The sequence below is a fragment of the Furipterus horrens genome, unplaced genomic scaffold, assembly GCF_987537825.1.
Source record: "Furipterus horrens unplaced genomic scaffold, mFurHor1.1.pri manual_scaffold_5, whole genome shotgun sequence".
Classification (NCBI taxonomy): Eukaryota; Metazoa; Chordata; class Mammalia; order Chiroptera; family Furipteridae; genus Furipterus; species Furipterus horrens.
The window spans coordinates 66,476,832-66,621,010 of record NW_028327175.1 but is presented as its reverse complement, the minus strand read 5'-3'; the positions used below and the strand labels follow the sequence as shown (position 1 = coordinate 66,621,010).

At 35.1% G+C, this 144,179-nt stretch overlaps 1 protein-coding gene across 2 annotated transcripts; it reads left to right on the top strand.

Moving 5' to 3' along the window:
* Positions 1 to 37,632: 37,632 nt before the first annotated feature.
* CHD1 (chromodomain helicase DNA binding protein 1) lies at positions 37,633 to 119,968 on the top strand. 2 transcript variants are annotated; one of them, XM_090276522.1, is made up of 37 exons: positions 37,633 to 38,129; positions 40,203 to 40,402; positions 66,827 to 67,028; positions 67,998 to 68,123; positions 69,930 to 69,994; positions 71,852 to 72,001; positions 72,143 to 72,411; positions 74,664 to 74,889; positions 75,276 to 75,376; positions 75,568 to 75,746; positions 76,835 to 76,962; positions 77,749 to 77,965; positions 78,629 to 78,718; positions 79,990 to 80,180; positions 80,793 to 80,981; positions 82,865 to 83,027; positions 84,333 to 84,485; positions 85,607 to 85,678; positions 86,015 to 86,164; positions 89,314 to 89,462; positions 89,844 to 89,940; positions 90,083 to 90,178; positions 91,666 to 91,842; positions 95,159 to 95,319; positions 96,651 to 96,692; positions 97,794 to 97,924; positions 99,100 to 99,238; positions 99,448 to 99,598; positions 100,560 to 100,682; positions 101,710 to 101,835; positions 102,306 to 102,578; positions 102,941 to 103,081; positions 110,680 to 110,858; positions 115,244 to 115,340; positions 116,239 to 116,290; positions 116,794 to 117,004; positions 118,416 to 119,968. In XM_090276522.1, exons 2-37 carry the CDS (start codon positions 40,350 to 40,352, stop codon positions 118,759 to 118,761), a joined length of 5,415 nt encoding a protein of 1,804 aa, XP_090132648.1. In that variant the 5' UTR covers positions 37,633 to 38,129; positions 40,203 to 40,349; the 3' UTR covers positions 118,762 to 119,968. The 2 variants fall into 2 exon arrangements, with proteins under 2 accessions (XP_090132648.1, XP_090132649.1); XM_090276523.1 differs by lacking the exon at positions 102,306 to 102,578 and having other exon boundaries at positions 37,634 to 38,129.
* Positions 119,969 to 144,179: the final 24,211 nt, after the last annotated feature.

The window sequence follows — 144,179 nt, the reverse complement described above, 5'->3', positions numbered from 1 at the left end:
GAGAATCAAAGACAAATAATTAGTGCACTCTCTCTCTCTCTCTCTCTCTCTCTCTCTCTCTCTCTCTCTCTCTCTCTCTCTCTCTCTCTCTTTCTCTCTCTCTCTCTCTCTCTCTCTCTCTCTCTCTCTCTCTCTTTCTCTCTCTCTCTCTCTCTCTCTCTCTCTCTCTCCTCTCTCTCTCTCTCTCTCTCTCTCTGTGTGTGTGTATTTATTAGCAAAAATATATATTGAGGCAGTGTAAGATAGTGGTAATGAACACAGTTTCTAGAACCAGACTGTCTAGGTTTCAAATCTCAGCTTCAACACTAGCTGTGAAATTTTGGATGAAACATTTAGTCTCATTTACCTCATCTCTAGGTTGGGTATGATAAATGTTGACCCTGCCACTAAGGTGTTATTGTAGGAATGATTAATTGTGTGGTTAATTAATACATAGCAATTGCTCAACTAATATTGTCTAGCCATGTCTTGATTCTATTTTCCTCTGCATTAATTTCAGTCTCAGATAAGCTCTCCTCAGATGAGCTCTCCACAGACAGAAGGAAAATTGCCACCAGCAGCTCAAGATTTTTATTATTAGGTTTAAATCTGTAGTAAGGGAAGCTTTTCTGCCCCCAACAATTCCGACATATAACTCAGAAATGATCTCCGTGTCTTCTACTGTGTAGTTATCATGGCCCAAGCTCTGTGGCGAGGCTAATGTGATCCTCTGACTGAATCATGTAAACACTCCTGGATGAAAGCTGGGGGAATCAGTCCCAACCTAACAATGTGAGTTGACAATGGAAGAGAGGCGATGCCCTAAAAAATGCTGATGCCTTATCTGAAGGAGAATGTGTTGGCTAAGCTAAAACATCAAATGTCCAAGAACAGAAGGGATCATGTAGGTTTTCTTGAGCAGCTCATGTATGTATCAAACAGAGGCTTGTTCTTACAGGGGCAGAAAACAGGGAAGTAGCAATAGAGGCTGTGATGGCAATGAATGTTGTGATTAGCTAAATGGGTAGAGCAATACACTCTTTGAAAATTTAAACTGTAATGGATTATACCTTGGACCTGTAAAGTATGTAGCAGTGGAAATAATTTTCTAGAGTACAATTAGTGAAGTAACTGGTCTAAGATTGTGGGTGATGGACAAGTGGATATGGAAATGGAGAACTTTGAGGAGTGACTGCTGGAAGCATGAGGAGAAAGGGCTCAGATGGCAGGTTATCAGTATTAGGTAGTTTTTCTTAATGAATCATATGACAGTTACTAGGGGGTATTAGAGGTTCAGCAAAGAGAATAAAGTCTGCCATTCTGGTGAGTGCATTTACCAAGACTGTGATGTGATCTTTGAAGAGATGCAAGTGTTTCATGAAATCCATGATGATGGCTGTTCAGAGGAGTTAGGGGTTTGGGGTTAATGAAGAAAGTCTTCCAGGATTTCCTAGTCCCAAGAAGTAGATGACTGGGTGGTGCTATAGCACAGGGCATTGTGTTGGAAGAGGGAACATATGAAATTTCTAAGAGCAACATGAGCATGAGGATACAATTAAGCTCATGTTTGTATATCCTCATCTGAATCATGGGGCAAAGCATTTTTGTCTCGTTTAGTACCTGACTGGGGCTGTGTCTGGCTCACCACCAGACACTAAAAGGCATAATCTCCACTTGCTGTTTCTGCCTAATTGTCTCAGTTATTGCCAACTATGGCCAAATAGTGGACTCATAACTTGGGCCAGCTTCCCAGTCAGTGCTCTCTTGAGGGCCTCCTGATCTAAGCCATAAGTGTGGGCTGGTTGCTGCTACAAGAACCTAAATTCTGCTTTCATACTTTCCAAGACAGATGTGAAAATTTTTCTGTTAGAGTAAGTTGGATACTTCAAACATAGTCATGGCCAGAAACTCACACATAATCCCACAATGGGAAACTGCAGGTTATCTAAATAAAATTACTCATATATCTATGCTTAATTAGAAACAGACTTGAAAATGTCACTTTTTAGATTCCATATTCATTCATTCATTCAAAAAATATTTATTGAGCACTAATATGCCAGGGAACTTTTTAAGGTGCTGGGGATGTCTCCTGAATACAGCAGATAGAAATTGTTGTCCTCATCCAGTTTACATTCTATCTAGTGAGGTAAGACAGATATTAAACAAAACAAGTAAATCCTACAGTATGGAAGGAAATGCCATAATATCTGAAATTTACATTAAAATATACCAAAAGTAAAACTACTGGGGTTGTAGGTTAAATAAGATTGGTAAAATATTGATAATTGTTGAAGCTTAGTCATGGAACATGGGGGTTTGTTATCTATACCATTCATACACATGCAGGCACAATTGCTCATTTGTGATAAATGCTATATAGAAAAGTAAAGCAGAATAGAAAAATAAGGATTAGTTGGGCTACAATTATAAACAGAGAAGTCAGGGTAGGCCTGCTGAAATGTGACGCCAGAGCAAAGATCATATGGATAGGGTCACAAATTTACTCACTATATTCAGATGTATAATGGCAATGAGGTCTTTTCATTTTCTGTAACCTATCTGATCTTCCTTGTGAGCTTCTATCCTTTTGGGCAGCATGAAATAAAATAATCTAAATTTAATTCAACCTAGGGAAATCTCAGCCTAACCTACTTGTTGTGTCAAAGGTGTACGATGTGACCCGTTCATGAGGCAATGTGGAGACATAAACATCTATAATGAACACAACGCTGTCAGTTAATTATAAAAGGCCTAAGACACCCAAGTACACTTTTATGCCTAGCCCAAGTTTATCATTTTTATGTTATCATCTTTCTTGCACAACTTCCCTCTCCCACACCCCTACAATTGCTCTCTAGTTCTTCCTCAAACTGACACTTAACTAGATCCCAGGTAGCTCTACCACTCTTTAACAATTACTTTATTTTCTTACTTTTTAAAAATTAAAATATCATTATCATCAGGAGGGGGGCCTCAACACTGTATCATCAATTATAGCCTGCCCTTCTTTTGGTTAAGCTTCAATTGTCGCTTTAGCTCATCCTCTGCTTATTGTCATAAGAATGTAACCATTCTGTACTTTCCTCATCCGTATCTATTTTCACAATGTCTTGGTGATCTGAATTCAATGACTTGATACATTCTGCTATTTGCAACTTGCATTAATACAATTTCATTCTCCAAAACAGATATTTTCCCCCTGATGAGTTCTACTCAACACCAAGAATTATAACACTCTGATCCTTCAAATTCTCTCCCTAAACAGTGCCCTCAATCCCTGCCCATTCCCTCCAGAAGCCAACTTAATCTCTCTTTCTCTGTTTCATTGAATCCTCCCTTTTTGAAAAAGCCTAGGCTAGTTTTTCTTAACTTTGATGACAGTTCAGTGTTGTAAATAGTGTATAAAGATAAATAAAATTGTAGTGAATAGAGTATATCAAAATTCATTGCAAGTAATGAGTAAGATATTTTATGTGAAACTTTTGTTTCAGCTTTAACATATAATGAATATTATACACACATGTGAACTCGGTGGGTCTTAACACACTATTTCCTATTATGGTTACTGGTGCTTTGAAAGCCTAGCTATCTGGCTTAGCTTTTGATATGTTAAATACAAGTAAAAAGAGTTTGAAAAAACCTTTACACTCTCTAGGGTTCGCAAGACAATTATCTTCTTAAAGAGGTCAAGAAAGTCAGCTTTTGAGTCTAAAGCTCATCTGGTATAGCTTCTTTGTATAATAGCCTCTGGCTCCTTTTGTGTAATAAGCCTCAAACCCAGGGGGAGGGAGACTGCAAAGAAGCACTAGGTTGTATCAGTATAATATTGTAAAATATCACCCTATTAAACAGGTCAATTATGAGTCTTGGGTTTCCATATGGATTTGCAGTTGCTTAAGCAAGAAAGGCAGTTTTTCTTACTGACCCTAGGACATTTGAGGAGATGATGCAGTGATGACTTGGAAATCCCTTGGACAGCTCTTGGAGGAAATGCTGGTACTTGAAGGACAAGCAGTTTATTTTCAACAAAGTAGTTCAGCCAGCTGTTTATGTATAAGTATTGAGGTCATCATTCCCTTTCCTATTTCTGGGCTTCAACAGATGTACTTTATCCCACTAGGGTGTAAGAATTTTTGTTGACTGCTATATCATTAGTAGCCAGAACAGCATCTAGCATGTAACATGTAGACAAAAATATTTGTTGAAAAAATTGCTGACTTAAAGTGTATTTTTGCATATATCTTTAAGAAAAATATATTCCTCTGTTACTGTCAGTATTCAGTAATTAGATATTGATAAAGGAAAGAGCTAAGGGAACTAGATAGATATTGAGCTTAATAAAATAGGAACATAAGCCTGTTTGCTTCACCAGGAAGCTACAGTTTACCACTCCAGGGGGACCACAACATTGTACTCTGCCAAGAGGATTAACACTCCTCCCTTCCCCTCTCTGGTACCAGATTACCAGGTGGGATAAGGGGAAGGCAGGCACACATGCAACAAAAGTCACAATGGCACAGAGGGAGGTGCTTGACCAAAGAGGCCTGTCAGTCTAGCATGGGAAAAGAAGGAATTGGTTGGGAGGTGGGCCCATCCAAAGCCCATAGAAGCCTGGGAAGCTGATTGTTTTTTTTTTTTTTTTTTTTTTGGAATGGCACTTGGTTCATCCCAATCCCAAACTAACATAATCCCAGAGGAACAAAGAAGCACTCTCTCTCTCTTTTGCTCATGAACTGCACTTGCATGGTGCATTTGCTCTCCATGGCCAGGGGACCTAGCAGCCACATGGCACATGGCCGTGCAACTCTACATGCTGGTTCCAGGAGGGAGCTTGAAATGGGCTGCAGCTGAAAACACATGCTAACGTAGCCAGATGCTGGACTGTAACTGTACTTTAATATGGAGCATAAACTCTGGGCCGTGGCCTTCATCTTGGCCACACTGAAGACAAGACTGGACTTCTTCCATGGTGAGATGGACGGATATGGGATATTGGGAAGTCAGGAAGGGAACCTCCTTAATTGTACATTAGCAATAAACCATACTGCAGAGCCACATCTTCCTATGAGGGTCTCAGGAAATTCTTTGCTTTAGACACTACAAGAGCCCCCCTTCCACCAGTAACACCTATGCTGGTGGCAAACAATATCAATTGTTACTGGCAACTGGACCTCAGTTCAGCCACCTTGGTGCTTGAGTTCTGGCTAAAAAAGAATTCAGAACTGTTAGGGATAAAGAAGCCAGTGACTCTCAAACCAGTAGGAGATAACTGGCAGATGAATCATGGAAAAGGGGCGAGGAAATGACATTGTGCAGGTTCTCACACATATCTCTGGGATCAAAGGGAGGAAAATTGTCATCACCAGAGAGATGTGATGATGTGACTACATAAATTTGGAAATAAATTGGAGATAGACTTATAACTAGATTACCCTTAGTTAATCACACCTGAGTTAAGTAGTTAATTGCGTTAGATTATGAACCCAGATTAACTATTGATGGAGAAATGAGGGAGAAGGAGAGGGGAAGAGAAGCTAATCGCGTTAGGGAGGGGGAGCTAATTGCATTAGTATAAAACCAGTTTTCTTTGTCTACTTCATGCATGCTTGCACCTGGCTGGCTGTGCACCTGACTCTGCAGACTCGTGAATAAACACCTCGCTTTGCTGCTCAAGTCCTGTGTCCCAGTGTTTTATTGTGTTTCTCACAGAACCAATACTCAAATACAAGGAAAAGTTTATTCAGAAAGTCACAGAGATAGAAGTGAGTCATAGAAGAAATGGGCTCAGGAAACAAGTTACAGAAGCAAAAGAAGCACCCTTGGAGCTTAGGAACGAGAGAGAGAGAGAGAGAGAGAGAGAAAGAGAGAGAGAGAGAGAGAGAGAGAGAGAGAGAGAGAGAGAGAGAGAGAGAGAGAGGAGGAAAATGAGCCTGGTGGAAGGGTGGAGTGGGGAAGGCACTGGAGTGTTCCATAGAGAGAACCATACTGGGTCCTTTAGCTTGAGAATATTCATCTGGAGGTCTTAGGGGAGGATCGCAATAGAATATTCATCAGCTTTCCAGGTGTGTCCTTTCAGAGTTGTGGTTTCTATTGATTGGTTGGCACCAGGACAGGGGCTCATTAGTCAATGCATCTGGTCTGCATGTCAGCCATGGTGTCACTAGCCTGGTTTTACTACTTTTGGGGGCCTGGAGCTGAAACACAACTGTGGCATAGATGTATTTGATGCAGGTCCAAACATCATTGTCCTGGTGACTTAATGCTAAGTGCTATTCTCTGGCTTTGTTCTTTCCCCCTCTAAGGGCATCTAACCCGCATGACTAGCAACTTGCAAAGGAAGGAAAGGTCAGGGGAGGGTCTGAACCACATGATCAGCGATATAAAAAGTGCGCAGGGCATGGGAGATCTAACTGCAGGACCAGTGATATAAAATGTCAGGGGGTCTAAACTGTGGGACCAGTGATATGTTAGAGAAGGAAAAGTCATCCCGGGGTTGAGGTCCTTATTTTCCGAGTTTTGCTCATTGCTAGGCACCCAGGGATTTCCACATTGGTGACCTCCTGTACCTGGTCATTGTCCTTGCTCTGCTCAGGTCTAACTGCTTATCACACCTAGAATCAACAGCAGCAAAATGTTCATTACCCCCACATAGTGATTGGGTGTTTAGCTGCTTGTGCTGTAGAATATTGGGCATGAGAATGGTAATGGTGACTACATTATCTGCAGAGCCAGAATAGAGAAAGATATGTTAGAATCCCAAGATTCAAGATTTAAAAGCTAGAACTTAGACATAAATGCAAAGTTTAGGAAGTAGAGGAGATGGAATTAGGACTCAGGATATGTATAATAAATGGGCCTAGAATTGTTTCTACAAATAACATTGGGTAATTTCTTTAACAGGCATATAGGTAAGTAGCACATGGTTAGATTAAGAGATCCAAGGTTGGAAGAGACAATGGGAGGACTGTTAAAGAAATAAAATTAGAAATATTTTTTTTTCTTTTGGGGCAAAAGAGAAAAAAAGGGAATACCTGAATAAAGCAGAGGAAAAAATAGATTTTAGACAATTTCTGATAAGAATTTTCAAGAATTGATGACTAATTTTTAGTTTGGTACAGAGGAAGAATAACATTTATTAAGGTAATTCATTTTGGGAAACTGGGAAGATAGTCATTGTATTAAAAAAAGATGGAGATTCAATGAGGGGACAGTTTTGTTACCCCATAGACTAATTGGTGCAGATTGGGGGATCTCCAAAAATCCCCAGAGCCTGAGGGTTGGGGGATGGGGAAAAGGGAACAGCTTTTAAGATGCCTTTGCATGACTATGGCTAGTAGCTAGTGTCTTTGTCATGCAAATGGTCTGATTCTTCCAAGGTCCCAAGACGATGGGAGGGGTTTTGATCAAGGAATGGTGCAGAAAGAGCATACAGAGCCTGTGCAAGGTTCTGTGAATTGTCAGAACTGGTTACCACACCCACTGCATCAGAGGACACAATCAGGGGTTTAAAAATAGATGGCAGACATTTTAGCTAGGATCTCCATGCAGCTTTAAGAGGAGGAGAAGAGATCCACGTGGTTTGCAAGGAAAGGAAGAACACCATGCGGCTTTGAGAAGAGGAGAACTCCATGTGGCTTGGAAAGGAAAGGGAGAACTCCATGTGGTTTACAAGGAGGCTGGAAACTCCACATGGTTCTGCATTAATAGCTGGAGGGCACCGCAACACAGGTGAAACCTCCCCAATCATGTTCGAATGATTGGGGGCTGCTGATAAAACTGAACTGTGCCTGGGAAGTAGGAAGACTGTATCTCTGACTTTTCTAAAACTAGCCTGGTTTGGTAGGGGGAGGCAGAACCATGTGTGTTTGTGGGTGTTTTAAAGAAAATAAGACTTAACGGCAGAAATCCGCAAATAGTCTAAATCTATATAACCATTAAATAAACAATTCTTTTTCTTTTCACCGAACTCTGGTATTGAGAATTATGTTTCAGGTGGCGGGCAATTGAGCCCCTAATAACTGAACAGCCCATGGGTTCTGTTTCAATTGGGGAAGCCCATGGGTTCTGTTACATCATTACCTTTATGAGTTAGTTTGAACACAATAAATTTGAAGTGTCTGTAGAAAATTCAAATTGAGAGGTCAAAAATGCCTTTGGAAATTCTCATCCAGATCTCAGAAAGGAGGTAAGAGTAGAGTTAAAGATTTAAGATTCCATTTGTGTATAAGTGTTAATTAATTTCAAGGACTAATTTGAATGCAATAGAATCATACAGAGAAAAGAGAGTGAAAGATGGAAGGATGAGGGAGTCTAAATTTTAGGGGTAAAAGAAAGAAGATAATCCAGTAAAAGAAATGTAGATAAAATAGGACCAGTGGTATTTAAGAAAATGAATTTGATATCCAGGCCTTGCTTTCTTGTCCTGTTCCCTAAAATCATGCCACATGTGATAGCCAAAATGAATCAGCTCATTCAAATTTCCTTCATTCTCTTCCCTTACTTTAACATCCATATATTGTTTACTGCTGCAGGTTGAAATCCTGGGAAACAGTTTCTACAATTCTGAGATCTATATGTAGGAGGCATACTGGGGGTGGTGAAGTAGAAGTAGGATTAGATAGAGATGAAGTTGTAACAGAGGCCTCTCTTGACCTGCTAGAGCTCTGAAGCATTTTGGAGTTCTGAGTTACCCACAAGGGACCAAGTTGTTGTATCCCCACATTGACAGACCAGGTATAAACTTGATGCAGTAGCTTTTTTAGATCAAAATCAATTTCCAATTTCCAGCTATGAGCAGTTAGCAGCCAACACTGTAGGAAGATGTAGCATGAATGCCTCAGTCCTCAAAGGGTCGGAATGTAGGTGTCATAGCACAGCATCCACTACGGATTCACATTTATATCTTTATATATAGCAGTGTGTGTGTGTCTATTTGTGTATGTGTGCGTGCATGTGTGTGTGTGTGTGTGTGTGTGTGTGTGTGTGTGTGTGTGTGTGGTGTTTAGTGATTCTCTGCTTTGTCAGTAAGTGTGTTATAAAAAATGGTTAGTGACGAGAGAAGTATTCTGGTGATGTAACAATGATGTTGGTAAACTCATTGCACCTGCTGCTATTGCTGAGTCTACTAGTGAGAACAATTTTTTGACTCATATTCCAGAGGCTGAGACAGCATAGGCCTGGATGGAAAAGCCAAGGATGAGGGAGCTCATCTCTTCTCTAAGAGAAACAGTCAATAAAAATGTTTCTCCTATTCTTTTGACTTTTACAGTTTCCTCATATTGCAATGTTATCATGGGTACTATGTTATGTTACTTAGAAATAATAACAGATACAATTTTTGCCAGAATTTTTCAAAGCCTAACAAAGTTCTTGCTAAGGATAATTTTAACAGACATAGAGATGTCATGATAATGTGTTATAAGTAATGATTTCTATAGATCATCTAAACTTAATACTATATAGTCCAAAAGAAATGTAAAAATTTATGTTTTTAAAAAATGTTTCTGAGTAATCCTCTTTGTAGAGAATTCAGATAATGTAAGTTAATAATTTTTGTATAAGTAATTATTATTAATTCTGAAGGGGTAAATTTGACTTTATTGAAGCCTTAATTTCTCCAGATCTCTTCTGAAGTCACTACAAAGTTCATAACTAGTTTACATTTCATGGATATATATTAAAGAAATGGTTCACGGGGAGGAGGCATAGTAAGGACAAAATTATACACTCTGCCATCAAGTGGCTAGGTAATCTTGTACATCCCATAAGCTCTTTAGGCTTTTATTTTCTTACCTATAAAATGAGGGGTTTAGACAATTACTAAGGATGCTTCATTCTCTAATGGATATATCTGAGGTATAAATGAGTCATCAGCAATGATTTTAAGTGGCATGTAACACTTGTTATTAAAAGAAGTGCTTTAAAAGCAGAATTATAAGATTTTGTCTCTGAAATGTATGTAACCTATAGAATTCTTGGAAGTAGTCTATGACTGCCCTCTCTTGTTAAATATATGGTGAAGATAAAAAATAAACCCAATACAAAGCACTTTTTTTAACTAACATGAGATTCCTACCTCTCCTCCCAACAAATATGCATTTATTCAGAAAGGTGAAAATATATTAAAATACTACATTAATGTGAGTTTGATCAAACATTGTGAATTTGTACAGTTAAATGAGAAAGCCCATGGCTATCATTGCATTAAGAAATTCACCCAAGGAAATAATATGTAACATATGAGACCTCATGAATTGATGTCATTAAATGTAAGTGTGATACTTACAAAGCATAAAAACATTTTTAAATGTCATAAAGGGGCAGAGATATCTAGTCACTATTTGCTTCTGAAAATGCAGCAAGGAAATTTCTGTTAATATATATGCTTGCAAAAATCTCAAAGTTCAAGGATCTATCCTAAATACCTTTGTCTCCTGACAACTAATGGTGTTATTAGGTATTTAATTTAAATTTCCATTGTTTTTATTCTCATCTTTTGGTTGTTGTTTTATTTTTAGTGTCGTAAATCAGCATTTTAAAATTGCAACATGGGTTTCCTTCTATGTTCAAAATATAACTTTCATTTATTCAGCTTCTTTTAAAATTGAGATATAACTCACATATCATAAAATTCACCCTTTAAAGGTGTACAATTCAGTGGTTTTTAGCATAGTCACAAGGGACAACAACTCTTTACTGAATGCCCACTATCTGCCAGGTTTCTGTTCCATTTGATATTCATGTACCAGAAGTCAGAGCACTCAGATTACAACATAAACATTTGTTCTCTATGCCAGAAAAACAAGGCAATGTTGGAATAATACCTGACCAGAGATTAATTTAGCTAATGTGGGAAATGGCATATGCTTCCAGAGTTAAAGACAATGCAGAGTACAGAGTCAAAAATTGTTTCCTTTTGGCATAGCCTGGCTTGCTCATGAGCTTAGGTTAAATCTCTGGTATTGGTAGGACAGGTGTGGAATGGTTTGTCACCAGGTAGAACTGGAGATCATGGGACTTTAGAGCTGGGAGATGCCTTAAAGATCATCTATATCTTAAATCTCCACGGTACAGATCAAGGAACAAAAGCAGAGAGTTAATGACCAGCTTACGGTCACAAACTTGGAGCAAAGCTTTGAGATTCTTACCCAGTGCTTGTTCTTCTATAACACTTTCCCAACTGTATTTCTCCAGGGGTCCAGGATTCTTGAAGGAGCCTATAAAACTTCGGGGATAATGGAAGGGTGGCTAAGTGGAAGACCCTCTTCATCCCTCCCTAACTTTAACTCTAGTATCTCTGCTTTTACTTCTTTCATTTCATAAGATTCTAAATGAGGTTTTGTTTAAAAGTAGCTTCACTGCTAAAAATAATACATTAAAAAATTGGGAATTGCTAAACTACTTCATATTGTCCTGAGGAGGTATGTGCCTGTTCCTACACACATAGTTTAAATATTCTGTCTAGAAAACTGCTCAACACCACCTACACACTTAACATGTTTCTTAATAAATGGTACATGTCTTAGGAATTGCTCCTTTTTCATGCTAGCAGAATTTTAAAAATACAGTGTACATATTTGAAAGACCAAAAAAGAAATCTTTTTTTTTAAATTTACTGTACTCAATTCAAGTATCAAAATTACAGAAAAAAATATACGTGTGGGTAGATGATTTTATTTATTAACTGCAAGTCTATCTACATTTGAAAAACATATTTTTGACCAGTTTCTGTAATCAAAATTGAAAAACAGTATTCTCTTCCCTAAAACACTTCAATTTTAAAAATAAAGTACTTAGAAAAGGTTTAAAGTCATATTATGCCTAAAGGAGTAATAAAGATGCTTTGCTGATATTCTACTAAAATACATATCCTACTACTAGTATAGTACTACCAGTAGTATAGTGAGTATTTATGTTTCCTTGGGGGACAGGTCTTTAAGGAGTACTTGGTACCAGGAATAAACAACAGGTTTATTAGGTGTCACAAAAATGTAGGTGGGTGAAAAGAGTTACTAGAACAAAGCTCTTTAAACGTCTTTTTAATAAATTCACTGATGAAGAACTTTGATACTTTCTTGGCTCACTTACTATATTAGTTTTCTAGGGCTGCCATAACAATGTACCACAGACTGGGTGGCTTAAACAGAAGGAAATTTATTTCCTCAGTGTTTTGTGATATGCTCAAAGCCCGAGAGCAAGATGTCAGCAGGGTTTTCTTCTGAAGTTTCTCTCCTTCCTTGGCCTGTCAATGGCTGTCTTCTCCCTAGTCTTCACATAATTCTTCCTTCTGTACCTGTCTGTTCCCAAATTTCTTCATATAGTAACACCAGTCATAGTTCATTAAGGCTCACCCTAATGACCTCACTTTAACTTAATTATCACTGAATGCAGTCACATTCTTAGGTGCTGGGGGATAGAATGTCAATGTATGAATTTTGGGTGGACACAATTCTGGTCACAACACTCACCGTGCAGCAATAAAAGCTGCTGCTTAAATGTTTAACAAGCAGCAGCTTTCCAAAAAGGTGTGTGTGTGGTGGTGGTGGGGGGGGGGCAGCCCTGAATTATAGCATTTGCTGATTTCTGTGGTAAAAATTCTCCCATCATAGCCAATTTCAAGTTACCAATGTAATTCCTCTGAATGAAGAGTTGGGAAAAGATATGCAACAAAACACCATTTTATAGTGTTATATAGAAAAAGAAGGATGTAAATAACCTCAAGAGCATAATCAGGAGTCAGCAAATTTTTCTGTATAGGGCCAACTAGTACATACTAGTTGCTCAACTCTGTTGTAGCAAGAAAGCAACCACAGATATGTAAACAGATGGGCATGGCTACATTCCAATAAACCTCTAGTTGCAGTTGGCCTTTGCCTAGTGATAAGGAGTTGGGGTGATCAGTGTTCTAATTGCTTCTTCAGCAGCTTCCAACCAGCCCCTCATGTTTCAGCCTTCTTCCCCACCCCCATGAACTTCCCCAAGTTCTTCTGTGACTAGATGCTGGCACGCCCTGAGACTTCTCAGGCTGGGTCAGTAGGGAAGTACACTACTTAGACATCCCTTTAAGGTAGAACTTTCCTATTAGGCAAGTTATTAAGCTAATTGCCTCCACCTATGGCATTTTTCAAGCTCTGCTACAGCATTCCAGCTGAGGTGATCTCTTCCAATGATGGAGAGTGTGGGGATGGTACTAGAGCCCCACCATTTCTGCCTAATGTAGCATACCCTGAGAGCAGAATTTGCTCTAGTGTTCCACATTGTTCTGCACCACATCTGAAGCTTTTCCTTCCCAATCTTGCTTTCTCCTCTTTTATCTTTTTTTTTTTTTCCCCAGAAGACCTCTTGTACTCCTAATTTCATGGCATCTTCTATTTCTTGGAACAGTGACACAGTTGGTAGTAGGAGTAGTCTGAGAAAGCAGGTGGTAAGATGGTGTTAGGGAAACTAGACCAGAATGGCCCAACTTAACCAGAACTGTCAATGAACCTCTTACCACATGTGGTATTCAGAGCATGGACAGTCCCTCGTAGAATGTGGTGACCCGGTTACTAAAACTCTCACCATTTGTGATTTGGGAGAGTATTCTGATGCAAAGGAACTTCCTGGCTGGGGCAAAAATGCAGGCAGTTCAAAAATGTGTGTATGTGTATAAATAATAGAAACAAGCTATTTTTAAGTTGCAATGAGGCCTATAGAACATTAATGAAAACCTCTAAGTGGTTAACAAATGAAAAATAACTATGTATTGTAGATGGCTTCTTTTTTTACAGAATATTTCATTAATTATGCTGTTACAGTTGTCCCATTTTCTTTTCCCTTTGCTCCCCTCTGGCCATTATCCCCTCTTCCCTCCAGCAATCCCGCCCCCCTTAGTTTATGTCCATGGGTTGGGTATATAAGTTCCTTGGCTTTACCCTTTCCTGTACAATCCTTTACACCCCGTCCATTTCGTACCTACCAATTACGCTTCTTAATCCCTGCACTGTTTCCCCCTTTCTCTCCTCTCCCCTCCCAGCTGATACCCCTCCAAATGATCCCCATACCTATGATTCTGTTCCTATTTGGGTTGTTTGCATAGTTTTTCATTTTTATTTTTTAGATTCTGTTGTTGATAGTTGTGAGTTTACTGTCATTTTAATGTTCATAGTTTCTATCTTGTTTTTCTAAATAAGTCCCTTTAACATTTCACATAATGGTGATGATAATCTCCTTTAGCTTCACCTTGTCTGGGAAGCACTTTATCTGCTCTTGCATTCTAAATGATAGCTTTGCTCATAGAGTAGTGTTGGTTGTAGGTCCTTGCTTTTCATCACTTTGAATACTTCTTGCCAGTCCTTTCTTGCCTGCAAAATTTCTTTTGAGAAATCAACTGACAGTTTTATAGGTACCCATTTGTAGATAATTCTCTTATTTTCTCTTGCTGCTTTTCATATTCTCTACTTTTAACCTTTGGCATTTTAATTATGATGTGTCTTGGTGTGTGGTCCTCTTTGGGTCTAGCTTGTTTGGAACTCTCTGGCTTCCTGGACTTGTATGTCTATTTCCTTTGCCAAATTAGGAAAGATTTCCTTTATTATTTTTTCACATAAGTTTTCAATTTCTTGCTCTTCTTCCTCTCCTTCTGGCACCCTTATGATTCGGATGTTGATATGTTTAAAGTTGACCCAGAGGTTCCTAAGCCTTTTCTCATTTTTTTCAATCCTTGTTTCTTCATTTTGTACTGGTTGACTATTTATTGCTTTCTTCTGTTCCAGATCATTGATTTGAACCCTGGTTTCCTTCCCTTCACCATTGGTTTTGTGTGGGTTTTCTATCATTTTAATTAGCACGGTCTTCATTTCTTCCCCTATGTTGTACTTATTCTTGTCTGTCAAATCTGTGAGCATAGTTATCACCAGTGTTTTGAACTCTGTGTCTATTAGGTTGGCTATCTCCTCATCACTCAGTTCTCCCACTAGAACCTAGATCTTCCCCCCTTTTAGGCCATACTTCTCTTGTCTCCTCAATGTGACAGGCTCCTGTGTTTGTCTCTGTGTCTTAGGTAGACCTGTTGTACCTCTTACATTGTAAGTGGTGGAGCCTTAGGTATTCATCAGTACAGGGTAATCCATTTCACCACATTGTGGCACTGTATGTGGGGGGGGGGGGTCAGAGAGGGAACATTGCCACTTGCCCAGCACTTACCCCTTTTCCAGATACTTCTCCCACTTCCTGAATGGAACTGGTACCATTCCCATTCCCAAGCTGTTGTTTGGTGATGGTTCCCAGAATGGGTGGGTTTGCAGATGTTCTAGGGCTGTGGGGGCCCTCTAAACAAGTTGACTCTGCTGAGAGACTGGCAGTTTCTTCCTCCACCCCAATCCCCACTGGTTTTCACAGTCAGAAGAAATGTGGCTTTATTTTCTCTGGTGCTGGAACCGTGAGCTACACAGTCTGGTCTGGGACTGGGATTGCTTCCCAGGTTTTTCTCCCTACTTTTAAAATGTATGACTGTGATTTCTTCCATGGCCACAGCCACTTCCCTACTGCCACCACTGCCACACTCTGTCCTCTCTACCCTGTCTCCACCCCTCCTACCTGTCTGGATGAGTATCTCTTCTTTATTTCTTCATTTGTCGGACTTCCATGTAGTTTGATTTTCTGGAACTTGTTTTTTGTTTGTTTGTTTTTTGTTTTTTAGTTTTAATGCCTTCTTAGTTATGAGGAGGATGCAGCATGTCTACCTATGCCTCCATATTCACCAGAAGCCTGCAGATGTCTTCTTTAGTAGCTTCCAAAGAAGTCCTTATCTTCTGTCCCAGGGGGGTGAGGTGGAATAAAAACTTGAACACCAAACTCAGAACTTAATCAAGAGACTTCAAATACAATTGAAGTCCATGTCCTGGCTGATGTAGAATGTCATCCCATAGCCAAAAGGTAGCATGTTCAATTTCTGGCCAGGGTATATACCTAGGCTGTAGGTTTGATCCTTAGTTGGGGTATGGGCATCTGCAACCCCTGGCCCAGACACCTGCAATCCCTAGTCTGGCATTGTTCCTGGTCTGGGCACGTAGAAGAGGCAACCAATCAATGGCTCTCTCAAATGGATGTTTCTCTCTCCCTTCCTCTCTAAATATGAAAAAAAAGTCCTCAAGTGAGGATAAAAAAATAAAAACAACAACAAAACAACAATCAAAGCCCTAGACAACTTGTTAGAAAACTCAGGACCCTAGTCATGGGATGGGGACAGCTGTGCATAAGCTGGCTCCTGAGCTATCTCTGAATACTCAGAGCCTGAGGAGAGTGCCTACCTTTCTTATTAAAAGCTAGCAAAACAGAAAGCCACTTCAAGGAAACCTTCTGAACAAGGCAACAGAAGGTTCTCTCAGAAACTTACCACACCTCCTCTCATGACCGCCACACCAATAACTAGAGTTGTCTCAGCATACTCCACATGGAAATGTGCTAGGCATGATCTGTACCCCAAAGAAGTTGCAAGAATTAGTCAACATATACTGGCAGGAAATCGGGGAGTATTTGATACTGTATTTTGAGTGCGCTTGATCAAGACAGCTAGTCCATAAGACTGGATAAGTGTCAACTTATTGATTAGGAAGAATTCTTAGGATGAGATTTAAGACCTTATTCTGGCAGGATCTAAGATGGTGCAAATTTCCTGTTAGAATGATTCCTAGAGAAAGTAACTGTTCATGCTGAGATGCTGAAATGCTTGAACTGCCATGGTAGATAGTGGAGGATGGGATTTAAAAGCTCTGGAATGTTCACGGACTAGAATAGACATATTATGTAATGCCAGAATCCCACAGGGAGAATGAGGTTCCATGGGAGGAGCTAAGGGATACACCATGCACCAAGATCATCAGGAATGCACTGGTGAGAGAGACACTGGCCTCACTGAGAAGTTCAGTAACAACTCACTTCTGAAGACCAGGGCTCACAGTAGGAGACGTTGTTATAGAGCTTGGCTTATTAGCAGCAATGAGAATGATGGGTCTCATAAGCACATTAGATCCAGGAGGCAGAACTTAATGCCAGAAGTTAGGGGGAGTCACAGTTATCATAGTGGCAAATCAGAGTGACAGCCAAGGGAGCTCAACTTGGAAAGTGCCATGGAGATATTTATGGAACCCAGCGTCCCTAGTGGGAAAATAGGTGAGCAAAGGTACTGCCTAATATGTATATGTAATAAAAAAAAGCAAGAGTGGTTGAAGAGACTAGGGTCAGTACAATAAAAAGTGTCATGATCCCTTGCCTAGTTCCCAGATATGAGCTAATTGTCAGACCCAGAACCCACTGACTCTAGAGGTATCCAGTTCCTGGAGGAAAGGACCCCATGACACTATGACAAGTATATATTATAATAATTCTTCTAGTCCTTTCCCAAAAGGACCTAGGCCAATTTCTGAGGTAATTATGCACTGAGAAAAGGATAATATCCAGACATTTCAGGGAAAATTAGGCACAGGGTCTGCATTGACATTGATATGTGAAGACTCAGAGTATCTTCTTGGCCTCCCTAGTTAAAAGTAGAAGCATATGTAGTCCTGGCCAAATCCTGGCTCACAGTGGCTACACTGAATTCATGGAAACAGCTAGTGGTCATTTCCTCAGTCCCTGGAGGTTGCAAGTGAGACTGACATACTTGGCAGTTGGAGTAATCCCCAAATTGGGTTTTAGCCCACAATGTAAGAGCTGTTATAGTGGGGAAGTCCAAATAGAAGTCTTAGAAACTGATACCCAGCTCGCTTCAGACAAAATAAACCTAAAGCAATATATTATTTTTTGGGTGGGAATGGCAGAGATTATTGACACTCTTAGGGATCACAAGGATGCCTGGGAGGTGGTCTGTGACAGTTAATTTTATGTGTCAACTTGACCAGCTCACAGGGTGCCCAGGTATTTGGTTAAATGATCTGGGTATGTCTGTGAAGGTGTTTCTGTATGAAGTCAACATTTGAAGGGTACACTGAGAAGGTTGTCCTCTCCAATGATGTAGGTGGGCTTCATCAATCTGTTAAAGGCCTATTCTGAATAGAACAAAAGGTCTGAATAAGGGATAATTTGTCCTCTTTGCCTGTCTTCGAGGTGGGAGATCAGTTTTCTCCTGCCTTCAGATTCAGACTTGACTGAAACTTAAATCACCACCTCTCATGGTTCGCAGGTCTTTGAACTATGATGGAACTGTACCATTGGCTCTCCTGGGTATCTAGGTTGCCAAACACAGATCTTAGGACTTCAGTCTCTATAACTGCATGAGTCAATTCCTTAAAATAAGTTTCTTTATATACATATATATACTATTGGTTTGATTCTCTGGAGAACCCTGATTAATATGCAATCCCATTTAATTTACATGTTTGCTCCCTGTAAAACCTGGATGAGTCTGGAGAATGATCATAGACTATTGCAAACCTAATCAAATGGTAGCCCTGAATACAGATGCCAGACTTGACCTGTCTCTTTACTAGAGTATATTAATATGGCTCCAGTTACATAGCATACAAGGTCTGTCTGGAAAAAGTCCAGCCATTGTTAATATAATGAAATGGTTTGCACGACATTGATGTAATCTGGCAGCCAAGGAGAGTGGGTTGAAATGCACATGCATGAACAATGATGACTTCACTGTACTAGTAGGTGGGGGCAGTAGATGACATTGAGTGAACATGTGTACTGTATGACCATCGCATTCAAAATGACCGAGTGACTAGAGCAATGAATCTGCATCAGATTTTGCATTAAGCTTGAACAGTCCTCTGTGGAAACTATGTGGTGATTCAGAAAGCCACAGCTATGGACAACTGGTGATTGGCAGCTTCATCACAACAAGACGTCCACTCATGCATCACGTCTCATGCAGAGTTTTTTTTGCAAAACAGCAAATCACCCAGGTGACAGCCCTGCTACAACCCAGATTTGGCACCCATCGACTTCTGGCTTTTCCCAAAACTAAAATCACCTTCAAAAGGGAAGGGATTTCAGACCATTGATGAGATTCAAGAAAGCACAACAGGGCAGCTGATGATGACTGGGAGAACTGTGTGAGGTCCCAAATGACTACTATGAAGGGAACCGAGGCTTAATTATCCTATGTACAATGCGAGTGTGTTTACATGCACAAAGGACACGATGCTCTCCTTCTACCTATCCCTATTTATGGGTATTGGGACTGGGAAGGTACTCTTGCTCTTTTCAACATTATACAGATCTGAGTGTATCATTTGCCTGATACCAAACCACCATCAGCCCCCAATACCTTAATTACAAATTAAAACTCCTTAAATGTAGTGTATTGGGTTAGCCAAAAAGTTCATTTTTTCCCTCATAAGATGGCTCTAGTAGTGCTTAATTGTCTTTAACGTTATTCAAAACAGTTTTGTTAGATTGTATAGTGGCAGCTGTCCTATCAGTGTGCATTAAAAAAAAAAACACATCAAAATTGGTGAATTTTTATGTAGCCATTTTAATATTGAAGATGGGAAAAATAAGCAACATTTTCAGCATATTATGTTTTATTATTTCAAGAAAGGTAAAAATGTAACTGTGCAGTGTATGGAGAATGAGCTGTGACTGTTCAAACATGTCAAAAGTGGTATGCGAAGTTTTGCGCTAGAGATTTCTCGCTGGATGATGCTCCCTGGTCAGGTAGACCAGTTGAAGTTGATAGGATCAAATGGAAACACTGATTGAGAACAATCAACATTATATCACACAGGAGATAGCTGACATACTCAAAACATCCAAATCACTCAAATTATTTGTGAAATTGAAAAACATGTCTCTTATTTTACAAAAAAATAAAACTAAACTGAATAGTCTTTTTGGCCAACCAAATATAAGACCCTTCACCAACTTAGACACTGTCATACCAGTATATTTCCATTTTGTATGCCATTCCCTCCACCCCCACCAACCCTCCTGTCAGGCCTAACCAGAGGAGACCATGATTTTTCACTCACCCATGACTTTGCCATTTGATCTATTGTAGAATTAATTTTTCCTTCTTTTCAGGGTGACGACATGATTTATTGTCCAAACTGGTATACATCTGAGAGTGAAAGGGGACACAAACCAGATGGGACAATGGAAAAACATATACAAACTGGGGTAGTCCTATGCAAACAGGTCTATGCCACCCTATTCATTGGGTCCACTGATTTCCTCATTTCTGTGATCTCAGTGCCTAACACTTGGTGGGTGCTCCAAAAATCTTAGTTGAAATTGATTATATAGTCTATGACCTTCTCCTATTATTTTTATTTCCCTCTCCCACCTTAATCACTACTAATACACATTAATACACATAGAAACTTTGTGTAAATTACAAAATGTGCCCTTCCTTTCTGGCAGCTAATTCCAGACTACACAGTGAGTGTACACAGGCTGAGTTTCAGCTACCACTTTTCCCTTACCTGAGCATTTTTGTGTAATGAAAAAATTAATTACTGTGTCTCTAATTATTTATTCTGTATAAAAATTAAGGGGTTGTGAAAGATACTGAAATATTCCACTAAAATATGTATCAGATGACATTTGAAAGCTGGATGAGAAAACCTGCAGAGTAAATTTGTAATAAGAAGAGGAGAATATCAAATACTTATCTGGAAGTTTATGCATAGTGAACATGAGAACTCTGTGAAAATCTACTGGGGAGTAATAAATTTGCTTCACATTACAACATAAAAATATTTTACAAGTGGAACATAAAACCATAGTATTACTTAGACACAGCATACTATCGATATCAATCCAAGAAAAAGAAAAACTGATATTCTTACCACTCAGAAACAGACTATGAAAACCATATATACAAAATGTTCATCTCAGTTTAGGAAACAAGCATTCTTTAAAAACAGGCATTGAGTTTTTGGTTGTTCAATACATTTGTAGCATATTATCAATACATATACTTAAAGATATGAGCCATTAGGCATTTAAAAAAAAAAACTTCACACTTCTTATCCTTTAAGATCCTGCCTTTCTTTCTATGTCTACTCCATGTTTCCCACTCCTCGATTACCATTTTCTATATTTAGAGCACCAAATATTTTAATTTTTAAATTTCCTGTATTAAAATAGTACTGAAATATTTTAAAAGTGGAGTCAATTTAAAATTCTAAACTTCATTAGGTTCTTTTGAAAAGTCTAAATAAAGTACACAGTTAAGAAATCAAGCAGTTTTGAAAGACTAACAATTAAAAAGGATAGCGTGTGCCTCATCTGTCATCTCTCCATCTCTGGTTCCCGTTTCCCCGAGGCAAAAACCTTTCAGCTATTTAAAGGTATTCTGCAAGCGAGCTTCATTTTTCTAAACAATATATATTAACAGTTTAGAGAATATCTGATTTTTGTGAAGAGAGAGTAGGATTTTGTCAGAATGCCTCATCTAGTAAACACGATTTCAGCTGGTTAAGAAATAAGGCATGCATTGATTTCCACAACTGGAAGCCAGAGTTTATGATGAACCTGAGCCAGCTTCATCCAGTTGCACTAAATCCATTTATCTGTGGCTCCCTAATTTCTCTTCTCCTGATGGCCGCAAACTTAGATTGCTTCTCCAGTGGGGGCAAACAAGTTGTAACAGTTCCTGGTTTCACACACACACCCAACATCCAGAGGAAGAAAGAGGTTCATTTTCTGATCTTTCACATTAGAATAAGAAAATCTCTTTTCTGAATTCCTTAGCAAACCTCTTTGATCTCTTTACTATAATCTGGAGAATATGCAAATTCCTGAACCATCCCCTGTGGCCTAGGGCAGCAGTCCCCAACCTTTTTGGAATCAGGGCCCAATTTCATGGAAGACAATTTTTCCACAGACAGGCATGTGGGGTGTGGTGGGGTGGGGTGTTTTCAGGATGATTCACGTGCATTACATTTATCGTGCACTTAATTTCTATTATTATTACATTGTAATATATAAGGAAATAAATATACAACTCACCATAATGCAGAATCAGTGGGAGCTCTGAACTTGTTTTCCTGCAACTAGACAGTCCCATCTGGGGGTGAAGGGGGACAGTGACACCTGAAGTGTGTTGCTTATGCTCAGTGTACTCCATAATCTTGTTTTGGTTACTGTCACTACAGAAAACCCTGCTTCACAAAGATAGGATGTTGGAAATGGAAGCAGGATTTTCAGTGTTTTTGTGGCAATCTCAGGATATGTTATCTTAACTTTAATGCAGAATGTATGGAGATTGGAAGTTGTCTCAAACATACTTTTCAGGCCACCATCACCTGCAATCTCAGACAGTTGATTCTCTTGTAGCACGGACAAAGTCAATTCACCTGACTTATTCACAAATGGGTCACAGATCCATTCTTTCCCAGTTTGGAAGTCATTCATGGTTGGGAAGTACTGCTCAAACCGTTTCAAAAGCTGATAGGTGATCATGCACCAGCTGGGAGAAAAAAAGGCCCTGGCTCAGTCTTTTTCAAAATTTATGCTAATATTTGAAACATATCAAAAATCCCAATGTTCACTCATCACCCCCATAATTCCAATTTGGCTTTGAATGCAGCCACTTTATGCACTGACTTGGACACAGTTGTCATTTTCCCCTTAGGTGACAGATTGAGTATGCTGAGCAGGATGAATATGTCACACAAGTAAGCACGTTTTGTGACCCATTCTGTGTCACTGAAAGGTGCTGCCAGTGAAGATTGTTTTTCTAAAAGAAGTCTCTGGAGCGATTCTTATACAGTAACTCAAAAACTGGCCAGTGATCTACCTTTAGAGAGCCATCACTCTTCTGTGTATAAGAGAATATGTGTGTGCTCTGCATCCATGTCCCCACAGAGCTGCATGAACAGACATGAGTTAAGGGTGTGTCCTTTAATGTGGTTGATAATTTTAATCACATCCTGCAAAATGTTAAGTTCAGGTGACATTTTTCAGCTAGCCAGCATTAGACTCATATTCAGAAGTGACCTCTTTGACCCAAGTAGTGAAACCAGAAAGCTGTCCAGTATGTCAGTGACTCTGTCCATGCATTTACTGACACGAAATGACCAATTCAGTTTTCATGATAATGTAATCATTCGAAGACTTGAATAGTTCTGTAGCTGTGGTGTTGGTTGGCAACAAAAGTGCACATAACATATACTCATTTAATCCTCCTGAAAAATATCACACACACACACTTTTTTTTACAAAAAGCATTGGTGCCTTGTTGTCAACATTGGTAGACTCATCAACCTTGATTGTGTACCCTGGTGACTCATGAATTCTAACAATTGTGCCTCAGCACCCTCTGCTATTTCGCCAATTATCTAGTTATGGTGCCAGCTTAAAGAGGAACATGTGTCACCTTTTGAACTGCAACCTCTCCAAAAAGTTCAAGACAAATGCCCTTAAGCAGCAGGTAGGATCAACTCTTCGCCAATAGTACAGGGCTTCTTAGCTTTAGCACAGCGGTTAGCCACTAAAAATGATGCTCTCAGTGCAGACACATTTGATGAAGCAGTGGCCTTCAATAATTGCTTCTGTTCTTTGTGTTCATGTTTTTTCTTTTGAAAAACTCCAAAGGCTTGTCTTTTAATGCAGGGTGCTTGGTCTCTGTGTGGCAAAGCAATTTTGAGGGTTCCATGGCTTCATTTGATAGCCAATTCCCACATATTATACAAAGTGGGCTTGGAGAATGTGAATCACGTGTTGGATTGAACCTGTAATTTAAGTAGGATTCTTGGTATTTTCTTTTAAATGCAGCTTTCTTTTTGTTGGCAATCTTAAGAGTCTTTTGCTGTCTCATCATTGGGTTTTTCCACCTTTCAAAGAAGCTCTCCAGTGATGTTTGTTTTTTATTCATTTTGGCTAGGGTTAGCATGTGGGTTTACCAAAACTGTGACTGAGATCAGCGTGCAGTGCAGGAAAGAGGCACAGATGGAAGTGGTAAATGGAATAATGGGCGGGCCACATGCAGACTAAAATAAGTGTCGGATTCTGACTTGAAGCCTGCCACCAGATGCAGCTGTAAAACTGAAGTACATCACCTCACTTGCCACTATAAAGCCTGCTACCAGATGCAGCTTCATTGTCACTTGCCACTCACTGATAGGGTTTTGATATGAGTCTGCAAGCAATTGATTTATTATGGTCTCTGTGCAGTCAAACCCCTCTGCTAATGATAATCTGTATTTGCAGCCACTCCCCAGTGCTAGTATCACCGCCTCAGCTCCACCTCAGATCATCAGGCATTAGATTCTCATAAGGAGCACACAATGTAGATCCCTCACCTGTGCAGTTCACAGTAGGGTTCACGCTCCTATGGGAATCTAATGCTTCTAATGCCACCACTGATCTGACAGGAGGCAGAGCTCAAGCAGTAATGTGAGTGATGGGGAGTGGCTGTAAATATAGATGAAGCTTTGCTCAGTCACTTGACCACCACTCACCTTCTGCTGTGAGGCCCAGTTTCTAACAAGCCATGGACCTGTACCTGTCCATGGCATGGGTGTTGGCAACCAATGGGCTAGGGAATAACTAAAATTTGGCTAAGACCTGCCCATCCATAAATTTATTAGAGTATCAAAGGATTGGATTACACTAATCAATTAAAATTAATCAGGCTGACCTTTAAAGCTGGACTACAAGGCCACTATGGGGACAAGGTGGAATGGATGTTGGATCAATAGTGCCCACTTCCACTATGGGCATCTAGTACTCATATACCACTTCCACCACTACTACTTCATAGAATTACACCACCATATTTATTTAAATAAGTAACAGTGTTAAGTTCATGATGACCATGGAAAAGACAGTGATAGGGTACTATGATTTTATTTTCTTTCTATAGAATTTTTATGCTTTACTTGTAATTTATAATTGTTTTTAAAAATCCCTCAAAATTTAGTTTTAACATGTCCTTACTTTCCCAAATTTTTTATCATATCAGCTTATGAGGGAGCTTATTTTCTAGCAGGGAAAATGGCTGTAGATAAATAACATAAGTGAAATGAGGCAACTGTAAATCATGATCATTACTGTGAAGAAAATAAACAATGTAACTAGAAAAAGTAACTGAGGAAGGCCTCTCTGAGGAAGTGACATCTGGTCTGAGACCTGAAGGATGACAAATAGACTGTATGAAAAAGCTAAGAGATGCATTCCAGGCCTAGAAACCACCAGAGCAAAAGCCTGCAAGTGAAAAAGAATTTGGCTGGCTGAGGACAGAAAGAAGGCCAAGTGTCTGAAACACAATGAGTAGGGGATCAAAATGGAGGGTAAGACTTTAGAGAGCAAGACTGAAGTGGGATTATGCGAACTCTTGGAAAACTATAGAAAATAGGTTGGATTTTCCATGAAAGGGTGTTAAATAGTGGAGCAATCTCATTTGTTATATGTTTTTAAAGACCTCTCTGGTTTCTATGGTGAGAATGGATTTGGGGGAGGGGGAACAGGACAGAAATGAAAGTATGAAAAACAGGCAGGATACTATCGCCACTTTCTTCCTTGTAGTAATTATACAAGACTATTTTCTGTCCTATAATAGTTTAAAAAAAAAAAACAAGTTTGTTTAGTCCTGGCTGGTGTGGATCAGTGGATTGAGCAACGGCCTACGAACAAAAGATGCCTAGTCCGATTCCCAGTTAGGGCACATGCCTGTATTGCAGGCCAGGTCCCCAATTGAGGGCGTGTGAAAGGCAACTGACCCATGCTTTTCTCCCTCTCTTTCTACCTCCCTTTCCCTCTCTCTAAAAATAAATAAAGTCTTTAAAAAAATAAAAGTAAGTTTGTTTAAAAAGTTTTGAAAATATCCAATTAGTTGTATTTATTACTATATCGTTATTTAAAATCAGATATTAATTTAATGATGAAGACCCACAAGACATCAAACTTCAACAAAGTCCTTGAACTTATTTTCCCTTTCCTGCTAATATGTCTATTATTTGTCTTTGCTAATTATTTCAGATGAATCATGTAGGCTCATCCACCATCTTCTCAGTAAGTTTTCTTAGTGATATTTATAAAATAGTTTCATGTAACTTTTACTTACATTTTTCTATTTAACTTTTATTAACTAGTTGGAGGAAAAAAATTGGTGATCCACAATAACAAATAATATTTAAAAATCACAAGGTCAAATTTATTTTAAAATAAAGCATTTATGCTTTCATATAACTCTTATACCAAGTCTCCAAATACTTCAAATTTCAGGTTTAAAAATTAAGATCTATGGAGAATTTAAAATATGAAATAAGGTAGAGAAGTTTCTAGCTAAAACATTTACTTCAATACAAATATTAATATGAGATAAATAAATATTAGTGAGTGCTCATTCTACTGAAGTCCTATAGATTTCCTGCAGTTCCAAAAACATAAACATACTCTGGCCTTAAGGCTTTTGCACTTGTTCTTCCTTCTATGCAAATGCCCTTGCCCCTGCCAACTATTTGCAAGTCTCTCTTCTTCACTTTATTCAGTTGTAGGGTCACATGTCTATTACCTTATTAGAAAGCTCTCTATGACCCTGTTTAAAATACCATCCCCATCACACTCTATTCCTATCAGAATGTATGTATGTATATATACAAATATATATGTGTGTGTATATATATATTTTTTTCTTCATAGCATTTACCACTATCAGATATAATAGGTTTATTTTCTGGCTTTTCTCACAGGAATATAAATTCTAGAACATGCAGGGACTATTTTGTTGTTGATTTCAGTGTCTCAAAAACCTGAAACAAATGGTATGATTCACTGATGTTCAAAACAATTGCTAAATAAAATGTGTCCTGATCATACTAAGTCCTATATTCTTTGCATTAACTAAGTCTAGGCTGTCTTAAAATGATAATGTTTTAACTATATTCTCTTCAAGTGAAGGGTTTCTTTGCTCTTATATTAACGAATCTTGGGGTCAGGATCTGGGGCCTGCATCCTCCTTGTCTCCAAGAACATAAGCTCCTTTGAAGCTAATGTCATCAGCTTGACCACTGGTCAGTCCTCTATAGGCATCCATTTCTAGTCACTCTTATTTATTGGCAATGTTAGTTCCTGGTTTATGATCATATTTTCCCTTTTCAAGACTATACACTTATTGTCAGTGACTTTCAAAATATATGTAGGTGACCCATCCAATAGAAATCTCATAATTCTTTTCTGTTACAGTGTTTTATTCTTTTAAATCTCTAGCATTTCTTTTTGGTTCTTTCTTGGGATTTTCACCTCTGCTTACATAACCCATCTGTTCTTACATGCTGTCTACTTTATCTATTAGAGCTCTTAGTATATTTATCATAATTGTTTAAAATTCAACCTGATAATTCCAACATTCCTTCCATGTCTAGTTCTGATGCTTGTTCTGTCTCTTCAAACTGTTTTTGCCTTGTTTTAGTTTGTTTTTTTGGTATGCCTAGTAATTGTTTTCTTGATAGCTGGATATGTGGTACTGGGTAAAAGAAACTGCTTTGAATATGCCTTCAGTGATGTGGCAGTGAGGTGTAGAAGTAAGGAAGCATTCTAGTCCTGTGATTAGGTTTCAGTCATTTAGTGAGCCTATGCCTCTGGCTGTCACAACTGCTTCTCAGTTTTTTCTGCCCCTTTAGGTGGGACAGGTTGGTAGAGAAAACTGGAGTTGGTTATTTCCCTTCCCTTATGTCAGTTAGGATGCAATATAGCCCAGCAGGCTGGGCTTTAGTTAACTAGGTTTCCCTGAAGGTAGGCCTTGTTCAGAAGACAGAGTGCTGTGACATATTTCAAAATGGTTCAGTTCCTCCTCCTCCTGTTAGAAACACAGGGGAATTTTTTTTTTTTTTTTGGTCAGATATTTACTGTGGGAACCTAGCTGAGCTGCCAGAGGTAAATCTCACAACAGTGTTCCCCTCCCTCTTTGAGCGGGTCCCCTGAGCTTTTAACTCTCAGTGTTGTCTGCACTGAGGCTCCAAAATTCATCATTCCCCGTTTAGATTTTCTTCCCTTGGACTGGTTCCCACAGTGGTTTCTGCTTGTTTCTGCTCAGGTAAACTGTGACTCCCTGCATATTCCCTTCTCTCCAGTCTTGAGGGCAGAGGTTTGTTCTGTGTCCTCCCCTCTCTTCTGGATCTTTTTCAGTCTGTTACTACCAAGTGGCAACTCCTGACCTCCTTACACACAGAACTGGAAAAAACTTAATTCTTTACCTTTATCACCTCCAAAGATTCAACCTCATTTCACACCCTGGACTAACCCTGGACCATGTAAGCATTGATAATGGTACTACCTGTGAAATATTAATTTTGAACATCCTATTCCGTCCACTACCTCCTGTCCATCCAGCTCACTTTAGCTTGGCAATCAGTCTTCAGTCCCTCAGAGGCCTCCAGTCAGGCCATTGAGCACCCCACACATTACTTTTTAATTGCAACAAAATCCCAAACCTGCTTGAACACAATTATTTGGTTCTTTGGGCAGAGACCCAAGCAACTTTAACAATGCAATTAGGTAACTTATTTCTCTTTAAATCCACAAAGACAGACCGCAAATGAGCAGTCAAGCCAACCTGGATATTCTACTATGCTTCCCTAGGAAGTTCATCTTATGTTCTCTGAGTTGTCATGTTTTTTTCCTGTTATTTCAGACTCCTTCACTCTATTCATTTTCAGCAGATAATACTACTCTGTAAATCATTGCAAATACAGAAACCATTAGAGAGAACTTACTTCATTTTTATTCCAACAAATATTCAAACCTCTCTGCATCTGTACTCATCTTCTCAGCCTTTTCTGTAAAACTGAGTATCATTTTTCAATTCTAATCTTGATAGCTATATTTTCTTTTTTCTCAATGTTTTTGTTCTTCAATTATACCATTTGTCCACTACATATCATCAATTTTCATTCTCTGCTTATTAATATTTTCTACTTTAAAAAAATACGACTTCCTCCACCTACCACCACACACCTCTCTAACCTTTTCACAGCAAAGTTACAGATTCATCCAATTTTTATTTAAAAAATGATATACAGTATTCCTCTCTCCACTCCCAACATTTCCACCTTTGATTTTAATCTCCACATTTCCAAATAATGTTTGTTATTTATTAACATATTTAGGTACTGTATGGTAAATGAGGACCTCAATGCAAATGTTACTTTTACATCCCAAATTTATTTTGATTCCATCTTCTCTACATCTCCAAAACCAACAGCCATTATATACTAGAATAACTTTCTGAGAGCTACTTTCACCTTAATACTACTAGCCGTTTTCTACATAGCAGAACCATCTTGGAGAAAGTAAATCAGGTTATGCTACTCTTTGGTGTAAAACCTTTCAATGGCATCCTTTTGTATTTGAAGTTAAACCCCAAAAGCTCTCCATAGCCTGCACAGCCTCGGAACAAAGGAGTTGACTGTCCCTTCAATCTAACATCAACTCAATTTCTCACTCACTATGCTTCAGCTATACTTGCCTCCAGCTCATCACACATAACAAGCTCTTTCTTACCTTAGGGTGTTCCCACTTGCTTTCCTTTCTGTTTTTCCCATTGTTCTTGCTACAATAGGCTCAGCCTCATTTTCCCAGTTGCAGTTCAAAGCTTTCTCTGACCACCCTAGTGCTCTTTCCATTTATTGATCTTTACACACTCTGACATTACCCTCTTTCCTTTCAGAACCTATCCCAATTTGTAAACTTATTTCTCTTCTCTCTTCTCTCCCTCCCCCAAACTAGAATGTCAACTCCAAGTGAGAAAAATCCTTGCCCATCTTTAACACTGTTTTTTCATGTACCTACCCTGATAAGGCACATAAAGACATCAAAAAGAAAAAGAAAAAAAGGAAAAAGAAAAAACAACTTGAATACATACTGCAATCTGGACTAAATATAAATTTAACTAGCTCAACTTAAGTATAGATTGTATCCAGCAGGAGTGGGATAGTAAATAAGCCTGGAAATCTTTTAAGGTATGAGTTAATTGACCTACTTCTGGCTGCATCCAATTTGGATTCTTTTACAGTCATCTGGGGCCCTCCTGACAAGGGACACTAAAGGTTTTCATTTGGGGCAAGGATACCCTCTTTTGGCTGGTACAGATTCTTTTGTACTCAGGAATGGGAAGTGCTTGAGGGGTTGAGATAGTCCATGGTTTGAGTCTACTTTGGGGTTTTATGGTATGCTACACTCTACATAGAGGACTGCCTACCAATTTTCTTTTAGGAAGATTTCTTTTGTATTTAACTAACGCCAAAAGACCTTATTGGGTCAGGTTTCTTCTTAAGTTGTCAATTCTTCTGGACTTCTGTTTCTTAGCAACAGCTGGGACTTGACCCATCCTCATTGTTCTCTGCTTTAGCCTCAAAGCAAACAAGAGAAAGTGGGCATGGCAGCCTGCAGTTTGCCATTTAGTAACATTTCCAAACACAGTGCATTCCAATCCTTGTGGCTATTGATAGACAATGTGAAGGATCATCACACTTTTGTGAGGCATGGAAGGGGATGGGGTAGTGGAAAATACTTTGCAGATTGCTGAGGAAAAGAAGTTCCTTTAAATCATTTACTCCTTCCTGAGAGTACTATTCCTATTTCTAAAATTTCGCTTTCCAGTGTTCAACGCATAAGGTCATTTGAAACAAGGTGGCAAACTTTTATTAAAAAAAAAAAAATGTTGTAATTCAATCAGCCTCTTAATTTCTTGATCTGAGTATATATTCTTAGACGAAAAGTAAATTGTTTCCCTGTAACATAAAATTTGCCAAATTTTGCACAAATTGCCAAATTTGTTCCAATCTACTTTTCATCTGGGAACCTTAAGAATTCTTTTTTCTAATGTACTTTTCAAAACACCACATATAGTAAACCAATGCACTTGACATTTTTTTATATTTAGCTAATGCTCTGTGTGTAGCAGTTTATTCTTTTTCATTGTTGAGTAGTATTCCATTGTATGAATAGACTTTATTTTGTTCCAGTTTGAAGCCATAATGAATCAAACTGCCATGAACATTCACACAGTATAAGACTTAGTAGACACTTGTGTTCATTCCTCTTAGATATACACTCAAGAGAGAAACTGATGAATTATCAGATAGGCCTAAGTTCAGCTATAATGGATAGTGCCTATCAATTTTCCAAAGTTGCTGTGACCAATTTACAGCCCTACCAGCAACGTTTCAGTTGTACTATACTTTCTTTTAAAAACAAGAAAAATAATGTAGTCTCCTCATATTGTGAGTCACATTTCTTAGTTCTACAAATGTATTGGTTCTTTTGTTGCTGGTTTTAAGCAAGGCTGAATTTAGGCTAAGTAGGTAGAATAGATCCTCATTCATTAGTAACTTTATCAAACCACAACCCCCATCCATCAAGACTTCACTGAAAACTACTACCTACCTTGCCATCCCTGATATAGAATTTCTCAACAATGGCACTGTTGTCATTTTGGACCAGATAATTATTTGTTGTGGAGGATTGTCCAGTGCACTGTAGGATCTTTAGCAGTATCACTGGCCTCTACCCACTATATGTCAACAGCACCCATCTCTCTTCATTTTAACAACCAAAATTGATCCATATTTTGCAAAGTATTCCCTGTGGGACAAAATCCCCACCCCCACGCCATTAATAAACACTATTTTTCAAATAAGTGTCCTTGCCTCTCCAACTTCATCTAAACTAAATGTTACAAGTCAATGCAGTGTTAATATGTCCATAGTTTTTCAATACCGATGGCACATTAGAATCATCTTTTAAAAAGGGAAACTTTTAAAGAATGTATATGCCAAGGACCCACCTCAGAAAAATGAAGTAGAATCTCTTGAGGTAGGCCTTGAGAATTTTAATTGTAAAGCTCCTTAAGTCATTCTAAATTTTGGCACAGTTGAGACTATCTTAACACATTACCCTTCTCAGGAGTATATGATTTATAATAATTTCTATCAATGGCTTTTCAAACATTAGTAGAGCATGAGGTATGGTACATATTCAGGGAGTAGAAGGCTCAGAGACAGGCTCAATCACACCAATTAGGTAACCACCTTACCTAGAGCTCATAACTATAAACAGCAGTTACCTGCTGTTCAGTTACTGATTGAAAATAAATTATATTTTTTCCAGAATCAGACTTTCAATATATTAATGTATTTCATTTTTAGATGATTAATGTGTTAATCCCTTTGGCCAATTTTTGCAGCTAACTCCTCTCTTGTAACGTTTTCAACCTCTCTCAAAAGGGCACTTCCCATTTTTTGAAACACCTTAAATATTTCACTGCCCCCTCCCACAAAAAAACAAATTCATATTCTTTCTCAAGTCAAAGTCAAAATCAAACCATCTGAAAGAAATTTGTACTCACTGATTTCATTTCTTTATCACATTCCACTACAATCTGGCTTCTGGATTTATTATTCCAACAAAATAGTTTTTGCTATGGTAATGATGGCCATCTTGTTACTATATCCAGTGGATATTATTCAGGCTCTATTTCACATAACTTCACAACAGCACAGGAGCACCACTCCTTCCCTGAAGCACTTGTCTTTGTCCTCCATTGTACAGCACCCTTCTGACACCTCAATTCCCTCTTCAGTTCATCTTCCTTTACCTCGCCAAAAATTAATTCAAAGTTCTTCACTGTACACTCCTAGGCTATCTTCCAAGTCTACTCATGTACTCATATGTATACTCAAAACTTTGTAATTTCTCCCTACACACTCAACATTAAAAAAAAAAAAATCAGTCTAGATTTCCATTCGCAGCTCCAGACTTCAATCCAAAAACTCAATAACTCCTAAACTAAATTTACATCTCCACATCTACCCCTCTCTCAACTTACTGTCACTCAAACGGATGTCATCAAGTTTTATCAGTCCATTATATGTACAGCTTCCATTCTTGCCCTAACCCTGAATTCAATAGCCTTAATAAATCCTGTGGATTACTTCCTTCCTTATATATACATTCTACTTCCATAACACTACCTTAATCTTATTTATTTCTGATCTTTTAGCCTCTATCATTTATTTATTACAACAGTTCCAGTTTTTTTCCCCTTTGCTCCTCTCCGCCCAGTCCCCTCCCCCCCAGCAATTCCACCCCCCCTAGTTCATGTCCATGGGTCGTGCATATATGTTCCTTGGCTTCACCCTTTCCTATATACTTTTTAAAAAAATTATTTTTATAACAATAAAAAATAACATTGCCCCCCTCTCAGACTCAAGACCCTTTATAATCTTATAAAGTACCATGGGTGAAGGTCTCGTGCTCCTCTAGGTGCTTCAAGCTGGACATGGTCGTTGTCCTACCTACCCTTGGGTCCAGAAATTCCTAATAAGAATGGGGGTGTGGAGGGGAGGGTGGCCTTCCCACATGGGGAAGGATCGTGCAGATTCCAGGTCAGCTGGCTGTCCCCGGACAACGGTGTGCTTGACTTAACAGGCTGGCATCCTTGTTGTATTTTGGGGGCAACAGATTTGACAACAGGGTAGCCTCTATCATTTCTAACCTTTTAGCCTCCTAACTCACTTACCTACTTTGACATGCCTCTAACCTTTTTTTTTTTTTTTTTTTTTTTGGAATTTAGAGCTAGAGTTAATTTTCCCATTTGCAAATTCCATCATTACTGCCCAGTTCAAAGTTCTTCAAAGGTTTCTCCTTGTTCCAAGGGAAAAAATCTACTTATTTTCTCCTGGTCTTTGGGCTCTGAATGGCCTGGTCCCTACACATTTTCATCTTCCTGAGTTCTGTCTGTTCCAGTAGTACCATGCTTCTTATAGTCCCTTATAGATATAGTGACAAATTTACCATTTAAATGAGGACACTGCTGAAAGAAAAAGTCCTACCCATGGCAAAGTGAGATGTAAGCTGACATCACTTCTCTGGCTCAAGAATTTTTGTCAAAGCTCTTCACTTCCCTTTTACCTAATTCACACCAGTTCTTCAGTTCTTAAATCATGTCATTTCCTTTTGGGAGACTTTTCTGAAAAGGGCTCTCCATTATGAATTCTCACAGCACTACATGCTTCTTCATACCATTTTTGTTGTTGTTGTTGATTTTGTAATGTGATTGTTTCCTGTACTACACTTTAGCTATTGAAAATGCCTGTTTTTCTGTATTATAATCCTTTCTCCCCTGCCCCAGCAGAATGTCTGGGATACAATTTATTGAATGAATGTCAATATAGAGCACTGGGGACACACAGAGCCTATGTTTAAGGAGCTTACAATGTATAAATACAAATGCTTTATTACAATGACATGCTGCATTTACAGAATATACAATTAGATGCGCTAAAAGGGAGCAGAGAAAGCTGCGTAACATGTTTCATGGGGTGTCAGTTATGTCATGGCACTAAACAGTTCCTGATGATTTAAACAAATCTACAAGAGACTGATTCATAAGACAGATGGACTATATCCATTTACAATGAGATATACCTTTCCAATGACCTGAAGAAATGTGTGGCTTGAGCGTCAAGTGTCTGCTGACAATGATGGGAGGAAATGCTGGAATTGAATTGTGAAAAGACTAGGTAATTAAAATATTAGGTATGCAAATGTGATATGTTTAAATATATGTTTTTAAAGCAGGGGAGTGATTTCAGAAGATTTCAAGCCTGAAGAGAGCCCACAGGGTGAGCTGGAAGTATAGATGTAGAGAGAACAAAGTAGAGGGGATTAAGAATAAAAGCTAAAGACAACATAGATTAGGTAAAATGGACAATAAAGGATCTGAAGGAATGATAATAGCATTGACACACCAATTGATATTTTGAAGTTCGCTACTTTTTTCTTTGTGTGTACACTTAATTTTATGAGTAAACAATCTTTGTATCCACTTAAATGCCTATTATATTTTATAGTGTCTCTTAGTATCATCTGTACTAATATTCCATTTGAAATTTAACTTAGTGATTCATTCATTAATACAAATACACAAATACAGTGGCTATAAACAAGGTAGATGAGCTGTTGGTGGATATCAGAACAATCCAAGAAAGTTTTTCCAAACAATACCTAGGGTCTAGAAATTCTGCATATCAGAAGAGGGGAGGAATGGGAGTATCAGGCATGTGTACTTAGGAAAAATTTCCTAGATGACTTACTCTTGCCCCTTGCACAACACTGAGAACCAGAGCTCCTCAGTTTCTCCTATATAATTTATGATTAAGAAAATCAAAGAAAAATGTACAGTAAATTTTCACTAAATGGTGACATGGAATTTTGTGGGTTCTATTTGTAGAGGACTTTATAAATTTAAGTATCATATTTGGAAAGCTCTTCTGTTTGGGAAGGACCTGGGTGATGATGTCATAGATTGAGATTCTAGAGTATTTTAATACTGATTATTTTAGCAGTTTCTCATACACAAAATCCTCTAGGCCACAAGAACACAATTATGGAATTAAAATCCTACTTGGCATCCAAATATTAACAGAAAAGCAGATTTGTCACTGTCATTTATGTTACAAATCTCCACCTAAGGGTACCTACCCATTAGTAACTAACCCTAGTAGAGCATACCAGAATTAAAGACTCACAAAGTGCTGTCCTAGATTTTGTAAAAGTAATATTCTTTTTAAAGAATCTAAAATTTCTCAAGTGGAAAAAGATAGTAATAAAGCCTTCCTAATTGATGTTAATTTCCAGGGATTTTACAAGTCATGTGTTGAGATTATCCAGAGTTTTTCTATTGTTTTTAGTACCAATAGGTTGAGATAAAGACAGTTTAGTCAAACTAAGTGCAACGAAGGATTTAACTGTGCAGATAACAGTAGAAAAAGAAATTGTTCCAATTTTTTACTTACCTTGTATTTCTCCACATTCTCAACATTCTAAAATTCTGTGCTAGTGTCACCCCAATAAATTTAATAAAAATAAAAAATAAAATTCTGCGGAGTCATAAATTATGTAAGGATTTTACCAGATATATAAATCTCCAAGCATATCACATATGTATATATACAGCATATCACATCCAAATGGCAAATCAGTAGTTTAAAAAGGTTTGGCATGTGCTTTCAGAAAACAGATTATATCCATACAATAATGATAAAAATGTAGCATAGTTTTATTTGAAAACTTTATCTGATTAATACTTCTGATTACAAAATTCTGTATCTGCCATGAATACTGCTTTTCTGGAGATTTTATTTTTTACTTACCATTATAGTAATCTAAGAAATAAATCAGTAGGCGGTACAGGAAGTTCCTATCACTAAGGCACTGTTATTATATTTTAAAAACATAATACTAAAAATTAGCACTCCGCTCCTACTTTTAGGGACTTCATAGTTATTCCTCACAACCCAGCATCATACCTATTTGATAACTAGGGGCAAAGAAAAAGAGGCTGAGTACAAATCATTTTGCAAAGTATAGCAATGCTTCATTTTGTTGCATTATTTGATCAGACATATATATTTTTTTTAGTAGAGCATGTGTACCCGTTTGCTTTTCTCTATGCCGCAAGGGTGAAGAGATACCCTTACATATAATGGACACATATTTGGAATTGTGTTTTGAGATCTTTTTTTGAAGGCTTTGAACCAAACTGTTTATAAAACTTGACTATTTCCCATATGCTGAAAGAATTATTTTGGGAATGTATTTACCACATTCAACTCATGACTTGGAAGGTGGGCCTTTACATCAAATCAAATAACTGAAGAATGAGATTACTAAGTTTCATAATTTAGCTTCCATTGATTCAAGATTGATGTGGACCAGAAAAATAATGAAGTGTAAAAGATTTTTGATTTAAAATAAATGCTTTCAAAAAGAGTGAAGCAGGACATCACCATGCGTGAAAAGATAGTGTTTCCTTTAATACATCTAAAGGATTGTGTCTGGGGCCGCAGTCAGTTATGAAAGAAACTGTCAACTAAATTGCAGCCCCTTAAACTGAAGACAGTTGTTAACATCCTTCGAATTGCTTTTTTTGTTGCGATTCAGCACCCCGCCCTCCAGGGAAGGAACCTAGAAAGGTTGTAAACGGGTTTTTTTTTTGTTTGTTTGTTTGTTTTGAACCAGGCTTGAGCTGCCCACAAACGAATCAAGAAGCAGCACAGGATGTCAACAAGTAGGTCTCTATTTTCTGTCTTCTCAGGTGCTGCCCCGCCCACACGGAGCTTTAGGCCCCCGAGGGAGCCTCGGATACAGGTCGCCTAAGCGTAGGAGGCGGGAGGTGACCACAATTGCCCAACAGTTAGGTTCCCAGGCTGCCTAGTGTGACGCAGCAACCCCCTCCCCACCCCCTTCTGCAGGCACTCAAGACCCAGGAGAGACCTGGGCGACAGGACCTCACGAAAAACCTGGCCCCTCCATTTATCCAGTGTGCCCCTTCCGCGGCTAACCTAACCCCATCCTAGTCTTCAGCATTTCCCCACCTCCCTGCGTCCACGTTCCTTTTCAGTCTCTCAGCCTCGAGTTCCTTGCGCAACCGTCCAGAATAGCGTCCATACCCGCACGGGGCGAGCCTGCAGCTCCCATTTCCCGGAACTCAACTCAGGGCCGCTAAGGGAGGGTGCCCAAGCAAGGATCAGCGGCCCACAGCCTTGGTCAGAGTCCGGCGGCCCCCGCGCGGCGGGCGAGCGCGCCCCCATCAGCAGGCGTGCGCGCACTCGCACACCGCTCGGACTCAGTACCAATCGCTTTCTTTCTACGCCCTACAACTTCACAACGTAGCCCCGCCCACCGACCGCGCGCCTGTCGGAGGCGTTCGGCGTGCTCGCGCCCGCTCGCCCGCCAGCCAGCCTCGCGTAGAGTGGGGAAGGGGAGTGAGCCGAGGAGCTTACGTCGCGCGGGAGGCGGAGGCGACGGCGACCTCGGTGGCGGTGGAGGCGGCTACGACGGAGACGGTTGCGCTCGTTCTCTCGGCGTCATGGCGGCTGCTGGGAGCCGATAAACGGCGGGAGCGCGCGCGTGGCAGTGGGGGTGACGACGACGGCTGATTGCTTCTCGATCCTGCTGCCCTCTCCGTTGGTGCTTCAATAATGAATTGATTGTTGGATCAGCTCCGTAGGGGATCGCGCTTGGTGCCGCCGGCCGGGGCTTCCCCTTTCCCTCCGCGTCCTTCCCCTTCCCCCTCCCCTTCACGGACTCCTGCTAACCCCGAGACGGCCGGAGCCTGAGGACTCACTCGGCAGAAGAGACCACGGGCCGGGCGCAGGCCGCCGATCCGAGTCGGCTCTCTCCGCCCCGCGAATCCCGCAAGCTAGCCGGTAAGAAAGGGGGCAGCGGGCGGGTCAGGATGTGGCGGGGAAGACGGGAACCTGTCGGGCGGAGGGTAGAGGCGGCGCTGTGTCCGGGCGGCGGCCCAGCGGCCGGACTCCGGGTGAAGGCCGGGGAGGCTCTGCGACGTCCGGCAGTGGTGGCGGACGGGCTAGGCGCTCAGGGGGCGTGTTTGTGGCGAGCGCAGACCGGCGCCGCGAAGCGCATCCTCGGGCCGGACGGTCAGGCAGCTTCGCGGTCGATCCCGGGCCGCCTCGGCGTGGGGTTGGCGGGGCCGCAAGGGGATCGCTGCGAGGTTCAAGCAGTAAGCATTTGGCTGGTATGTCGGTCCCACTTCGACCCGGGCTCCCTGCACGTGGGGAGCGGAGGGGGAGGGGGAGAGGAGGGGGCGGCGGCCCGGGCGAGCCAGGGAGGGCACGGGGCGGGTCTGCGAGAAGTTTGAGGCGGGAAGAGGGACTCCTGGACCAGGATGGAGGCTTTGGGAGGCCCGCGGGCGGGGGCGGGGTCGGGTGGTTGGGTTAGGGTGGGTGGCTGATAGCGGCGAAGCTGCGATGGAGAGATGAGGGAGAGGTTTCCAGTCTCCTTTTGAGTACTGCTTTGAAAACTTAGCGGAAGCAACGCAACTGTTAAAAGACAGGACACAGAAGAGGCTTGAAGAGGTTTAAAGACTTAGGGAAGAGTCATTGTTAAGACGCTTGAAAGGCTGGAGAGAGCTGCATGCGCTTGGGGTTTCAGAACTTGTGGTTGTGAGAAGGGTCTCAGAAAGAGGACTTACTCGGAGAAGGAAGATGAGGGGGGAAAAAGGAAGTTACAGTGTAACGGAGAAAGCCATTTTGAGGGGCGAGAGGAAGGTGAAAAGAACGAAAAGAGGAATGAACTTTCTACGAAGAGACTTCTTGGCAAAGAGGCAGTTTGTTAGAGTACCTAGATTTTTAACACTACGTTAATAGTAAAGCTCTTTGACCAGCTGGAATGAATATTTAACGTCAGGAATAAATGTTAGGGGAATAGTTACTTTTCGGATAGCCAGTTCTTGCAAAGTATACTGGGCTGTAGTCTCTAGATAATGAAAATCTTGATCTAGATGCAGAGTTTGCTATGATTGAGTTAGCAACGGCTTATTTCCCCCCTTTTTTTGTGGAGTGGAAATGATCGTAGGAGTGAATTCTCTGTGCTGAGGTCGGAGGACAGCTCTGCTCTCAGTCGGCTGGCTGTCTTGGTACTTTCTGGCTGGGGAAGGATCTGACGTCTCCTTCCCCCGCTTCTTCCTCTCCCTCCCCTGCCAGAGATCTCCTTTGTTTATTCGTGGGTGGCTCATAGGTGACTCTGTAGTGTTATGCTGATATTTTGAAAGGTAGACATGCTGTGTCTTGATCTATTATTTTTTGTCCCAAATCATAGTATACATTTTATTACCTTTTTTTAAAAATGGAATCTCTGCAAGTCTAAACTGAATAAATATTTTTTTTCAGTCCACTATCGGTTTACTTGTGAAAGAACATACTTATTTTTTGACTTACACATTTTTGTTAAGATTATATGATACCCTTTTATTCTGCTTTCGTACGATTAACATATGATACCCTTTTGTTCTGCTTTCATGTGAGCATTTTTCAAAACTTTTCCTCACTCGAGTATATCAAGTTGCTGATGATAGGTATTAGTGCTCTGTTAAAGGCAACCTTTTCCCCCTTACTTTATTAGTTTGACCAGGTATTTAATGAGACTTTGTTTTCTGTTATTGGGTTGTATGTTTATACTATATGTTACCACTTTGCTTTAGTTATCTATTACATATATTTATATATTGCTACACAGTTGAAATTAGTCCAGAAGTTTTATCACTCCACAGAGTGATAATTTCTCTCAAAAATAAGCAGTGGTGTGCTAAATTATAGTGGTCAGGTTCTAGTTAATAGAAACCTAGGTATTTTGAATAAAAGACCCCTATCCCTTTCTTATCCCCCCAATCTAGTGGATTAGATAGATTAGTTTAAGTTTTAAATAGACATTTTGATCTTTTTCTCTTCAGGACATTTTCTTACTTTCTTAATATATTTTAGGTGAATCAAAAAGGGTCCCAGGAAACCTGTGAATGTTGAAGAAAATTCATCGGTGAATTTTTGATATTCAAGGAGAAGTCAGTATTTATATTCATCTTTTAAACTGGGAAGATTTATATTTCATTTCAAAACTTCTTGATATTGACAATGAATGGACATAGTGATGAAGAAAGTGTTAGAAACAGTAGTGGAGAATCAAGGTAAGCACTTATTATCAAGTATTTATGAAGAGAATTGAAAATTTTGTGATTCTTTTAGATTTCCTGATAGGTGACAGAGTTTTCAGATTCAGATTCTGTTAGCTATCCAAATAGTAAAAAGTTTCTAATATGTGAAGCTTTGTTTGTAATATCAATTTTAATTATTTTTTTTTCTACCGAGATGCACAAAGAAGAATTTATAGAAAGTTTTTCTTAAATCTTTATGGATGTTTATATTGTTTGGGTTAAGAGTTAAAGCAAGTGAAAAAAGAGACATTTAAATTGTCTCTCCAAATAAAAGCAATAAGAATGTCTATAATCATACTTTTTCTGGAATTTTTTCTACCTATACTGTCCAATATATAGGAGCCAATAGCCATGTGTGGCTATTTACATTTGAATTAATTAAAATTACAAAATATTCAAAATTTAGTTAATCACACTAGACACATTTCCAGTACTAAATAGTCACTTGTGGCTAGTGGCTACCATGATGGATAATACAGGCAGAAAACATTTCTATCACTGAAAAAGTTGTTTTAGACGATGCTAGTCTGGACATTTGTTCAAGTTTTGCAGCAGTGCTACCCCCACCTCCACCACCCCCCCCCAATTTTCTTTCACATTTGAGTTTTAATTATATATGAATGAATGAAAGGTTCTTACTTGGGCCATGTCTTTGCAAAGAAGATACAGTTTATGGGAATAAATCATATTAAGCTATTTTATTATGTAAGAAATCTTTTGAAATACAAAGTCTTTAAATTCTTTTGTAGATCTCAAAGTCTGAGTTATCCACACATTACTAATACAATCAATGTAGTTATTATACACTTATCATATGTGGAGGTTGTGAATATGGACATTGGAGTCAGACGGCCTGATTACTTATCCCAGTTCTATATATTAGCTCTGTGAATTAGGGCAAATATTTAACTTCTGAGGCTTTGATTTTTGCACTTATAAAATGGGGATTACAGTATTATTTATATTATTTAAAGTTAAAGATTGATATGCTACATGTAAAGGGCTTAAAGTAGTTCCTGATATGTTGTGTGTTCAATATGTATTTGCTTATTAAAATTAGCATGATGTTTTATGTAACATACAGGATACTACATAACTGAAACATTAAGTGCAGTGATGGACAAGAAACAGGATAGTTTTGGCAGTTAGGAGAATTTCAGGAAAAATGTTAGATAGACAATGAAGCAGTTGTTTGTGTTTTTTGAGGCTCGGGATATTCTCATCATTTTGGCAATTTAGTTTATCAGCTTTCACAGGCAGACTGGAAAACAAGAACATCATAGTGAAAAAGGAGCAGTTGTGGAAAGTAGCATGATTTAGGTGAACAAGTACTGGTTTAGGAGCTACAAAACCTGAGCTGACACCATCTTTGTACTAACTAGTTCTCTGAATGATCTCATAACTATGAATAATTTTGACGTTTCATCTTATCATTTAATATACAGAGTATAATAATATTTTAGACAATAGTTAGACTAGAATCATCAAGTTGATAGGCTAAATTACAGGACTGGAAACTCAGCTTTGATTCAGTCTCTGCAGGTATATTGACTGTCATAATTGAATAGGAGAATCATTAGTGAGCAATGAGTTGGTTAATAGGTAGAAATATCTAGAGGAAGCATAGAAACAAAACTACCCATAAAATAGGAAGTGCGATTCTTGAAAGCAAGAGATTTTGTTCTATTATATTTTGACCTGTTCCCGTAATTTTAAAATATATTTTGCTGCCATGTCTAAATGCAAAGGAAAGTACAATAGTGAGATTTGATAGTATAGGTAAAAAAAAAAAAAAATCCGAGAAATCAGTTTAGTTAATCTTTTACAATGCATACTTATTTTAACTAATTGCAAATCATAATTCCCTTATTATTCTGAGTCATTTCACCCATACAGGTTGTCCTGAGAAGTGTTCTCTAGTTCTTAAAACTGCCTTGGTGTTCATCAGAAGTAAGACCTGTTGCTACTTTACTTTCATTTTCTTTCTTAATGCTGTTATGCTATCCTTTTCCTTTGCTCTACTGTCATTGTTACTAACTTTCAGGTTCTTCCCTGCCCCTCACCCTTCTGCCCCCATTACCACGAAAGCTTTCATAACAAGGCAGTACAGAGAAGGGAGATTGTATCTAGTGAAAAAAAAAAAAAATGAAGAGGTGAACTTTATGGATACAGGGATTTTCTTTAAAAAAAAAAAAAACAGATGTTACCCTAACTATAAATATTAATATAGAGTGATGAATGAAGAAATATATGTACTCTGCTTGAAAAAATTATATACATTGTAAATTTGCTTTTCATTGGCTACAGTTTTTAAATGTATTTTTACTTCAGATTTTCTTTTTCCCTTTGTTGAAGTTTATGAAATGAAATAGAATTACGAAAGGCCATTTAGCACTTGAAGTTGGTATAATTATCTTTCTACTAAAAATGTTGTGATTCTTTCCATTGACTGAAAGGAAGAATACACGCAGGAAAATGTCTCTTTGGCTGTGTTATAACTGCCAATTTTGAAACCTATATACTAAGTAATGTGGGTCAGGATGCACCTGTACATCAGTTTCAGCTCAGCACAGAATTTATTGTATCTTTGAAGTTAAGCTTTCTAAAGATACCACTGGAAGATTTGAAAGCATCAGTTCCCACCTGTGTGGATATATGTTCTTATTTTCAACCAAGTTTTTCTAATTCTTGTTAGACATTTGTTCATTTTTAAGTTATCTTGATTGATAATGTACTTCAGAAATAGATTTATGAGTAAAGACCAAAAATATATAGTCACATTTTGCAAATTTTTGATTGATTGATATACATGCTTAATACTCAGAAGAAATTCTGCTTGCCTGTAGGTTAAATTTTCAGTAGTGTAAGTTTGTCCGTGTAAGTTTGAGAATTGATTTGAGTCACTGTAATTACCTTATATAATTCACTCTTGAAAGTTCTTATAGAGTGAGAGAACTTGGTGATATGCAATAATGTCCTTAGTTACTTAGAATTTATCTATAACTGGCAATTGAGCTTTGTTGACCTGTTTCTTAGAATTCTTTTCCTTTTATTTCATTACAAATTTTCATAGTATTAAGAATGCTTGATTTAATGTACTTATATGTGTTTTAAATATGTGTGTAAATTTTATATTTACTTAAGAAGAATGCTATGTTGCACTTATATTTTCCTTGGCTTATAGAAAATATTTTTATTGTTTTAAGGTCCAAGAATCTTTAGGTCTCGACTTTTAAAGTGTTTTGGGTATGCAGAGAGTGGGAAATAGGATCAATGGAAATGCTCTAAATGAAAATCTCCTTTATAGAAATTCCGTTTTTAAAAGACTTTTTAATGGTTTTGAGAAACCCTATAGTCTAAATGACCTGTTAAATTTAAGGAACACCAAGTCAAAGTTAAATTGAACATAGGATACATTTTTTTATCATCTAACTGTTTCAAACTTGCATAGATTACATTTACTCTGTGACATATAGTTTTATGTTGAATATTACTATGGTATATTCCATTTTTGGAAACATTGCATTTATGTATACACATACTATAAACATTTTTTGCCATCAGAATCAGTTTCTTTCACTGAATGAATTTTGAACAATTTTTAAAGGCAGTGTGAATTAAAATGTTTCCTGAGCTTGCTTTGTAGTTACCTCAGAGTTTAAAAAGTTCATTCTTAAATTTTAAAACTTGTGCTAAGAAACATTTTAAGCAAGACAGGAAAATGTGAAATTCCAAAGGTAGAATGGTTAGAAATCATTGAGTTAAGAAAACTGGGTTTTAAAATTTTCTGAGATGTTGTTAATTGCACTAAGTATGACTTTTTCATCTCATTTTGTTAATTTCTATTTCTCAGTTATGTGCTTCCTGCAACTTCTCATATTAATTTTTTCTTTCCTCAAATATCCTGAATCTAAGATCATCTAAGACAATTTCGTAGCCTTGGAAAACTCAAACTGTTAAGCAAGAGCTTAAGTAATAGGTTGCTTTCTCTCCGAATAGAACTTACTAAATTAAAAATTTCACAGAATTTTCTAGGATTGTGGTTAGTCTAGGTCTGTAAAGTATTCAGCCTTTTAACCTGTATGGATAACAGAATTGTATATGGCTTGACTCTTACATCTATAGGCATGAGATAATGTGGGCAAAAAATGTATTTGCCTCATTTTAATATTGCCTAAGTAGTTGCTTGTTTAAGACCTTGATGACTGGTGGGTTATATCTGGTACAGTTCTTTGTTTAAAACTAAAGGTATTTCTTTGTGGTCAAGAGATAAAGAATAGGTGGAGAAAATGTTTTGTTTACATTTTTTTATGGAAAATTTAATACATACAGAAATAGGAAAGTTTCAGCTCCAGTTGTGGTCCTTGGACTGGCAACATTAGCATCACTGAGGAACTTATTTGAAATATACAACCTTGGGCCCCACCTCAGACTAATTGTATAAGAATCTTCGTTTTAAATGGATTCTCAAGTGATTTGTTTTCATATTAAATTTATACACACACACACACACACACACACACACACATACATATATGAAGCTCTTTGCCTGGAGTCATTAAGCACCTTGCCACTTTTTTGTTGTTGTTATTGATGCTGTTGTTATTATACATGCTTTTTATTTTCTGGGAACTGCATTACAAAATGGTATCATAGGCCATGCCAGCAAGAGACTGGGTATATTTCCTTTCTTAAGAAACAATAATAATGGTAACCAGTAATTATTGCTCTCTTACTCTGACTGAGCCAGGCATAATACATATAGCGTACTGTGCATTACATTACATGAATTTATCACAGTTCACCTTCACAAAACTCCTGTTACGCACGCAGTATTGATGATTCCCACTTGCCAGAGGGGAAACCTGATTTATAGCCGTATTTAAAAATATTTTTTTTTAAAGTTACTAAATTCCAGGCTTTACTTGGAATTCATTGGTTTTTCCATTAATTTGCTCTTTCTGTTGCAGGATTTAATCCAGAGTACCATTTTGTATTTAATTGTCAATTCTCCCCAGTGTCTTCTGGTCTGCGAGACTTTCTAAGTCTTCTTTGACTTCCTTAACAGTCTTGAGAAGTACTGACCAGGTATCCTATAGTATGTCCCCTAATTTGGATGTTTGTCTAATGTTTTTATTAGGATAAGCTAGGGTTCTCAGTTTTTAGAAAGAATATCACAGACAAAAAGTGCTCTTCTAGTTACGTTGTATGGAGAGTAATACCTACATGGAATTACTGATGATGTTAGCCTTCATCACTTGGCCAAGGTAGTATTTGCCAGTTTTTTTCACTGTAAAGTTACTGTTTTTCCCTCTCCATACTATAGTCTGTTTTGAAGCATGTCACTCTGTCTAGCCTACTCTCAAGTGGGTTGTGGGTAGGATTGAGAATTAAATTATGTCATCTGTTGGGAGGGGATATCTACATATATTAAGTGAAACTCTTCTGCAAAGAAGTCATTTCTTCCCTGTTTATTCAGTCAGTTATTTCTGTAAGCATGGACTTGTGTATATATATTTTATATTTAGGGTTGTAATCCAGTAAATTAGTTTTGTTGCTCACATTATTCTAGGCTTGCCCATGGGAGCTTTCTTTCAGGTTGACTTCTGTGTCTTCTTATTTACTCCTATCCTTTTGCCTTAGAATCAGGCATTTCTCCAAAGATCACTAATTCCTTTTGTTGGAGAAAGGGGTATTAGAAACCAAGATTTGGGTGCTGGGTATGTTTGTTGCTATTTAGGTATCACTGCTTCTGGGTCCTTTGAGCAGATAAGGCAGACAGCTAGGTAATATAGGTATATATACCAAACCATGTGTATCTACAGATCTATAGTTGTTTCTGTATCTGTCTATCTATATAAGGTAAACATGAGTTTGTAGAGATGTCTCCAATTCTAATCCTGTTCTACAGGATTCATCTTAACCTTCATTTTTTGCTCTTTTATAACTTCCATCTCCAATGGAGGGAAAGCTGGCTTTCACCATCCATGCATTTCAACATCAGTATACATATAAATAAAACAGTTTAAGAATTTTTAGGCAATACTCGTGAGAATTTACCAACTAAAATGCAATGTATATGTATAGTGTACAGTTTCTGTTATACTTAGCATTACAGTTTCTAGCTAGACTTTTTCCAAGTTACTCAAGTTGACTTCTTTTTGCCTCATTCCCCCTTCTTTGTGGTTTTATCATAAATATGTAATGAAGTTAGATTTATTTGTTAATCATTTGCATTCTTCCATCGTGGGATCCTCAGTCACATAACTTGATTTTTTTTTAACTTGCATGTATTACATTTACTCTGTGAAATAGAATTTTAATGGATTTTGACAAATAGAATCATTTATCCTTCACCCCAGTACTGTATAGAAAGATTCCTTTACCCTAGAAGTTCGCCTGTGTGTTCTAGATCTACTGAATCAGAATTTTCATTTTAACAAGATTTCCAGCATGTTCGTATGCATATTTAATTCTTATGCATATATATGAAGCTATCACCTGGAGTCATCAGCATCTTGCCTTGTTTTAAAATTATAAATTAACTTGAAGAAAGATTATGATCTAGAGGTGATAATGGAATAGCCTGTTTAAATATACAATCAGGAAAGTATACTCCAATTTATGGGGCCATAGTATGCAGGTGAGGTGAAAGAAAATCAAATTGAGCTTATTACTGGAGTAATGTAAAGAGCTGTATGGGAAGTTTTTTACAGAGCTCTTTAACTTTTGTAATCTTAGTAATGATGAGAAATTATATAGTTTGTAAAGGAAGGAAGAACAAATGCTATGTATTTAGAAGATTGATGAAGAAGGTTTTTATAGAGGTCATAGTCCCCCAACAAAGAAGTGCAAGTTCCCTGATAAGAAGAATGTATTGGACATCCTAGCTTCGCAGTCTTTTCCCTGAGGTTTACTCAGTGTTATGCTGAAGTTTTTGTATGGTTTAGTCCCAGGTGGAAAAAGAAGAAAAAAGCATAGCTGAATAAATGCTGCATGTATTGAGAGATACCAGTAGGAGTGTATTACCTGTGTGAATGGACTGGTCAAAAGCACTGGTTTTAGGGAGAGACTTTAGGAATCTACTGTTCTAGAATCACGTTCTTCTAAATGAATAACTAAGAACATTACTGTTTATATTTAAGAGTATATTATGTCACTATAATGTGATATGGCTGCTTAGTCAAAAAGTCACCTTTAAATAAATGTTTAGCTGCATTCAAAAGTTGTTTTAGTGTGCATAAATTAAGTGAGATCTAGTTATCATTGAGGTTAAAATACAAGAAACACTCAAAGTTTGGCTAAACAGTACTAGCTTCTGGGATCCAGTATCTACAGTATCTGTCAGAGTTGAGGCGTAAGGCACAAAAATAGTGGTGAGCTCTTTTCTTAATGCACACCATTTCCATTAGCTATTTTACATCTCTTCTGTTGCTGCTTTCATAAATACAGTTCTGTGTCCTCAGATAATTACTTAGATCAGTAATTCTCAACCTTTTTCATATCATGGTACACCTACACTAATTACTAAAAATCTGTGGCACACAAAAAATATGTTTTGCTGATCTGACCAAAAAATTGGTATAATTTTCAGTCATTCACATTGGACAGCTATTGTGTTGGCTACTGTCATTTTTTAATTTGACAGTCTAAAGGAAGAGAGGTCAGTTTCCCTGACTAAATAGTCACATGTTGTATGTTTTAAAAATTCTTGCTGCACACTGATTGAAAATTGCTGACTTAGATGATTGAGCAACTGCAATACTATGTGGTAGGTATCCTGAAATGCTAAAATTTGAGATTCTTGTCACAAATTTATAATCAAGAAAGAGACCTTAAATATTTGTAGTATCAGATGGATATGGTAAATACAGAGAGATACAGTCTGCAGCAGTTCAAGTGTAGGAGACAGAAGTTTGATCATAAGACAGGTTAATTTCTGTATCAAGCCCAATATTAGAATGACGTTTAAAAAAATTTTTTTTTAGAGATCATTTAAAACCCTGATAATTTTAAATTTTGTATGTGTTAAAAGTTCTGGCAATGTGAGGTATTCTGACAGGCTTAGGCAAAAAGTAAGTTTTATACCCAGGAAAAATGATGTTAGAAGGCAATAAATACTACGCTGAAGAGATTTTACATAGAGGAATGATGCCATTGGAGAAGAATGGAGTTTCAGTCTAAATTCCCTCAAGAAGAATATTCTTATTTTTGTGCTTGAGGTAGATCATAATGGGATTATTGCCATTTGATGCAACTACTGCAATATTCCCAGTTAGTTGACTAAATTTTCCATTACACCAATAAAAGGAAGTTTGATCTGAAAGGAAATTTTATAAGAAAAGAAGAATTACAACTAGCTATACACAAGTACTCAAAATGTAAGTATCTTCTCTCTATTTCAGTTTTAGCATCTGTTTTATACAGAAGAATTGGCCTAGTGTGCAGTGGTTTATACCAGTCATGCTATACTACATTGATTAACTTAATTTGCTTTACGATTTACAGCAGTTGGAGATGGTGGTGGTGGTTTTTTTAATCCTCACCATAGGATATGTTTATTGATTTTAGAGGCGGGGGGAGAGAGAGAGAAAGACGTTGTGAGAAACATTGATTGGTTGCCTTCCATATGTTCCCTGACCTGGGATCAAACCCACAACCTAGGTATCTGCCCTGACTGAGGATTGAACCTGCAACCTTTTGGTCTACAGGGCAATGTTCCAACCAGCTAAGCCACTGATGTTTCGAATTTTTTTTAGTTTTATTTATTTATTTTTAGAAAGAGGGGAAAGGAGGGAGAAAGAGAGGAAGAAAAACATCAATGTGAAAGAAACATCGATGGGTTGCCTATCCTATGGTGCCCCAGCCAGGGCCAAGCCCACAACCTAGGCATGTGCCCTGACCAGGAATCAAACCAGCGACTGATGACATCCAACCAAGCCACACTAGTCAGGGCATGGAGGTTATTCTTATGTGCAACACACTCCCATGGGTATATATGGACTGTGATAATATTGTTAGAAAGTAGAGCACATAGTACCGGGAATTTTGTGGGCTTTTCTTTTTGTATGTGACAGTATTCATTAATTTTAAAAGCATATAAATATTTGTTTAACTTTTTAAGAAGAAAATTAATCAAACAATCTCTTGAAAATTAAACGTAAATGTATACATTTATTTTATTTGTGCCAAGTTAAGAATTGTAGATAATCTCAGGCATATGCACAAGTAGCGACAATAGTAAAATAAACCCTCATCTACATATCATCTAGCTTCAACATATTTCATCTCATGGCCAATCTAGTTTAATTTCTAAATTCTACCTACTACTAACCCCTCCTACTCAATTATTTTAAAGATTATTTTGAAACATGTAATTTCTACATGTGTTAGACTTCCACGTGATAGGTAATATTAATGAGGAAAAATTAATGTTATCAAGCTTTACTTTCCTGTTGTCAATACAAATTATATAATTTGAGGTTTATCATGTATTAATAGTATAACAAATTTAATGTATTTTATGAACTATTATTCAGTGACTTCCAAGGATATATACATATAGTCCTTATTTCTTATCTGATTCCTGAATGCTTACTATAGAAACTTTTGAATTTACTTTTTTTCTTTTTTTTTTTAATTCTACATATAAATGAGATCATACAGCATTTGTCTTTCTGTGTCTGGCTTATTTCACTTAGTGTAATGCTCTTCAGGTTCATCCATGTAGTCACAAATAGTGGTATTTTCTTTTTTTTTTTTTTTTGTAGCTAAGAGTCTTCTATAGTTCTTTTTCCACTCTCGTTGCCTGTTTAGTCTGCCTTTGTTTCAATTCCCTAGCTTCTGTTGTTTCTTGTGATGCAGTTTTCATTTTAGTGTTCGTAGTTTTGATCCTCCTTTTTCTAAACCAGTCCCTTTAACATCTCATATAACAGTGGTTTGGATCTAATGAACTCTTTCAGTTTTATTTTGTCCTGGAAACACTTTCTCTGCCCTTCTATTCTGAATGACAATTTCGCTGGATAGAGTATTCGTGGTTGTAGGTTTTGGATTTTCATTACTTTGAATATTTCTTGCCAGTCCCTTCTTGCCTGCAGGGTCTCCCTTGAGAAGTCAGCTGATAGTCTAATAGGGACCCCTTTGTACATGATTCTTTTCTTCTCTCTTGCTGCTTTTAAGATTCTCTCTTTATCTTTAACTTCTGACATTTTGATTATAATGTGTCTTGGAGTGGTTCTCCCTGGGTCCAGTTTTTTTGGAATTCTCTGTGCTTCCTGGACCTGTAAGTCTATTTCCTTCCCCAACTTTGGGAAGTTCTGCTTTATTATATTTTCACTTAAATTTTCAATTTCTAGTTCATCTTCGCCCTCTGGCAAACCAATGATTCTTATGTTGGGCCTTTTATAGCTGTCCCAGAGGTTTCTGATCCTCTCATCATTTTCCTTGCTTCCCGTTTTTTCTCTCTGCACTGGTTGACTGTTTGTTCCTTCTCTGTGTTCTGGTTTGTTGATTTGAACTCTGGATTTTATTTCCTCACCATCTGTCTCGTAAGTGGTTTTGTTCTTTTCAGTATGAGTGTTTTTCGATTCTTTCTCATCTTTTTCCAGATCTTTTGTTAATTCTGTGAGCCACCTGATAACAATGGCCCCGAACTGAGCCTCTGACAGGTTTCTTATTTGTTCATCTGTCAGATTCTTCATCTGTTGCCTGGTGAGCTGTGCCACCGGGATTTCTATAGTTGTCTGCCTCATTTTGACAGATGCGTTTTGTTTTCTCGGGCCGGCTATAGGGGGCAGTGCCTGTGTACTCGTCACAACCCAGCAACCAATGGCGATCCGCAACCTATTTCGCAGCCCTGTGGCGCTTTGTGTGGGGGCGGGGGTCCAAGATGGATTCACACAGTTATTCCGCTAGGAGACCGGGATCCGTCCTCCCGCCCCCTGGGCCTCACTGTTCGAGGCGATGTGGTGGCTGCTTCTCCCAGCGTTGGGGGTCGCGAGCCGCCGAGGTTTGGCTGCAGCTGGGATTGTCCTCGCTGCAGCTGGGATTGTTCTCCCTGCCGCTGTCCCTGGTGCGACCGCAAACAGCACCACCCACTTTCGCTCTTTTTACCTGCCCTAAGAGCGCCGCTGGTTTATAACTTCATACGTTGGGCTTCTGTGTAGTTTTATTTTCTGGAACTTCTAGTTATCTTTTGTTTTGAAGTAGTTGTATTCCTCTCTAGTTGTAGAGGGAGGTCGAGCATGTCCGTCTAAGCCTCCATCTTGGCCAGAAGTTCTGAAAGAAAAATACTGATTGGTTGCTTCTTGCACATTCCCCAACTCTGAATTTACTTTCTTTAACTTGGATTTAACATGACTAAATCCAGACAGCCATGCTAAATGTTACCTACTCTTCCAAGTATCTGTTTGTAGCAGTTTTATTCTCATTTATTTAATTACAGAGTTTAAGATGATAGGATTATATTGTACTTTAAGAAAGTTTACTTTGTAATAGGATTTTTGTATTGGATTGCTAATTTTGAATAATAAGAGACTTATTTGTTTTTCGATCCCTAAAAAGCAATGACACTAACTAGTTTTCAAAAGCATACAGGTAGGTAGATACTTTTTGGATTTTTCTCAAATCTTTAATAGTTATTTTATGGTTTGTAGTAAAAGATAAAAAGGATAACAGATTTCAGTACAGTATAATTTAATAGAATTTAAAAATGGTCTGATCTTGGTCATCATCTAGCTAGCTGAACCCTTTTCATTTTCTAAATGATTTGTTCTAGGCTAATATATTTTAAATAGTGAGTTGCAATACATTAGCAGATCAAGATCAGATATTTTTTAAGTAAAAGAGAGAATGTAAACGAATAGAAAATACACTGTTCTTGCCCTCTGGCTGGTGTGGCTCAGTTGGTTGGAGCATCATCTGGTGACAGAAAGGTTGTGGTTTGATTCCTTGTCAGGACACGTACCTAGGTTGAGGGTTGGATCCCTGGTCTGGGCATGTATAATCCCCTTCTGGGTGAGTGTGTTTGTGGTCCCGGCACATAGCGGAGGCAACCAATGGACGTTTTTATCTCACATCAGTGTTCTCTCACTCCTTTTCTTTCTCTATAAAAAACAGTGACCGAAAATGCCCACAGGTGAGGATTTAAAACAAAACAAAACAAAACACTGTCCTTGTAGGGCAGCAGTTCTCAGCCTGTGGGTCACAATCACTTTGGGGGTCGAACGATCCTTTCATAGGGGTCGCCTAAGACCATCAGACAACGCATATATAATTACATAATTGTTTTTGTGATTAATCAGTATGCTTTAATTATGTTCAATTTGTAACTGAAAATACATCCTGCATATCAGATATTTACATTATGATTCATAATAGTAGCAAAATTGTAGTTATGAAGTAGCAATGAAAATAACTTTATGGTTGGGGGTCACCACAACATGAGGAACTGTATTAAAGGGTCGTGGCATTAGGAAGGTTGAGAACCACTGTTGTAGAGTATTATTTCATTAAACTTTTATTATATTTACATATTCACACACACGTGTTCTGCATTATAATCTAAAAATGAAATTTTTAAAAAATAAGTCGTGGTCCAAAAAGTTTGAAAGCCAATGCCTTCGGCCATTTTTCATTTTTTTAAATTGTAATTATTTACTCAGTGCATGTTAATTTCCATATTGTTTTTCTAATTTCGCTGAAGTGAATCATGGTCTATAAAAATAACTAAAATAAGGGCTCTGATTTAATGAATTCCAGGATGTAGTTAGAGGGGAGATACAGGTATAAAAATAATTATAATATTGTGCGGGAATTATTAATAGCATGAACAAAATACTTTGAACACACGGGATGGAACAGTGAGTGACCTGTGTCTGGAGAAATTGGAGAAGGTTACACAAAGGATATGATATTTCTGAGTAATATTAAAGAATAGGAAGCTTTATCAGTTGCTTCTGAGAGGAAATGTTCTCCAGAGGGAGAAGTATGGGGATACCACCAACACTGAGCTCTAAAATCACTCTCTCCATAAAGCCTTGCTCCTGTTCTGTTTCCCCAACTCCAGCTCCTCAATCATGAATTGATCCATCTTTATATTGTTGATTCTTAGAAGTTTTACTTTTGCCATGGCATTTTGTTCCTACTAGAAACTCTTGCATACTTGTTTGTTTGAAGAGATGAGCAAATTAATTCAAATTATATATGTACAAAACTTGTTCTTTCAAAAATTGTTATTACACAGACATGTATTGGAGAACCAATTAAGGGGCTATATACAGGGGAGGGCAAAAGTAGGTTTACAGTTGTGAGAATCCAAAACAGTTTATTCTTGTATTATTATTCATTGATTATTGTATTATTTTTCATACAAACAAATGTAAATATACTCCCCCTCCCCGACCCTGTTTATTAGAGACCTCAAAATACTGGGGCTCAAATACAGTTATTTTTCAATTTCAGAGAAGTGAGCCCTAATGCTTAAGATTACCCAGGTACGCTGGTTAGTGGGACAGGTTTGTTATTTTTAACATATGGCTTCTATTGCTCCAGTGTTTGTCATTTTCAGCCAGCAGGAAGAAGGTAGGAATGTGGAGGATTTAAGGCAAGCCACTTCAGTTTGAAGGCTATCATGCTGAAATTCCACATCACTTCTAGCTATCTCGTTGGCCAAAGCCTGTTCACATGGCCATACCTAGCTAAAAGAGATTCTGGGAAATGTAATCTATAGCTGTATGGATATATGCCACAGAAAACCAAAGGGACAGTTAGGTAATGCTAAAAAGCAAACAATGGATACTGGGTGAACGGGGAGAGGCAAGTAGACAACATATATTTGGTACAAACGTAAAAGAATATTATTTCAAAATAAATTAATCCTAATATCCCAAATTTGAGAGGCTTTCATTTTCCTGATTTTTTTTTTTATTGTTGTTCTATTACAGTTGTCCCATTTTTCACTCATTGCTCTGCCCTGTAGCCCCCCACAGTCAATCCCTGCCCTGTTGTTCATGTCCATGGGTCATTTATACTAGTTCCTTGTCTAGACCCTCCTTTTCCCCCTTCTCCGCCTCCCCTCTGGTCACTGAATTTTCTTTCAGTTCTTCATATGTGCTCATAATTTGTACCTGTGTGGTATTGGTATTTGTTTTCTTCAGTTAGTCTTCTCTGAGCCTCAGCTTATTTGTTTATTGTATAAAAATGAAAGAATTAAGGAGAGCCCAGTATCTGGCACATAGCAACAGGTACTAATTACCATTTTTTTAAGTTAAACTTTGTTTTGAAATTTTAGTATGCCTATAGAGTTCTTTTTTTTTGTTTGTTTTTGTTTTTTGTTTTTTTTTAAACCCTCACCTGAGGATATGTTTTTATTGATTTTAGAGGGAGAGAAAGAGAGAGAAGCATCAATTAGTTGCCTCTCGTACACGCCCTACCTGGGGATTAAACCTGTAACCTAGGTATATTTCTTGACTGGAATCAAAGCCGCAGCCTTTTGGTGTATGGGACAATGCTTCAACCAACTGAGCCACCTAGCCAGGGCTCTGTAGGCTTTATTCATAGACATTTTATATATTTATACCTATGACAGTCCAAAAAATACCTAAACTAAACTTTGATATAATGATTTTGATCTTGAACTCAGGAAAAAGATGTTTTGTTTTTTTAATTTCTAATAGCTATCAATACTGAACTCCTGTATTTTACAGTGTGCTTTACATCTTTTAATCTTCACAGTAATTCTTAAGTGTGTTTATTATTTCCATGTGGGAGACACCTGAGGCTCATGGTTATACAGATGTAAATAAAATTACAATGAGAAGGAAGGGCTAGAAAGCTAGGAGTAAATAAGTAAGGGTTGAACTTCAGAGCACCATTAAGTAAGCTCTAAATTTTCTCCACAAGTGTCTGTTCAAAAAAAAATTCTCAAAGGGGAGTATAGTAGGGGGGACTGGAAGATTTTAGCCGAGGAACATGTATGCAAAGCCCATGGACACAGACAATAATGTGGTGAAGGTAGGGATGGGGGTTGAGGTGCTTGGTGGAAGAGGGAACCGGAGGGTGGGTGGAGGGTGTCTGTAATAGTGTCAACAATAAAAAGAAAATTTTTAATCTTTCAAAAACTCGTCTAAGAAGTCCTTTTGAATGACATTGACACTTTAGTAGTTAAGGGGGAAGGGAGCAAGGCATTAAATGAGAGTTTAGTGCATTATGCTTGTTATTTAGGATAGTAAATACAGTTCTTTGATTGTGTATGTATTAGTGAGTATATGTGACAGGCAGACAGTCCTAGTTTTCTATTTCTGTGGAAAATCAGTTTACCTTCTACTAATGCTGTAGCATTCCGCCCCCTTATCCCCAGAGTCTTAATCCATCTACTGTACTTGATTAAAAAAATAAGAAAGTATTCTGGAAATGGCTTAAACTAGAAAGAAAATCTTTCTAGGGATGAAGGAAGTAAATAAGTGGATACATTACTTAAAAGAATTAAAATGAGAAATCGTTGCTCTGAGTCTTTAATATACAGGTAGTCTAATTTACATATGTTTAAACATACAGTTTTTTTCCTTCAGTGCTACTGTTTTGAGATGTTCTTTTCATTCCTCCTCAGTACTTTTATACCCACTCTGGTATCGCATTCTTGACTTCTTTTTTATCTATTCCAAGATATATGAGGGCCAGGTTTTGTTTTGTTTTGTTTTTCTATTGGTGATCTGCTGGTAAGGAAGGTACCTGCCTATTGCTACCATTTTCTTAGAAGGTCATTCATTATTTTATTCATTCTTCCTTTATGTTCCATTGTAGACTTGTTTTCAATTTCTGTGATAAAAAAGCAAAGAATACTTGTAATATAGAAGAATCTTTACTTACTAACTTGAGAATACATCATTCTCATGTATCCAGTACAGGTCTTAGTGGTTTTTTTTTTTTTAGCTCAAAGGACTGATTGGAGTGGAGAGTTTGGTACAGAAAAGAGAAATTGCTATTCTGCCATATTGTGGGCTGAACCAATATAGACTCTCATTCCTACACACAAACACATGAAAATACTAAATAAAATAGATCAAAGGAGAAACAAGTAGGTGCATGGCTGACCTTCAGGGAACACTTTCACGTGCCAGGAACAAAAGGCATCTCAAAGTCAGAGCAGTAATTTGAGCAAACATGATAGCACAGGGGATATTTGGAGGGGTATAGGCCCCCATGACAGGAGGTTGGGATTGGGATTAGAAATAAATATTTGACTACAGAATTAAAATTCCTTGAAGTTGGGACCCTGGAAGGGTTGCCTTCTCTGCAGAGGCTCTAGAAAAACTCCCTTTATATGCCTACAAGAACATTTTAGTTGTTGTGAGGATAAAATGGAATACACTATGAAAATATTTTGGAGGCTGTGAAGAGCTATTTTAAATTTTGTCTTAATTGGTGTATAAATGAAAGGGCCGTAAGGACCAAGCAAATAACATAAATGAATGAAGCTGTCCAGGTATAAAATACTGGGGATAGGGGAGGTGGGGGACAACAGGTGAACTGGAGATCATATGCATCATTTAAAGGAACCAGTGCTGCTTCATTATAGATAGTTGCAACCGTGTGTTAAGTGGACCCAGTGTTTTCAGATTTCTGATTCTTTAAAAGAAGCTTCTTCCCCCCTTAAAAAATTTAAAATTAAATAGGTGACTTTCAGGGGAAAAAAATAGAAGAAAAGTAGGGGCAGAGAAACCAGAAGGAAAGAACAAGAAAGTTTATATGAAGGATTTAGGCTTATGATGTTTATAAATAAATAAAAAAGCAAAGAGAAGGTAGTACTAACCATTTATTAATTCACAAATAATGTATACTTGTATTTTCAGAGTTGTCAGATAAAGTGCTAGAAAGTAGGGATACAGTTGTTAAGTAAAACACCCCTATGTTCATACTATCTTATGTGAAGTGCATACTCAGTAGCAGACATCTTGCTAGGTGTCTTATATAGTATGGGGCAGAAGTCTAGGAAACGCCCTAACTGAGAAGTGAAGGATGATTAGAGTAGGAGTATGAGGGAAGAAGGTGGGGTGGGGATTAACAAGCTTTCCAGATAAGGAGAACTGTTTTACACCAAGGCTATGAGGTGAGAAAGCTTGGCAAATTCAAGAGCTGAAGGAAGTCAGGCTAGGGTGCAGAATACAGATAGAGGAGTAGTTTTAAGGTGAAATTGGAGAGGTAAGCAGAGATCAGACTTTAGTCATTTTATCCTAAGAACAAAAGTAAGCCGTTAAAACCCTCAAGATCAGCCATAGGGCTGCTGGCCTCACCACAGGATACAGAATGAGGCCCAGGCATATTCAATTAAAAGTGTGGAGAAAGATGGTGATCTTGATGTTGGTTAGAGTTTGAGAAGCATTTTTCTAATCCATAGATAAAGAATCGTAACATTTTAGTTACATGGAACTCATGACAATAGCTGCACTATAAATAAAGCACATAAAAATTTAACTTTAAAAAGCAATTTAAAAATGGATCACATGTCTTATTGAACAGAATGTTACTTTTTTCTGGTCACTTAAGAACATTGGCTTGTTGGAAAAAATACATTGGCTTGTATAAGAATCCGTGCAGATGTAAACTTTGAGCACTTTTCTCAGCTTTTTTTCCCTGTCAATTGCAAACTTTGAAGGCAAATCAGAATAGCAAAAAAAAAGGAGTACCTTCTAGCTTAACTCCCATTGAACAGTCATCTGGGAAGTACAGCTCAACATTTCTGCTTATCTTTTTGTCAGAACTTAAGCTGATAGTCACATTTAGCTGCAGAGAGTTTGTGCTATACATTCTTTTATACTGAGTGACCATAACATTGGACTTTCTGTTTTTAAAGAAAAGATGACATGCTGAGCTAGGCACTTAGCAGTGTCTAAGACAGCTGTTACATACAATTGGTCTTTAACTTCCCTATCTTAATATTTTTACCTTTCCAGGTCACTGAAGGAAAAGTTTGGTGCTGTTTTTATACTTTAACCTATGTTGAGCATTTTATTGACTGATTGTATAGTAGATAATACTTTTCAGTAAACACTGAATGTTTACTTTCTTGACAGTTCTGTGTTCGTTTCTGTGGCAAATATTCTCATCTTTGTACCTTTTATTATCTGCAAATGAGATTTCATAATACTGAATATTAATGACAAAAACTTGTGGTATTGGAAAAATTATTTTTTTATTTTTAATTAATTTCCAGTTACTGAAGAGTTACAAGAAAAGTACGAAGAACTTCTTTATATACCTTTTGCTCAGACTTACTATTTAATCTTTTGCCACATTTCCATGTTATTCTCTCCCCCCTTCCCTCTCTTTCCACACACACGCACGCACGCACACACACACACAAAGTATCCAGCCATGTAATGTGAAAAATAGAGACATTTATTGAAGAAGGTACAAGAAACATTGTACACAAGACAGTGACACTTCAGCCCCCTTCAAGTAGGCATCTTGGGACCTCACACAGTTCTCCGAGCATCTCTTCTACTGTTCACCCTTTGCAAAAATCCTTTGTTGGGATTTACATCAGGTGCCCCGTCATATTATCCTGAATCTCATTGACAGTCTGAACTGTCTTCCCTTTCAAAGATGATTTTATTTTTGGGAAAAGCCAGAAGTCGCAGGGTGCCAAATCTGGGGTGTGGATGGTGCTAAGTCACCCGGGTGATTTGATGTTTCAGCAAAAGACTGCGCAAGACTTGTTGCATGAACGGGTGTAATGTTGTGATGAAGCTACCAATCACCAGTTCCCCATAGCAACAGCCATTTTTGTTATATTGCATCTGTCAGCTGACAGAGAACATTGAGGTAGCACTCATTATTAATTGTTTGTCCTGGAGGGGCATACTCATGGTCAGCACCTTCCCAATCAAAAAACACAGTTAACTTGGTCTTGATCTTGCTGCAACTTTGCCTTGCTGTGCCTTCTTCAGGCATGGAAAAACAGGCAACTTCCCTTGGGACGATTGGGCCTTTGTTTCCAGATCGTAGCCATAGACCCACGATTCATCTCCAGTTATGACTTTCTTAAGGAAATCTGGTTCATTGGTAGTGGTTTGAATCAAGTCATTAGCGACTGCAGCACAATGTTCCTTCTGCTCTGGTAGCAGAAGCCATGGAATGAATTTTGTCATGACACATTTCATGCCAAGATTATACCAAAATCTCGGACACAATTGTCTTTGGAATCCACAGATCAACTTCTAGTTTTCGCATTGTCAGTCACCAGTCTTTCTTGATTGCAGCCTGTATACTTTCGATACTCTCAGGTGTTCTGCTTGTTGCAGGCTTTCCAGAATGTGGATCACCTTCAGCAGATTCTTGACCATCTTTGAAAAGTTTGTGCCACACTTTTAATTTGCCCTGCATTCATTACATTGTCTCTGAAAGCCTTCTGAATCACCTGAATAGTTTCTGTGGAGGAATGTTCACACTTAATGCAAAATTTTGTGCCGAGTTGTTGCTCTGCTCGCTCAGTCATTTTGAATGTGATGGCCACACAGTACACATGCTAACCCAGTGGCATCTGCTACCCACACTGACTAGTACAGTGCATTCCATTCCACTCTCCTTGGCTGCCAGGTTACATCAATGTTGCGCAAACCGTTCTTGTTATATTAATAATGGCTAGACTTTTTCCTGAATTACTGTATTTTATAGTAGGTTGCAAAAATCATGCCCCTTTATACGTTAATATTTCAGTATGTATTTTCTAAGAACAAAAGAATTCCCTTACATAAGCCTTGTATTATTATTAGATTCAGGAAATTTACATTGATATAATACTTTAATCTTAGGTCTGTATTCCAGTTTGGTGAGTTATCCCAGTCATCTTTCAGTACAAAGTCCAGTCTTAAGATTACATATTTTATTTGGCTGTCATGTCTTTTTAATTTTTAATTAAAAATGTCTTTTTTCTTGAATAGTTCCTCTTTTTTTTTGTTTTTCATGACATTAGTATTTTAAAGACCATAAGCTAGTCATTTTATAGACTGTATATCTCAGTTTGGGTTTGTCTTAACGTTCATTTATGATTAGGTTCAAGTTCTGCATCCCCCTACCCTAGGCACCCTGGCTGGAATACTGTGTAAGTGATCATATGTCTTTCTCAAAGGTATATCTGGAGGCTAATATTGTCTGTCTGTTCCTATTAGTGATATTAGTTTTGATCATCAGGGCAAGATGGTGTCTGGTTTTTCTACTGTAGTTTCTAATTTACCCATTACAGCTAAAAAGCAATTTCTGAGAAGATACTTTTAGACTATACAAATATCTTACTTATGAAACTCCTCTTAGATTTAGCAGTTCTTGATGACTTTTGTCCGAACCAGTATTTTTTATAATTGTAAAATGGTAATTTTCTAACTACCACCTTGGTTTACATTTATCAGTTGGCATTCAGAGCTCTCTAAGAGTCTTTGTCTGTATATCTACTTACCTACATAACCTGCCTACCTAGTCAACTATCATCAGCATGGACTTGAGAAATTCTGTTATGTTTACTAGGTAGTAATTTTGTGCTCTCTGTTTTGATGCTCAAATCAGATTTGGCCAATGGAAGCCCCTTCGAGTTGGCTCCCATGTCGTTTTTTCTTTTTTTTTTTCCTTTGTTTTGACATGTCCCTTCTCCCCTTTTTTAAGTATTTTGCTTTTGGGGATGGCAAGATAGTTGAGGTTCATTTTGCACTTTTCCTGTCCTTGCTTGAGAATCTTCCATTTCTCAAAGGACTTCTAGTTTCTGTAAGTGTGGAATAGTATATAGAAATCAAGATCTGGGTGCCAAAGTCATTATAAATTTAAAACTTCAAAAGGGATATGTTTACATTTGTTGATTAGTGTCAAATCAAGAGATACACTACCATAAATATAAAAAATATATATGCAAAGGGCCATTTTATTTGGTATCACTATTTGTAATGCCAAAGGACTGGAAGCAAAACATATTTATCTTTGAGGAACAAGTTGAAACTATGTGGTGTCTACAACATGGAATATATGTAGTTGGGTAAAGGAATGGGGACTATATCTCTTAATACTGAGAAACTATCTCCAGGAAACAGTGTGTGTATACAGATGCTCTTCAGCTTGTGATAGGGTTTCATCCCAATAAACCAGTTGTAAGTTGAAAATATCATAAGTTGAAAATGTGTTTAATACATCTAACCTACTGAACATCATAGCTTAGCCTAGCCTATCTTCAACGTGCTCTGAACATTTCCATAAGCTTATAGTTGGGCAATATCATGTCACTGCCACTGCTGAGCATCACAAGAGATTATTGTACCACATTTTGCTAGCCCAGGAAAAGATCAAAATTTGAAGTGGTTTCTACTGAATGCTTATCACTTCTGCAATATTGTAAAGTCAAAAATTTGTCAGTTGAACCATTGTGGGTGGGGGGCCATCTGTACCACCTTTGTATCAGTGTAAATAATATTATTTATGAAAGTGGGATATAAACATTCATAATTTGCCGATATTGAAAAAGGGAACAATTAAAAGTTTTTAAAATAATTACTAATGGGGAGGGGGGAATAATATAGAGGAGACAAGAGTGGAAGCTGGATTTTGACTATAACTACAAATTTGAATTGGTAACACTGGTATATGCATTGTCTCTAAAAATGCACATATCTTACCTCTTTCCATTAACAAAAATCTTAAAAACAATGAGCAGTCCAATAGTAATAGGCCCACCTAGTACACAGATTGCAATGTAATTTTCAATTTAAATAGAAATTGGATTTTTTTGATGAAATGGCTGTGAATTGTTTGAGACCAGAAAGTGAAGACGCTGTCAAAGATTGCTTGAGGTCTTGTCAAAAGGATTCTGGAACTAATAAAGGGTTTCCTGTTAACTAAAGATGTGATAATTAGGACATCAGCAGCGACAGTGACAGTGGATTAAAACTTGTCAAATAGTTTCAGATCCACGAATTTACAGTGAGACTTAAAAAGAAACTGTGGTTTTATCAAAGTACTCATAAATGTGATGGTGGGTTTTCTTTTGTAAATTGAGAAAGGTGAGGAAAAGGATTCGGTGTTTTTAATAATTACCACCTGATTGTGCTAGTGAGATTTAATATAAGTAATAAGAATAACTCTTAAATGATATACAGATACTTATGTTGTATAAAACATTAGTGGTATTGGTTATTACTGAAATCAATAAAATGTTAGCAGGGGCTCAGAAATATTTCTTAGAGCCAAATTACATATTTGAGTTTTATATAAGAATTTGTATCCATATATGAGGTCTGTCCGGAAAAAGTCCTGCCATTGTTAATATAAAGAGAACACTTGTGTGACATCAGAGTAACCTGGCAGCCAAAGAGAGTGGACTGGAATGTGCATGAATGAACAATGATACAATGATGACTTCATTGTGCGTGCTAGTGGGGGTGGAAGACCTCGTTGAGTGAGCATGTGTACTGTGTGGCCATCACATTCAAAATGACTGAGTGAGTAGAGCAACGAATCTGCAATAAATTTTGTGTTGAGCTTGAACATTCCTCTGTGGGAACTATTCAGATGATTCAGAAAGCTGCACCTGGTGATTGGCAGCTTCATCACAACAACGTGCCTGCTCATACATCACATCTTGTGCAGCTTTTTGACAAAATATTGGATCACCCAGGTGACTCAGACCCCCCACAGCCCAGATTTGGTGCCCTGCAACTTCTGGCTTTTCCCAAAAGTAAAATCACCTTTGAAAGGGAAGAAATTTCAGATTGTCAGTGAGATTCAGGATAATACAACAATGCAGCTGATGGTAGTTTGGAGAACCGTGTGAGGTCCCAAGGTGCCTACTTTGAAGGGGACTGAGACATCATTGTCCTATGTGCAATGTTTCTTGTACCTTGTGTCTTCTTCAATAAATGTCTCTTTTCCATAGTACATGGCTGGATACCTTCTGGACAAACCTCGTATATCTTTGATTTTTTTTTTGATTATATATATCTCCATATATCCATCAAACATATTGAATTCTTTAGTGCTCAGCGTACAGAGGGCAACAAGTAAAAATTCCAGTGCTCTAGAAACATGGTAGAATATCAAAGGTGTAGGATACCAAAAGAAAAGGAAAACTTTTCCAGAGAAGGAAAACTCTGACTCCAAAAAACCTCCGCTGCCTTGCGGCATACCTCTTCAGGGGAAAGGCTAAGGGAGTAAACCCCGACAGAAAATCCGGAGCCGGAGTCCCTAAGGCGGTTTGACGTTGTAGTCAACACCGGCAACTCCTGCGGCGCACCTGAAGCCAAGCTGTATTGACTCCGTCTTTCCCTTGGACCCTTCAGCTGCGAAGAGAGGGGGTGTCTGCTGCATGGGCAACAGCAGACCCTCCATATCACCCTGCCCAGGCTCTGTAGCTTCAGCGTCATCGCAAGATGTCGATTCAACACGGGAGGAGACAGATACCATGTCACTCCCGAGTTGGACTGCACAGCCATTCTCGGCGGTGCAGATAGACTCTTAAGAAGCTACACCATCGTCTCTCGAGACGGACGGCTGCCGCCGCCGAGGATACCAAAAAAAAAAAAAACCACACAAAAGAAAACAAAATTACAGTGATTATTACATAGTGTTCTCACCATGTAGCATACTACATGGAAGTTTTAGGAGTGCTGAGGAAAGATGCCTAATTTAATGTTGGGTTGGGAATGGAGTCAAGAGATATTTATTGGAGAAGTACTGTGAAGTGAGGCTTAGGTAGGAATTATATTGGGGGCGGGGGGGATAATTGTGCGAAAGCAGAAAGTAGAAAGAGAAACTGGCTCTCAGAGAATTACAAGTAGTTTGCTACTGCTAGACCTAAGGGTTTAAGTAGAAAACTGGCAGAGACAAATTCTTGAAAGGCCTCATAGGTGTTTGGACTTTGTTACAGAAACAAACACTTTAAATTTATAAAAGAAAGTTACACCATGATCAGACTTCTGTTCTAGAAAGAGGATTTGCAGTGTGGGCTTAGATAGAATTACTTTATTAGGAAAAGGCTTTTCACCTATTTTAGCTCAAAATTTCGTTTGAATATAGATCTCTGCTCTCCTCCCCTGGACCTGTATATATTTTTCTTTCAATTTTTAGGGTTTTTAAAAAAATGAATTATGTAAAACATTGACATGGTTCAAAAACTGATGACTTACTCAATCCATGTTCCTTCTACTCCCTTCCCTCCCTCATCTGTAGGTAGCCATTTTAACTTAATTGTTGGTTTATGCTACCATTCTTGTTGTTGTTGTTGTTGTTTTAAGTACAAGCAAATATATACAAATATTTTTTCCTTCTTATACAAAGTAAGGTAATTATAAACACTATTTTGTGGGGTTTTTTTTTGTTTTTTTTCCCTAACTATATCTTGGAGATCATTCTGTTATGGCATATTAGATATTCCTTACTTGCTCTTAATCCTACTAAAAAGAACTAAGTAAAAAATACTTTATACTTCTAATATTTAAGGTAAAGACATTCTAATAATAAACCTATGTCATTAGAGTAGCTTAGATTCAGGCTGTTTGCCTTTATCTCCAGGCAGAACTATGTCTGTCTAATAACAAGGAATTTTGACTAGCCCATTCTGAAGGGCTAATCAAGGTGTAATTAAGAAGATAGACCCACAATTGCCCCCCAGATTCAGTCATTCATTCACTTATGTACTTTTCAAGTATTTGTTGAGTAGCCACCTCTAAAAAGTACTGTGGTAGACTGGAAAAATAAGCAGTACCTTCAAAAAGCTTATAAGCAATTCAAGAGACCCCCTCTGCCTAGTTATTTCCTGGAGAATTAGTTCAACTGTGCTTTTTTCTAAATGTTTCACTATTACTGTACCAGACTTGGTTGTATCTTCAGTGGTCCCCATACATCTGGATCCACTATCTTAAATACAGCACAGAATGGTATTTATTGGTTGACGTGACTGTCTCTCTGTAGCAGGCTAGAAGGTCTTTTAATGGTAAGGACAGTCTTATCTCAGTCTTCCCAGTGCCTAAAATGGTAGTTCTTCGTTAAGTTTATTGAATACGTATATGTCTCTTATCTATCAGGTTAAAGGAGAAATGAAATTGTGTTTAAGGAAAAATATCTTCTCTATAATACTTGATGAAATGTCAAGGAATACAAGTAAAATATGGAGAAAGATTATTGTTGTTTGTTTATTTAATTAAAAGGCACTATGCTGTTTTTGGACCTTAGAACTGTTGTGACCAGAGGGTAGAAATTGTGGCAAGAATAATTTTTACATCATAGTCCTTAGGAAGCAAATTTTTGTTTATTGCTTCTATGATGAAAAAATTCCACTAGATTTTTAAAATATGTATATATTTGTTTGCATTTAAGCGTTTTAATTTATATCACTTTTGGAATCAAAAGTCTTCTTGCAGACTTTTGTGTCTATTAAACTCCTTGCTCTTAAAAAGGAGAAACTACTTTTAGAGAGGAATTGCTTTTAATATTGAAGTCTGTTTTCATAGAGTAGTACCTCCATCTAGTGGTTTTTCTGAAAACTACAGGAGACAGAGTTTTTCCATAGATAAATTGTATACCTGTTGTTTCTCATAAAGCCAGATGAAATTACATATAAAGCTGTCTACCGTGTGTATCAAAATTTTTAGTCACTAGTTTTCAACAATTCAGATGTGAGCACCATGTGACCTTGGGGATAATAATTTAAACAATCAACTGTTTAGTTCAGACCATATCTAGGCTTCCCCTGACTGAAATTAGTAATGGAGAAAATGATAGTTTCTCAGTTAACTATTAACTGCTTTCATGTGTGTGTGGATGGAGGTTAGGAGAGATTGTGAGAATTTGCTATTATTTCAGATGTATTACTGTGGAATCATGACAGGGTTAATGATTTTCTCAGAGAAGCAATTACTGATTTTAATTTTTAGTACATTCTATTTTATCAGAGCCTAATTATAATAAATCACACTTCCCTGGAATGATAAACTATAGATACAAACTTAAAAACAAGTAGAAACTACATATTTAGTTTCTACCTGCTACTATGAGTTTTCAGCACATTTTTTAACCTTTCTTTCACACAATGTCTATATTTACTGTAGCTAAACTAGCCTTTTAAGCATATCCCTGTGGCTTAAACTTTCCAAGTTTGTAGCCCAGAATTCTGTACTTGGTAGAATCCGCTCATTATCTTGGAAGAACTTTGTAATCTGATTGCTTTTATTTTGGTCCAGACTACAACATCTATTAACCATATCAGTTATTACTATAGATTAACATTAATTCCTTTTCCTGTTGTTTGGCTATCGAAAGTTGAAATATGAAATAAAGTTTAATGATTTGGGGCTTTCCACTGACTTTTAAAGAAAGATTACATTCCTTTTGAATTTTATTTGAAATCTGTTTATTTTCTAATTGCAGCCAGTCGGATGATGATTCTGGGTCAGCTTCAGGCTCTGGATCTGGTTCAAGTTCTGGAAGCAGTAGTGATGGAAGCAGTAGCCAGTCAGGTAGCAGTGACTCTGACTCTGGATCTGAATCAGGCAGTCAGTCAGAGTCTGAGTCAGACACTTCCCGAGAGAACAAAGTTCAAGCAAAACCACCGAAAGTTGATGGAGCTGAGGTAATAAATAAAGTATCCAATGGAAGGTAGATTTATAACATTGACTTTTATAGTGCTCTTAATCTAGCTTTTAGTAAACATTGATTTTAAACATTAAAATTTACTTTCAGTGATTGTCAATTGTGGTTAAATATCTGTGGAATGATTGGCTTGGAAGAGAATCTGTAACTATGAAACAGGAAGTACAAAATAAACACAAAATCTTTTCAGCCTCCTTCTGAGGCAGAAATTGAGTTTCATAAATATTCAGTATCTAACATAAAAATTAAAGACTTTGTGAGATATTTTTGCTAATCCTACAGTGTCTGATCTCTACTTGCAAGATCTTCAAGGAGACACTTCTGTTGCTAGTAGCAGGAGCACTGCTTCCGTAAGATACTTGATAGAATAGGCTAAGGGTCATTTGGTTTGTAAAAGATACTACAAGATTTAACAAAACTTGTTTAGACCTCATAATAGTATAAAGTAGTGTTACTTAGAGTCCCATTCATAGGATGCTTGGACCAGAGTCATAGGATGCTCGCATCAGAATATAAATCAACATATAGCCTTCTTCATTGAGAAAATATGCCACCAAAAAGGAAAAGGTGCTTAGTAACGTAGTTGATTTACATTCTGACTTAAGCTCTTCATGTTCACCTCACACCAATTAAAAAAAATAGACAACCACTTTGAGTAACACTAGTGTCTCATTAATTATCACTTTGTTTTTGAAAGTTATACTTGTAACACCAAAGAACATGTTGATTAATATTGTATATCTATGAAGCTTATATAAATTTTTTATATACAAGTAAAGCTCAACATTTCAATTATATTTCATTAATATTATATATAATGTAAGTAAGGAAGATAGTCTTAATTTATTATTTGGAGGCAGTGAAAATGGTGGTGCTGGTTTTCAATAAAAGAACTTCATTTCAGTTTTTGCAAAACTTGATCCTCCACTGCTTCATATTTCTATTATAGTTTTGGAAATCTAGCCCTAGTATTCTGGCTGTTCAGAGATCTGCAATGCTCAAGAAGCAGCAGCAGCAGCAGCAACAACAACAGCAACAGCAACATCAAGCTTCATCTAATAGTGGATCAGAAGAGGTGAGTTTTCATTAAAGCTACTCTTTTAAAAGTAGACATGATGCCCAGTCATCGAAGTAGGTAGATACTTATGAAATTATTAGAAACAAATGTTTTTAAAGGATAGGAGGTAATTACATTTGATTATGTGTATCAAGAATCTTGAAATGTGGACTTAATTTATATAATAATTGTACTTCCAGGGATTAATCTAAAACAAGCAATGGAAATTTATGTGCATTTGCTCATCAAAGCAAAACTGGAAATAACCTAAATGTGAATACTAGGAAAATACACATACACAAAGACATATGTATGCATGTACACATATATGAATTAAAAATAATATACTTTTTAAGTCATATTTGTATGGGATGTTAATAGAATCCTCAGCATATTTTAAAAGAATGTGCTGCAGCTGTAAACAGTACACTTCTTGTGTACATGTGAGCACATACACATGGGTGTTTTAAGGATGGTTTCAAAGCCTGCCTAATGGGGAAGAAAAAAATAGTAAAATTTTGATATATCAATGGTTATGACTCCTTTTTGAGGCCATACTAGATAATAATAGTGGTCTTCAGAGTTAATAGATTTTTTCCAATTGCAGGTTGACTTTCAATATTATATTTGTGTCAGATGTATCGCATAGTGGTTATACATTTACATAACTTACAAAGTGATCCCCCTGATAAGTTTAATACCCACCTGGCATGATACATAGTTATTATAATATTATTGACTGTATTCCGTTTGCTATACTTTACCTCCTCATGACTGTTTTGTAACTGCCAATTGGTGCTTATTAATCCCTTCACCTTTTTCTCCCAGCCCTCTAATAACCTTTCCTCCCATCTGACAACCATCAGTTTGCTCTTTGTATCCTATGAGTTTGTTTCTGTTTTTATTATTCATTTATTTTGGTTTTTTTAGTTTCCGTGTAAAAGTGGAATTATACGGTATTTGTCTTTCTCTGTCTGACTTATTTTATTTAGCACAGTACTCTAGGTTCATCCATGTTGTTGCAAATGGTAAGATTTCATAATTTTTTTATGGTTAATACTCTGTATATATACCTCATCTTCTTTATCCAGTTATCTATCGATGGACGCGTAGGTTGCTTCCATATCTTGGCTATTGTATATATGAAATGTTCCTTTTTGTTTCTTTTTATGGCTTTATTTTTAAAGTCTACTTTGTTTGATAAAAATGTTGCTACCCCAGCTTTTTTTCCATTTCTATTTGCATGAAATAGCATTTTCCATCTCTGTACATTCAGTCTGTGTGTGTCATTTGACCTGAAATGGGTCTCTTGTAGGCAGCGTAAGTGTCTTTATTTTCTTATCCATTCAGCTGTCCTGTGTATTTTAACTGGAGCATTCAATCAATTTCCATTTAAAGTAATTATTGATAGTTATACAGTGATTGCCATTTTATTTATATTTTTTATCTTTTTCTTAAAGAAGTTCCTTTAACATTTCTTGTAATACTGGTTTGGTGGTAATGAACTTCAGTTTTTTCTCCCTTTTGGTTTTAAAGTTCCTGTTGAGAAATCAGCCTACAGTTTTATGGGAGATTCCTCGCATGTAACAGAGGTGATAGGTTTTAAAGTTTTGTACAAAATGCCAACATTGTGATATTTACCTAATTTCAGTGGTTGTGTTGTGCTAATAGTCTAAATATAACAACAACATGGGGGAAAAGAGGTTTTATAGCTACTGTTACGAGCAAAGCGAACTTTAAATAGTATGATAAGCAAAAACTTGTATAATGGTTAAATTGTGATCATTTAATAACATTAATGTTTGTGTTGTTTTATTTTTACAGGATTCTTCTAGCAGTGAAGATTCTGATGACACATCGAGTGAGGCCAAAAGGAAAAAACATAAAGAGTATGTCATTTTGTTCAATTGATTACTTACTCTCATATCAGGAAAATCCTAATTGATTCTGTACTTCTTTTTTATTACAAATTATTGCCAAAAGTGTACCTTTGCAATTTCTTAGCTCATGGCATTTTATTCCGTTATTTTTAACCATTAATCCTTATCTTTCTCTGGTGACTTAAGGTTTTTATGCCACTTGTTTATCTACTATAACCTCTCTCCCTTATGTATTTTCAAACTTCAAAGATGTGCTTATTCATAATGTCAGAAAATCTTGACTTGGGTATAGGGTATAAGGGATCAGCTGATGATGGATTTTGAGTGCTTCTGGTAATTTGTGTTAATAGTTGTCCTCACTATTCATCTGCACATAAAATTTACTTACTCTATAGAACTCATTTAGGAACTCAACAACAATTTCTTAACCCAGAAAATGTTAAAGAGTACTTCATATTCTCAATTCAGATACTAGATGGTCTGAGTGTTTTTTCTCTCAGTATTTCAAAAACATTTTTCTGTTGTCTTGTCTTTTACATTTCAATTTTATTTGATATTTTATGCTTTTACTTCGGTGCATCTAGCTTTGAATTTGTTATTTATTCCACTTTATGCACTTGATTTTATGCATCTTAAATGTGAAGACGCATATCTTTTAGTGTCTGAAAATTTAGTCATTGTATCTCTAGACATTTTCTGTAAGCCTGGTACTACTATTAATAGACGTTAAGTATTGTTTTTGTCTCGGATCATATACTGTATGTTGCATACATCTATTGGATCATCCATCCTATCCTCCATGAATTCTACCTTATCATGTTTTTTATCCCTTTGTTGTCGTGCTATAATCTGGCTAGTTTTCTCAGATCTGTCTTCTAGTTTACTAAGCACATATTCAACTACTGTGTTTCATCAGTTAATGTAACTTCCCTCGAATTAGTAACTTCTAATTTAAGCATGAGTGCAAGCAAAGAATATTTTTAAAAATGAGTAATTGGGGATGATGGATAGACTTGCTTGGATACAAAAATTATAATTTATATCATAAAAATATAAAATAGAGATTTTCATATATTCTGTCTCTTGTTACTGTTAATGTGTAAACTCTAAAAAAAATTCAAGATAAAAAATGTTTGTTTCTTTACTGTGTTTTTATTATAAACCAAGTCTTATAATATGTACTTGTTTATGTAACCATTAACAGTCATTGATGCAAGAGATGCAGAGCAATGGGGTAGAATCAGTGACGCAGGCAGAATATAATGTGTATATATAAAACTTAACGTGTACCTTCCATTTGGAGTTTATTTTATGGCAGAATATTAACATGTGCATCGAATATTTTTTCTATACATGTTGATTAGTGATAAATAGAATAAAGATACTAATAAAGGTAATAATTGAATGTTAAAATGGACTGATTTTTAACAAAATATTTTTGTAATCTTTAATTTTTTAATGAACATGTACTATTTTTTAAAATCAGTTTTAAAGGCTATATTTTTAAAATCACTATGTTCAGAAAATTGAAAGAGATTTGAATCGTTTTTATGTTTTGTGCTCTTTAAATTAGCATACTGTGTTTTCATCCATAATGATAAAATAGCATTTATGTATTTGCCATTCATTGAGGTATAAACTTAAAGGATTAACAAAACTACAGTTATGGGGAGAAATCTATGACAAATATCTTCTGGCATTTTTCTTTTTCTACAGACATTTAAATGTTTTTAATATGTGTGAAAGGAATGGTATTTTTAATGTTAAATAGACTGCAATTTTTTATTTTCTTATTTTTGTATTTTATTAGAGATAAAATTTGCTTTGTAAGTATAAATAAGCATAATTCATATATTTTCTGTACAGTGAAGATTGGCAAATGTCTGGGTCAGGATCTCCATCTCAGTCTGGTTCAGATTCAGAATCAGAAGAAGAAAGAGATAAAAGCAGTTGTGATGAAACAGAATCTGATTATGAACCAAAAAACAAAGTTAAAAGCAGAAAACCTCAAAATAGGTAAGTGTAGTATGTTGTTCTTGGTTTATGCTGAAAATTGTTGATTATAGAACATATTCATTCTTTTTGCATATAGTTTCTCAGTTATGGTTTTATGCCAGTGTTTATGTAAAATACCTATCTCCCCCTGGTCTACCCTAGATCTAAGTCAAAAAATGGAAAGAAGATTCTTGGACAAAAAAAGAGACAGATTGATTCATCTGAGGAGGAGGATGATGAAGATTATGATAATGATAAAAGAAGTTCTCGTCGCCAAGCAACTGTCAATGTGAGCTATAAGGAAGATGAAGAAATGAAAACAGATTCTGATGACCTACTTGAAGTCTGTGGAGAGGATGTTCCTCAACCGGAAGAAGAGGAATTTGAAACAATAGAACGGTTTATGGATTGCCGGATTGGGAGAAAAGGAGGTACTTTTTAAAAAACATTTATTGTTTGGTGGTTACAATAATAATACTAGATTCGACTTGGCTGGTGTGGCTCAGTGGGTTGAGCACCAGCCTGTGAACTGAAAGGTAACTGGTTCAATTACCATTCAGGGCACATGCCTGGGTTGTGAGCCAGGTCCCTGGTTGAGAATGTGCAAGAGGCAACCGATTGATGTTTCTCTCCCTCTTTCTCCCTCCCTTCCTCTCTAAAAAATAAATAATATCTTAAAAAAATAATAATATTACTACTAGATTAAATAAAATACTTCTTGAAGATTTTTCAATTTTGAAAGCCAAGAGAGTAGATTTTCTTCTGTTTTACTTATTTATCATAAAATATACTTTGCTTAGTTTGAGTGTTTTTTTCCCAACAAATATCCATTTGACCTCAGTTCATATATTGCAGATAATTAGAAAGTTTTTAACCTGTGTGCTTGAGTTTTTCTGTTCCCATGCCTAAATAATAGTTATTTAAGTACATACTTTCTTGGGGGGGGGGGGGCAGATTTGCTGGCTCGCTTATTTATTTGTTTATTTATTTGTTTGCTTTTATTTTTTTCTCCCACTAAAAATTTTTGTTTGATTTTCTATTATAGTTGTCCCACTTTTTTCCCCATTGCTTACCCCCACCCTGCCCACCCCTTCTCCCAGTCAATCCCTACCCTGTTGTCCATGTCCATGAGTCATTTATACATGTTCTTTGACTAGACCCTTCCCTTTCTTTCCCCACTTCTCTCCCTCCCAAAGAGTAAACAAAGTCTACTCTTTGTTTACATGCCTCTGGTTCAGTTTTGCTAGTTTGCTTGTGTTGTTCTTTAGTTTCCTGTATTAGGTGATAGCATATGGTATTTTTCTTTCTTTGCCTGGCTTATTTCACTAAGCATAATTCTCTCTAGTTCCATCTATGTTGTCACAAATGGCAGGAGTTCCTTCTTTCTCTCTGCTGCATAGTATTACATTGTGTAAATGTACCACAGTTTTTTGATCCACTCATCTACAGATGGGCACTTAGGCTGTTTCCAGATCTTGGCTATTGTGAATAGTGCTGCTATGAACATAGGGGTACATAGGTGCTTTTGAATTGGTGTTTCAGGATTCTTCAGGTATAATCCTAGCAATGGAATTGCTGGTTTAAAAGGCAGTTCCATTTTTAGTTTTTTGACATACTATCAATTTTACAAATGATTTGGGTATTTCTTTTTTTTTTAATGTGTTTTGTTTTACTACAAATATGCAGGTTATTTTTAGTTATCTTGACATGCATTTTTCTCCTTTCTGTATTATTGAGATAAAATCTATACAGAGCATTGTATAAGTTTAAGGTGGATGGCAAAATGAGTTGTATGTATTGTAAAGTCATTACCACAGTAAGTTTAGTTAACATCCATAATCTCATAGATAACAATTTAAAAAGAAAAAAATGTTTTCTTGTCATGAGAACTTTTTACTCTTTTAGTAACTTTCAAATATACCATACAGCAGCATTAACTGTTAGTCATCATGTTGTACATTATATCCCTAGTACTTATTTATCAGTTTTGAACTTTTTTACCACTTTGATCATCTTCCTCTTACCTCTGGTAATTATAAATATAATTTATTTTTCTATAAGTTTTTTTTGTTAGGATTTCATATATGAGATTGTACAGTATTTATCTTTTCTGTCTGACCTATTTCATTCAGCATAATGCCCTCAAATTCCATCCATGTTTTCACAATGGCAGGATATCCTTCTTTTTATGACTGAATAATATTCATATATATGCATGTGTGTATATAGCTATATATTCTTTATTCATCTGTTGATGGACACTTAGGTTGTTTCCATTTCTTGACTATTGTGAATGATGCTGCAGTGAACACTGAGGTACAGATATTTCTCTTGACAGTGATTTCAGACATGCATTTTTTTTTAATGATTTTAAATTATATTGGTTTCTAATGATCAGTCTCTCAGTCAATAGTTATTGTAAATTGCTGTATGCTCTTAGATGTGCTGCTGTATTTTGACCATGTTTATTCTAATTTTAAAACAGAGGATTAAATTAGATAATTTTTCTGTTTTAAAATTCTGAATTTATTATCTTTGTGTAATATAACTTTACATAAATTTCTGTGCACTGGTAGTTTACTCATATAAGAGAGCATATATTTTTCTATTCTTCAATTTGTTAGCTGAATGTAAGTATTCCTATAACAGAATTATAGGGAATGTATCATGCTTTCTTTTTCAGCTACTGGTGCTACTACAACCATCTATGCAGTTGAAGCAGATGGTGACCCAAATGCAGGATTTGAAAAAAACAAAGAACCAGGAGAAACCCAGTATTTAATTAAATGGAAAGGATGGTCCCATATTCACAATACTTGGGAGACAGAAGAAACCCTTAAGCAGCAGAATGTTAGAGGAATGAAAAAATTGGATAATTATAAGAAAAAAGATCAGGAAACAAAAAGATGGTAAATATGTTTTGTATTATACTTAATATTTTTATAGATCAAAGATTATTACCAAAGTTTTTATTAATAAGGAATACATTGTCAAGAATCAATTGATAACCTAAAATAACTTATTTATGGACTTATTTGTATTTCATCTTAAGGTTAAATTTCTTAGGACTACCCATAATTAAATCTTTGACAACAGTCACATAGAATGCCTTATATATTATAAATTTTTAAAATTGAAAATTATGCTTTATTTCTACTTCAGTTTCTTTATTGTTTAAACTGTCTCATGAGATAAGTGGCAAAATGGGAGATTTTGTGCTACTGATAGTTTTTGGGCGGAACAGGTTATTTAGGAGAAATTCTGAAGTCTGTACCTGGATTTAATAATCTTTCAGGTTGAAAAATGCTTCTCCAGAAGATGTGGAATATTATAATTGCCAGCAAGAACTTACAGATGATCTACATAAACAGTATCAAATAGTGGAGCGAATAATTGGTTAGTAATAATTGATTATAATTAAGCATCTAAAAAATATTTACTGCTTACACATAACACAATAATTTGCTTTTACTATATAATAGAGTATTATAAAGAAATGACTAATTTTTACTTATAGTTTTTACCAAGAATTGTTTGTTGGATAAGTTTTAATGTAAAAATACATATGTATCTGATTTATCTCACAGCTCATTCCAATCAAAAGTCAGCAGCTGGTTATCCTGATTATTATTGTAAATGGCAGGGTCTTCCATACTCAGAGTGTAGCTGGGAGGATGGCGCTCTCATTTCCAAAAAGTTTCAAGCACGTATAGATGAGTATTTTAGCAGGAATCAATCAAAAACCACTCCTTTTAAAGATTGCAAAGTGAGTATTATTTGACATTTTTAATTATTGATAATGTATTTATGCATTATAAATATTGCAAACCGAGGATAGTTGGATCCTGATTTCAGATAGGCTAAGGAAGAGAACTACTTAGTAGATCTTATAGGAAATGATGTTCCTCTAATTACTGTGGGATCTTAGATGTGGCACTGTATTTTAGCTTTGGTGAGTGAAACTGTGTCAGAAAGATGATAAATTCGTGCTGGTAGTTATAGTTGTGGTGAGCAAGTTGGGGAGACCAAATAGAGACACCCCTTGGAAACTGGATGTATATGATTGGTTTAAAAATTAGCGAATACATTCTTTGATGGTAGGAAAGGAAAAGAGGTATATACCGGTAAGAAGTTATCTTAATATGAGGTCTTTGTACTTCAGGTTATTTTTAGTGGTAGTTTTGGAGTCTTAAGTACCACTAAAATTTTTCTTTTTATTGAGCATTTTTTTTCTTTTATTAATTCTGGAGAGAGGGGAAGGGAGGAAGAAAGAAGGAGAGAAACATCAATGTGAGAGAGAAACATCAATTGGCTCCATCTTCCATGTGCCCCAACTCGGGACCAAACCCAAAACCCAGGCATGTGCCCTGACTGGGAATTGAACCTGCAACCTTTCAGTTTGCAAGACAACTCCCAGCCAATTGATCCAGACCAGCCAGGGCTAGAATTTGTTTTTTTATTATATGATTGAATTAAATTTATAGTGATAATTTAGAAATTGGAAATCAAATGGGAGGGTAAGCCAGTTTTGTGGTTTATTTCTAGGTGAGGGGTGGAGCAATGGTTAAAGTGAATGAGTAACACAGCTCTTGTTTATGAAATACACGAGATCCAAATCTTAAATATTTCACAGGAACTTAATTATCTCTTTAATTTTTTATTCAAAAGGAGGACAGAATAAAGCACTTCATATTATTGTTATAGTAATAGAAAACAGTCTTCTTTCTTTGAATCCTATATTTTGAGTCAGTGGAATTTCTGAGCTTCATGATTTGAGATGGTATTTCACAATTTAAGATTTTTCATCCTATAATTTCTTACATTTAATAATATTAACATCTATTTCTACTAAAGGTACTAAAACAAAGGCCAAGATTTGTAGCCCTAAAAAAGCAGCCATCCTATATTGGAGGACATGAGGGTTTAGAATTAAGAGATTACCAACTGAATGGTTTAAATTGGCTTGCTCACTCTTGGTGCAAGTAAGTATATTTTGAGTCATTTTTTAATTTGAGAGGTTAAGAATTTTACAATTACAGAATTTGGAAAAGATTTCCACCAACATACAACATAAGATCTTTTAGTATTAATATGCAAATCTTTGAATTTTCTCGTCTATAAAGAAAACTTATTACATACAAGAAGAAAAACCAATGGAGTTTTGAGTTTAACCTGTTTGATCATCAGAGTACTCAAATAAGTTTTTATTGAACTTAAACTCAGAATATATATATACATTCCTATCCCACACTAGACCTGGACTATTTCTCTTCCTCCCGGTTATTTCTGATACCCATTTAGTCTTCCAATCCCATTTAGCCTTCCAATTTTCGCCCTCTCTCCCATGTCATGCTCCATTACTGGCAATATAAGATGACTCAGGTGCAATATTTTTTTTTTTTTTTAACTTTACCAAGCTATATTTTTTCCTGCTATGTAGTCTTTATACTTACTTTTTACTTAATTTATTTCAACTCTACTATTTGCAGATGTATTGAGTTCTTGGCTACATAATTGATTAATTGAAAAATACTGAGAGTTTTTAAAATTCTCCTGGCCTGAATAGTAAACTCCCTCTACTTCTCTTAAACTATGAAAAGGCCTTCACATTTATTAATTATAGCTAATAAAAGTGGTATATTGTATGTAACCAGTATCAGAGTAATTTTATTTAACTGTTCATATAAACTGGTACATGGGTTATGTAAAGGTTTCTCTGTAAACGTGAATCTTTGTTGTATACATGATCTTTGTTTTTAACTTTGTAGAGGCAATAGTTGCATACTTGCTGATGAAATGGGCCTTGGAAAAACAATACAGACGATCTCATTTCTGAACTATTTGTTTCATGAACATCAATTATATGGACCTTTTCTATTAGTTGTACCACTCTCCACTCTCACTTCCTGGCAAAGGGAAATTCAGACTTGGGCTTCGCAGATGAATGCTGTGGTTTATTTAGGTGACATTAACAGCAGAAACATGGTAAGTGGTTTCTCCACAAATTTAGAAATCTAGGCATAGTTTCTTTGAAGACAGGTATTCTATTTGTCTTTATAGTTTTAATTTCTAATATAGAACTTGCCAAAAAGTAAGTGCTCAATACATATTTAACTGTAATTAAAAATTAATTTTTGCTTTAGTGTTACTTTATAGAACGTTTTCTTTCTTATGGAAAGTTTCAAATACACACAGAAGCAGACAGAAGAGTATAATAAACCTTCATGCACCTATCTCTAGCTTCACAGTTTTAATTCATTGCCAGTTTTGTTTCATCTGTAACTCTAGGTGGTATTTTCCTTCTAATTACTGTGATACAAACCTCAGATATCATATTTAATCTATAAATATTATTAAATGAGTTATAAATATTATTAAATGAGTATTGTGTTAACTTCAGTGAAAAGTGTACAGTATTAAAGACATGCCTGCTTTATTTTATAGAAGATTTTGATATGGTGTGGTATTTACATTCTACTTACATGGTCAATATAACTTGTTGGACTATATAAAGAATAACTTAAACTATTATATAAACATATATACATAATTTTTGTGTATGGTTTGAATGGATTTATTTTAGATATTCAAGTAAAAATTACTTTTTTAAATGTGTGTCTTAAAATTATCTTTAAAATTTTTTAATAGATAAGAACTCATGAATGGATGCATCCCCAGACAAAACGGTTAAAATTTAATATACTGTTAACAACTTATGAAATTTTGTTGAAAGATAAGGTATGTATTTCCTATGTTTCTCTTTGGTGGATATTAGTTTTTCCTGTATAATGTGTTGCAGTTAGGATGAGAAAACTTAAATCAAGGGTCAGGAAACTATAGTCTGTGGCTTGAATTTGGATTACTTTTTTAAAAATGGATCCTTGAGCTAAGAGTGATATTTACATTTTAAAAGGCAAAAACAAACCCAAGAATATGCAAAAGAGACCATTTATTTTTTTACAATCTACAGAGTCTAAAATATTTACCATCTGGTTCTTTAAATAAAAATTTGCCAACTCCTGATTTGCATGAAACTAGTTTGGTATAATGTCTATTGATTTATGAGAGGAGAATGATAGATAGCTAACAGGATTGCACTCTCTGTATGTAACACTGTGCTAAATGCTTTATAGCTATTGTCTTATTCCTTTTTAGTTAATATCTTAAATAATTCTTATTTACTTCACAAGATATTGCTATCTCTACTTTGTTGGAAGGGAAAATCAAGTTTCAAAAAGGTTAATGAATTTACATAAGGTCATACAACTGTTAAGTAGCAGAATCAGACCTGTTTCTCTTAAGTTTTTATATGAGAAATCTACAATTCATAGAAACCATACAATGAGTTATTTTTACACTTGGAGTGAGATACTGTTCCAAATTTATATTTTCTCTAAATTGACATTAATAGTGACTTTTACTGGACTTCAGTTAAAAGTCTCTTGCAAAATTTTTATTTTTATTATTATTTTAAATAGAATTCTTTTTGTTTTTAATCCTCACGCAAGATGTATAGATAATGTTTTATTGATTTTAGAGAGAGAGGAACATTTATCAGTTGCCTCCCATACACACCCCTATTGGGGGTTGAACTCCAAGCCTAGGTATGTGCCCTGACCAGGGATCATACCTGCAACCTTTTGGTGTATGGGGTGATGCTCCAGCCGCTGACCAACCTGGCCAGGTCTCTTGTAATATTTTTAAATGATATGGTTGTTTTTCTTCCTTTATTTTCAGTCTGTAAGTTAATAATTGTTTGATAGTATGCTCTGTTTTCTCATGGCTAACTTGGTCATGGAAGGAACTTTACTTTGCATGTTGACATACTTGATTTGAGGATTCCAGTTGATCTTGAAATGATATAATTTTTATTTAAATATTGAGATAGGCTTGTTTTTAATTTTAATTTGCTTCATTTTAATAATTTGAATTCTGTTCAAATGGGAAGCATAAGTTTGAATTCAATTTTTCTTTCAAAATATTAACTATGTTCTTCTGTTCATTTTCAGGCATTCCTTGGAGGTCTAAACTGGGCATTTATAGGTGTAGATGAAGCACATCGATTAAAGAATGATGACTCTCTTCTGTATAAAACTTTAATAGACTTTAAGTCTAATCACCGTCTCCTTATCACTGGAACTCCTCTACAAAACTCCCTCAAAGAGCTCTGGTCTTTGCTTCATTTCATTATGCCAGAAAAGTAAGATAAATCGGGATATAAAATATTAATGTTTTCATGCTAAGTTTAGCAGGAAGTAATTAACATAGGTAATAAGGTCAGGAAGAAGTTTTATTTCCCTAAAACATTGGACCACAGATTATTAATTCTATATTTGTAGTGTTATTTTAACCTTTTTATTTTGCAAATAAATAAACTTAAGTGCATTTATATTAAAAATTGACTTTACTCATGTTCAAAATACACCTTTCTTAAAAAATTCAAAACTGATTCCCTTGTTGGTAATCCCATTTTTGAAATGAAGAAAATTAGACTAGATGTGTATAAAATAACTTGTCAAGATCACATACATACTCCCTCTGTAGTTTCAGAACTTGAAGATTATATTGTTTGAGAAATATTTTAGTAATAATTACTCCCTTATTTGAAAATACTTCATCTTTATTTATCTTAAGGAGAATAATTTTTATAGAACAACTCCTTATAGTTCATCTATATAGTTAATAAATGTGACTAATTTTAGCTAATTTTTTCCTAAAAATCTATTTCTTTTGTTTACATATGAATACCCTGAAAATTCTGATTTGCAATTTTACTTTTACTGAATCTTTTTCATTTTATTAATTTTGTAAGGTTTTCTTCCTGGGAAGATTTTGAAGAAGAACACGGCAAAGGTAGAGAATATGGTTATGCAAGCCTCCACAAGGAACTTGAGCCGTTTCTGTTACGCAGAGTTAAAAAAGATGTGGAAAAATCACTTCCTGCTAAGGTTGAACAGATTTTAAGAATGGAAATGAGTGCTTTACAGAAACAGTATTACAAGTAAGTTGTGAACTAAGCACATTATCTGAACATTTTACTCTAAATAACCCCCCTGACTTGTCACATTGAGGTGTCCCCATCCACCCAATTGGGTAACAGTTCTTGAATTTTAGGATAGGGTTTTCTGTGGCATATTGGGGCAGAGGGAGATTTAATGGCACATGCAATGGCATCACCAATCATGGGAGATATAAGACTAAATAATTCACCTTCTAATACATTATTAGTTGCTTTTCTCCATAAAGGGTCCCTTTTCAGTGTTAGGATTTCCATGGTGCTAAGGCACTATTGTGTAATTATAATAATTATCTAATTGACAGATGGAGGTAGAAGCCAGAAAGAGAAACTTAGGAAATAATTTTAGGCCTGTTTTTGATATTAATATTAATAAATCATTTTGTATAAATTATGTCAGCTCTATATAGTAATCAAAACAAAAACAAAAACCCCTCTCCTAACATCTATTTAAACATTTAATTGCATTAAATGCACTGCTACATGCATTTGAATTCTCAGAAACATATGGTAAAATTTGTAAGAGCTATACATTTAAAAATAAGTTTATTGCATGAATTTTATGTTTTTATTGTGGAAAATTTTAAACATATACAAAAAGATGATTATATAATAAATTCCCATCACTCAGTTTTTTTTCAGCTCATAGCCAGTCTTTTTAAATCTGTAGCTACCTCCCTTTGCCCCACCCCCTATTAGTTTGAGACAAATCAGAATTCCAAGGGGAGACCAAAAAATCTCAGAATTTATTTATAAAAAATTATGTATTTATTCTTACATGTTTAAACTCTAGTCACCTTCAAAGTTCTCTTCATTTGATGGAATACACCTAACAAGACATTTTTGCCACTGCTCAGAACAGTTTTTGAACTCATCAGTTTTGAAGCCTTTTAGTGCTTCTCCCGTTTTTTACCTCTTCCACATACAAAACGTTTCCTTTGAGGACATTTTTCATCAAGGGAAATAAAAAAAAAAGTTTCTCAGGGCAAGATTGGGTGAATTAGGGAGGTTGGGGCACGTGGTGGGTGGTGTCATGTCATTTTGGGTCAAAAACTGCTGATACTCAGTGTGGTGTGGGCAGGTGTGCTTGTAAATTACCCCCATGAAATGGGCAAACACATTGAAAAGAGTCCTCAAAAAATTCACTGAAGCCAAAAGCAGCCTCTCACAAAAATGCGAGCTGGTACACTGATAACAGATGGGTTCCTAAAACGCTCACCTGGAGAGAGAAGCCTGTACTATAGGCCTTCCAGCAGATAATTCTGGGACTTTGGGTTCCCCCCTCATATAAGTATTTTAAGTCCCTTTGTAGACTTAACATTGTATAAAGGGAAAAAATAAAAGGTGGTAGAAAACAAAGTGGATAATAGCAAGAAGAAATGTTGTGTTGTTTAATTTAGAGTAATAAGATAATCACCAATCATTTTTCTATAACTTGTGTATGTATTGTGTAATTGCAATTTAGAGAAGGTAGTGTGGCTAAACTCCAGGTATTCCTCATGAGGTTTCTTTTAGGCCTGTCCATTAGCTTCCTGATGGAGTGAAACTTTTAGGAACGTTAAGATAGATAATACAGTTGACCATTTTTAACGTAAATTTTTGGGAGAAGGATTAATACACTCTACTCACTATGTTACATTAAACCTTTACATTAATTGAGTTCAGATAAGTTATCGTTAGTCTTATGAACGAGGTTTATCAGTCTTGTGAATCACGTATGGTTCATAATATGACACTGAATTTCATAGTAGTGCAGTTTTACTTTGGTGCTTAATTTATTATTATTTATTTTTCTTTTTGGTGGTTTTAGAATTCATCCTGGTAATTGTTCTCTGCTAAACACCATTTTCATAATTTTTTTTAAACAGGTGGATATTGACTAGGAATTACAAAGCCCTCAGCAAAGGTTCCAAGGGCAGTACCTCAGGCTTTTTGAACATTATGATGGAGCTAAAGAAATGTTGTAATCACTGCTACCTCATTAAACCACCAGACAATAATGAATTCTATAATAAACAGGAGGCCTTACAAGTAAGAATTTTAAATTTTGTTAAAACAGAATTCTAGAAATCTTTATTTCAGTTATAACTGAAAATGGCTTGAATATATTGGTTAGAAGTTCCCTTTGGTCAATTGTATATCTAAATAATGTTTTGTGGTTTTGTTTATTTTTACCTTTTAGCCCCTGTCAGAAGCCTTTACAATTATAATTTATTCAATTATTTTGATGATTTTTCTAAAAATCTAATTATGGCCTGCTGTAATTTATCCAGCAAGTCTCATATTTTTAATTGTTAAAAAAACTCACTAATAGCAATTATGCTGAATTTGTAATATGGAAAATGGTAGTCTTAAGAAGGCTATCTTTTTTATAACAAGTTAATGGGATTTTAAAATTTTATGACAAGTTAATGGGGAAAAGGTCAAATGACAACTTTAATAGACTTTTTAAAAAAGTGTACAGGTATAAAACACTGGTTTGTGTTTCAGAAGTTGGAGGAAGATATCAAGTCATTAAATAGCCTATAAAACATATGCCAGTACATAAAAGACTATGTGCAATTTTCAGCTCTTTTCATATTGTACAGTCTTAAGAAAGCTATCTTGACTTCCGATCTTAACCTTCTTCTCACTCCTGGAAGAAAAATCAGAAGTGTGAACAAAGCACAGTTGCCATCTAGCCACAGTAGTGCTTTGAAGTGCTAGGATCATGAAGTTCTATATGTATAAATTACAATACATTTTCTTTTTTAAAACCTTTGACTGCTTAGTTCCTACTTCTTCCAGTGTATTATTTTTCAGCTTAGATTTTTTGTTTAATTCTCATCCACGGGTATGGTTTTTTATTGATTTTAGAGAGAGAGGAAGGTAGAGAGAAACATAGATATGAGAGAGAAACATTGATTGGATGCTTCCCATATGTGTCCCAACCAGGGATTGAACCTGCAACCTAGGTGTGAGCCCTGATTGGGGATCAGACCGCAGCCTTTTGGTACACGAGATGATGCTCCAAAACCACCTGAGCCACCCAGCCAGGGCTTAACTTAGATTTTTGGAGAAGTAGTGTAATAAATAACAAACAGAGTGACCGTGGTTTTTTTTCCTTCTGAAAATGCAACAAAAACGTAGGTGCTAAATGGCAAGGAAAATTTTATCCTAAAGCATACAACAAAGCAATAAAGGTCCTAGAAGACTTAGTAAACTGAAACTTCTCAACATTATGAAAATTTTAAATCTCTATTTAAAGAAATTAAACTGAAGTGTTAAGTGGTGGGTTTGTTTCATTTGATTAGTTCTTTTAACAATTGTAACAGTTGTAATTTATTGTTTCCTTAGCACTTAATCCGTAGTAGCGGAAAATTGATTCTTCTTGACAAGCTGTTAATTCGCCTAAGAGAAAGAGGCAATAGAGTTCTTATTTTTTCTCAAATGGTGCGGATGTTAGATATACTTGCAGAATATTTGAAATATCGGCAATTCCCCTTTCAAGTAAGCATTTCATTTTGTCATTTTTGTTATTTAAATTTCGTGTAATTCTTCAGGATTTCATCTAAACCTTTGAAATTCTTTTGTAAATGAAGTATGTTGTATATAAACTACTTTTAAGAAAATATGTTTAAAATTTCTGTTTGTCATTATTCTCTTTTTCTTCTTGACCTTAAATTTAGCAGCAAAACAATTTTAAAATTGTATTTTCTTTTAATTCTGTATTTCTCTTTTATGCTGAAATCTAAAAGGAGCAGTCTTATGTGTTAGGCTTTAGTCTGAGGAAGGAAAAGAGCAGTTCTTGTGAATGTTACAGGACTGTTGCAGATTCTGAAGATTTATGTGCTCATAGTTATTCTAAAGCACAGTTTGCTGAATAAAACTAGATGACTTTAGAAAAGGTAGGAGAGACCAAAATTGATTTATAGTTCATCTATTCAGTATTTACTTTGAAATTCATTCAACATAATTAAAGAAAATATGGATGAATATTTAGTGTTAGAGTCAGGTGCTAGTTCCAGTGCTTTACATCAAATAATTTTAATCCAATATATAGCTAGTGAATTATGTGTATTTAATTTGGGCAGTAAGCACTCAGTATGTCAGGCACTGTGCTAAGTGCTTTACTATATTCTTTCACTGAAGTCTCTGTATTCTATAAAGTAAGTACTACTGTTATATCCATTTATTGAGGAGGAAACTAACAAGTAGAAAAGTCAAATCACTTGCCCAAGCACTCATTAATAGGTAAATGTAGGCTATTTGTCTAGAGTACCTAAATCAGTAATTTTCAAACTTTTAACTGGAGGGTTTTCTCCCTCAGAGTTTCATCAGTCTGAGATAGAGCTCAATAATTTGTATTTTTGAAATGTATTTCTTACAGTGGTTCTCCAGCAGAATGACACCTTGTGCTATTTACTATTCTGGGAAGCAGTCCTCGAAGTTCAGAGCACAGACTCTAGAGACATAATGCCTGGTCATTGTTTTACTGCCTAAAAAGTACTTTCTACTCTTATAGTCTTAGTAAAAGCAATGATGCATTTTTATACATACTTAATTTTATAATTTAATTCCTTTTTAAATTAAAAAATTTATATGTGGTATTTTAATGTGTTTTATTCTAGAGATTAGATGGATCAATAAAAGGGGAATTAAGGAAACAAGCTCTAGATCATTTTAATGCTGAAGGATCAGAGGTATGAATGCTTTTAAAGTTGTAAATTGTTTTAGTCATTATTTTAGTCAATATTATTTCAGTATAAGGCAGGTAATTTGCTTCAAAGTAAAGCAGCCCTCTTTCATTAGAATTATTTTGAATTTAATGTTCATTATTCCCACGTATAGCTGTATTTTGGAGTCTTGTTTGATTTTGTAGAGTCGTATATGTTTTATTAGTATTTTTAAAAACTACCTTTTAGTTTTATTGGTAAAATACTTTTAAATTCAAAAAGTCAATTGTAAAATTCTCTTTGATTATTTACAATTATAATTTGGAAGAATTTAAAATTGTACCTATTTATAATTCCTTATAGGACTTCTGCTTTTTGCTTTCCACAAGAGCTGGAGGTCTAGGAATTAATTTAGCTTCTGCCGACACTGTTGTTATATTTGATTCTGATTGGAATCCACAAAATGATCTTCAGGCACAGGCTAGAGCTCATCGAATCGGGCAAAAGAAACAGGTATTTTTTATTCCCCATATTTAACTCTTTTAGAATCTTTAATGATCAGTGTGATCTTTGTATATCTTCCTGGTTAGATCTTCGGGACACAGTCGTATTGCTATTTAATAGCGTGTGAGGAACTCAGATTTACCAAAATCTCCTGGGAAGTCTGACAGAACTGAGATAATTGTGCCTAAATAGAATCATGCACTCTTTTTTGATAATATACTCTGTTTATAACTGTAGAGAATAATGCTTTTTATTTAGTATAAAACTTTAAAATGTCTTTATTATATTTTAACTTTTAATTTTAACTCTTGAAAGAGATTTTCCTTAGTACATTGCTAACTCTTTGTTAGTCTGTGTTTTATACCCATGCCTATAAGATTCTCTATGCCAAAAAAAAGCCATTCTTATTTTATAGTTTTTGTATAGCTGTCTGGCGATTGTAATAGGCCTTGAGAAAAACTAAACTGACTCATCACCCTTTTGATACCTTGATCCTTGTTTTTCAATTCACTTACCTCCATCTAGTATAGTATTTCTCAAACTTCTTCTAAGCAGGAGATATGAACAAATATCACAAAAAGGCTTAGCACATTTTAAATGCCTTATTATTAAACATTCATATTTTCTACTGAAAAATATCCATAATTTGAAGCTAAAAATGTTTTTATTGAGATAATTATCATAAAACCACCTCATTAGGAATATGTCATGCTTCTTCCTGTAATATTTTGTACTCCGGAACAACATTGCATACTCCTAAATGAAAGCTTGCTTAAAGTAGTGGTTCTCAACTTCATGAGCCCAAATGCAAATGACCGCTTTTTATAACAGCTGTTTTTAGTACCCTCTTTTCTGTCTTGAAATGAATACATGTAATTTGGAAAGTCATTCTAATGCCCTAATGGGTATTTAGATTAAAAAAGAAAGAGTTCTTTTCAAATAACAGGTATTTCAATGTGTATGACTATACTAGGATATAAAGAATAAGTTTTGAGCTGCGAAAATAAGAGCAGGACTCATTCTTTTTAAAAACTACAAAGAAAGGAAGGAGCAGGGGTGTATTGGTGCATAAGAGGATAAAAATTAGTATTAGATTAGATAATAACAGACTTTATTTATTCATTGTAAAGAGAGGGGACTTGAAGTGAGAATTACGATATGCCACGGCCAACTATAGACTGTTAAAAGTGGAGAAAGGGAGCATTTCTGGCTCCTGAGCTGGCTGTGGCTCTGGCTGTGGCTCTGGCTGTGGCTCTGGCTCTGGCTCTGGCTCTGGCTCTGGCTCTGGCCCTGGCCCTGGCTCTGGCTCTACCTTATGCTCTCTGGGTTTCTCTGGCTCTCAGGCTTTTCTTCCTTGAGGATGCCTAGTTGATTATGCTGCAGCTGCCTGCATTTCCCAAAACAGTATTTTGTAAGAGAAGGAACTTTGGGGCACAGCCTAGGATTGGGCTGGCATGGCGGAGGGTGGCAGGTTTATTTTTTGGGTGTTCTAATGGGTATAACTTCTGAGGCAGAAACCTGACATTCTTCCAAAGTTGTGTAGCTTTTGTATGTTGTGTTGTTGTCGTTTGTAAACTAACCCTATAGAAACTAACAAGGAGAACCCAGGTGTTAGAATTTAGCCTTAATTGATAGCTTAAGTAATTAAAGCTGTGACTTGATAGGTTTAAGTGACTGATTTTGAATAAAGACTCCTTTCCTTTATCACCATAAAAATTAAAATAGAAGAGGAGAAAGTAAGAAAATACGATATTCTCACAGGTGAGCTGGGCCTATATGTATATGAAGAGTCAAAATATTCCTGTGTTATGAATGAGATGGGGAATAGTGATTAATTGTGTCATACAAGTACTTCCTGTATTGAAATGCTCAACACACAGACTTACATTCCATTTGTACTATTTAAAGACCTTGGCTACCACATTTCCTAGTAGGTGACAGAAAATAGGACCTGTAAGAAGGATACTATAGGAAGTTGCAGGGTAGACCTCTGAGAAGAGTATCGGAATAAGATCACAGCTAATGGCAATACAGATTTCTTGCTATTATGTTACAAAATGTTTTAAACACAAATATGTTATAAATATGAAATGCATTTTATTAATGATTATTAATGAGGTATATTCTTTATTACTTCATTATTGATGAAATATAGTAGATTCCTATGCTTCATATATGTGCTGTAAAAGTAGTAATTGGTTCTAAATCTGACAAAAGGAGTCTCAGATCTCCTGTTAAATATTTGCATGCAGCAGCTACAAAATAAGTAGGTGTGATGACAAATCCAAATGTTTTATTGGTGACACCAATACAGCAAGCATTTGGAGATGATAACTTTTGATAAAGATAAAAATAAAACAGTATTTGTCTTCTGATTAACACAATAGTTACAATCCTGAAAAAATTAGTGTGCATCATAACTTTGTAAAAATGCTTTGTGCTTATATTAAAATAGTTAGAATTTAGACTCAATTAAAAATGGTTTTTAAAATCATTTGAAGAGTTGAAAGACATAGGATAATTTTTCACCATGCCAGAGAATCCAATATAATGCAGAATGTCTAGTACCTCTGATTTCTATACTCTACACAAATATCAGTAAGTCCACCTACTTATTGTGAACATTAACTCCAGTAAATTTTCAACATATCTCTGTATGGCAGTAATGTTTGTTACAGAATCACTGACTTTGAGAAATAAGAAAAAATTACTACACATCGATTTTTTTCTCTTCTGGAAAGTTTGTTTTATGGCAAGACCTTATCATAACTTGGAGAGTGGTTCATAAAATTTTGGATTGTGTGGAATAATGAAATACCAGAATTCAGAAAACTGGTTTAAGGTAGTCATAAGTTTACCATTTTTTCCTCTTTATTCATAGTTAAAAGGTAATTTAAAAATTATTATCATTCTTAAAGGATGCAAATAAAATCTCCTAATCAAAATATAAGAAGGGAAGACATATACCCTCAAAATAATCTCTGAATTGAAGAAACTTAGCTTTGAACATATTGATATATATACTTTCATTTTGCTTTTAATCAGATGAAAACTTCATGTGGGATGAGCTTCAGTCTGTATTCCAATATTTGGGCACTTGAGGTTAGCAAAACAAATCCTTTCTATTTCACTTTGTTTCGTCATGCATATCTTTACAGGTGAATATTTATCGTCTAGTTACGAAGGGATCAGTGGAAGAGGATATTCTTGAAAGGGCCAAAAAGAAGATGGTTTTAGATCATCTTGTGATTCAAAGAATGGACACAACTGGGAAGACTGTACTACACACGGGTTCTGCCCCCTCAAGGTAGTTACTTTACTCTAAAAATAATATTTTAGAATCCTTCTATAATATTTTGGAAAGTTACGTACTGTAAGCTGAATATCGAGGACTGTATTTCGTGTTCTGATAATTTTTTATTTTTTAAAGCACTGGACTAATTTCTAGTCAAAGACGTACCCATCAATACCTGTTTTACTACCCTAGTTTTCTAATCTTGGGAGAAATTCCTTTAACATTTAGGCTTCAAGTTCTTTTTGCTTTCAAATAATTATACTACTGATGCTTTAGCTATATAATTGTCATATAACTTATAAGGTGCCTATGTCAATAATTAATAAAAGTGCTTTGTAAATGTTAAATTTTAAACTGTGGGTGTTAAGTATTATTTGTTTTTCTTGATTTTAGTTCTACTCCTTTCAATAAAGAAGAGTTATCTGCCATTTTAAAATTTGGGGCTGAGGAACTTTTTAAGGAACCTGAAGGAGAAGAACAAGAGCCCCAGGTAAAAAAGCAAAACAAACAACAACAACACAATCAAAAACCTTGCCTCAAAATATGTCATGTTTTTAAACTATATTTAAATATAAAGTACATTTACTTTAAAATATATTAAAGTATATTTAAAGATTTCTTTCTAATTATAGGAAATGGATATAGACGAAATCTTGAAGAGAGCTGAAACTCATGAAAATGAACCAGGCCCTTTAACTGTAGGAGATGAATTACTTTCCCAGTTCAAGGTAAATTTTCTTTAAAATTTTTCTTTATAATATAAATGTGAATTAAGATGGACGGACGTTTTTCTTAATATTTTTTGGCTTAAATTTGCTATAATGTATGAAGTCAACTGACCTCATAGAGGAAGTTGTGTGGCAGTTATTTAGTATAAAGAAGCAGTTTCCTCTGGATCCTGCTTTCCACAGACTGCGGTTTGTAAGGATCAATTCAATTTGTCATTTGTTCGTTCAGCAATTTAGTGATCACTTGAAATGTGCCATGCACGGGGACACAGCAGTGAATAAAAACTTTTGTAATTGTAATGGATCACTCTGCTGCAATGTAGAGGATGTACTGTATGGGAGAAAGAATTAAGCAGGGAGTTAAGTTTGAACGTTATTTCAGTAATTGCAGTGAGAGATGAATGTTTCTGAAACTTGCTCTGACTCTGACTATGGTCTAATTAACTTTTTTCTTTTCCTTCAATGTTATTTATTTTAGAGAGGGGAAAAGGGAAAGAGAAAGGAAGAGAAACATCAATATGTGAGAGTAAAATTCATTGGTTGCCTCCTGCATGCACCCTACTGGGGAGCAGGCTTGCAACCCAGGCATGTGCCCTGACTGAGAATTGAACCTGTGACCCTTTCCTTTGCAGGACAATACCCAGCCAACTGAGCCACACTGGCCAGGGCTAATTAACTCTTTTTCACATGAAATTGTACTATTAGCTTTTCTTAATTTGACCAATTGAAAATTTGGAAAAAGTCACCAATAAGTTAACTATGGAGTATATATTTATGTGATATTGATTATTTTTATACCAGTAGTTTGATATTCATATACAACTGGCTTTAAAACACACATGAGAGAATAAACACTGTTTTTAGCCTCATTCCTTGTGGTGGACAAGCATCATTTCCTTGTCTTCATCCAGTTATCTATCATTTTTAATGTATTAATATTGGCAATTAGCTTTAATTAGTGCTTTCTGTATACCAGACTGCCCAGTTCCTTAAATATATTATTTTATTTAATCCTCAAAAAAGGTTAGTGTGCTGTTATTATCTCTTTCCTCAGAAGTGAAAAACTAGGGCTTATGGAACTTAAGTAAACTTAGGGTCTCAGGGTTCCTGTAGCTTGTCAGTAGCTCTTTAGTGGTTTATCATGTTGCTACTATAAATTACTTTGTTGTTCTGTTAACTTTCTCTAGTTCTTTTGTAATAATTTAATTGAGTAGCAGGACAAAAGAGAATCACTCCTAAAAGAAAATTCTTCGAAGTTACTTGGTTTGATCTACTTTGACCTAATAAAGAAAAGAAATGAACTTAAATATTTTAGCATTCAGCATTCATACTTGGTTTAATCCGTAGGCATAGTCATTATTCTGAGGAACTTTAAGTTTTATTGTCTTATTCTGCTATACCGCTTCCTCCCCACTAAAAAAGAAAAATAAAATTTAAGGATGAGTTGTTTTTAATACTTATTCTGTTAATATTCTGGAATTCATCAGGTTGCCAACTTTTCAAACATGGATGAGGATGACATTGAGCTGGAACCTGAAAGAAATTCAAAAAATTGGGAAGAAATCATTCCAGAAGATCAAAGAAGACGATTAGAAGAGGAGGAAAGACAGAAAGAACTTGAAGAAATTTATATGCTCCCAAGAATGAGAAACTGTGCTAAACAGGTGACTTTTTAATTTAAAAGATATTTTTATAATGTAAGAGTATGCATATCAGAACTGATCTTTCTTTTGTTTGAGAGATATTGGTCTATAGTTTTCTTTTAATGTCTTCATTTGATTTTGCTAATACTTGCCTGATAAACTGAGTTGAAGAGTCCTCCTTTCTCTTCTGTTTTTGGAAAGAGTTGTGTAGAATTGGGATTATTTCTTTATTAAATGTTTGGCATTGTTTGCCAGGGAAACCATCTAGGCCTGGAGCTTTCTTGTGTTAGAAAATTTTTTAAGTCCAATTTCTTTTATAAATATGTGCTATTCAGAATATCATGTTTCTTGAGTTATTTTGGTAATTTGTTTCAGAAGATTGGTTCATTTTATCTAACTTGTTGAATTTATGGACATAAAGCTATCTATCTCCTTGTTATACCCTTTTAGTGTCTAATGGGATATTTATTAATTCCCCTCTGTATTTTTTTTAGCAAAATTTTTATTTATTGGTGATACATTGGTTAATAAAATTATGTGTTTGGGGTGCAATAAGTTCTGTAATACATCATCTGTATAGTATTGTGTGTTCACCACCCCAAGTCATGTCTCTTTTCAGCATCATTTATCCCTCCCTTTACCCTTTTCTATCTCTCCCGACCCCACTTTCCCTCTGATTCCCTCTGATATTCACCATATCATTGTTGGTGAAATTTTTTTTTCTTCCTTAATCCCTTCACCTTTTCCTTCTTCTTTTTTTATATTGCTAATATTTCTCTTGATCACTCTAGTTAGAGGTTTATTTTATTTATCTCTTCAAAGAACCACCTTTTGATTTATTGATTTTTCCGGTTTAAATTTTATTGATATCTACTATTTTTTTTTACTTCAATTTGCTCTTTTTTGTGTGTCTTAAGATACAAGCTTAGACCACTGAGTCAAAATATTCCTTTTCTAATATTAGCATTTAATTCTACAAGTTTCCCTCTTAAGTCCTGCTTTTCTGAATCTCCAAATTTTGATATCTGCTGTGTTTTTATTTTCATTCATTCAAAATAGTTTTTTTTATTTCCCTTGTGGCATCCTCTTTAACCCATAGGGATTTCTCCCCACCCCACCCCCCCAAAGTATGTTGTTTAATTTCCAAATATTTGGGATATTTTTCCAGGTATCTTTGTTATTAATTTCTAGCTTAATTCTGTCATGGTCAGAGAGCATACCTTATGTGATTTGAATTTTTAAAAAATTGATATTTATTTTGTGGCCCAAATGAACAAAATACCAGATTTAAAAAATAATGGTAACAGTGTCATGCCAAGCTATTTTGGATCCTGCTCCAAAAAGGAAAAAGACCCTTAATCCTGGATTTTATTTTACATTAACTTGTCTTTTAGACTATTGCATTACAATGAATTGTATTGATTACTGAGTTTTTGGTGCCTACTTAAATTTTGAGTCTGAGGCAAATGCGCAGCTTGCCTTACCCTAGTCCTTGGACTGTTACTCTTCTCCCAAGTGTAGAATCTTTTGTTTTCCTACAGCTATAACAGGTCTTCTCCTGTGCCCTCAGTTCAGTTGGTGAGATGGGTCTGGCAAGGCTTCCTGCCTATCATCTCAAATGTGACTGCTCCCTTAGTTCAGGGCAGCACCACATAGTCAAGTTTTCTCTAGTTTCCCTCATTGCTTCCAGTATTTCTCATGAGCATCTGGTGGAAGTTTGTGGAGAAGAGCTTGAGATTGGGTGCAGGTTCTCTCTTTATCTTTGGTCCCCAGGGATTTTGTGCTCTCCTGGTAGCCCACATGCAGCCTTGAGCAAATTGTACCTAACTTTCTCTTACCTGCTTTTAGGGTACTTGATGTCTCCCATTCATGCTCTTCACAAGTGAGGCAGTGTTTGAGTTGCATCTCTTCTTAGGAGCTGCTCTATTTCCTTACATTTGAGACTACTAGATTGCCTTGTAGTTTTGATGAGTTCAAGGAAAGCTGTGATTTTTCAATTAAGTTTTGTAGATTATGATTTTGTCATTAGAGTAGGAGCAGCCTACCAACTTTCTACATCCCGTGCAGAAATGAAGCCAAAGAACGTGTTTGGCCTGAAAGTAACCCATGTATATACTTTCTTGTTTGTGTTTATTTCTTCAAACCCTGTAGTGGTTTCCTTTTACAGTGGATGGGAAGCGTAGCATTATATTAGATCTTGTGAAAGGATGAAAGGAGGTTAGAACAAATAAGGACTAAATGCCCATTCTTAAGTTTCAGTAAGCATTCAGCATATTAAAGGTATTCAGAATATGTACTGAGATTTTGGAAAAATTCCAAAGATTTACAGAAAATAGGTTTTGGTGTATCTATTTAAACAAGTAATGGATGATAAGTTGGTTTTAGGTGGGGTTTTAATAGGCTTTTATGTGGGTTCATCTGGCGTTTTTTCTTTTAAATATCTGATCACCCTAATTAGAATACCAATAAGTGGATACTTAGAACAGTGAAAACAGTGACATGTAATCTGTCCACCCAGAGATAACCACCAATAATATTATTTTTACATAATTCCAGTTTTTAATACATATCATATACCAAATTTAATTGGAGTATTAATTTGGCAGTTGCTTTCTTTCCTTTGATAGTATATAATGAGTGTTAATTATTCTACAACACAATTTTAATGGCTTCTCAACTCTCCTTTGTATATATTATTTGTCCAGTCTCTTTGATAGACATTTAGATTATTTTCTTTTTTATTTTTTTAATTCTGTGATATAAATGACTTTACTGGCCAGTGTTACTTCACATTTGGGATGTCAGGAAAAATGCCTTGGCGTGATATTGCTGGGTCAGTAGAATGATACTTTTCAAGGCTTTTAATATACTATTGCTAAATTGCCCTCTGTCCCAGTTTAAATACCCACCGAAGTGTTACTTTCCATTTTTCTGTACCATTACTAATATTAGCTATTATTGCTTAGTTGATATGGGTCAAGTTGAAGGATGAACAAAAGAATTGCATTTCTTTGTTAAAATTGTCACTTAAAAATAATGTACCCATGGGGTTGTATAATTTTAAGCTGCTATTATCTGATTAATTAAGCTTTCTCATATTTTTACAAAAGGGCAGTGAGTGTTTTCCTGATTTATAAGAATGCTTTGCTTATTGATGTTAATAATGGGTGTTACATGCTATATTTTTCTGTTTTATTGACTAATTTTATTTATAGAGTATTTTTGATATATAAAAAAATTGAATTTGTGAATTCTGTCAATTTTTTATAATTTTCTTTGCTCTTAAAATAGAAACCTTTACTTTAAGCTTGAGTAAATTTTTAATTTCAAATTTCAGGTTAGTTTCAATGGAAGTGAAGGGAGGCGCAGTAGAAGTAGGAGATACTCTGGATCTGATAGTGATTCAATCTCAGAAAGGAAAAGGCCAAAGAAACGTGGAAGACCACGGACTATCCCTCGAGAGAATATTAAAGGATTTAGTGATGCAGAAATTCGGCGGTAAGATGGCATAACACCATTTAACTTCATGTTGCTTTTATCAGAGGGTGAAACTAAAATAGAAAACTCATAGTTTCCAAACATAAAGGTTAAAGTGTTAGAGGAGGCAAATATATGATAATTATATAGGGTTAGGGTGGGCTGTGATCTTGGGTGTTCATTGTAACTATGAGAAAAAAATATTTGGCATCTATCTTTGCATATTATTTATTTATTGTTAGTCTATTTAGACTGCTAAATTATTTTTTGTTTTATTAATGTGGTTCAGAATAGTAGCCTTTTTGGATAATGTATATTTCAGTACATTAGACTTATTTAATAAAAATTCTGACTGCACTTACATGACTCCCAACATTATTATTTTTATGTGCAAATAATTTAGTTCCATATTTTTCTAGTTTTTAAATTCGGAAGTGATTTGGTTTTTTGAAAATAACCATGTTAAGGGTATTTCTGATATGTCCAAATAGAAATTGAGGTAAGATTGGCTATGTGAGATAAATTGTAGTTTTCTTTCAAAATATGTTTATTTGTATATACAGATGTATTTAAGGGGAATAGAATAACCATTTACTTTTGTTATGTAATAATTTTGTTTATGAAATTTGTAAAAAGGTTGTTTATTGTTGTATTTTGAGATTTGTTGTTTCTTTCAAGCCATTGTAACTCTTTTCTTTTACATCATAGACCTGACCGATTAAAGTTCTTCCTCATTCTTTCTACCAGAAAATTAAATATGTTGTTAGATTTTATTAAGGGTATTTTATGACCACCTGATTTGCTGGACTCTGTCTTTAGTTGAAGAGGCATTTCAACTACTTTTCCTGGATATTTTCTCTCATCCATCAACCACTTGGGTAGCTTTGTTCTTAAGTAAAAATTTTATTTTCCATTGTTGGTTTAGTACCGTTTGTCTGAATTAAAGCTATTTTTAGTAAAATTCTATCAACTCTTGGAATGTTAGGAAGTATAATATGATTGATAATTCTGGAGACACTTCCTGTGGTAGTCTTGAATCCCCCCCTTTTTTTTTTGCCTTGTGAAAATAATAAAGTAATTTCTAAAATAAAATTTAGCTTCTATTGTTTTATTTATATTGGTTTCTACACATCATCCTGGACATTAAAATATGTCTTATCTTACTTGGTATATCTTTATGTTTTAACATTTTGGTTTTTAGCATAGTTTATTCGTTTTTATTAGTAACAATACCTTGAATTAATTTGGATGCTAACATGTATTTTCTCATTTTTATATATTTATATATATATATATCTATTTTCAATGGGTACTGAAGCCTGCATTTAAATCAAACAATTATTTTCTGTTAGGTTTATCAAGAGTTACAAGAAATTTGGTGGCCCTCTGGAAAGGTAAACATGTCTGTTACTCTTAAAGAATTATAGCATGTTTTGTGTGCTTGTCAGCTTTATTTGTTTATACTAGTACCAAGTTTAGGTACTTTGTTAAATTTGCTTTTAATAGGCATTTACAAAGTTAATCTGTAGCAAGCAAAATTCAAGTATAGTTTTGAAAAATGTTTTAGTGCCATCCTAATTTCTTGTCTCTAAAATTTTATCTGCCAATGAAATTTTCTATAAAATACTTAGTATTTTTATAATTCTAATGTATTTTTCAAATGCTTTGTTTTTTTAATCAGAAACTTATAAACTAGCAGATTCATTCTTAGAAAAACTGAGTTGTAAACCTAGCCATCTGACTTAAAGACCAGTTTTATTTTCCCTTAGTAGGGAAATTTTCTTAAGTTTCCCTAAATATAGCTGCTTTTTATACAAACTGTATTAAAATCCAAACTGTCAATACAGATTTTTGATTTTTATTTTTGAAGTTATCAGTTAATCTCAGTCATTATTGGTGATTTGGATATTCTTTGTCCTTTGTTGTGGCAAACCCACTCTCTGGATATGGAGTGGCAAAGACTCAAATTGGTTTAACTCTTTTTTTTTTTTTCCTCTCTAAAACTCCCTCTTAAAGCTATTTTCTGTTTGTTTTGTTTTAGATGACTTGTATACAATATAATAAAAGACTTGCATAATTATTTTTATGATAAGTCGTTTTAAACATTAGTAATTGTTCATGTAGCTACTTAGTGCATAGTAATAAAGTATAGAACTTAACTTTTATAATACCTTTTGCATTTATAATTATTATAACACTTAACTACTTCCTTTGAATTTAAGATTTGATCAGTGATGAAAAGTTTTTAGGGAAGTACTACGTAACCTTCAAACTTGGAGCATACCATTTACTCTGTAATGAACTAATTAACTTTATTATATTATTGAATATATAGATGAATCATTTCCCTATCAAATCTTTCTGGTTTTTATGTATCTTGTGCCAATTGTATGACCTAGAATTCATAGCGAATGTAATACTGTGATTTGTAGAACTTGAGATGGAATAAAACTTAGTCTGCATATTTATGTGAAAATTATATTATTTTATTACAGATTAGATGCAATTGCTCGAGATGCTGAATTAGTTGATAAGTCAGAGACAGACCTCAGACGACTAGGAGAATTGGTACATAATGGTTGCATTAAAGCTTTAAAGGATAATTCTTCAGGAACAGAACGGACAGGTAATATTAAAATGAGAGTGATTTAAGGAGAGGTAAAGGGAAGTTTTAAAATATGCTTTTAGTGAGTTAGGTGGGTATTATATCTTAAGTTACCTATTCATCAGTCTTAAAAGATGTTTTACAGAACAAAGTGAGGCCATTGCTGGGTAATAGGAAATGGGGGACAGAATTGTATTGTTGAAGGCAATAGAATCTATCTGCCTGGTATAATTGTAACTGGGAGTTAGTTGTACTATATTTTTAGCATACACGACTGGGAAAAGATATCGTCAGAATACACATGTAATATTGGCTTGGGGCATAGATACTTCATTATGTTTATTTTTCAGTTGATTCCACTAAATAAAAATATTTATTTCATTTATTTTTATTTTTTTATCCTCACCTGAGGACATGCTCATTGATTTTAAAGAGAGGAGAAGGGAGGGCGAGAGAAAGGGTAAGAAACATCAATATGAGAGAGAAACATCAATTGGTTGCCCCCTGAACCTGCCCTACCTGGGGAACAAACCCAAAACCTAAGCATAGACCCTCCGCAGCCTTTTGGTTTACAGGTCAACACTCGAACCAACTGATCCACACTGTCCAGGGCCACTAAATAAAAATATTCAGATAAGATTTAGTAATCAGATATACTGAAAAAAAATCATACTAGAAATCTTACTTAAATGCTGGCCATATTAATAGATTGATACATCTTTTACAATTAATAAAAAACTTAAATACATGAAATACTTTTTATGAATCTACATCTGCTATATTATAATCACTAATATGTACTGAAAAATCTTGTACTAATATTTAAGGTTTACCAGCAAGTCCCCCAATAAAATAAATAATACAGTATTCCCTCACTTATCACAGGTATTACATTCCAGACCCCCCCCCCCGTGAAGTAGGACCTTACATTTATTCTACACTCTTAAACCTACGTAACTTTAACAACATACGTATACAGCACCGCAAAATCCTACAATATAGCGAAAAATCCCCGATAAGTAATAAAATATAATAAAAAATCCCACGATACAGTGAGGCTGTGATAAGCAAGGGACTATTGTACTAATATAGGTAAATAAGTAATATTTATTATTATAACTAATAACATGTTCCTTTTTTATTTGGTAGAGTTACATATTTTGTACTTTTATGAACTTTTTTTTTTTTTAATTAAGGTGGTAGACTTGGAAAAGTAAAGGGGCCAACATTCCGAATATCAGGAGTACAGGTGAATGCCAAGCTAGTCATTTCCCATGAAGAAGAATTAATACCATTGCACAAATCCATTCCTTCAGACCCAGAAGAAAGGAAGCAGTGAGTTTATATTTTCCATTGTTAAAATATTTATCATTATGCAATAATCTGGATATGAGTATAGGTTAAAAATGTTTCTTACATCGTTTGCTACTTTGACTCAGATGTTTTAAAACATAAAATAAAGTTCTAATGATTACGTTTTTTTCAGAATTAATTTTTAATACGGCAATTGTAAACTTGACATTTGTTATTAACTTTAATGCTAGGTACACTATCCCATGCCATACAAAGGCAGCTCATTTTGATATAGACTGGGGCAAAGAAGATGATTCCAATTTGTTAATTGGTATATATGAATATGGATATGGAAGCTGGGAAATGATTAAAATGGATCCTGACCTCAGTCTAACACACAAGGTACTTAAATATTTCTTGATTCTGCTGCTCATTAATGTTGACTTTAATTTTATTTTTAAACTCAATTAGAAGTCAGGAAACCAAGGTTCTAGCTAGTTGTGTGATCTTGACTTCTTTAGAGTATATTTTTATGACGGATTGACTTTAAATGATCTCTAAAATTTTGCTTTACCTCCGAAATTAAATTTTTGTTATTAAGACATAGGTTTTTTTTCTTTAGGTTAAAAGTAAATCTCTCATTCCATCATTAACTAGATTAATTCAAGGGCAAAAATGGATTCTGAAATGTTTTTAAATTTTTTAATATCAAACCATACTTAGGATTTTTGGTGATGTGATGTTACCACATTAGGGAAAACCATTGTTTTGCCTAGAATGAAAAACACAGAAGCATTGCCTTATTCTTATCATTTAAGTTACCATGTTATGTTTTAACTTCACAAATAAATGGGAACTTCAGATACTGGTATTTTTGTCATTTGATACTGTGAAGCACAACTTAAATAGTTTAGCTTTCCACTGTAAAATTTTTCTCACAGTTCCTGTTGTGGGTCATCTTCTAGAGAGATGATATTTTGTATTCTGGGAAGTTTTGTATACTTTATAGCTAATATACTTTTATAAGAATACCATAATATTTAATAACACTAGATACTAAATACACTTGTATATTGAAAGAAATTTCTAACTTTACACTGTGTATTCTTATTTTGAATTGAGGGATTTTTTTCTTGTGTATGTATTTAGAATTCTTTCTCAGGGAAACAAAATCTTTGGCTATGGCATAGATATATTTTTTTAAAATGTATTTTGTATTCTGAGTCACTTATTCCTACAGATTTAAAGAATTATAAGTTGTTAGTGAATTATATATTTTTTAAAAAATGAATAACCAATTTTTAGCTTTAAAATTTTCCATGTTACTAATTAAAACAACCTGAAAAACTTAATTGCTTTTTAGATTCTTCCTGATGACCCTGATAAAAAACCACAAGCAAAACAGTTGCAGACACGCGCAGACTACCTCATCAAATTACTTAGTAAAGATCTTGCAAGAAAAGAAGCTCAGAGACTTTCTGGTGCAGTAAGTTAAAATTCAGATGCTTATGAGCAGTTTCCTTTTCAGTAAGATAAGTCTAGTTTACTGATTATGCTGGATCAGCAATTTTCAACCTTTTCCATCTCATAGCACACATAAACTAATTACTAAAATTCTGCAGCACACCAAAAAATACACTTTTTGCTGATCTGACAGAACATGATAGGTATACTTGTGATTCACTCACACTGGACAGCTATTGTTATGTTGGCTGTTGTCATTTTTTAATTTGACAATCTAAGAGAAAAGAGGTCAGTACCCCTGACTAAATAATCAGGTATTACATGTTTTAAAAACTACTGCAGCACACTGGTTGAAAATCACTGCCCTAGACATCATGGTTCATACGCACTTTTAAGAGTATTTTCCTGTAATGTAGCAGCCTTATTTGAGTATGGTAATATTTTATCTTAAATTATCTCAGCATTCCTGTTAACACTGATAAGTCATGTCTTTCAGAAGTGAGATTAGTTTTTTAATTTTTCTAGAATTTGGAGAGAAAGTAAGGCAACTTGTTTAGAATAGAGTGCTTTTTGAGAGGTCAGGTCTCCTTCACTGTGTTATTTGGAGACATTGAAAAGCTTAAGGGACAGCATTAAAGATCATTGAACTTATTTTTGAGAGGTGCCAAACAAGTGGGAAAAAGACACTAAAAGAGAGGAGATTAGAAACTACAGCAACCTTTAAAAGTTTACCTGTGAACACAATGTCATAACTACCTATGTACCATTAAAAATAATTTCTAATGCTATCTCTAGTAGCATTAATTTTAGATGAAGACAATAACATTAGATGGTGAAAAACCCTCCTATTTCTCTCTAGTTCTACTTCGAATTCCTTTTGTATTGAGCTATATGACCTTCATTGACTTTCTAAGCTTGGTATAGCTTATTACCAACAGACCAAGGATTGGATAGAAATATGTGTTCCTTTAGCTTTTGATTCAGAATTTAAGAAGGTTTTTATAAATGGAATCTGTGGAGTTGGTTAGAATAAAAATAATTATTTTTAGGGAGGTTCAAAGAGGAGAAAAGCTAGAGCTAAGAAGAATAAAGCAATGAAGAATATAAAAGTGAAAGAGGAAATAAAGAGTGATTCTTCTGCCCTGCCCTCAGAAAAGTCCGATGAAGATGATAAGGTAAGAATGTGTTTTAGGAAAGCAACCTATTATATAGAAAGGAACATGGCATGTTTTGGTATATTTTACATTTGAAATTCTAACTAAAGCCTGAAATTTTACTTTTGGTTCTGAGGGGGGTTTTTTGTTTTTGTTTTTTTTTATAGTTTATTATGTAGTCTCATTTACAGAACAGTATTCTATTCATCTAATACAGTATATATCACTAGAGAGAGAGAGCAAAGGTCCTTCCTTTTCAAACATTTGCCACTTGAATGAAATTCTGTCTCCTTTAATTTTATTATGAATTTTGAATGGGACTGGCTTACATTGGTTGTTTTAAGAAGACATTGCATGTATCATTATTAATGGGATTCTGGGTTATTTCTTTCAGAATCCACATACATGCAATCAATAGCCATGCAAAGAAAAGAAATTAATCTTTGTCAAGATTTGGTTAGTAATACATTGGCCATACTTGCACTTTCCAGGATGAGATCACTTCTGTGAAACATCCAAATAAAAAAATTAAAACAGAAAGAGACAGTGAAGAAAAACCTGAGCCAGATGTTTGTATAAAGAAGGAACCAGAAGAAAAAGGGAAAGCAAAAGAAAAGGAAAATAAAAGAGAACTTAAAAGGGAGATAAAAGAAAAAGAGAATAAGAAAGATATAAAAGAAAAAGATTTTAAAGAAAAAAGAGGAAACAAAGTTAAAGAAGCTATAGAAGCTATACAGAAAGAAAAAGACATAAAGGAAGAAAAGGTATGCAAATCATAATGTAAAATTTAGAAAGTTACACACTCAGTTTGTTTACATTTTAGGAGAATAAATTGCCTATCAGCCCAAATTAGTCTTAATAACTGAGCTCAACACATGTGGGTATCTCACAGAAGAGAAAAATAGGTTTAAATTCTTTTTAAAATTCCTTACCTGTAGGGTAACATAAAAGAGTAGCTTTATTTTTGGTTTGTCCAAACAAAATTGGGGGAAAGTAAAATAGATAAGAATATTAAATGTGAATAAACAATTGTAGACTATAATAGAGTAATTTCTGGAAGTGTTAATCATTTTACCTTTGTTGTTGCTGTGTTTTTGTTTTTGTTTTATTTTCAATTTTTCTTCAGTTGAATGAATCTAAGTCTGACAGCAAGGAAAAATCCAAGAAATCTTCAGTATCAGATGCTCTAGTTCATATCACTGCAAGTGGAGAACCAGTTTCTATATCTGAAGAATCTGAAGAGCTGGATCAGAAGACATTCAGCATTGTAAGTAGTAGACTTTCTGGTTATTAGTAATAATTTTACCATTTAAATTGCAATTTTATTTTTTGGAACTTTTCATTTAGAAATTTACTTGAATTTGCTGGTACTACAATTCAGGTTGGTAAAGAAACATATTTGAAAAGTATCTTAAATTTAGAATCAATTTGGAAAAACTTCTTAATAAATTAAAAACTTGAAGGAGAGGCATTTAGGGACTACTAAGAGTGAACTTTTTTCCTCCCACTGTAGAATTTGTAGAATTTCAAACTTTCAATTCCTGAACCTATATAACTGCTTCTCATCTACAGTGGGGTAGCTTCTTTTCCAGTATTTTAGAAAGCACAATAAAAACAAAGTGAAAATTAAAAATATATATATGCAGAATACAAGCCCTGATGTTTATTACTAGATTCAGTAGACAAAAATTGTCCTGCCAAACTGATAATAAAGGTTTCTAAAATTTCTGTACCTATCCCCTGGACTAGTACAGGTTGATAGACTACAAGTTGAGAAACACTGTTCTAAACTATACTGGTTTTACATGCTACCATATATTTCATCAAAGTAAGGGAGGCTCTATCTTGTCTTTTTCCAGTGGGTTTACTAATTTATTTTAAATTTTTATTTTTCAATTACAGTATACATTCAATATTAGTTTCAAGTGTACAGCATAGTGGTTAAATATTTATGTCACTTACAAAGTGATCCCCTCAGTAAGTCCCCCAGTCCCCCTTCCCATCTGGCAAACATCAGTTTGTTCTCTGTATCAGTGAATTTGCGTTTGTCTTACTTGTTTGTTTGTTTTTTAGATTTCATATGTAAGTGAAATTGTATGGTATTTGTCTTTCTCTGTCCAACCTATTTCACTTAGCTTAATACCCTCTAGGCCCATCCATGCTGTTGCAAATGGTAAAACTTCATTCTTTTTTATGGTTGAGTAATATATGCACCACATCTTTATCCATTCATCTTTTGATTGAAGCATTTACTTCATTTACATTTAAAGTAATTATTCTCTGTTCCTTATTCTCTTGCTGTCTTTTCTTATATGTTGATGACTTTCTGTTGTGTTTGGATTCCTTTCTCTTTATATTTTGTATATCTCCTATAGATTTTTGATTTGTGGTTACCGTGTACTTCATATATGCCAAGCTATGTTTATAGCAGTCTCTTTAAGTTGATGATTGCTTAAGGTTGACCATATTTTATAATCACTGTTATTTTTACTCAGCCCCTCCACATTTATGGTTTTTCATTATTTTTTACTTTTGTGTATGTGTGCTTGTGTGTATTCCTTAATTTCCTTTTGTAATTACGTGTGATCTTCCTATCTTTGCCTTTAACCTTTGTAGTAGCTTTAGTGTTGGTTGATCCACTGCTTTTATTATGTGTTTGCCTTTGTGAGTGAGGATTTTTTTCTTTGTGATATTTTCTTATTCGTGTTTTTCTTTCCTTCTAAGTGAAGTCCCTTTAACATTTCTTTTAACATTGGTCTGGTAGCAATGAATTCCTTCAGCTTTTTCTTGTCTGGAAAGCTCTTTGTCTTTCCTTCAATTTTAAATGATAGCCTTGCTGGGCAGAGTTATCTTGGTTGCAAGTCCTTGCTTTTCATCACTTTGAATAGTTTGTACCAATTGCTTTTGGCCTGCTCACTGGGTTTATTTACTGGTTATAATCAGGAACCCAGAGTGGTCTCAACTGTGAAATTAATTGTTTTATAAATTTTGAGGAAAACTTTATAGTAAGGTTGAAATGTATTACTTATATACAGTTACAATATGCACGGATATATGTAACTCTAGATTCTAAATTTTTCTACACTATTTGGAGCTATTAACATACTTCCCCTGTCACTTGTTAGACTCGGGTCTAATCTTAAATCAGTTTTTATCACTTGCCTCTTTTCTTTGCCCATATTTTCTCCCTTAGCCTTCTGACTTCATATAACTGCTGAAATAGAAAATGGCCAGTTGTGCCCAGTGCATGTATTTTTCTCCATTAACTTTCATAAATGATCTTGTATTACAAAAGAAAAATGGAATAGTTTTAAACATGCACTCTGGAGCTAGACTTTCTTAGCTTGTATGACTAGGATATACTGCTATATATAGTTGACCTTTGAACAGTGCTGGTTTGAACTGTGTAGGTCCAATTATATGTGGATTTTTTTCAGTTGACTCATGTGGTTTAAACCCAACTTGTTCAAGGATTAACTGGTAGCTGGGATTCTGCAGATATAGAAGGCCAATTTAAGTTATACTCTGGTGGTGGGTGTTCCTAACCTCTATGTTGTTCAAGGGTCAAGCATAAATTTTACTTGGGAATAAGTCTGAATATTAAGAAATTCATTGGCTTTTTCTCAGTCTTCCTTTCCCTTGACACCTTTGCCTCATTTGACACCTCTTGATTTTCCTTGTGTCATATTGATTTGTCTTCTTAAATATCAGTATAATTTAGCAATTAAGAACGAGTATGGAGTTTGAGGTCAAATCTGTGTTTGACAGATGTCATTTCATTTTAAGCTTTAATTCTATAAAAATAGTATTGTTAAAATCAAATGAGCAACATTTTTAAAGCAATGCATAGCCTCTGGTACCAAGTAAGTGCTTTACAAATATTAGTTATTGTTCCAAATCCCATCTTCAGACCTTGGCCTTACCATAGATTTTAGTCATCAGTTCCTGTCTTTCTTCCACCTTTATTCAGTCAATGACCAAATCATATTAGCTCTACTACACTAGTTCAGGCTCTCTCTTTCCTGGATTATTTCCATAACTTTATAATTAGGCTCACTGCTTCCACCCTTTGCATCTTACCATACACCCTTCCATACATCAGTTGGTACTCTATACAGGAAGAGTGATAATGACTGTTACAGGCTGAATGGAGTCACCCATGTTAATTTTCTGTTTAAAACTCTCAAATGGCTTTTCCTCTGATGCAGGATAGAAGATTGATAAAAACAATCTAAAAGATGCAGCATCTGCTTTACTCCCCATCATCTCCTCATACTTTCCTCATTCACTTGGCTTCAGCCACTCTAGATTTATACTTTTCCCTTGAACATATCAAATAAGTTTTAGAACATTTATTCTCGCTCTTCTCTCTTCATAATGTCTTACTCCATTTTTTTTTACATATTTGCTCATACCCTTCTCTGAACTCTTGCATAAATTAGAAAGCTCTCTACTGTTTCTGCTTTAGTTTTCTTTATTATAGTTGTCATCATCTAACACACTATGTCTTATTTATTTATTGATGTTCCTCTAGTAGAGTGCAGGTTCCATAAAGGCAGGGTCTTTTTTATTTACTGTCTAGTTTTAAAAGTATAGTCTATGTTTATGCTATTACAGTTGTCCCACTTTTTCTCCCTTTATTCCCTCAACCCAGCCCACCTCTTACTTCATAATCTGTCCCCCCAGTGCTGTCTGTGTCTGTGGGCCGTTCATATATGGTCTTTGACTCATCCCTTCACCTTCCTTCAATCAATGCCCACCTCCCTATTTCCCTCCTACAGCTCTCAGTCTGTTCCCTGATTCTATGCCTCCGGTTCACTTTTGCTCATTTTGGTCATTAAATTCCTTTTATAAGTGAGATTATATGGTATTTGTCTTTACCGAATGGTTTATTTCACTAAGTGTAGTAGTTTCCACTTCCATCCATGCTGTTGCAAAAGTTAGGAATTCCTTCCTTCCTTTCTGCTGCATTATATTCCACTGTAGGTGTACCACAGGTTTTTTTTTAATCCATTCATCTACTCATGGGCAATTTAGCTGTTTCCAAGTCTTGGCTATTATAAATGGTGCTGCTATGAACATGGAGGTGCATAAGTTCTTTTGAATTGGTGTTTCAGGATTCTTTGCGTATATTCCTGGCAGTGGAATTGCTAGGTCAATAGGCAGTTCCCTTTTTAGTTTTCTGAAGAAATTCCATATTGTTTTCCACAGTGGCTGTACCAGTCTGCATTCCCACCAACAGTGCACTAGGGTTCCCTTTTTTCCACACCCTCACCAGCATTTGTTGTTTGTTGATTTGTTGATGATGGCCATCCTGACTGGTGTGAGGTGGTATCTCGTTGTGATTTAATTTGCATTTCTGATGGCTAGTGATGTTGAGTATCTTTTCATATGCCTATGGGCCATCTGTATGTCTTACTTGGAGAAGTGTCTCTTCAGGTCTTTTGCCCATTTTTTAACTGGGTTATTTGTCTTTCTGGTGCCAACTCATTAGTTATTTATATATTTTGGAGATTAAACCTTTGTTTGATAAATCCTTAGCAAGTATATTCTCCCATATAGTTGGTTCCCTTTTCATTTTGATGATGGCTTCTTTAGCTGTGCAGAGCAATTTAATTTGATGTAGTCCCGTTTGTTTATATTTCCTGTATTTCCCTTGCCCTAGGAGATAACATCAGTAAAAAATATTGCTACGCAAGATATCTGAAATTTTTCTGCCTGTGTTTTCCTCTAGGGTTTTTATATCGCGACTTATATTTATGTCTTTCATTCATTTTGAGTTTATTCTGGTGTATGGTATAAGATGGTGGTCTAGTTTTATTTATTTTTTCCCATGTACCATTTCAATTCTCCCAGTACCATTTATTGAAGAAACTATCTTTACTCCATTGTATGTTCTTACCTCCTTTATCAAATATTAATGGACCATAAAGACATGGATTTATTTCTGGTCTCTCTGTTCTGTTCCATTGATCTATATATCTGTTCTTATGCCAGTGCCAGACTGTTTTGATTACAGTAGTATAGTTTGATACCAGGTATTGTGATCCCTCCAAATTTGTTCTTTCTCAAGATTGCTGAGGCTATTTGGGGTCATTTTTGGTTCCACATAAATTTTTGGAATATTTATTCTAGATCTGTGAAACATGCTATTGATATCTTAATAGGAATTGTGTTGAATCTGTAGATTGCTTTGGGCAGCATGGACATTTTAGTGATGTTAATTCTTCCAGTCCATGAACATGGTATATATGCTTCCACTTATTCGTATCTTCCTCGGTTTTTTTCTTCGATGTCCTTTAGCGTTTTGAGTACAGGTCTTTTATCTCCTTGGTTAAATTTATCCCTAGGTACTGTATTTTATTTGTTGGAGTAGTAAATGGGATTGTCTTCTTAGTTTCTCTTTCTGATAATTCATTGTTGATGTATAAAAATGCCATTGATTTAAAAATAGTGACTTTGTATCCTGCTACTTCGCCAAATTCATTTATTGGGTCTAGTGGTTTTTGGGTTGAGCCTGTAGGGATTTCTATGTATAATAGCATGTCATCTGTGAATGATGATAGCTTTATGTCCTCTTTTTTCAATTTGGATACCTTTTATTTCTTCTTGTTTGATTGCTGAGACTAGGACTTCCAGTACTGTGTTGAATAAGAGTGTTGATAGCAGACACCCCTGACTTGTTCCTGACCTTGGGGGAAGTGCTTTTTGTTTTTCCCATTGAGTATGATGTTGGCATTAGGTTTTCCATATATGACCTTTATTATGTTAAGATATGCTCCCTCTATCCCCACGTTGCTGAGTGTTTTTATCATAAATGGATTTTATCAAATGTTTTTTCTGCATCCATTGATATGATCATGGATTTTTGTCTTTCATTTTGTGTATGTGTTGTATCATGTTTATTAATGTGCAAATATTGTACCATTCTTGCATCCCAAGAATAAAATCCACTTGATCATGGTGTATGATCTTTTTGATGTATTGCTGTATCTAGTTTGCTAATATTTTGTTGAGGATTTAAGCATCTGTGTTCATCAGGGATATTGACCTGTGATTTTCTTTCTTTGCTGTGTCGTAACCCAGTTTTAGAATTAGGATAATACTGGCCTTGTAAAAAGAGTTTGTAAGTCTTCCCTCTTCTTGAATTTTTTGGAGTAGTTTGGGAAAGATAGGTACTAGTTTTTTGAATGATTGGTAAAATTCTCTTGTGAAGCTATTTGCTCCAAAGTTTTTGTATGCTGGGAGTTTTTTGATTACTCCTTCAATTTCACTAGTTATTCAGGTTTTCTGCTTTTTGATGCAGTTTTGGAATGTTGTATTTTCTAGAAATTTGTTCATTTTGCTCAAGTTGTCCAATTTCTTGGCATATAACTGTTCATAGTAATTTCTTAGAATCCTTTGTATTTCTGTGGTATCAGTTGTTACTTCTTCTTTTTGTTTCTGATTGTTTATTTGGGTTCTCTCTCTCTGTGTTTTTTTTTTTTTTTCCTTGATGAGTCTGGTTAAAGGTTTGTCAGTTTCGTTTATCTTTTCAAAGAACCAGCTCCTGGATTCATTGATCTCTTGAATTGCTTTTTTAGTCTCTATGTCATTTATTTCTGCTCTGATTTTTATTATTTCCTTCCTCCGTTTACTGTTCTTTTTCTTAGGTATAGAACATTGCCTAGAACATAGTATACACTGAACTTCTATATATGGAATAAATAATTTTCTAATAGATTATAGACTATAAAAATTGAACAAGAAACAAGAAATGTAGAGAATAGATATGAGTAATTGTAACAATTAGGATATTAAAGATTTTTCCTGTTTAAAAAAAGGCATCAGGCCTTGCTGAGTTCTAATTTTAACTAAGGAATACAAAATTCCAATGCTATTTAAATTATTCCTGATAAAAAAGGGAAAAATTCCAAAATGATTTGGACAAAAAGGTCAATAAAACAGTAAACTACTCAGAAACAAATTCACACATATATTCACATTTAATTTTTATAATAAGAATGGCCCTGCCCGGCAGTGATGTGAGGATATCTTTTTAAAAATAAATGGTGTTGGATCAACTAAATATGTTGTCTGTAGTTAATTCATCCTTTTTATTCCTTGAATTAACCCAAATTGCTACTATAATTTTTAATTGTAATATTGTTTTGCATTTTACATATAAAAAAAATTTATCCACAATTTACTTTTCTAGTAATATTTTCATCTGGTTTTGATATAGGTTATAGTTTTTTATTATACAGATTGGAATTTAGCTGAATCATACAGTTTTTAATATTGTCCTTTTGTCATCATGTCAAGTGAAAAAGTTGGTTTCTATCAACCACCCCCAACTCACTGACCACCAAAAATATTATAATAATAAAATTCATCATTAACGCCTTTGTTTTGTCCCAAAGGTTTAGAGGACCTCACAATTTATACTTGTAGCTATATTGATTTTAATAGCTTTTCCAGTTTGTTATAGAAAGCTCCTTATTTTTTAATATTTTATTCTATTATAGTGAATATAGGATATTAAGTTATATTCTGAAATATTTTATTATCTTTTAACATTCTGTATTTAAGACTGCTTAGAATGTTGTGTTACAGTGTAAAAAGTACAATTTTTTTAGAAGTTAAGTGAAATACAAAGTTTTTACTTACACAAAGACTGATTTCAAATGTTAATGAAAGCCTTACATTCCAAAGAGAATCTGAGGGGGAAATCCCTGATATTTAAGAGCTATGAGGTGAGATTTAATGCTTATTTTAGCATCAAACAATGCTATGTGTACTAATGTAAATATTATTGGAAGGAGACCTTTTTTGAATTCATATTTTTAATACATGTATTTATGTTCTTATTTTCCCCTTTTAAAGTGTAAAGAAAGAATGAGGCCTGTCAAAGCAGCTTTGAAACAACTTGATCGGCCTGAAAAAGGCCTTTCAGAAAGAGAACAACTAGAGCATACTAGACAATGTTTAATAAAAATTGGAGACCATATCACAGAATGTCTGAAGGAGTATACAAATCCTGAACAAATCAAACAGTGGAGAAAGTAAGTGATGTACTTTTCAGGAAATGTTAAATTTGTGATTATGTAACCATCTATTTGTCTCCTATAGCAATTTATTTTTCTACTTTTGAAATTTAGTAATTATGTTTAGAGAGGTAACTTGAGAATGATTGTTTTTAATATTTTTTATTTAAAGCTTTTTTATTCATGAGTGATTACTTAATTATGATAATCACAGTTGGTATCTCTGCCTTTAAATAAATAATGAAAGCTGTTTCATTAAAATTTAGATTGTGTTTTATTTTTTAAAAGTCACAATTCACCAAATTATTCTCAGTAATATATTTAGAAATTGGTGTGCCAGTTAGATACAGTTGTTGTTACATACAATTAGCAATTCATCTTTTAGGTGTGAGTATGAAACCTTGTAAAAATTAATATCCTCAAACAATGTAAAACGCAGAATTCTGTTTTCCCCTTTATTATAGAAGTATATCAATACAATTGTAACTAAACTGCTATACTAGTTTACAAATCACTTATGTTTACCAGATCCAGATAAGTGTTAAACCAAACTGTTACACAGTTTTGGGAAAAATAAAATAAAATTAACAGAAACCAGTCCCTGATACCAGTTTATTAGTCTACTGATTTCTTTGCTATATGCAGTGCAGCTACCCATCAAAAACAAAACAAAAAATACTATAATAACATTTCTGGAGGCATAATTATGATTAATATTAAATTTTTTAAAAATTCTACACTTGTTTTTTTCTCTTTAAATTCTATCAGGACTCATTTTAGAGAGAGGAGATAGGAAGTTGATTGTGGTTACTAGGCTTTTAAAAACAAATGGAACTACTATCATGTCTAAAGAAACTAAAGCCATGCCTGGACAATAATAATAGCCTGAAGTCATGTGCCTATAATGTCAAAGAATATTCACGAGATTTGGCATCAGAAGATGTGCTCAGTCCCCAAGGTGGCTAATTTTAGTCTTTGACCTTGAACAGTTACCAGTATCTCTGAGCCCCCTGGTATTATCATCTGTGAAATGATAACATCTGTATTTGAAGCCCTTTATAAATTTTAAGGCACTATGTATTTTCCACTTATTAAAGGATTATGATAAGATGTATTATGAGGAATGGGAGAGAATAATCCTGAAGTACTACATTCATATATTCTGACTTAGTCTTTTATTTTGGGTTGAAATATATACTGATTGGAGCTTTAACACTTTTCTTAAATACCATAGAACAGTTATTTCATTCTTTTCAAGTTCTTTCAACTCATTTGGTGATTCCCAAGTCTCAGAACTAGAGATAAAATTAGGAAAATAAAGGCAATGTAGTGAATTATTTTTAAAGCTAAATTTAGTTAATTTAAAGGATTATATTAAACGTCTTCCCTACTCTTTAGTGTAAAAGAGCTTGGTTTCTATCTGAAACTATTTTATTGTGTATTACATACCACTTTTTTAAAACTTAGTTTAAGTTTTTGAGGTTATAAAGAGAGAGAAAATCTATTTTACCATGTTAGAAAGATGAGAGGTAAACATCTTGGTGAAAATATATTGTGATTAATACAAATACATGCTATTTTGGATTTAGTTTACTAGGAGAAGGGGTTACGGTAAGGGAAGAAAACCTCTAAAACCAAAGAGGTGAGTAGCCAGGAGGTTTATTTTTTCATGTTCGTCTTTACCTCCAAAGGTTTGATCTCTCTTTTCACATGGCTGGGCAACTTACCTTTTAGTTTTCCCCCACTTAGTTTTTGTCTACCATGGCTTCATTGATAGTTATATGGGGTAGTGTAGTCTAGGGAGTACTTCTCAATTTTTTGGATCATTTCTTTCCTATCCCCATTGTCTGGTAAAACTCTCCATTGGTAAAAGAACTTAGACTTTGTGAAAAAGCAAAACAGAACCTTCTTGCTATATATTGGGCTATTTAGTATATTAATTTGCAAAACTCAGCAACTGTAAACCTAAAAATTATGCATTTTATTTTATGTATATTATAATTTTATAAGAAAATAAACAGGTATCAAATAGTTAAGGATACACATGCTGAAGTATTTAGAAGGAAAATACTAACACCTGAATTTTTCTTTGACATGCAAACAAAAATTACATGGATTGACAGAAGGATGGATATATGAAATGATATGTCATGAAGCAAGCATAGTAAAATGTTAACACTAGTGTCTAGGTATTAGGTATATGGGTGACCATTGTAAAATTCTTTTATCTTTGATCTATGTTTGAAAATTTTCATGATGTAAAAAATTAAGAAACAAAACTTTCTGTATATGTATTGTGAAAATGTTCCACTGGTTTAAAAAAGCCTGATAATATTAGTCTTTATGCCTTAATATGCTGCAATTTATATCAACACCCTGATTTTATGGGCTTTAAAGTACCACTATAGAAGCAAATTTTGAGAGTATTATGTATATATATATGTCCATTAAATATGAGAATATAGGTGACTGCTCTTTAAATGACAGTGCGATTTTACAGTCTTGTTTTTATAAAAGTATAGGCAAAAACATTGATGAAGAGTAAGTATCATTATATGCTTCAGTGAAGCAAACAACCTTCACAAAATAAATTTATAATACTAATGGTAATTTATATAATTAATGAAACGGAAACACTGAAAAAGCCACAACTGATAAAAGAACACTGATAAGGATTCCTCTAGGACAGTTACCAAATACCCACCTTTGTATGCACATGTGCTGGGATAATTTTGCAGTTATACATAACTCTCACAGACTTACGCATTTCAAAATTTACTAACACCTAGCAATTTTTTAGTAATGTATTAGCCAGCAGCTATTCCTACATGTCGATGTCCAAAATCACAAGGCTGGGAATTACTTATCTTAGTGGAAAGTAAATTAAGAGCCCTGTCTTCTAGCTTTACTCATGCTGTATGAGTTTAGGCAAGTCATTTAGCCTCTTTCCTTCATTTGCTTGTTTATTTAAAAAATAAATATATTTACTATGCCTACCTAAATGTTATTTGTGAAATTAAATAATGAAAAGAGCTTTGAAATTACAAAAACTGTATAAAGTACCTATTATCAATAGTATCTCATTCCAGGCTTTATAACTTAATGTGTGCATTATAGTGATTAGCAGTAGATGCTTGATATTTGAAATCTGTGTCAGCCATTTAGAAATTTTCAAAGTAAGTGCTTGTATGTAATTTCTTTCATAAAATAGAATAAAAAGTTATTTTCCAGTTGAGAATTTTTACTTTCTCAGATTTTATCCATTCCATCAATGTCACTAGAAGATGGCTTTCTTTTGGGTAGTTGCTATTCATACAAAAAGGGTTTTTGTTTTTGTTTTTTTTAATTCCTTAAAATTGATTCATTCATTAAAGATGTTTATGTTGAGTAATTGCTAAACTCTATTATTGGCTAATTAGTGTATCTCTACCTTGTTTAAATAAGCAAGATTCAGAATCATACTTAAAAATACCTACTGAAAAATATTTAAGAAAATCGTGAATATATGAAACTGTAACTACTTCAGTGATAGCAGATAGACTTCAACTTGGGTGTCACTGATTATGAGTGGCTGTTGAGGAAGGTGTACTGAAAAGTGTTCATAGGCTGTATCTGAATTTATCATGAAAGAGTACTATGATCAGTTACTAATTCTTGCCTTGGGATGGGAATAGAGGCCTAAAGACACCATGCTATCCATGGCTTATAGTGTCTGCTTATGTTATTCTCATCACTATTACATCAGAATTGTAAAATGACAGTTTTTAAGTGCATTATTGGGGACCCTCTTTTCACAAGCTGGTATTACTGATGTTATATTTACTCAAATTAATAACATAGCTTGTTCCTTTTATAACTTATCTGAGTCATATTATGAGTCCTTTCTTGATCTGTACATTTACATCTCTAATTTCAAATTAGGATTGATTACTACTTTTCACTCCAAAAATTATAAAAATAAAGGGATTTGGAAGAGAAGTAAAACCTAATGTTTAGTTTCATTTAGAGTTATCCATATATGAATAACTTGAATAACTAGTAGTAACTAGTAATAATCTTCTAGTGTTTATTTTTTTTTCCTTTTATTTTTTGGTTTTTCAATTACAGTTGTCCCATTTTTCCCCCATTGCTCCCCCCACCCAACCCACCCCTTCTCCCACAATCATATCCCTCCCTGTTGTCCATGTCCATGAGTCATTTATACACGTTCCTTGACTAGACCCTTCCCTTACTCATCCCCCTTCTCTCCCTCTCTTCTAGTGTTTTAAAATACACTAGCAATAATCTTCTTAGACTGTATTCTATAGAGGATAAAGTATGTGTGTATATATGTTTCTTTCTAGAGGCAATTATGAAAAAGCTAAATATTTCCCACCAGATTAATTTGCCTTTTCTTATTCTAGAAACCTGTGGATTTTCGTATCTAAGTTTACTGAGTTTGATGCAAGAAAATTGCATAAGTTATATAAGCATGCTATTAAAAAACGGCAGGAATCTCAGGTAAATTAGTGCATCATTTTTTTCTTATTTATGTTACTAAAACTGAGACAGTCTTCCTTAGAAAAGAATTCAGTTAATGTAGAAAAATTAGTGAACAAGAAAAAAAAATATTAGCGTAGTCTAAAAGTATCTCTTCCAAGATGTTTATTAATTACCAAGAAAAACAGTAACTTTTAGAAAAGAAACCTCCCTGACATCACCATAAATAAGCGACCATGGTTAACATTACCAGTGTAATCGTGACATCATGAGCCACATGATATGATGCACTGAGAAAGGTACATCATTTGTGTGCTTTGCATAAGCTCAAGTCTAATCACAAAAGATCAGACAAACCACAGTTGAGAGATACTCTACACAATTAACTATCTAGTAGTCTTGAGAAGTGTTCAGATAATGGAAGACAAGAAAAATTTAAGGAGCTGCCCCACATTGAAGGAAGTAAGACATGAAAACTAAGTGTTAAATTGAGTTCCAGATTGGATCCTGGAGCAGAAAAATAATCTTAGTGGAAAAATGTGAAATCTGAATGACGTATATTGTTCAGTTAATAGTGTTGTACCAGTCTTAACTACTTAGTTTTGATCATTATGTCATGGTTATATAAGATACTAACATTAGGAGAAGCTGGAAGAAGGCATATGGAAATCTTTGATATGATTTTGCAGCTTTTCTGTTAAATCTAAAATTATTTTAAAGTGAAATATTTTAATAAGTCATAAGACAAATATTTTATGTTTTAAAAAAGATATCTGCAAATGCTGCACTTACACGTTCTAATATCTTATGTAAGGACTTCTTTCAGCCTTGAGATTTCTTTTTAGGGTTTTTTTTCCCCCTGTTTTATAAGGGTTTTGATGCCATTTATAAGATTCTTACATATGTGCATTTATTTTAGCAAAATAATGACCAGAACAGCAACTTGAATGCTCAAGTGATTAGAAATCCAGGTAAGTACCAATATTGTTTTGAAAAGTAAAGTTAAAAATTGTTTTCCTTTTGGGGGGTTGTTTTAGATAATACTTACATTATTATAATCAGTCTGTTATCTTAAATAATAATCCTTTTTTGCTTATTATTAACTTTTCCTAAGTCACCTTTTACCAGTTTGTAAAAATTATAAAATAATTATTAAAATGATAGTTAAAATGATAAATTTAGAATGTAATAATTATTTTTTTCTGTACAAGAATCACAAAAATATAGTCTGTCTCAGAAGGAAATATTTCAGTTTTGATTTTTCACATTTCAGAATAAAGTGACCCTTGTTTAATTCTTAGTACTGCTTTAATGGACTATTTCTACATGCTTTAACTACCTATATTTGGGAACTGATTTTCTTTAGCTGGACTTAAAGCAGGAATTGTTGTAATCTAGCAGCAAAGTTACATTTTTTACCATGTATTTTTTGAAAGTCATGAATAAAAGTTTTGTTTTTTTTTTAATTTAACAGATGTAGAAAGATTGAAAGAGAATACAAATCATGATGATAGCAGCAGGGACAGTTATTCTTCTGATAGACACTTATCTCAGTATCATGATCATCATAAAGACCGACATCAGGGAGATTCTTACAAAAAGAGTGACTCCAGAAAAAGACCCTATTCTTCTTTTAGTAATGGCAAAGAGCATCGTGATTGGGATCACTACAAGCAAGACAGCAGGTAAATTTGGCAATCAAGTTTTAAGTTTTGCTTATTCATGTTTTTCTTTTTTATTTTATTTACTGTATTTGACCTTATTAGCCTCTTCAAACTTTAAGTAATCAAGCAAGCCTTATGTGAGATAAAGATGTGTGTTTATAAATAAGAAAAATAGGAATTCTAGAGCATTTTTGTTAATGTTAAGAACTGTTTAAAATTACAAATTTAAGATCAAAGTGCAATAAGAGACGAAAATGTAGGGAGTTCAATAACTAAGTCATGGGGTTCATTGTTGGTTTTGGAGAAGGTTGGCTCAAAAACTTCAAAATAAAATAGGGTAAAATAAAAGCTTGATGAAATATGGATGAAATTTGATAAAGGAAATTCTTTCTTCCATTCCGTAAAAAGAACTCATGGGAGAAAATTTATGTGAATACATTTTATTCCAGTTGAATTTAGTCACAGCATCTAGAATGGTCCTGAAATCAGTATGTTTTCTTTGTTTCTTTGGGTTTTTTGTTTTTTGTTTTGTTTTGTTTTTTTGAAGTCTTTAAACAGCCTGAATATAATACAACATAATACATTTTATTCCTTTATTGATAAAGGAATATTTTCACTAGGTAATTTTGCAAGCAAAATAAAAATAAAGATAAGAAATTAGAAGATTTTCTTTGTATTTTAATTGTGCTCACTGCAATAATTATTTCTCTTCGAGAAGCATTGTTACATACATTAAATTTAGACTGGCTCTTAAATTAGAGAAGGTCACAAAATGGAAATAAAAAGCTGTATTTGTAGTAGTAAATATTTCAATATATTTTATTTGAAAAGCGGAAAGATTTTAAAGATGACTTCTCCTAAACTGCCATAATTATTAATTTTTTAGCAAACTGCCACATTTATGTATGAAGCATTGCAATAATGACTCATGTGTAATTAAACATAAGGAAAGCTTTTAAAAGGCATCAGTAAACCAATGAAAATTGTCTTTAACAAATTATTTCATAGACTGCATTTTAGAGGGGTTATTCTTCCTGCTTACAGGCTTATAATAAAGCTCTGATTTAAAGTGTATTCTAGTCTAGATAGTTGTAGTTATCTTAATTTCAGCTTCCAGATAATTAAGATGCATTACAAATGATGCATGAATAAAAACTAGCAACCAATATAAAATGAGCATGTTAAATTAGATGCTATCTGAGGTGGTCTGAATGGTTCACTTTGCTTTTATGAATTAAATAATTTTTCAAAGGCATACAGAGGTATTTCCAGCGATTTTTAAGCTTATGAAGTTCTATAATGAAACACTGAACTTGTGTACAATTAAAAGTATGCTTTAAAGTATTTTTGTTTTATTTTAATAAGATATTATTTATTTGGAGACCTTTAATTTGCATTATTAATTTAAAATTCCTAATTTCTCTTTTGTTAGATATTACAGTGATAGAGAGAAACACAGAAAACTGGATGATCACAGGAGTCGAGACCACAGGTCAAATTTGGAAGGAAGTTTAAAAGATAGATCTCATTCAGATCATCGTTCTCATTCAGATCATCGCTCTCATTCAGATCATCGTTCAGGTTCTGAATATACACATCATAAATCTTCCAGGGACTATAGGTATCACTCAGATTGGCAAATGGACCACAGAGCTTCCAGTAGTGGGCCTAGATCACCACTAGATCAGAGGTCTCCCTATGGCTCCAGATCTCCATTTGAACACTCAATTGAACACAAAAATACACCTGAGCATACCTGGAGTAATCGGAAAACATAACAAAAACTGATGTATTGTCTTTCTGGACTTTTGTTTTAGCCATATATCATAAACCAACACAGTAATTGCCTTACATGACTTGAAAGATATAAACAGATCTTCTATCAGTAGCAGTATTGTTACTTCTTTCCAGGATGCAAGGTCTATTATCCCAACAGAAGAGAAAATATTTTTATATTTAAGGATTATGCTGCACTGTACTACAAATATTGTAGTACTTTTTTTTTTTTCTTTTTTAAAGAAATGGAAAATGTTTACTATTACAGGGACCTCAACACTGCCCTTCCATATAGGCTGGATAAAACTGTTTTTAAGTCAGTGATTTTAGACTGACCTCCATTTAAATTATGTTTGTATATGAACTTTACTCTGTCCTGTGATCATGTTTCAGGAAGGAATGAAAGAGAGTTCTTTTCTTAATAAAGAAAAAACACTCAAGGATTTTGTTCACTTTCCAAAGCTACTTGTTTACATTGTACACTGCGACCACCTTGCCGCTTTTCATCACAAGCTTGAATATTTAAATTCTGTACTTATATCTGTAAAATAGCCAGGAACTTCCTGTTTGTGATCTATTATTATGCCTTTTTACATACACAAAAAAAATTGACTGTAAATTATTGTAAATAGATTAAATGAGCTTTCCTTACTTCCTTCCCTTTCTCAGGCTTTTTTTGACTGTTCCTTTCCCTACCAACTCAGGCCTTCTTGTTGTTTTTAAAAAAAAAAAAAAAAATCGGTGTAATAACACTTTTTAATGATTTGTCTTGATGGAATCATTGTTTAGAATGTAAAAAATGGGGAAAGGGGCCACTTAATTCCATTAGTCCTCTTTTTATATTGACTTTTATTAGATACATGTTATTTCTTTCCTTTTTCTTTTTTCTTTTTCTTTGCTCAATGTTGTGTTTGTAGTAACAGAATACTGAGATAATGTAAGATCTAAACTGCATGCTCTGGAAACCTTATTTTCAGATGCATTTGGTTTAAAAAGGTAGGTGTATGAACACTTTCAGAATCCAAAATGGCCAAAAGTTATTGTAAATCTATTTGTTTTCCCTTCTCATGTGGGCAATAATGTCAAATGTGCTATGCAGCCAGGTAACATTTTAGATAAACTTGATTGACTTTTAATATAAACTGTTACAATGCACACTGATTGTATATAAAAACCTTATATATGACAAATTAAATTTAAGAAAAAGGATATGTGGGCTCCTGTAATTTTCTGCTGCATTTTTATTCCCTCAAGCACTTAACTTTTTTTTAAGTAGTAACATTCAGCTGCCAGAAAAGAGGATATTTTGATAAGCAGTTGAATATAGTTAATGTGTAGCACTACAACTAAATCTATTTTGAAGACTATGTGAATCTGTAAAGATAATTTAGATCAGAAATTTTTGTTTGACTCTGGTTTTCTGCTGATATTATTTTAGAATGCTTTATATTTATTCACAGATTTTTTATTTGTTATATTCAGTGGGAATTTTTGACTCATGTAGCATACATTCATTCTTGGATGTGTGCTGTGATGTAACAAATTTGAATCTTAACTTTGACAAATATATTGATATATTACAATAATATTCTTAAATGTGTCCCTATTGATTTAGCTGTGGGAGCATTCTACAGAAGTTTGTTCATAGATGTATTTTTAAATATTTTCTTGTTATCCAGTTAAGTCTAAAATTTACACTTTGGGTACAAAACAAAGCTTTCTTTCCTTTTTTTTTCAAAGCAGTGATCCTTCTTTTAGATAGTTACCCTGAAGAACAATGATATGTTTTATTCTGGTATATCAGATAACATGAAGAATAATTCAGTTTTTAAATATCTTATTTATAATTAAATATAAAAGTAATAAAAACAATTTAGCGCCAGTACACATTTTATAACCTTTTTAACTTTGTACCACATTTACTATAAATGATGATTTTATTCCACAGGATAGCACTGAATAAAAAAGAAATGCTTTTTTATTAACATAACAAATCAGGGTCGGCATTTTTAATCCATCACTTTGTAGCTAGGACATTTGCATTATATACTATTGTGCAGATTTCATAAAATAACAGTATTACATTTTTTTAGACAATGGAATGGACTCTTAACTTTCTTAACAATTCTACATTTAGTTGAATATTTCAGTCAACTATTAGATGAGTTGAACGAAATCTAAAACTGTAACATTAATTGATAGAGAAGATGTTCATTATTTGTAAGAAGTAGCAATTACATAGAAAAGGAATAAGCCATAAATTTATTAAAACACAATGGAGAAGAACAGTACAAAGATATAACAGAGAACATTATAAAATATACTTAATTTTTGTCTGACATGCTCATTCTGCTTTGCATTTTTATCCATTTGTGTTTAATTTTTCAAGATGAGAGATTATGCATAGTACTGTACCAATTAACCCTCCACTTTCATAATATACAATAAATGATTCTTACTAAAAACAATGGCCTGTTTGCTTCTAAAGAAAATATTTTTATTTAGGATATGTTAGAAAATAATATTTAGACTGGAAAGCTGTGGAAAGAGTGTGAATGATTTCTTCATTAATTTCAGAGTGAGTGGCTTAGTAAAATTAGAACCTTTTCAGTTGTGTACAATATAGTAGGCTACATACAATTTATCTTTGTGATTTTTTTGTAGTTAAATAATGAAAGGATTATGTAGATTTTATGCTTATTTACACTTCATTTTCTTGAGATTTATCAAGAATATGCACTAGGGATAAATGACATAATTCTTATCTTGGCACTGTGTTTCTGCTTCTGACTAGAAAATGATCTTTGGGCCATAAATATTGTAGCTCTATCACTGACAGTTTTGTTGGGGAAAGGGATGGAAAAGCAACTATTTATGGGATTTTTGTTTTTTTTAAGACTTCATCTGAAATATAAATGTGAACTGGCAATGTGGCTTAATTGTTAAAACTTTGAGTACTTTATTAGCAAATAATGCAAAATATAATTTAAAGTATTTCTGAATTGATATATTTAAGATATTAATATAGATACTATACTGCTATCAAACAGACTCAATTAAAAATACAAACAATTATTGAATGCTTGTATAAGTGGAGGCTAACCAGGCAATAGTGCAAATGTCAAAACTTAAAATTTGTAAGGCATCATATTTTAAGTATTTAAAAGAAAACTAAATTGGAATTACGTTTTCTTCAGGCAATGACTAGTGGCTTTGTAAAGTGCTTTATGCGTTTTGTTTTTTTAAATCTAGGTTGATTTTTCTTTACAGAAAATATTTGGATTCTTTTAAAGAAAGACCTAGGGATAGGAAATAGTAGCTATATTAAAGAATGAATGTTAAGAATGAAAGTAGCTATGTTACTTGGTATAGTAGGATTAAAAAAATAATAAATTTCTAGGTTTTTCCAAGTTTCTATATAAATTCTCCAATGAGGCTTCATGTTCCAGACCTCTATCCTAAAACACTATCAGCCACCTTGTCCTTTAGTTTAAAAAAGAAACACCCACCCAGACCTTTATCTGAAACAGGATTGTTAGTTTAAACTTCCAAATGAATGAGATACTTTAAAATCCATGTCCCACGCTACATGAGTCTTGATTTAAATATTGAAGAGGTGTAAGCATCTCAAAAACAACAATACCAGCTGATAATTATTTTATTAAATGAGCTAAGTATTGGTTGCATTGTTGATATACATGTTTGATAGAAATGTGGGTTGCATTGTAATTTTATTACTGTAGGCTACTACTGTTAGTTTTCACATGTAGAATGAGCTGTGGAATTGAACTGACACTTATTTGTTTTTTCCTCTTTTTAAATCTTTGCTTCTTTGTCTTTGGTGTTCTGTGGTAGCACTAAGTGAGTCTAAGTGTAGTTTTACTTTCTTTTCAGGTTTTGCCTCAACCTATTTTTAATTTCTGGAAGTCCTATGGTATTGCTATCATATGACTTTTAATTTCTTCTGTTTCAACAGTTTTACTTTTGGTTTTTTTTTTTTTTTTTTTCTCTTCTCTTTCCATGTCTGTGGAGTAGAATTTTCAGCATCTCCATTTAAATATCTAATAGGTAGCTAATCTTAAAATGTGTAAAACCAGGCTCAGCCCTTCCCCATTAATGACTTTTTTAAAAATTTCAGTATTCCATAGTCTTTGATAAATGAATGCACTCCTGTTTCAGAGCTCTCACCCATCGCACTTTCCCACTAGCTATTTCTGTTCTTTTCCTCTCATTCATGCTGCTTCCATTGCTCTTCTTAGAATACACCAAAGAATACTTCTGGGTCTTTACAGTGTTGTTCCCGCTATAAGAATGCTTTCAGCTCATACCATCTCAAGTCTACAAATTAGTACCTTGCCCCTATCGTCTTTTATTGTTGTTTTATTTTGTTGGGACAAAAATCTATTTGAATTAGGCAACACCAAATCAGAGTGATTTAGGTGTGCTCCACCAACAGGAGCTCAGGGAGAAACTTTTATAGAGAAAAGGCCAAAGCAAATCAAGGAGATTGCTTGCCAATAGCTTAAAGGCTAGGTGGCTGTTTGTGATTGCTTGTCCTTAGTGCACAGGTGTAACCTTGAAGCATTTATAGGCTCAGATTTGGGTTTGCTTACATTAGCTGCCATGGCATTGGAGCCACTCAGTCTAACGGCCTACTTATTTAACAATTCTGGGTTAAAAGGGCTCTGCCATGGCCACTGTAATTAAAGATTATCTTTGGTAGAATTAACCTGCTTGTTTAGACTTAAAATAGATTTTTTTTTTCACCTGAGGCCTCACATAAGACCCAGTTCAGCTTAAGTCAGACCCAGTTCAACCCCGCACCCAGTCCGACTCCAGCCAGTTTCTGGATCCGATGGGGGAAAAAATGCTCAGATGAAGCCTGAAAGCTCATAATGCAAAAGCAGAGCTAGGGTCCAAACTTCAAGGACTTACCCACCAACCACTGCCAAAGACAGCGAGCGCAATGTGATCCAGCAGGTACATTTGCTTGGTTGCTCATTGCTCCTGGGGCCGTGGTGGGAGGTGTCTTTGGTTTCCTCTTCTGACACCAGAACTGTTAAAAGATAAGCTGAGGCAAATTAACTTTAAGAGTCTGAGTAAAAACTGAATTAAAAAGAGCAGCGCCAAGCCGGCAGTGGTTAGTAGTGCTCACACCCTTGTCTTTTTATATTCCTTACTTTGTTTTCTAGCACACTTACCAATACGTCTTTATTATTATTTTTCATTTGTCAGTAAATGCATTCTCACTAGAATGTAAGTTCCATTAGGGCAGGGACTTTTATTTTGTTCACTGCTGTATCCCCAGCACCTAAAACAACGGCTCATACCAACTGTGTTTTTTCATTATTTTGGGGTCTTCCCCAGAACTGCTGTGTCCCATCACTGAATTTTTTTCTTGTCATTGATACCTGATTTATTAGTATTTTTATGTCTTATCGGTATCTGTTACTGGAATCTGTTTACTATCTCCCAGTTTTTAAACTTGACTAATAAGAATCACCTGAGGTACTTAAGAAATACTGAAAGCACTGAAGTCTCATTTCTAGGAATTAAAATTGGCAGAGAAAGGCCCAAGTAATATGGGTTAGAGATTTTAATATTTATTTGATCAATTTGAATAACAGATTTCATTTCACTGTTATAGATAATATACTGTACACATATATAAATGAAAAATTGATTTCTGTAATTTATGGTTACTTAGGAATTATAGTTCTTTGAAGAGATATTCAGAGACATTTTATGTAATATGGCAATATAAAACATTTTGGTTTTTCTATATTATTTCTTTACCCTTTGAAAGAAAATGTGATTTTAAATACCGTGATACACTATCTCTTCCTAGTTACAAGTAAAGAACATAGCTTGTAAAGACATTATAATGAAAGAGAAATATGTTGTATTTCCAATGTTTTTAAATGAAATAGCAAAAAAAAAAAAAATCCTCTTTCACTTGTATTTGGTATTTTTTTCTCATTTAAACAATTTAGGTCATGTTTACATAAGGTTAGTTCATCTTCTTTAGGTGTACAAGATGATGAACTTTGATGTATTCTACTGTGGTGTAACCACTAACCTATTTAAGATATAAAACATTTCCAGTTTAGCCCCTGGCAACCACTGATATGACCCTACTGTTTTACTTTTTATAAAAATGTAGAATGTGGAATCATGTAGAATTTAGGATTTTGAGATTGCCTTTTACTTAGCATAATGTTTTAAAAATTCATCCATGTTTTTTCATTTATCAATAGTTCACTTCATTTTATTTCTGAGTTGTATTCTTTGTATTGAATATACTACAATTTGTTTATCCAACAACCGAGTTTTTAGTCTTATCACTATTATGAATAAGGATGCTATAAATATTCATGTGCAGGTCTCTGGGTAGACATTTTAATTTTTCTTTGGTAAATACCTTGGAGTAGGATTGCTGGGTTGTATGATAAAGTGTATGTTTTACTTTATAAAAACTACCAAACTAATTTTCAAAGTAGATATACTATTTTACATTCCCAGACACTACAGATGGGAGTTCTTATTACTCTGTATCCATGTGAGCATTTTGTATTGAAGGTTTTTTTCATTTTAGCCATTCTGATAAGTGTATACTGGTAACTTAATTTGCATTTTCCTACTGACTAATGATATTCAACATTTTTAATGTGTTTATTTGCCATCCTTACCTCTTTGGTAAAGTATCTGTTCAAATTTTTTCCAATTTTATAGAATAGAATTGTTGATATATGCCATTTATCAGATAAATGCTCCACCAACTGAGCCACACTGGCCAGGGCTAAATTTTGATTTTTTCCAAAATTGTTTGGGCTTTCTAAATTCCTCTGCTTTTCCACATACATTTTAGGATCAACTTGTCAATTTCTACCAAAAAGCCTGCCTAGATTTCGATTGCAATTACATTGAATCTATAATCTTTTTGGAGAATATTGACAATAATATTGAGACAGAATTCTGATTTATGGATACATTGTTTAGGTCTTTAATTTCTCTCATCAGTGTGTTGTGTTTTTCAATGTACAAACCCTGCACGCGTATTGTCAAATTTACCCCTTAGTAGTTCATATTTACCGCTGTAATAACATTTTAATTTCAATTTTTAAGTATTCTCTGATATTTAGATTTGACTTTTATTCTTTTGACTTTGCTATACTCACTAATGAGTACTAATAGCTTGTTCCAGATTCATAGAGATTTTTTACATAGATTATCATATCTTCTATGAAAAAAAATGTTGTATGTATATCTTCACAATCTTTATGCCTTTTTTTCTTGCCTTAATGCACTCTCTTTGACCTCTAGTATGATATGTTGGTAAGAATGGGCGTCTTTGTTTCTGTCTGGAGTTAGGGCAGGTAAGGATTCAGTCTTTCACCACTGGGTTTGCTATTAGCTGTAGGTTTTCTTGTAGATGAGCTTTATCTTATTAATGAAGTTCCCTTTTAATATTAGTTTTCTGAGAATTAAAAAATTATATTTGGCTTTTATTCTTAAAATAGCCATAAGTGTTTATTCATGGAATATATGCACCTGTTGTACAACTTCTTAAATTATAGAATCTGTTTGGAGATTGCCACCTTCATTACCTATTACATATTGATTTTTTCACTTGCTTTTTATCAAAGAAATCACCAAAAAACAGTTTGGACTGTTGTGGGATCTAATGATGAAACTGAACTATCTCAAGCTTGTAGTTATGTTGGGCTGATGGACATCATTAAATATTTCCCTCAGAAATTTAAAATTTCCTGTAGCATCTGGTGTTTTCACTGCATTTGCAAATTACAGCACCAGCCCAGACTCAGCCTTTAAGAATTCATTAAAATGTAACTGATTTATTCTTACCTGCTTTAGGCACTCTCTCTCTTCCTGTCAAACTATGTCAGATATAGTATACAGTTCATGTATATCAGCTTCTCCTGGAGAGTTTTGTCATTTTTTAGATTCAGCTCAGTTGGTTGCCTGATGACCACTGCTCTTTAAATGGGTCCAAGAAAAATTATGATTATTTACATTAACCATCTTTTTTCTTGTTGGGGTAGGAGGAATGTTCACTTACAGTTATTTACATCTTCAGAGGAAACTCTCAAATTGGTGTTTTTTTAGTCAACTTTATTAAGGTGTAATATACATATAATAAATTACCTGTACTGTCAGTGTACAGTTTGATGAGATTTGAGAGATGCATACACTAACATAACTATAATACAGAATATTTCCATCCCCGAAGTTTTCGTTGTGCCCTCTTCCCAGGAAAGCACTTACTGATCTGCTTTAAATTACTATGGCTTAATCCTGTCTAATTAGAATTTAATAATTACATTAATCAAGTCATACAATATTCACCTTTTTGTCTGAGCTATTTTGCTCAACATGGTGTTTTGATATTAGTTCATGTTGTTCATTCCTTTTTTATTGTGTACTCTCATTGTATGGATATACTGCTCATTGGGTTTTTAGTTTTTAGTGAATATGAATAAAACCTCTATGAACGTTCCTTTACAAGTTCTTTGTGCGTATGCTTTTATTTCTTGGGTAAATACCTTGGAAAATAATTGCAGTCATATGGTAAGTACCTACTGAACTTTTAAAGAGACTGCCAAACTGTTGTACAAAATAGCTATACCATTTTGAAATATATGAAAGTTCCGATTATTTCACATCCTTGCCAGTGCTAGCTTTGTTAAGTTTTATCATATCGTTGTGTAATTCAGTCACGTTATGGTTTTATTTGCATTTTATTAATGTATTTGCAATTTAATCATGGATTTACTTTATTAATATAAATTTGGCCATTTATATGTCTTATGTGAAGTACCTGTCAAATCTTTTGCCCATTTTGTAACTGGGTTATTTGTTTTCTTGCTATTGATTTGGAAGTTTTATTTTTCTGTTATATTTCTTAATGAATTTTATTTTTTAGAGCAGTTTTAGTTTTACAAGAAAATGAATCAGAAGCTACAGAGATTTCCATGTACTCTCTGCCTCCACACATTGATAGCTTCCTCCATTATCATTATCTTCCATTAACACTTTTAATATGTTCTGAATACTAGTCCTTTATCAAATATGTACAAATATTTTATCCAAATCTATGGCCTACATTTTTAATAGTGAATTTCAAAGAGAAGTTAAGTTATATGCAGCCCATTTTCTAATTTGTTCCCTTAATATTTCATACATTTTGTAACCCGTCTAAAAAATCTTTGTCTGTCATACAGTCACAAAGTTTTATTTTTTGTTTTTGTTTTCTAGAAGAATTACAGTTTTAACTCTTATGTTTAGGTCCTTGTTTCATTTTAAGTTAGTTTTTCTGTATGATATAAGGTAAGAGTTGGGGTTCATTTTTTCCTCTATGGATATCTAATTTCTCCAGCATCTTTTATGAAAAGAGTGACTATTTCCTCATTGAATTATCTTACCCCTTTATGAAATGTCATTGACCAGGTGTGTATTTCTGGACATTTTATATATCTGTATCTATGCCAAAGTAAAATGGTCTTGATTACTATAGCTTTATAGTAATTCTTGAAGTCAGGTAGTAAAAGTGCTCCAACTTTGTATATTTTCCAAATTGTTTTTAGCTACTCTAGGTCCTTTGTATTCCTTTGTATATTTAGAGTCCACTCAAAAAAGTCTTGTTAGAATTTATATTGAAATTGTCTTGTATCTGTAGGTAAATTTGGAGAGATATTGGCCTCTTAAAAATACTGAATCTTCTCATGAATATGGGTTATCTCTAGTGACTTATGTATTTAATTTTTTGAAATGTTTTTTAGTTTATAGTGAATTGAACTTACATTTATTTTGTTAAAATTATTGCTACATATACTTTATTTCCATTACCATTTTTTTTTTATCCTAGTGTATAGTTATACTGTCGATTTTTGTAAGTAGACCTTGCATCCTGCAAACATGCTAAACTCACTCTAGATTTGGGGAGTTAATTTCTTTAAGTTTTTCTATGTACATGATCATGTTTGCAAATAAAAACAGCTTTAATTCCTACTTTCTAATCTGTATACATTTTGTTCTTGCCTTACTGCATTGGGTAAGACTATCAGCACAATATTACCCTCTTCATATACTGGTGGATTCAGTTTGCTAAAATTTTGTCTGGCATTTTGGATCTATGCTCATGGTAATATTAGTCTATAGTTTTGTTTTATTTTGTAACTTCTGTTTAACTCTAAGGATAGTGCTGACTTTATAAAATGAGTTGAGAAGTATATTTCTTACCTCTATTTTCTGAAAGAGTTTGTGTAGGCATACTGTTTCTTCCTTAAACATTTGATGGAATTTATCAGCAAAGCTGTCTTGACTGGTTTTAGTGTATACAGGACTATTGAGATTCTTCTATTTCTTCAATCAGGTTAGATGATTTGTGTCTTTCAAGACACTTGTACATTTTTTCTAAGTTGTCAGGGTTTTTTTTGTGTGTTTGTGTGGCATATAGCAATTCTTATTTCTTCATCTTTATGTCTGTGGGACCTGTAGTAATATCTCCCTTATTATTTGTTCCTGATATTAATCATTGTGTCTTCTCTTTTTCTTGTTCAGTAGTGTAGCTAGAGGTTTATTAATTTTACTGATCTTTTAAAAAGTCAGCTTTTGGTTTTATTAATGTTTTTATTGCTTGTTTTAAAGTCATTTTATTTTCACCCAAAATTGAGTGGAAGAATCAGAGATTTCCGATATACTTCCTATCCTGACATATGCACCGTCTCCCCCACTGCCATAATTCCTCACCAGAATGGTACATTTGTTATAATCAATGAACCTGCATTGACCCATCATTATCACTGAAAGTCCATAGCTTACATTAGGGTTCACTCTTGGAGGTATATATGCTATGTGCTTAGACAAATGTATAATGACACATATCCACTATTATAATATCATACAGAATAGCTTCATTGCCGTAAAATTTCTCTTATGTCCTGCCTATTCATTCCTCTCTCATATCCTAACCCCTGGCAACTGCTGATCCTTTTAGTATCTCCATAGTTTTGCTGTTACCAAAGTGTCATACAGTTGACATCATATCATATATAGGCTTCCTTCACTTAGTTTCATGCATCTAAGTTTCCTCCATATCTTTTCATGGCTTGATAACTAATTTCTTTTTAGCTCTGAGGAATAACCCATTGTCCAAACATAAGTTTACTTGTCCCTTCATGTACCAAAGGAGATCTTCATTGGTTCCAAGTTTGGGCAATTATGAATGAAGCATTCATACAAAATTAATGTGCAGGTTTTTTGTTTTCCTAAGTTTTCAACTCATTGGGGTAAATACCAGAGATTGTATGGTAATAGCGTGTTCAGTTTTGTAAGAAACTGCCATACTTCCTTCCAAAGTAGCTGCACCTTTCCCGCTGACCATGAATGAGCGTTCCTGTTGCTCTGTATCCTCTACAACATTTGCTGTTGTCAGGGTTTTGAACTTCGGTTATTCTGATAGGTGTGTAGTGGTACCTCATTGTTATTTTAACTTGCAATTCCCTAATGGCATATGATGTTGAGCATCTTTGCATATGTTATTTTTTTTAATTCTCATTTTTCTTTTTACTGGTACTTCTCTCTATTACCAATGAGTTTGAGCATCTCTTCATGTATCTCATTTGAGTTTTTTTCTGTGAATTGCCTATTTATATAATTAGTCCATTTTTTAATCGCATTTCTCTTATTGATTATTAATTATTTCTTTGGGATGCTGGAAAATTATTTCCTTGTTTAAAATGTTGTTAATATACTCTCCCAATTTATTATCTACCATTATAGTATCTTTTATTGAACAAAAATTCTTAATAACAGTCACTTCCATTATCTTCCTTATGGTTTTGTACTTTTGGAATTTAAGTCTTTTATCTGCACCTTAGTCATGTTATCCTCTATTCAGTTTTTACAGTTTTAGCTTTTACATTCAAGATTCCTTTGGAAGCTATTTTGTTTATGGTTTTAGGTAAAAATATAGGCTTGACATATATCAAGTTTTTATGTATTTCCATCTAAATTTGTGCTGTTTGGTTTCAATTGTCCACTTGTCTGACCCATTTATTATTACATCACAAAGGTCTTACTATGTAGTGGGGCAAATCTACCCTATTTGCTGTTCTCAAAGCTGATATGAATATTTATGTATATTTAGGTGAATATATTTTTTCTTTGTACATTCTTTATTTGGGCCTTGAGGTTTCTAATTAATTTGTACAAATTAAAAATATATAAAGAAAATATGTGATACATTTAATGCAGAATTTTTCTAACTGGATTTATATTTTTGATCTATGCACATCAGTATAAAATAGTTAATGTCTCTGTTATAATAATAGATTTACAGTGTATTTATGCCAGTGTCAGAGCGATTAGTAGAAGTATTTCTATATTTTAAATGGGTTTATTCTATATTCCTTAAGTATGGTAGAACTAAATACCTGGATACATTTAGGCGGTTTTGTGTATATAGAATCAGAATCAGAAATTAATCTTAGAATTTGCTTCATTTATTTCACTTAGTAAATAAGAAAATAGAGACATAGTTAAATTGACCTGCCCAAGTGGATAGAGGTTAGTTTTTGATGAAGTCAGTAGTAAACACATATTCTTTAACTTCGGCTTTATTATAAGTATAGCTTTGAATGTATCTGATTTTTTTTCTGTTGTCTTTGATTCAATTATAACATAGGAAAACATAGGTTTTTCAGATGTTAAAGAATTCACATTACTTTGTTCCTTCGTGACTCTCATGAGTATAAATCTTCTGGGTGGGAACAATGGAGACTAGAGGATGTCCTTTTGGTAGAAGTCTCTTATCATCATAACAAGAAATTAGTCCTGTAAAAGCAACTGCTTTTAGAAAGTGCATTCTTACTATCTACATCTTTACCAACTTCAGGGTATGTGTGGTATCTTTTATTTATAATATTTATAATCTCTTATTTATAACTTCTAATTGAAATAGCAGGATATCTGAGCAGTTACACGTATTTTACAGAATAGATGGTATTAAGAGGCTTTGGTAAGGATGCATGTAATTATTTAAATGTTCTCTCCAAAGGCCATCCTATTAGGTTACAAAAAAGTAGCACCGTAATAACACAGACTCGATTTCTTTCATAAGAGACTGGCAAGTTTTGGTGACTTTGTAATGTGTCAACTTGGCTAGGCTATATTACATTCCGCAGAATTCCCTTTCCATTCTGTTGCTAGTTAGGGTGAGCCACAGGGGAGGCTGCTGTGGGGGGTTTGGAGGGCAGAAGTGAAGAAACAGCCACTTGTGCAATATCCATCTTGTCACTTATCTCCTGGCTCATCTAGTGTGAGGCACTGGCCCGGAGCACACCGTCCTTGCCTCCCCTGGAGTCAGGATCTCTGACGCCTAGGTTTGACAAAGGGCCTCAGATCCTCTAGGAGACTCATTCTGTTTTGGTGAGAGGTAACAAGAATGCACACATTTGTCAGTCTGTCCATGTGCGCTCCAGCACATGCTCGTAAGTTCAGATTGTACTTGCGCTTCCTCACATAACAGCCATCTTCCTTTCCCAACTGCCTGCCACATGAACTTCAAGCTTCTATAGCAAATGTGAGGTTTTTCAGAGACTACTTTCAGAGACTACTTGACCAACTCCCTCAATCAGTATGATCAAATCCCTTTACTTTGTCTGACTGTCCATCATCTATCCATCCATCTGTCTGTTATCTGTTTATGTCTTAGTTGTTCTTTTTGTTATTTAACCCTAAAACTGCAAGACAATATTTTTCACTTACACAACTGTGATTACTCTCCTAAGGTGCATGCATTAAATATAGCGTGTGCATATTAAACAAAATTAAAGATTTTGATTTCTCTTTTTGCTTTTAGTTTGGTTTTAGACCAATGACTAATTCTTGAATTATCAGGAACTTTGGCACTGTTGATCCTTGCTCTCCTTGATTTGAAGATGCTGACTGTGTTTTATGTATTATGCACTTCTGGCTCCAAGTGGAGTAACAGAAAATCTTAACTGATTTAAACACTGCAGAGAAGTTATCTCCCATAGTCCTGAAATACTTTGGATCTAAGGTAGTTAATCAACAATTCAATTACATAATCAAGAGCCTAGATTCCTTCTGCTTCTGCCTCTGCCACCCGTGAGCTAGTTTCCTTCATCGCTGCAAAGTGGCTGCTGCAGTGTGAAGCCCAACGACGTCAGCAGAAGGCTGGGAGCTTGGCTTTTCGGGTGTTTCTCATTAGCAGCAAAGATACCTTTCCCAGGAGTCTCCATAGCAGATCCCTCCACATCATTCATTGGCTAGAAGTGTGTATTTTTATGTATGCATGTGTATGTTAATGTGCTTGAACCAGTCTATGGCATGGTGATTAGCATAGATCAATGAGGGTTTGCCCTGGAGCCGCAGGAGCTCACCCTTCCCTGAGTGAAGTGGGGCACAATGGAATGAACTGGGACTTAGAAAGTAGGACTAAAAGAGGAAAAATGCCACTGAGAGGCAAACAGTACTGCCTGGGATATACTGGATGCTTTTCTGCCTTATATCAGAGCTCTTTCTGTTTGAAATCCTTAAAAAATGCACCAAGCTCTTCTTTTTCTCTTCACAGGTCTCCCTTGGTAATCCCATTGACTTTGACAGCTTTAGGCTTTATGTTTTGATTGGGGAGTTCCCACATCATTGTCAACAGTGACCTCTCCCAAAACTCCTGAGTGCTGTTTTTAGAGGCTTTTTGGACATTTCATCTGGTCGTCACATCCAGCCCAGCTCTTTTAATTTTTAGCAACCTGTTTGTTGTAGTACTGTGACTGAATGTGTCAAAAGTATGAAGTTTTATGCTGAAGATTTTTCACTGGATGATGCTCCGCTGCCAGGTAGACCAGTTGAAGTTGATAGTGATCAAATTGAGACATTAACTGAGAACAATCAACATTACACCACGTGGGAGATAGCCAATGTACTAAAAATATCCAAATAATAAAGTTACTGAGGAACATGAAAAATGTGTTTTATTTATAGACTTTTTGGCCAACCCAATATTTTTCCTATTTTAGTTCTAGCCACTGCAGCTATAAAATGTCAATATTAATAGAAACCATACTTTAAAGAAAAGATTGGAATTTTAATTTAATGTGACTAATAATATTAATTGTATTTATTTGAATTGATGGCATAATAGTAATAAGTAGAATCAAATATTTTAATACTGTTGGCAAATCTCTACTGCAGAATACACAACTGGTCATAAGTCAATTTGAGGGTCTGCAAAAGAGTGAAACTAGACTGCTGTCTGACACCACATACAAAATTTAACACAAAATAGCTTAAAGACTTGAGTATAAGACCTGAAACAATAAAATACATGGATGAAAACATAGCCCCTTAACTTATAGGCCTTGGTCTCAGAGGATTTTTGTGTGTGAACTTGACCCAAAAAGAAAAAGCTGCTGCATAGCAAAAGAAAACCATCAGCAAAATAAAAAGGCAACCAGCTGAATGGGAGAAGATATTTGCAAGTGATACCTTCAATAAGGGGCTGATACCCAAAATATATGAAGAACTCAGAAACAAAAATATCTGATAAAAAAAAAAAAACGTGGGGAGGGGGCCTGAATAGACAGTTTTCCAAAGAATACATACAGATGGTGAACAGATATATGAAAGGAGGTTCTCTGGTGACCATATGCATAATAAAGCTGAGCCACAGCCCTTATCTTGTCTCTTAAACCTGCTGTCTGATCACAGGAAAGGCTTCTATGGCCGCACTGTTCTTTGATTGAATCAGGATTTTCCATAGAAACATTATACATACAGAATATATTATATATATGCATTTAGGGAGACTGTATATGTATATGTATGTGCATATATACACATACATATAGAGATTTTAAGTCATTGACTCACATGATTGTGGGAGAAGAGAGAGGAAGTTTAATAAAGATGAAAGAATGGGAAGGAAAACATTCCGTGATGGCATTGCTGTGATTAAATAAATAAAAATGACTAAGACACTCCAGCAAGTTATTCCCTGTAACTGTCTTCTATATCCTCCAAATGGACAAATCTGCTTATCTTTCAACTCTATAATATAGCCATTACAGTTGTTTACTATTATTGAGCATCTTACCTATGTATTTTTACAGTTTTACATGGCATCTGTGAGGCCGTTATTATAACCATTTTACTGTTGTGGAAACTGACCAAGAGAAGTTAATTCTCCCAAGATAAGAGCTAGTGGTGGGTAGGGATAAAGTTCAGATATAGTTCTTTTACATTTCTTTATCCTCTGTTCTTTCTGCTATGTTATGCTTTCTGCATAACAAACATCCGAGTTACTGACAGCATCGGGGCATGGCGTGGCTGGGGACAGAAATGACCAAGGAGAGAGGATGCTGTGGGGAGACATACAAAGGTGCACCTTCATCATTGCGCTGACAACTCCTATGGGACCGTTTTGCATTCTGCTGATAAAGCGTCTTTGTTATTTCTCTCGACTCTTTAGTACTGTCTGCATGTCTCTGAAAAGAAAAGCTTTTTGCTTGGTCGATTCTAAGTTATAATTACTAAAAATTGAACGAGTTGATATTTTTGGTCCATTGTAAAATCCTAATTTCCAAAATTATGTCCTAAAACTCGTGAGAATATGCGGGATGTAGTCACCTCTATAACATGTTGCTGTTTAATTTGGTGCAACAATAGGAAATAGAAATTTCTATTTCCAAGATGCCACATGTCAAAACTTGTACGTTATGTTTGTCAACTATTATAACCACCAGAGGGCAGTATAAACCCACCCGTTAAACAAATGCAGATGAGCCGTTGCTTTTTGACGCATTTGGCAAAAGTTTTGCTCTCAGACTTCAAAAAGTAATTTTAAAAATTATAAATTTCTCTTAAACAGTTTGGTTTGGTATCTAAAAACTTTCAAGATAACTACATACATTTTTTTAAATGTTATAACAAAGGATATAATTTCTGGTATATTTAAAACATTGACATTTAAAAATTAATTTATATCAACTTTTCCATATATCCAAAGAAATACCATGGCAACTTAATACTCGTCACCATCCACTTAAAAATTACATGATGGGGAGGAGTTTAACGACGGTCCCTGGGATTTCCGGAGGCAAAGGCGAGTCCTCCTTTTGTATGAAGTACTTTCAGCAGCAGCTAGAGGTGGGGGGGATCGGCGAGGAGACGGTGGGCTTGGGATACCCAGGATCTTCCCTCTACCGTTCCTGGTTTAAATGCAAAGATGGTATCGAGATTGGGGTATCCCTTCATCCCGCAATACACTTTCCGTTTTCACCTTTGTCCTCTCGCAGGGCCTGATAACCTCTTGAACTGCTTCCCACTGGGGGCTAGCTCCTCCCCCGCCTTTACCCTCGGCGCCCCGCTTGGCTGAAGGGGGAGTACGGGGCCCTGGGAGCTGGGGCCACAGACCTCGGGGACCCGGAGTAGTCACTCTGTGGCCATGAGGCCCACGAATACGCTCCTGGACTGGCCACTTGTCCTGTCCCAGTCCAAGCCATCTATGTGCTTTTACCCAAGTCCGTATCACGCATTCACACCATGGTACCCCACATGTCCAGTTTTTCAGTTTCGGATAGACTTCAGCCCTACTTAAGTTTGCTTTACTTCTAACGTTACATTTTGGGGGTGTTTTGTTGTTGTTGTTGTTGTATTTTTTCCATTACCATTTAGCCTCCTTATACCCTTCTCCCAACTCTAGAATTCTAGTTTTATTACACTAAAGGAACCCTGAGTATGTGTCATTCTCGCCATACTTCTTTTTTTCAGTTGTACACTCGTTTGATTGCAAGCATGAAAAATCGAAAAAGAATTTTCAAGTTGAGTCTTTTCACATGATCTCATGTAAAGACAACATCAGCAAGGTTATCCACTCAGTGTGAAATAACTGCTTCTCAAAAATCGCCTATACCATTTAAATAAATGGCTTCATTTTCTGTCTCTTATTGGTTGTAACTGAATATTAGCATAAATCTAGGGCGAAACTGAATGAGGTTTTTTGGTTCCCAATCAGGGCAGATTCTGAGAAATACTCTGAAGAAAGAATCTCTCTCTCTCTCTCTCTAAATGAGCTAAATACTAGATCATCATGTCTTCCATGTGTATGTAGAGCATCTCTGAAACATCTCCAGTCTATTGACACATATTTGAGAACCTGCTATGTGTCCAGAGCTAAACAAAGCTCTGTGGCATGTACAAAAGAAATACTTCTTTTGGAGAGGAACCACAATCAAATTGGAAGCGGAAAACTAACACATAAAACAGTTGAGAAGCAGTTAAGGACAAACCTGTGCTTACGATTTCATTGTAGGCTATAGTTGTAGTCTTACCTTTCAGTTACTTCTCACAATCCAAATGTCTTTTAGCTTTCTGGTTTCACCACTCTTTGTAGATAGATATAAACTTCTAAAAATCAGGTTTTTCTGTGTCTTAATTAAGAATTTTCTAGCCTCCTCGGTTTAACTTTGAGATAGTTTTCATGAAAGAAAATAGGCCATATAAGTTTCCCTAGAATACATCTTTTTCTATCAACAAAAGCCTTTTCTGTGCTTCTTTTCTAGCTTCTCTCCATTCGCAAATTCTTTTTTCTCATTGCATTTTCCTAGTAACCTACTGAGCACCACTGGGTGAGTGCTGTTATTAATGTCGAAAAAAAAAAAAAATTCCATGATGGGTGTGGGTGAGGGAGGGCCCCAAGAGGCCTGTTCTTCTGTGGGTGGTGTCCCTCTAACCCTGCCCTGCGTGTATTTATTAAACACACTTGTTTTTAACCCCTAAAAATGTATATGAAAAAGCTTTATTTAGAAACTGAAAAATTTGCATTTTCTGACTTTCTTAACTTGTATATAAATTCCACTTCTGCAATATGTATACAAGGTCTGGGAAAAGTCCAGCCAACGAGAATGGTTTGTGCGGCATGGATGTAACCTGGCAATCAAGGCAAGTGGGCTGGAATGTGCATGCGTGAACAATGACAACTTCGCTGTACTAGTCAGTGGGGGTGGTAAGCGCCACTGAGTGGGCAAGTGTACTGTGTGGCCGTGTCATTCAAAATGACAAGGAGTACAGTAACAAATCTGCATCAAATTTTGCATTAAGCTTGAACATTCTTCTGTGGAAACTATTTTGATGATTTAGAAGGCCACGGCTATGGGTAACTGGTGATTGGCAGCTTCATCATGATAACATGCCTGCTCATGCATCATGTCTCATGCAGAACTTTTTGGGAAAACATCAAATCCCCCAGGTGCTTCAGCCCCGCTACAACTCTGACTTGGTGCCCTGAGACTTCTGGATTTTCCCCAAACTAAAATTACCTTTGAAAGGGAAGAGATTTCAGACAGTCAATGAGAATCAGGAAATTATGGTAGGGCAGCTGATGATGATTGAGAACTGTGTGAAGTTCCAAGGTGCCTACTTTGAAGGCGACTGAGTCATCATTGTCCTATATACAATGTTTCTTGTATCTTCTTCAATAAATGTGTCTATATTTCATATTACATGGCTGGATACCTTCTGGAGAGACCTTGTATATATCTGTAGGGTTTTTGGGGGTCACCTTCTCTTAAAATCCCTGAAACAAAAATATGTATATAAATTGAAATATAATTTTAAAAATTTACAAAGGACCATACTCAATACAGTTATTACTAATATATAATTAATCACAATAGCATAAATATATTATAAACATTGATAAATAATTATTAAACCTAAAAAGCAAAATTATATTTGAAATACAATTTCAGTGAGATGGATGAGAATGTATTTATTTTAGAATGAGACAGGATTCAGCATCAATTTTATTTTTTATTGCTCTGACAAACTTGATCATATAAATAAGCACAGGGAAATGGAAGGAGTTTTGTTTAGGCGATATTATAAAATCCCTTAACTCCTCCCATGTTATACACCAAGTCATGTCCCTACATTGATCATCAGGTATATTTTAATGATCTATTAGTTGATAAATTAGGCTTGGTCCTGCCATTTTGTGGTAAAAAACGATTTGAAACTATTGATACTTGATTTACAATATAATTGTCACTCATTCATTAGAGTCAGTCATGTGCTTAAGAAATATTTTGAATTGTCCCATGACTTGAGGCTCCAGAGGTTTTTCTTTTTTAAAAATTTATTTATTAATTTTTAGAGAGGGGCAGGGAGGGAGAAAGAAAGTAAGGGAAACATTGATGTGAGAAACATCGATTGTTTATATCTGGTACATGACTGACCAGTGCTGAACCCACAGCTCAGATATGTACTCTGATCTGAGAGGCATGGTGACCTTTAGCTTTGCAGAGGACACTCAGCCAGCTAAGCCACACCCATCAGAGATCCAGAGGTTTTTCAAATGAGGGCACTGATCCATGGTAAGACTAGGGATGGTTCAGGGGGATGCATTTCATGTGTAAATTGAGAGAACAGTTATGAGGAGGGAATGGGCAAGGGAAGCCAGCATAATTTTGAACCCCAGGGATGGCTTTGGGCAGAACAATTTTAAGAAATCGTCGGCAGCCGTCCGTCTCGAGAGACGATGGTGTAGCTTCTCAAGAGTCTATCTGCACCGCCGAGAATGGCTGTGCAGTCCGACTCGGGAGTGACATCGTATCTGTCTCCTCCCGTGTTGAATCGACATCTTGCGATGACGCTGAAGCTACAGAGCCTGGGCAGGGTGATATGGAGGGTCTGCTGTTGCCCATGCAGCAGACCCCCCCTCTCTTCGCAGCTGAAGGGTCCAAGGGAAAGACGGAGTCGATACAGCTTGGCCTCAGGTGCGCCGCAGGAGTTGCCGGTGTTGACTACAACGTCAAACCGCCTTAGGGACTCCGGCTCCGGATTTTCTGTCAGGGTTTACTCCCTTAGCCTTTCCCCTGAGGAGGTATGCCGCAAGGCAGCGGAGGTTTTTTGGAGTCAGAGTTTTCCTTCTCTGATGTACCCTGACTGGAAGATCGAACCAGCGACACTTAGCTCGCAGGCCGACGCTCAATCCACTGAGCTAAACCAGCCAGGGCCAATTTTAAGAAATACTACATATGAAACAAGAGGATGGGAAAATCATATGGACATACCCCTTAGACAGGCTTTATCTAGGCCAGTTGGAAGATAATTGTTCTAACTTAAACTGAAAACACAGGACTTTTCTCACCTCTGGACCTGTGAAATCAATTGAGTTGAGAACATGTGATGAAAATTGTGAAGTATGCAAACCCAAAATTTGATTTTTATCTAAGTAAACATACGTTAAGGCTCAAGAAAAAAATTTCAGCAAATATATGTTTATTAATCCATACATTCATCTAATTACTGTTCATATTATCACAGATATGATTTTATATTCTGCATTTTAACTGTTTGAAATATACATTTTTATTTTATTGAAATTAAAACTACACATCATATAAAGCCAGAAATACCTCCACAAAGTTTTAAGAAAAAGAGTAGTTCTGTGTCTTACCCACCTCACCCTCTAGCCTTGTTTACCTCCCTTTTTAACTCTCTTGTTGGACATGTATAGATGAGCTATCACACTAAAAACAACAGCAACAATAAAAACCTAGAGGGTCACTTGCTTTGCCATATAGCTTGAACTTGCAGGTTTCATTTAGCTCTAGAATATCTCTCTATGTTCTGTTTTAGCATTTTGGTCTAGCCAAAGTTTGCATAATACGGTATCATAGATTTCATTCACTTAAAAATGAGAAAAACAATCAAGCACTTGCAGAGTCAAACTCAACAATGAAATAATTTAAACAATTTTGTCTTCTGAGGAAAATTTATATCTTATTTTCAACATTAAAACTTGTGTGATTTTGGTCTTGAACTGTTAGATTCTGGCTATGCACTAGAGTAACAATATAAGATTGAAAATTTAAAAAATTAAAATTATTGTCATTTTTAGTCTCATTGTGAAGTGTTTTAATTTCATCTCTTCTTTGAAAAACATATGCAAGCAACTTTCCTTTCAAAAGACAGCTTACTGTGGGATGTTAATGGCAGGGTCATTTACTTACATGTTATTTCTTCATGTAATGTGGAGAAAGGAGTTATAGTCACTGCCACAATTTACTATTAATAATTTTCACAATTTCAATCAGTGCTGACTCATGATTGTTATATTTTCTACGTAACTGTTTTCTGTGAATAAAACAGTGTGTACATTGGTATTAACTTACAGATTATTTGCAGTGTATGTTTCTTCCTTCCTGCATATCAACTGGAGCGTTTTGAGACACACATTTAGTCTATGATATAATGGGGGTCAGCAAAGTTTTCTGTAAATGGCCAAGGAGTTAATATTTTAGACTTTGTAGGCCCTTCAGTCTCTGTTGCAACTACTATTAAGTTTTCATAGCATTAAAGTAGTAATAAATAATTTTTTGAAAATGTGCCTGTGTTTAAAAAAAAACAACGTATGAATACTGAAACTTTAATTTCACTTAGTTTCACATATCAGGAAATTTACTCTTTAATCTTTTTTTAACCACTTGAAAAAGATATTGTTAACTTGTGAGCAAACAGGTGATGGGAAAAAAACTGCAACAAAATGTCTATTCTCATGTAGTCTGGGTATTAAATGATAAGCAAAACAAACAATACATCATTAAATACTTCTGCCTTACATGTACTGCATAGAGGGGCAAATCTGAATCCCACCTTGACCATCAGTCATTAACAATGAAATAAATTATCGGCTAGCACACAGAAGAAAATAATTGCTCTTTTACTTACTATATTATAATACCATTAATATTATATAACATCTAACGCTGTCCTTTTAAAAAAGGAATTTTACCAATGGCTTAATTTTTATCTTTATTGGCAGGCAGATAAGAATATTTAATTGTTGGTATTCAAATTTCATTATAAATTTGTTCCATCCTAGCCCATGCACTTTTTATTATTTTGACACAAATTGTTGCCAAAAAGATCTCAACACAAGCTCAATTGCTGTTTAAGAGAAGTCTTGAGAGGGTGTGTCTGTGTTTAAATCTTGATTCATGCCTTTCATCAATTTTAGAAAATATTCAGTCATTATCTCTTGAAATATACCACTCTTCCATTTGCTCTAACATTTCCTTCTGGGACTCCTATGTTATATATGATGGACCTCACATTTTCTCTACCATAACTCTTTAACATTCTTAAAATATAAACTATTTTAAGCATAAAATAAATTGTAAAAAACAATGTAATTCACGCCAACAAGTCAACTTTGTGAAAACATAGCATTTTGCTATATATGCTGAAGTTATACATATTTTTGAGAGATAAAATATAGATATAATTGAAATCTCCCAGGTACCTTCTCTAAATCTAGTTTCTTTCTTACCTCTCCCAGTTAATGATTTAAAAATACTTTTGTATATAAATACATACTAAAATTTCATATCAAAGTTAAACTTTTCAGATGCATTAATTTTTTTGTTAATGTCGATTGTTTTTTATTTTAGTATATTGTTTAAGAAATTCTTAAGGTCATAAATAAATAAATCTACATACTTTTTAACATTTAAAAAGGTTTTTCTTTTGACTTTTATGTTTTTAAACCATTGAAATTTATTTTCTTGTAGAGTGCAGTACAGATACAATATTAATTTTTGCAGACGAATAAGCAACAGTTAAGCACACTCTATTAAATACCTCCTTCTTTTCCCTAACTTGAATGGTCAAGCCTATTGCATATCAAATCTCTGTGTATGCTTGGATCAACTTCTGCCCTCTATTCTGTTTCACCAGCTTATTTTTCTCATTCTGAGGCAGTATCATTGGTTTAGTTGTTATGAAATTCTATAAGTTATTGATACCTGGTAGAACATGTTTGGACATGTTTTTCTTCAAAATTATTCTGTTTCCTCTCCTATATAGTATATGTCATTGACCTTTATTGGTTTTAAAGTTTTCATAGCAATAAAGGGTAACAAGTATATAAATATGAATAAATATCAGTGTAGTTATTTATCTGCTTTCAGAAAAAAATTAAGCAAACAGCATTATGTTGCATAGTTTTATAAAACTGATTGATTGTATAAGAACAGCCACTATGCATGAAATCCTCTAAGGTCCTAAGCTACCACAGAGGAGTCTTTTAACAGATAATACCCTGGGACTGGTGGCAGGGGATAGATCAATTTTCCGGTAAAGTTCATTTATCTGATAATCATCATCATACTTAATCACACTTTTCTTTATTGGCTGCATGTGCAAAATCACTGCAGTTTAGATTTCCTCCTTCCAATTTCTGCAGATTCACATTCAGTGTTCACACTGGAGTCCTGCTCCTGATTTATATTTCCACTTTTGTTCTGAGTTGCAGTATTTGCATTATCATATTCATCACTCCTTTTAATCTTTAATGAACTTTTAAGCTGTGGATATATATTTTTTCATTAGGATAGTAACAATGAAAAATAAAAATTGAACAAATTTAAATGGTAACACTCAACTAACTTGAAAACATCATGAGCAAAGAGGCAATATTTCAGGTGAGTTGAATGTTAAACAAGGGTTTCTTATCAATACAGTCCAAATATCACATGTAGAACTTCTAAAAGCTTAGAAATAATTAGAACATAATGACATTTTAGCAAAAATTTTTATTACTCTTACATTTCAAATTTATAAACTACATGCAAACAGTTGTAAGCTTTAAGAATGTTTTAATTACCAAACAGAATCAGGATCCTTCCCAGACCATGAGGAACCACCCAGGGTCTGAGGAAAACACTTTGAAAAGCACTATCCTGAAGCATTTATTTCAGCATTTAAAAGCTTTGTGATGTGCTTCAGAGAATTAGAACTTTAACAACCTGAAGACATGGGAGTTGGTAGAAGAGTTTACTAACCCAGTAGTAGCCAGATCTAGATGCTGACATGTATTACTTTAAATTTCACTGTCATCCCAGAAACCCCCTTTGCTGTATCATAAGACTATCTGAAATTGGAAAAGTCAGCGTTCATGCTGCCAGTCACTAACAGAACCAATCAGTAGAGACAAGGATTGGATCCTTATGGACGCTTTATTCAGATGGCCAGCGATCTGAGAAGGCAGCAGGTCATGTACCCTAAAAACCATCTTAACATCTCATCTCAAGCTGCCCTTTCTACAAAAAGAAGAAAGGGTAGGTAAGGGGTTTGGAATTCAAGATAAAAGTAGGTAAGAAGTATGGAATTCAAGGGAAAAGGTTAATCAGATAAAAGTTGCAGTCTGGTGATTTTCCTAGCAGCCCTTCATCTGCTGGCCAGCATTCATCATGTGCATCTGGACGTTCTCTCCCTGAGGCACGATGGCTCAGATACCATCTTGATAGCTTGCAGTCCTCCTGGAGTTGGGGTAGCTCAGGTCGTGCATTCCAGTTCCTGGAACAACAGCTTT

Excerpts from the sequence above, each read along its gene's own strand:
- CHD1 (XM_090276522.1), top strand. The coding sequence starts at position 40,350 with ATGAATGGACATAGTGATGAAGAAAGTGTTAGAAACAGTAGTGGAGAA. Across the intron at positions 40,403-66,826 it reads AACAGTAGTGGAGAATCAAG|CCAGTCGGATGATGATTCTG; the intron begins GTAAGCACTTAT and ends TTCTAATTGCAG. Across the intron at positions 69,995-71,851 it reads AAAAGGAAAAAACATAAAGA|TGAAGATTGGCAAATGTCTG; the intron begins GTATGTCATTTT and ends TTTTCTGTACAG.